At 37.5% G+C, this 144179-nt stretch overlaps 1 protein-coding gene across 1 annotated transcript; it reads left to right on the forward strand.

Moving 5' to 3' along the window:
• Positions 1-25878: 25878 nt before the first annotated feature.
• pcdh17 (protocadherin 17) lies at positions 25879-106492 on the forward strand. Its single transcript, XM_067387199.1, has 5 exons — positions 25879-26391; positions 27117-29910; positions 60714-60772; positions 60901-61073; positions 105259-106492. Exons 2-5 carry the CDS (start codon positions 27430-27432, stop codon positions 105957-105959), a joined length of 3414 nt encoding a protein of 1137 aa, XP_067243300.1. The 5' UTR covers positions 25879-26391; positions 27117-27429; the 3' UTR covers positions 105960-106492.
• The last annotated feature ends 37687 nt before the right edge of the window (positions 106493-144179 follow it).

Consider the following 144179-nt stretch of genomic DNA (forward strand, 5'->3'; position numbering starts at 1 on the left):
GCACCGTTTATTGCTACGTATGTTTAGAAACACATGTCGGTGACAGAAGCTTCCAGTTCATGGAATAACAACAGGACACAGTAAAAAAAATAAATCAATTTAAGTGAATTGTTTTGGCAAATCAACTTAAAAGAGCAAACATGTCCTTCTCAGCAAATGATACCAGAGAATGTGTGTGTGTGTGTGTATATATATATATATATATATATATATATATACTGTATAAGCAAAATGAATTCAGAAATAAATTCAGAAACCACTTAGGAGAAGTAGGCAGGCAATAAAAAAGTAATAAATAAATAAATGAAAATGAGCGGGCCATGGGGAAATCGCTAGTCCACTGAGATTTCTCCCTGTGCTCCCGATTTCAATCCAGGCCTGGTGATCTGCCTAAATTTGTGGATGAATGGGTCTGTCTGGATCACAAAATGAAAAACAAATACTGTGCAATTTATCGTCTTTTAGAAGCCATTATCACAAAAGAAGAAGATCAACAGGCTGAACTTTCTTCTTCTCTCACTGCTTCCGTGCTCTGTTTTACTATAAATGTCACTTATTCTGTTGGGATTCTGCCATTTGTCTTCTCAAGGTGAGAACAGGACACACATCCTCTTTCTTCCTCCCTCTCCCTCTCTCTCTCTCTCTCTCTCTCTCTCTCTCTCTCTCTCTCACACTCACACACACACACACACACACACACACACACACACACACACACACACACACACACACACACACACACACACACACGCTAACCTTCAGCACTCCTCTTGTATTTTGGAATAGAATACTAACATACTATTCTTACTATGTCTGTAGTATATAGTAGTAGTATACTGTACATTGACCTTCCATTTTCAGTGTGATGAATGAATCAGATGTATTTATAGCTGCTATATATAAGATCTCTCTCTCTCTCTCTCTGTCTCTCTCTCTCTCTGTCTGTCTGTTTTTTTTTTGTTTTTTTTTTAAATAACAGTTTTTGGTTCCTAGAAACAATTCTGGAAGCCATTCACAAGCTGAAAGACTTCAAGCAACAACAATGCAGCATACTACTATTCAAAGTTTATCTTGGAATAATGCCTGCTGTGCCTATCATGTCAAACACTGTTTATAAAAACACTATGCAGTGTTTACCACAGTAATCAGTAATCATTAAGGTCATTTTCATTTATTTATTTATTACTTTTTTATTGCCTGCCCACTTCTCCTAAGTGGTTTCTGAATTTATATATATATATATAAACACACACACACACACACACACACACACACACACACACACACACACATACTCTGGTATCATTTGCTGAGAATGACATGTTTGCTCTTTTAAGTTGATTTGCCAATACAATTCACTTAAATTAATTAATTAATTTATTTTTTACTGTGTCCTGTTCCATTCTGAATATAGCTATGCAGTTTATATAGTTTTCTTTCCTGATGATGTTTTTCATGTTAAAATACGAAGTTGGGGAGCTATATATTGAAGGGTTAAAAAAAAAGCTAATTGTCTTTCAAAATAGGTATGTTTTCTTTCTACTTCAGAATCTCATGTTTAATTCAATGTGTTACTTGGTTTTCTTTGTAATTATTTTTGACATTTACTAGCAATTTCTCAGTGAAAATAATTGTTATACTTTTTTTTTTTTTTTTTTTTTTTTTTCAGTATGGAACAAGATAAATTACAAGCACAACTTTGCTATAGCCCCAAAAGTAACAGGCGGGACTAAAAGCCATTTTAAGTTGTCTTTAAAGTGCAGAGACAACTCTAAGTTGATTTCTGGAATAGTCTGAAAGAAATTGTAAGTGTTTAGGGCAAAATTTGATGAAACTATCATATATATATATATTTTTTTTTTTCATTGTCTTTGCTGCTGCAGAAATTCAGGTCTCCATCTTTAAGCACTGTCGATCTGACTGGTGTCAGACTGTCCTTTCAGCAGACGGATGATATCATTCAGCCACCAAACAGCAGTGTCATGATCACACCATATTGCAGGTCTTCTAAAACGACCCTTAGCTGCAAAAAGAGAGGGAGAGACCGAGACACGCCTAAAGATGATGAAGTGCGTCCACAGGCCCCGCTGATGGACTGGGGGTCAAAGGTTAGGCAGTAATGTGCTTTTTTCCCTCCTCTCTCCCTCCTGCCTTTCTCTCTCTTTCAAATTGTTACTCTCTGTACATCCCCACATCAAAAAGGACTGATAATTCTATCAATTCCAACCTGGGGAAATACCAAGATACAACAGAGCGAGCAAAGGAGATGAGAGAGCAAGAGGGAAAGCGAGAGATGAGTGTGTTTGGTTGCTAAGGAACTGCTTGGTCGAGCTCAGATAGTACTGTCTGGTGTGTGTCAAAGTGATGGTGTGGAAACAGGAGGAACATGAAACCACTTTCTCTCCTTATTTTCATCTCCTGAAAAGAGAGATAACCTCCAATCAGACCACACACATCAGGTCCGAGACCTCTCTTTAAGGGGTTAGATTGTAGCCGGGCCGCTTTACCTCGCGGCTGTACCTCATCAAACTTTATGGTTAACCTCCCATCTCTGCCTCAGCACACTACTGTTAACCTTGCATCTGTATCGGAGCGAACTTTACCGTTAACCTCTCATCTCCACCTTGGAAAGCTTTATTATTCATCTGTGTAGCAGACTGAAACACATGTTTCAAAGTGAATAAAAGTCATAAACGGAGAAAGTATGAGGAGGACTAGCAACTTGCAGAAAAGAAGGAAAGATATTCCCACCTTTCAGTTAAAAGAGCCAATCAGTTTATTGGAAGAGCATGTTTGTGCATTAGCAGAACCAACCTGAAAACTCATTTTTTCCTGCTTTTAGTTAAAGTCAAAATTATAACATTTGGCCTAGATTTTATTGGTGATTCAAATATGTCATTGGAGATTTCAGTCTCTTCAAGTAGATAGGAGCCTGCATGTTTTTCAAAAATCGAACACAGAAATAGCTGCCAGGGACTTTGCTAAGATGGCCACCAAGACAAGTGAACTGACTTGCTTTAAATGGAACTAAATCAGTCTAATCTGATAAAGCAAGAAGCGTTTAAAGCTATAAAGTCCATGTAAATCTAACATTTTTTCCCCTAACCAGATACGGCAAGACATTTAGTCTTCTTCTTGGTAGTGCTGCATGGTTGACGTATTTTTAGCATTTTAACCCAGATTCCCTCAACATAAAGACAACAGAATTTTTCCATTGGCTTTTGGATTAGTACAGAAAATAAGCTCTGCGTCCAACAAAAGTTTTTGATTCTTACATGTTTTATTCACAAATTAAAGCTAGAGTAGGCAATGTTTTTCATAAACACTTTTTTGTTATTTTGCTATCACATCCTGATAGCAATCCATAATAGTAGAGCATGGTCTAAATATTAAAAAAAATGTAATTAATGGAATAGTTCTCCCAAAAACTAAAATTCTGCTGTTATTGCGTCATATTTGTAGACTAGGTAAACCCAGCCTGATCTGCCGGCGATTTGATTTCACCCGGCAACTCAGTCTGGAAACCTGTACATTCATTTCTGAACCAATCACAGACTGGCTTATCCACCTTGCTCGCTATTGGCGTGTACAGTGCTCTTTCTATGGCTCTGGGCGGGTATAACACGATGACATCTCTCGCACGACCGTCAATCCAATTCCTTTTAACCTCTCAATGATGCTAAATGACTTCTTTAGTTTAGAAAACAAATTGTTCGACTGGGTGTAAATTCCACTCACTTTCATGTTTTTTTGCACAACCTGCAAAAATCGCTCGATGCCATTGCTGCTTCTACAAACCGCTGATCAATGCTACAAACCATTACAAACTAAGCCTGTCTGGAGTTTTCGCATCACTCTGCAAAAGTACGTCACCCGGATCGTTGATCTGAAGATCGTTGAAGGATTATCCAATTGCGGGAATAATGCTCGTTGATCACGCCTCTTGTGCAGTAGGAAATACATAGCAAACTCCCCAGACCAATGTTCAATTTTAAATTGAGCTTGGTCTGGTGATAGCCAGACAATCATTTTTGTAACTTTTATTATGCAAAATATTTTTTTTTTGTGTTCCACAGAAGAAAGTCATACAGGTTTGAAACTAGTAAATGATGACAGAATCAAATATGTTCAGATTGGCTGTGATTGTGGTTTTGCACAGCGTTTTCAGTGTGGACAGACAAATGACTTGTTGCTGGAAACCTGTAAAATCACACCTAGTTAGGATCTTCATAGGCTTTGAGAGTGACAGAAATACATTTGAACAGATTCAGCTAACTATATGCAATGTAAGGGCTTGAGGCCAGTGAGCTCTATGGATGTAATTATGGAGTAGGCGTGGTGGAGGGATGCCAAAAGAATTTTGTTAGGAGTGAGTTGAGCAGCCATGTATACAGTAGTATGTCCTTAGAGATGTGATTGGCAGAATTAGATGAACATACTTCTATGAACCTTTTTTTCCCCTTTATTATTATTATTATTATTCTCAATTTTTCATGCCCCGGGATGAGAATCTTTTTTTTGGTATCGTTGTCCAGATTCATTGTAGAGACTTCATTCATTTGTACGGTACATGATGTCCATGAACATGCAGAACACCATTCAAGTAATTATGTAATTCCTGTTCTTTTTTTCTTTCTTTTTTTCCCCACGCATGAATTCACACCTGGTTCCATGAGAGGCCAAAGCAAATAACAGCAATTACAATAATCACATTCACGCAAAATAACTGTGTTTATACCTGCTCCTTCTGGGCCGCACATACACACACTCTGTTTGTGTGCGTATGAAAAGGCAGAAAGTTGGGGACCAGCAGAGAGGCCACTGGTTAAAATGGATAAATAAAAAGAATATGAATATGACAGAGTCAAGGTTGAGGGCAGAAGAAATAAATGAAGTGAATGACAAAAGATTATAAATCATTTTTCATTGAAGAGGAATAAAATTAAGACCTTGTCGTTGGAGGTCAGCTCTCAGGCTTGTTTTAAATTTCTACCAGGCTTGTTTATCTTTTAGACTGCCTTGTGAAAGAGGAAATCATTGCTATGCTACATAAACAACAGTATTGTGTTACAGACTTCATTTGCCTAATGCTTACTGATGAGATTTCATGTCCTTCATGCACAAACACTTTCACAGTGTTCTGGTCTTTGTCCTTAGTCCGTTAATAAGATCATGTGTTATTCTTTTTTTTTTTTTTTTTTTAAATCTCAAAAACATACTTAGCATTGAAGTTTCAGATTAATACTTGATGATTTTTCTAATCTTATGAGAGCTAATTATGCATTTAGTTGACAGGCATTCAGCAGCTTCAGATAGTCTATTTTCCCTTTACACATCCTCATGTCATTCCTAACCTCTATGACTTTCTTTCTTCCACAAAACACAAAAGATACTTTGTCTTGTTTAGACACCACTGACATTCGAAAATAACTTATTTTGTGTTTCACAGGAGGAAAAAAAGTCATACAGGTTTGTAATGAACACTGGTAGTGTAATGCCATGCTTTTTTACATGCTGATTGAACTGTTGCATTTCACTCTAGATTTGTTTTATTCTATTTTTCTGCAAAGCTTTTTACTTACAATATTGGATAACAGCCAGATCTCTGAAAAGATCAAGTCTTTTTGATACCACAGAGGGTTAAAGTTTAAAGTTTTGAAGCAAACATAATATGTTGATTTTGAAATTATTGTTATTACTTAAACAGAATCATCTCAGTCTCTGAGACACTAAATATAGAGACAGTAAAGTCAATCTAAAGTGAATATGAGTGTTAAATTATGCACAAGTGCACTGCCCTAAAACTCTTCTGTTCAAACACTCATTTGTTTTTCCACAATCTCTCAGACTGTTGAAAATGAGTGAGCAAGCTTTGAATATTTCATTACTTCACACGTATGAGTACTTGAAATACAGAAGATCTAAAGTTAAGGTGCAATTTGTGCTGAGGCAATTTTGGAGGCACCACTAGGTGGGGCAAAAGAGCACATGAGAAGTGATTCATGTTGAACATAAATCATTACATTCACTGTCCCAGGACTATTAGCATTGAAATTGATTTTAAAATGAGCTATAATAGAAATAATTAAGCCTAAATGGGGATAGGATGTAGGGCAAAAGAACGGTTTGCCCAGATGTCTGTTCAGTTGTATGCAGGGCAACTACTAGGTCCAGTATAGGCAAGATGGGCTTTAAATTAACCTTATTTACTCTCTTAAAATGTATTTTTCAAACATGTTTAAAACATTTTCCTAGTTTTATTGTGATTTCAGTTTATGTTACACAAAAGCTTTACAATATTTTATCAAAATGTGATCTGTTCTTTCTTATATTTTTATGATCAAGTCAGTTCATTTGGAGTCTTACTTTAAAAAGGACCTATTATACTCTTCAACAAAGTTTTTTTTTTTTTTTAAATCTATAGTAGGTTTTCATGTTTGAATGTTCAAAAAACATTTTTTTTTTTTTTTTACATATTTTACATTGTTGCACCACCTCTCTCCCCAGTCTGTCAGTAACGCTTTGTTTAGTTCCTGTCTGTATGAATCCTTCCCTCCAGAATGCAAAATTTGCTCTGATCGGTCGGCTAGACCAGTGAGTTGCCACTTCGAGCATGCTTTCGAAATGTCAGGCCCCTTACCCAGGGCCGGCTCTAGCCCTTTGGTTGCCCTAGACGAGATTACCCTAGCCCTAGAGATTGTACCCCCCCCCATCCCCCCACCCCCCTACAACATTTTCACAGTCGATCAAAATAGGCAAGTATTGTTTTAATGGCATATTTACTTGTGAATGTCCACTGAATGTCCAATGTAGTGTCATTAACAAGGCTATAGAATACGGATGTCCAAATGTGCAAATATAAAACCAACTTTACCCAAGTCGTATACAATAGCCTTGTTAATCACACTACATTGGACATTCAGTGAACATTCACAAGTAAATATGCCATTAAAACAATACTTGCCTATTTTGATCGACTGTGAAAAGTCGTTGGTTGTCAATATCATATCGCTGCTTAAAATTCGCAAATATTAATTTATTGCACATTTATTGGAAAGTCTGAATTGATCAGAAGTCTGAATGTGCGAAATCTAAAACCAACTTTACCTAAGTAACACCACTATCAGCATAATGGTTACTGTATGTGTATGAGCCTGCTAGTTATAATGAATGTAGAGTAGAGAGCAACTGTACTTTTCATAACTAGCATGCATACGTTATCCGAAATACTGGTCTTTTGACATTTACATCCATGTAGGTTATCAGTGAAGTTACGTTTGCTAGTAATACGTAGCAAACTAGCAAAGTAACTAGCTAGCTATTGATAGCTTAGTGACAGCAATGAAACGTTCAAGGTGATGATGCACAATACTAAGCAAATTTATTTAATTTAACACCTTAATGGCTGAGATGAGAATATTTACCTCTATACTGCACTGTAAAAAATGACCGTGATTTTAATAGTAAAAGAAAAACTGTCAATTGGTTTACAGAAAGTTTCCGTACTATATACGGTGAATAACTGTAATAGATCTAATGGTACATTTAATGTAATTTTACGGTAAAATACCGTTAAATTCACAGTTTTTGGAAGTGAAAAATAACAATTCATTGTAAAATTTACAGTGAAAAAACGTAAATTGACATTCCCACAATTCCCTGCGTGACACTTCACATTTGATATATTTTTGTTGAAATAACCCTTGTTTCTTCTTAGTTTTTCTCATTTTTTCTAATCAGTTATGTACATTAGGGTTTTATGTTACATCTAATGTTGTTAAATTAATGTTTATTGCATTTTTAAAATTTCATGCATGTTACCATGATGGTGTTTAGTGTGTGTGTGTGAATGACACTGTGTGCACCTTCTATATATTAGTATTGTGCTTCTCTGCTTGTGGAAAAGCTGCTTTTGATGAACTTTGATTCATCATGTGACTCTCATCACCACTGTGTTTGGTGACTGTCAGTGTATTATAAGGTACAAAACAGATATTAGTACTTCATTAGGTTGGTAAATTAACATTATATCAGTTAATGAAATATGTTATTTTACCGTAAATTTAACAGATTTAAAATGTAAAATTCACATGTAACTCCGTAAGTATGGTTACGGTTTGATGTCATTTTTACAGTATTGTTCTGGTAACCACAGCTGCCGGTATTTTTCCGTAGAAACAACGGGATTTTTTTTACAGTGTGGGTTTTCCATTTATCTTCTTGCTTTATCCGTTTTCATCCCTGTGCACTGGAGGGTTTATTAGACTGCTTCATTTTCTACATCAGCTGCGCACTTGCCTAACGTAACATAACGTAACGGCGACCCTAGAGGGCGCCCGCGCCCCCAACATATTTGTCGCCCTAGGCAACCGCCTAGTTCGCCTATAGCAATCGCCGGCCCTGCCCTTACCACAACTGCAAGTTTCAACACATTACTATAGCACCTCAACCAGGCCTTGTTCATTTTTTTGCGTATATGACTTTGGCGGGAATTATTTAAACGAGTAAATGCTGTGAAGTATATGTTTCCAGAAGACACTGCAAGATCTGCTTGTCCATTTTTAAGAAGATATTTGGAAGAATGATTGTAACCAAGCAGATGTTAGTAACCAAGCAGATCTCACCCCACATTTCCCCCTACTATGATAGTCAATGAGGGGCGAGATCTGCTTGGCTACAAACATTCTTCCAAATATCTTCCTTTGTGTACAGCAGAACAGAAAAATTTACACAGGTTTGGAACAACTTGAGGGTGCATAAATGACAGAATTTTCATTTTTGGGTGAACTATCCCTTTAAGACTACAGTTGAGGAATTTGAGGGAGTTCAGAAACAGTGCTTACTGATATAGAGTAGAGTGGAAAGTCCACTTTAGAGTGGACTTTGTAACTTTAGAGACCCTTTTCATGCTTAAAAAGCAACACACTTAAGAAAGTTGAAAATGTAAAAAAAAGCATCCTCTACTAAACCTGTGCCTAATTGTCTCTTTATTAAAAACTATACTAGTTCATACCGCTCATAAATACATACATACTCGCCGCAAGCAATCTGACATGTTGCTACCTTACTGAGATACAACACGCTGTGAGGTAATGGGTAAATTTAAGTCGTCCCTGTATTTCCCGAGGGAATTAAAACACTGCTAAACATCCTTAACCACATAACACAGCTGACACTCAACAGTCATAAATAATAGAGATGGTAGTGTTTTGCTCTTTATAGACAGAACATTGGGTATGGAGGAATGGTGCGCCAGTAAGGAATACTGTTTATTTTATTCCACCTTGGCATAAAAGAGTGCAGAGCGATGGGAAGAGAGAGAGAGGGAGCACATGTGAGCGGGCAGAAAGAGTGAACGCAGCTCATGCATGAGGGGACACGACACTTCAAATGGGTTACATGCCTGACTTGGCTTTGTAGCTGAAGATAATAGCAGGAACCAGCTGTGAATTGCTGGTTCGATACCTGCACAAGCACGCTTCCATTTATACACTGCAGAAACACAAGCCGGCGCGTTGAACGAGGGAGAACGAGGCAGAAGGAGAGCGAGAAAGAACAAACACTTAACAGCTATTTAGGGAGAGGATGAGAAGAGGAGAGAGGAAGGAGGGGGCAGAGAAAGTCAGAGAGAGAGTAAGAGTGATTTGTTTTATCTCAGTGGTGAGAAGCATCAATCTCTAATCATTGTCTCTTCGCTGGAGCATCAGTGGGACATGGATCCGTCTGACAGCTATTTAAATAGGTGCTATTTTAAGGGGCGGAAATACATCAAGAAAGATTGATCAATATGTTTGGATGCAGGCAAATTTGCCTTTGAAATCCTCCCACCAGCTGAATTCAAACAAATGTTTCTATATTCTATGATATTCTGACCAAACAGCATCCAGAACTGAAATGATCTGTTTTATAGGTAGCGATTGACTGATGTAATTCAAAATGTGTCCATTTTAAGATTTGGGGCATTGATTTTGTGTCCAAAATCTGTTGGAGGCATATTGAAAGTCAGTGGGGTCCAAAACAACACTGGACCCCATTGACTTTCATTGTATGGACAATCTTATTTCTTCAAAATATCTTTTATGTTCCACAGGGAAAAAAAGGATTGGAATGACTTGAGGCATGGCAGAATGTTTTATTTATCAAATATGTCCTATAAGAAATTTCTGCAGGGAATCCTGATGTATCTTCCACGTGTGCTGGGCTGAGTGGTATGTAAACCCCACCCTGTTAACTAACATTGTCAACCCTTATTTCCATATCAAAGTGAGCGAGAAGGCATTGTGAGATCATAAGAGGCTGTTCTTAACGGAAAAGCACTGGCAAAAATACGAGTCAAGACGAGTTAGATGTGACTGAGTGTCTTATTCTCAAAGCTCCCTTTCCTCAGAAGTATTTTGGACAGGTTTATAACGTGATCCAGCAGTGCCTCAATGGAATTATGGCCTGGTTTTCATGGATTTCTGCCACTTCAGTCAGAAAAGCAGTGTGTACTTTGCTGATGCTCAATTCGTCCCTTCATAATACGAATCCAAGTTTTTTTTTCTAAATTTACAAAGAAATAGGTAACACTTAACTTGACGCCTTTAGATGGTATGAAGGTATTTTTAATGCACTAATTATGCCCTGTAATGCACCTTATAATAAATTGTATGTTATGAATAATTGTAACAACAGTTATAATACATTATAATATGTATCTATTTATTGTTACAACATTAGAAATCATGTTTTAAAACACCTTACAAACAATCAACTTCAATATTATACTGCATTTTAACTTTGGTTACAATTATTTAAAAAAATATCAAATGTATTATAACATATATTATGAATATCTTTATAATGCATTATACATAAAGGCTTTAAGTAAAGTGTTACAAAAAAGAACATTATAAAAAGGTCATGTTTCTTCCTATAATCAAAAGATGTAAATAATATATTTTAGTTTGCTTAAAGAAAATTAAGGCTATTTTAGGACACTGTATTTTTTTATTGTTTTTTTGTTTGTTTTGTTTTTGTTTCTCATCAAATTCTCATTACTGTAATGTGAAAAAAATATATATTTTTAACCTGTGTTGGGGAAAGTTACTTTTAAAAGTAATGCATTACAATATTGTGTTACTCCCTAAAAAGTAACTAAATGTGTTACTTAGTTACTTTTTATGGAAAGTAATGTTACATTACTTTTGCTTTACTTTTTAATAATAATAATAATAATAATAATAATAATAATAATAATAATAATAATTTGTTACATTTATAAAGGACTTTTCTGGGTACTCAAAGTGTTTTACATATGGAAGGGGGGAATCTCCTCAATCTCCACCAATGTGCAGCATCCACCTGGATGCTGCGACGGCAGATAAGACAGAGTGATGAAGACAATCAGTATATGTATGGTGATAATTAAGAGGCTGTGATGATGGACAGAAGCCAATGAGCAAATTTTGTGAGGATGCTGGGGTTACACCCCTACTCTTTTTTCAGAGGACATTATGACATTTTTAGAGCTAGGACCTCTGGACCTTTAGCGTCTCATCAGAAAGACGGTAGCTTTTTCTCACTTGGCCTGGGCTTGCTTGCTTGTTTTTTAACAACAACAAAAAAAATTTATCTTTTTGGCAAATGTAAAGGTCCTTTCACACTAAAAGAGAAATGAATAAGCATCAGGCTGACGAAAGTGCAAATTCAAGCCTGTACAGTAGTAGGCGTAGCTCAAACAAACTTTTCAGCTGTGCTGACATTCTGGATTGCAGAAGAATAAGAACAAAGTTCAACGCTCTTACTTCAGCAATACAAAAAAAAAAAATGAAACACAAATGTGTGATGTTTATCCAAAGTCATTTTTGCTTATTGGTGTATTGATTTGGATCATTGAAGGTCAGCAGCAAAGACTTAATAAAGTGAGATTAAATACATAAAGTATTAATTATTGCAGGTTTGCATAATATTCTGAGTTTGCATTTCAATGCTTTTATGCATTTTGAGGAATACTGAATTTTTGAGATGAGTAAATGCATTCTCACATTTAGTCTAGAGTTACAATAACCATCATGTTTACACAGCGAACACAACACCTCTGCACTTACGATTTCTATCAACATGGGGACAGGAGGGGTGTCAGTCAATAAATAGGAAAGCAAAGTAACTTGTATTACTTTTATATAAAAAAGCAACTCAGTTATTTTGTTGTAAATTTAAAAGTAATGCATTATTTTACTAGTTACTTGGAAAAAGTAATCCGATTACTTGCATTACTTGTAATGTGTTTCCTTCAACACTGTTTGTAAAATATGTTTACATGTAGTATTAATATAAAAATGTATTTAAATAATAATAATAATAATTACAGACCTGCAAACTTGTCACTTTTAGGTGACAGTCACCTTTTTCTTGGTCATTTGGGTCATTTATGTGAATCGCACCCCCGACCCCCGCGACACTGTCATCCTTTTTTACTCTGAGGAGTTTGCAGGTCTGTAATTAAAAAATCACTTTAGTAAACAAAATTATTACTATTTTAATGATTATCTAATGAAGTCACCATTGAGAATAATTGGAATTTAAAAAAAAAAAAACAATGATTCTAGTAATGATTCTTTGTGCACAATTTTATTTAATTGTAATCAAAATAATAAAATAGAGTTTATTTTCTTTTTGCAAAATACAACTTATTTTTTTTTGTTATCTGTACATATTGGAATGAAATGTTACTATTGCCCCAAATTTATCCTGAATTTGTTTCTTTAAAAATAAAAATAAAAACGTTTATAAGGCTTTTATATGAAAAGGTCTGTAATGGACTATAAACAAAAACCCATTTGAACAAAGATGATGGATCATTTTATTATTTTTCAATCTTCCAAAGTAACCAAAGATAAATAAATGGAGAAACCCAATAAACTGTTCTCCTCCACACTTCCTGCTCAGTCTCTTTCCTCCAAAATGACCCCTTGTCCTCGTCTCTTTCATTGGGTGAATAATAACAATAATTGGGGGCTAAATTGCAGCTTGAAAACAGAGTCGCCTGACAGTAGCTTCCTCAGGCACGATTCAGCCTCATCCTGGCCCTGTGACACAGTCTCCAAATAGCCATCTAAAACATGTATATACATATACCTTTCATTGTTCAGTGTTTGATACTTTTTTGTAAATGCATGACTCTATCAGCCATAACTGGTTCTCTCATTTGATAGATGTACTGTAAAGACTTCAAGCAAAAAAACTCAAATAAAGAGTAATTGAAAGGACAAAAAAGTGAACTAGCTTGCATGAATTAGTCAAGGACAAACTAAATTAAGAGCTAAGAAAAGAATTTCATCCTTGATAGAGTCTTTGACCTTGTTATAATTACTTTGTTGGTTGGAACGAAGAAAGAAGTGAATGTTTGGTTCTGTACAGTAACCTGTGGGCCTGACGGAATATGGAACAAAATAATTTTAACCTCATTCATTTCGATTTTTGACACCAATAATTGCAATGTTACATTGAGAAATCATGGCATTCTCTGGGAGCGGAGTATATTGAAAGAGATAGATTTTTCTGATTAAACGATGGATTTATTATAGATTTTGTGTTGATTCTGATTCACATTATTAATTCATGAGTCAGGCTGTCAGTCATGTGAAAACACTGCTGTGAGCTCTCAGCAGTCACTGACACACACACACACACACACACACACACACACACACACACACACACACACACACACACACACTTGTCATACAGTAGATGTGAGAGCAGGGGATTTATTTAGTGTGGATATGATGCTTCATCTACAAATATGCAACCAAGAGCATAAAAGGGATGAAAATATGAATAAAGGAGTGACTTTTTTTTTAAACGCTCTGCCTGATATTCTTTTGCAACTGGTAAAATATTAAACTAGCAACACCAAGGTTTGAAAACAAAACTGATCAAATCTATACATGCAGGTAAAGCCTCTGTTTATTTCATGACTCATTACTGCATTCATCATTCAATCACTTAATCATATTTTGCTGCATGTTGATAAAACAGAAAAGTTGATCCACTGTTGCTCAGTGTTTCCAGCTGAATGCTATTATCAAGTCATTTATTATGAAGGCACCATAAACATTTTGTGTATATATACACTCTAAAAAAAATTGGTTCTTCAGCGGTTCTTTGCTGTGGTTAAGGTGCTATATCCCACGTAGAAGGCAACGTTCTCAGGACCTTACACAACGTTCCCTAAAAGTTCTCAAAAGATGGACCTTCAAGGAACATTCAGGACATTCTGGGAATGTTTAGGGGACTATTACTATAGGACGGTCTTTGTCCTCTTTGTAACGCAACCATAAAATAACCAAATTAGAACCCTAAAAGGGACCCTAAACTCATATCAGGAACGTTATTAAATGACCAACAGAGGACCATGTGGCAACGTTCAGTTAATGTCCCAAATATCCTCATTGTAACATTCTTATGTGACCATAAAATAACCAAATTGGAATGTCCCCCTAAAGTCATATAAGGAACCTTGACCTGCAGCACTTTCATTACCAAAAGAGGACGTTTTATGTCCCAAATGTTCTGTAAAATTTCAGAATTTTCATCACTTTTAGAGAACTTTTAGGCAAAGTTGCACAAGGTCACGATAACGTCGCCTTCTACTTGTGTGTTTTATAGAAAATAATCAAGTTTGAAGTCACCGTTATAGATGTGAGCATTTGCTTTAGATGGGCTCTTTAGATTCTTGCTATTTTAACATCAGATTTTCTCTGGCTGCTTTAACTATGTTTTCAAGACATGTTTGTTATAGCAAAAAAAAGCAAGTGAAAGTCTGATCAGTTGAATTAGATGATGGTGGTACAATCATCATGAAGTGTTCTTGTTCACCGACCATTACCAGAGTTTAAACTATGAGTGTGTTATATGTTAGTTTTGCATTAACTAATGGTTAATTATTTTTTTATATATATATATACTCTTATACTCATCAACAATGGGCAAACAAATCAATATGACCACGTTTTATTTTTCCCTCACAATTATTTTATTGTAACAAAAGTGCATTAGAAATACACAGTTACAACAATTGGAGAAAAAATAAAGTCAAAATGTCAAGGGTCAGGAGCCCAACTAAAGCAAGCGCTTACATCCGTAATGGTGACATTTTAAATTTTGATAAAACATAAACACCTCATTAAGAAGATTTGTATGAAAGATACAACGTGTGGTTTGTAATAAGGTGCTGAGATCTGAGTTTTGTGAGGTCACCATTGTGCTGGAGAGTAGCGCTTGTGCTTCAGTCAGTGATGATCTGGAAACACTGATGCTATATGTACATATGCATTCTTATTTTTATGGGATATTGTCGTATATTGATTATAAACAATTCCTGTGCACATAATATTTTTTATTATTATTCATGTGCTCTTGTAATCTTTAAGGGCACAATATGTCGCCTATTCAAAACAAAGGCATAGCTTGATGATGCCGAGATTGAGCGCAGAATCATGGGAGGTCTTCACCTCATAGCCGGCGGAAAAGAATCCGACTGGACTCGGACAGAAATCATGTTCAAGGATGAGATTATTAGCATTACTGTATTATGAAGCAGAGCAGGGTGAGATCTGTTGGAGCGATTGCTAATGAGAAACGAGCGAGACTCACGGCTCGAGAGCAGCGGAACTTTTATTATGCCGCAGTCGCTGCTTCCACTTCTTCCGGTCAAGCTTATGTGGGGTAAAGCAGTGCTGTTTTATCATATTAAGGCATCTTTACACAGAAAAAGCGGCACAGAAACCAACTCTGAAGCGGCATAAAATCACAAAAATGTGCATTTACACAGACTGTTTAAAATCGCGGGAAACAATGCTTTGAACATAAGTATTTCAAAACTAACAGTTTTAACAAAATTAATTTAAAAGTAATTAAATAATAAACAATGAAATATAACTCGAAATAAAAAAATACGAAAATTTAAGTTGTTTTTCTTTTTTTTTTTTCAAAGAGACAGAAACAACAAACGATGCTAGCATTTGCGTGTATCAGGCAGCAGCAGATCACCAGACAGACCGTCGTGTGTGGGTGAAATATCGTCCTCAAGGAGATGATTTTTGGAATATAATATAACACCACACAATCAAAGTGACGCCGATTGTGTTAAGCATTTACCTTATCTGAGAGAAATGTAGCAGCGCGTTGATCTGACAGTCTCTTAATAGGAAGATTACAAACGGCGAAAGCCAACTGATGACACAGGACGATTCTCTGCTGTTATTTTGGTGGTTTGCTTCACGATGTGAGTAAAGGACTCTTTTACTTAAATGCCCCTTGTTGAAAGACATTTTTTTTATTATTTGCCCTAAGTTATATGTTTCGTCTCCTGCTTCTTGAATCTCGCGCCGCCTGAGCTGACTGGAATGCTTTTTGTTGTCATGACAATGACGTAGTTTAGAGCGGCTATATTTCGCGTTCATTTACACTGAACCAGAACAGTATCAGACTCGCCTTTGATACTAGGGGCTGAGGTGGGTCAGACCTGGCGTATTTTAGGTCTTCTTTAACACGGCATTGCGTCTTTACACTGAATTCTGAGCAGGTACAGACCCGCTTCAGAACAGCCATAAATCGGCTGTGTAAAGATGCCTTTAGATACATTTGTGTGTTGAATGAAAATGGTTGAAAATGACGTCATAACATTACTCTGAGCGTATCAGCTATGAGACACAATATTAGAAAATCATTTTAATAAATGCTGGATAGCTTGTGTTGATATCTCGTCGCTTTGTACTATTAAGGTTAAGCCACTATAGTCACATGAACTGTTTTAAATATGTTTTTAGTACCTTTCTGGGCATCTGAAAGTGTTCATTAACTTTCTGGTAATGGAGGCCTCACTGAGCCATCGGATTCAATCAAAAATATCTTATAGTGTTCCGAAGATGAACGAAGGTCTTACGGATGGAGAGGGTAATTTTCATTTTTTGGTGAACTAACCCTTTAACATGGCATGAGCTAAAAAGGAAAATTTATATTGACAATTACATTTTATATTATCTGAGGTTTGTTTTTGTTTTGTTTTTTTCAAATTTCACTTTTGATGAAGCCACTAATTCACTACACAACACACACTGTGGCTCAATGTTTATCCTCCTGGCAAGCAAACCTATATTTACTCCAGTCTGGGATGTATTTTCTCTCACTTTGTGTAGTTTCGTTCATAGCTGTCGAGGATGGCGGCATCATGGCTTTTTGTTACATGCGTTTCAATCAATCTCAGACTTTTCCCAGTGAAGTATTAGGGTGCCTTCATTAAAAACTTTAACAATTTAAAACAATTTCTTTACATCTTTAGGGCTCATGTGCTTTGCCTGAAATCATGTGCTGACCCAACTCCCCAGAACAGAGAAAAACATCTCTTTTTAGTGACCCATTTTAGTGTGAAGTAGTGCAAGTTTCTATTCCGTCCTTACGGCTGAGATGAACAAATGAGAGCGCGGAGGCCATCCCCACCGTCTATAAAGAGCATTGTCTCACACAAACCAATTTATTGCAATTCCCACTAGGACAGAAATAGATTTGAGTATAGTGATTGTGCGCTGTTTTCATATAGACAATGATCATGCCCGTAGGGCTAGAAAATGAGAGACATACAGAGAGGGGTAGAGAAAAGGGATGTAAAAGTGCTGAGATGTTGGGCTGTGGAGATGGGTCAACTATCCCACGTCTACAACGAACGCACTCAATGGCTTCGTACTGTAACAGCCCGTCTACACTGCAAGCGCAAAACACAACAAAACCAGGAAGTGTGTTATATGGAGTGTTTCTCAATGTGGCTTGCTTGCAGTGTTGACACTTCAAAGTTGGCTGTGCTTCAGGGCTGATCAATAATCACATGTAGAGCATTAGTTTCTCCTGCCAAGTCTGTGTCCTGTTTAGATGTATACACCAACCCTGTAGAGACCTAAAACCATGGGCAACTCAATATGATGAATGCAGACCAACAGCATTACACACCAATTACAGTGAATGGAAAATGTGGGTGTTTGTGTTCAAGTGGGTGTTAGTTTAAAGGAGCAAAAACAATATTCTGATGGGTAGATGAACAGTCTACGTGTGGGAAATCATTTGAGTTAGGCTGAATAGAGCTTTTAAAGGAATGTTCCAGGTTAAATACAGTATCTGAGGTATAAAACTCGTGTAGAGTTCAAAAATCAAGCTAAAAAAAAAAAATCATATGCAGTAATGAACATGAAATAAAACGTTTATGGGGCAAGGCAAATTTATAGCACATACCTTAATAATTCATCTGTACCAAATAATTCATATTTGGTATACCAAATAATTAATAAGTTCATTAACAATAAATACAAGCTTTCTTTTTGGCCCATAGACTTCCAGTAAGTGCATCACTGCAACAGATGCCGTCGATAGTTGATACCATTAATTATATTTTATTCAAGTTTGTTTATGGGTAGATCTTTGATAGATACTACCACAGTATAAAAGCTTGATTAATGCAAATGTTGCATGCCGCACATATTTATTTATTCATTTTAAATTTTCTAATTTATACTTTATCGTTTATTAGAAACAATGCATAGCGGAAATTAGCAATTGACTGTAAATAATGAGTTGTGCACGTTGTCATTATTTGGTGAGCTTGGGTTTAGCTAGGATTAAGGTTAGCGGAATGATTTCACTAATGATTGATGTCATATATAACTTCCTGTCATCTTCTGCATTATGAGAGTTGTTAGTCTCATAATACAGTGGCAATTACAGTTAAGTGGTTTGTCTGTCTGATGTTTATAAGGCAGAAGAAAAAAATGAGTCAATTATCTATGTGGAAGAAAGCAAGGGATTGAATGTGTTTTTATATGGCTACAATGGCTGCTTGTAACATTATCTCAAGAAACTTTCAGCTGTTTGTTTCTTAATTTAGTCTTCGAAACATTAATTAAAATGGTATATTTGTATATGCGTGCAGTGCGAATCACTGTCGTCCACTGATCGCATGTTTCTCAGGGTGTTTCAGACTGACAAAACATTAATTAGAATTTCGCCTTTGTCAGCTTATCTCACACCTGCAGGACAGAAGCGAAAGAGAGAGAAAGAAAGAGAAGTTTGGCTCCACTGGGAGCAGGTGGATGAAAAAGAAGAAGAAAATGAAGAGAGAGAGAGAGAACCCTCAGGTTCATCAATGTGCTCCCAATCTAGCAGCAGGGCGAGTTAAACTAAGACTGAATCAATGCACGCAAATTAGAAATAAAGGTAAAGTGTGATTTTTGTTTTATCGACAAGGTCCATATATGCAGAAAGCATTATTGTGCTTAAAAATGTGCTTAAAAGGTCTATAGATGTGTTCAGGTTGAACTACTTTAACTTGAGTGCTGCGTTTTTAGAACACGGTTTCACAACAGTCAAAAACGTCCATCTATTCTAGCGCATGTTTACATTGAAAATCAAGGAAAAACAGTGTATTCAAAACAACTCTAAACTTAACTACTTCTACAAGAATAGATAGATAGATAGATAGATAGATAGATGGATGGATGGATGGATGGATGGATGGATGGATGGATGGATGGATGGATGGATGGATGGATGGATGGATGGATGGATGGATGGATAGATAGATAGATAGATAGATAGATAGATAGATAGATAGATAGATAGATAGATAGATAGATAGATAGATAGATAGATAGATAGATAGATAGATAGATAGATAGATCTGAATTAATCAGTGTTTTAAACAAATGGGTTAAGTGAATGATTCAGTGACTCATTCATAATGACACTTGTTTCATACCTGAATGAATCAGTGTATTGAACGAACGGGTTAAGTGAATGAGTCTAGCTAGATAATGTGTCTTAGTCTAACATCACCTGCTAAATTAATAAATGTAAACCTAGCTCTAAAATCTAATTTGTTGCCATGCTATTTCATAAGCAAGAACATATATAAGGATGTAAGAGCGTACAGTATGTTGACAGTGGCATGTGATATCCAATTCTGGGCTCTAAAATGATAGTCTAACCCACATCTGTCCTCATCACAACAACAGCGCAGACACACAAACACATATAGAGCTGTCAAGCGATTAAAATGTTTTAATCTAATTAATTACACTATGTGGCGATTAATCTAATTAATCGCAAAATCCCACTTCAAGAGAAATTACGCCCAAAAGATAATTTAAAGTCTTCATTGAGTTACATGAGAAAAGAGTCAAATAGACATTACAACATGTAACTTTAGGAAAAAAAAAAAAAAATTGATTCAACATAGAATTTATTACACATAAACGTTCAGGCTATAATGGCCATGAGTAGCCTAAATAATGACAAAATTTTCATTTTTGGGCGAACGATACTGTTTTTTGTTTTGTTTTTTCATTAATATGGAAATATTAAATAATTTCTTTAATGAAATGGTGCTCTAAATAAGAAATTAAACCTGCCAGTAGGTGGCGGTAAATGTCTAAATGAGTAAGTCATTGAGTCATTCATTTGAAACAGCTGATTCATTCAGGAATGAGTGAGTAAATGGCTATCTTTATGAATGGGCCATTGAATCATTGGTTCACCCGACTGATTCGCTCAAAACTCGTATTCATTTGGAAACGAAGGACCGCTGTGTTGCTCGGAAACACAAGTTCTTCTCTGGCTTTTATAGGTAATATTTTCATTGGCAAAATTGAGCAAAAGCAGACAATATTGTCTAAAATATGACTCAATATTAACTTCTTATTTATTGAACTGTTGTATAGGTTAAAATCAATATCACATTTGCACTCGCTATTCGGGACAAAAACATCACTCATGTGATATTGCACTCAGTACTCGTGTGATTGCTTACCTATATCATGGTATAAATATGAGACAAAAACTCATACGGGGCATTTTTGCCCCAGTATCATGAATTTTAGAGGCATGAATTTTAACCCTAACCCTAACCCTAACCCCATGGGCTCCATCACGCAGTGAGCAACTGACGAGCTTCATGTTCATAACCGATCAACTGAATGAACTGCATAGGTCTGGGGTTGGTGCTTTTAATAATTTTTTCCCAATTATTAATTAATCAAATTAACGCTTTAAATTAACAGCCCTAATTCTAACACATTCATGATTCAAATAATATGCCCTGGCCTGAACGAAAAGTCCAAATTTATTCTGTTTGTTCAGTGTAAATAAATGAGATCTCTTTAAACATCCAGCAACTCATGGTCTGGTACAAGAAAACATACATGCGCTCAGATTTTTGCACTTTTCCTTAGAATCCATAATGGCACACAAACACCTCAGTGCCATGTCTCTGAATCCAGCTTGGCAAGGTTCTCACAGACAGACATCACCCCAGCACCATTACCAGTCCTCTGAATGAAGCATGGCAGGGACTCCACACAGACAGAGAGAATGAAGCCAGCAGACCTGTCGCTCTCTCCTCCTCCGCTCAGCCAAGGCCCCCTGCTGTAAGGCGGATTGAGGGTGGCTAGCAGGGTAAAGTGGAAACCTTCTTCTCTTAAACCGCCCCAGGTCTGACCCAAACATTTCTTGCTTGGCTCACGGTAAGATGGAGCCGAACACTGGGGCTTTTTCTTGAGTTGTTGTGGTGTCTGAGCTGAAAGCCTGCTTAACTGTTCTCAACACTGAATGTCCAGCAGGGGTGGGTGGGTGATACCTACCGCTGTGTACTTGTTTCACAAGTTTATTGACCTTCCACTGTGTGGGTGGCCTGTGAAGAAAGTCATGACAGACAGACAGACAGACAGACAGACAGACAGACAGACAGACAGACAGACAGATGATAGATAGATAGATAGATAGATAGATAGATAGATAGATAGATAGATAGATAGATAGATAGATAGATAGATAGATAGATAGATAGATAGATAGATAGATAGATAGATAGATAGATAGATAGATTCTATCTATCTATCTATCTATCTATCTAACGCATCCCTTCATTCCTGCAAAACAGAACTAGGGGAGAACAGAGCAAACGCAGATGAAAATGTTACTGGAAAGGGCAGCTACACTGAAAAACTGCCTCCTCTGAGAATTGTCCGCGGCAGACATTAAAAAAATTGCATTTTGTAGCACATAAAAGCCTCATCTCCACAGAAGGAAGAGAGAATGAGACAGAGACGCTGCTTTTCAGGCAGCCAGTCCAAAAAGGCCCTTGCAAAGTCTTATTACCTGATGAAAAACTGTGCCATTAAATTGAAATTTAATTTGTAAAATTGTGTTTTAATGTAGCTATTTGCTTCCATCCATCGAAATGTGGCTTCTGTTGTGAGCGTTTCTTAAGGCAGTATAATTGGACTAATAGAGACAGCTGTTAATAACAGGGCTTATATTGTGTGGCTTTGGTGGTTTTCCATCAAGGCTGGACCCTCAGGACACACTGATAGAGTTTGAAGTAGATTCAGTTGGAATCCAGAAGGGAGCTTTCGGCTTCTGCAAGCTACAAGGAGAGAGATTTGATTCAACACACACGCAAACACATGTGCCGTATGGCTTCTCTCATGAAGTCCCACAAAATCCACTGAAGTAATTCACATGTGAGCTTCAGCTTGCCAGTAATGCCATATGCATCTTCTATGTAGTCAAGAAGAGGCATAAGAGGAAAGATGCAAAAAAGACGGATATACACACCCACACTATGACACCTCATGATCAAGACATATGTGCGGCACTTCCCAGAGGATGGCAAAACCTCATAATCGACGTCAAGAGGAAAGGTCACATCCAAGGTCAAGGATACGGCAGCCCATATTGAGCCTGAACGGGAAGATTTACAGCTGAAGCACTATCAAACGCTGCTCTATCTGTGCATAATCAAAGGGCATTAGAGACAGAGAAGCTTCAAACGGCCTGCATTACAGAGGCAGCCCTGTAATGATATGACAATGGAGAAGCATCTCTAGAATATTAAGGGACCTTGTGCCGGTATTCACTATGAATTCAGACAGCGGCTCCAATCCCCATGTTGGCCGATGATGAGTCAGGCCCATGCGAACAGCAAATGAAAACTTGCGTCAGACAAAGGCAGCGGATCTGGAATCGTTTTTTATTACGTGCCATATCAAAGAGGATTACGGCGCATGACTGACAATAGATCAGTGGATGGGGGTGAGTGCTACTTAGATATCTTAATTTTTGTTCAGAGAATTGCACTACATTACATATTTATTAATTATATTATAAACTGATTATATACATTTAAATTTTTTATAATTAATATTTTGTTTTATATGTAAACAATAAGGTACTCGAGGCTAGTGCTGTATCGTGAATAAGTCACGGCTGAAGGGCGTTGTGCTAATGCTTACATAAAAGGGTTACCACGCACAATATAAATATCAAAGCCAAAAAATATATCAATGCAACTTTTCCTTCCACCGGAAAAAATTGTCCCTGACCATGAGCAGCAACAGAAGTTACATTATCACGCCATTAGATGGCGGCAAAGACTGTCTTTATGAGTGAGTCACGCAGTAGTGAAGACTTTTATATTGAAAAGACTCTTACACGGAACAAGACGCAACTGACAAATGCTTTGACTAGCGCTGTCTGTCATGGAAAACCCCTGTTAAAAAGGACAATATATTGCATTTAGACATTTAAACATATTTGTATTATGAACATAGGACTGACCTGAAGGAAAATGCTACCTGAATGCAGGTAATAAACTCGCTCACTCGATCTCTTTCTCACAATACTCTTCTACATACACAGAACCGTTGGGTGAAGCGGTCATGACATATTTTATCATATTTTATATTTTATACATATTTTATCGTGAATAAAACACAGCTATTGACCAATCTGAATCAAGGACAGGAACTAACCGTTTTATAAATATATGTAATTGTTATTATATACAATAATATACAATTATATACATTTTAAAATTTTATTTAGTTATTTAATATATTTTTTATAATTTTGTTTTTTATATTTTGTATAATTTTATATATATATATATATATATATATACACAAAAAAACAAATATATATATTGGGCCAAATATATTTAATAAATATGGAAAAAATAATATTACATAGCCTATTCATTTATTTGAGTTTCGTAGGGATAATGATAAATACTTTGTTTAATAAAATATTTAATAAAATATATACACAAATGCATTTAATATTAAAAAATACAATATATAATAAAGTGTATACGTAATAATAACAATATATAACATTAAATATATTATAAATATGCTATATACAGTAAATTTACACACACACACACACACACACACACACACACACACACACGTAATGTGCCGTCATGAACTTCACAGTGAAAAACGAGGGAACTCTAGTTGAGGGTTCAAAGATGTCCACTAGAGGGCCTAATGAGCTGATGGAAGCGTCTTGTGTTTTCTGTTACTTTTTCATCCTTCAACTGCTTGGCTCAGCTCATAAAGCATTTATATAGCATTCAAAAGCATTTATATCTTTGCTTTTTATATTTTGTGTTCCTGAGTGTAGACTAGTCTGAAAACCTTGAACATTTTCACTGTTTTGTAGTGTGCAAACCTATAAAGTATTCTAAATTATTTAAAACATGGCTGTCTGGCTTAAAAAAAAAAAAAAATATATATATATATATATATATATATATATATATATATATATATATATATATATATATATATATATATATATATATATATATATATATAAACTGTTTTATAGTCTCTCTTTCTACCAGACATAATTGATAAACATATAGTAAACACATAGATGCTACCTCTCATATCATAATTTTACCCCAACCAAATAATTAAAGATACATTTATTGAGATTTACTTTACACATCAAGCTAATCAACAGCTCATATAGTGACTCTTCAGAACTCTTGGTGAGTTCTAACAATATCCTTTACTGTTTACTTTTCTTTCCTTCTTTAGAGCTGAAGGCCAAATTTAAAGTTACAAGACCAGAACCAAAATTCTGAGAAAAAGTATAGAAACAAGACAGGCATGCAGCTTCAACCTATGAAACTGCCAACTGAATTCTAGAAAACTCAGTGAATAAGACCAAACTATGATCTTGTATAGCCTACAGGCAAAAAAAATGTAAGTTTTTACTTGTTTATTCATTTAGCTGTGTGTGTGTGTGTGTGTGTGTGTGTGTGTGTGTGTGTGTGTGTGTGTGTGTGTGTGTGTGTGTGTGTGTGTGTGTGTGTGTGTGTGTGTACACTTGTTTTGACTATACTTGTGAGGACCAAATGCCCTCACTTATATTGTAAAGTACTTTGACAACCCGCTAGTGAGGAAATCTGACTAGTTTAGAAGGCTTATAAATCAAAATATGTTTTTATTTAAATCTAGTGTTTTGCACATGTTTCTGTGATGGGAAGGTTTGGGAGTTGGGTTAGGTGATAGAAAATATCATTGACTTTATATAAAATCAATGGAAGTCTAGGCAATGTTGTCCACACTAAGATAGCAAAACATTTTTAGTACCTATTCATCAACTCCAAACCTTAAATATATTTCTTTTTTAACTTATGTTATACTGGATATCATTTAGTATTAATAAAACAAAGCAAAGGGGTGGGAAACAGACTGACAGACAGCGATTATATTCCGCCATGAGTTTCTTTAACGTAAAAATTCCCAACCCCGCTTAGTAGCTCTCAAAGTACAAGAGTCTTTTATAAACTCCCGTCTGCGCTTAGAAACGCGTCCACATCACTCACATAAAGGACCTCTTGGAAAGCCCCGCCTTCAGTTTGAATTCCGAGAAGCTGATTGGCTGCGTTACCTCCTCCTCCTTCATCCATTGGTTGGCGGCGGATCAGTAACAATGTTTAATGCACTATGAGACGGAGTGAGACAGTCAGAGAGAGAAACGCACAGAGGAGGCAGAAGGGACACCGGCACACCACAGTGCATTTATTCCCGTACCGTTATTGACAGCTGGTTGTAGTGACAGTCGGATTGGACAAAACACTTTCGGTTGATTTCCATATTTAAACTTTGGACTCTCTTGTTTTTCCTCTTTTTGGTTATTTTTTTTTTTACTAGGGACTGGACGGATAGCCTCCTGAGGGGCCAGGACCCATTCATCACGGGGATGTCTCACCCCGCATCAATGCAGTATAAGAGGCTGTTCGCGCTGCTGATGTCAACGGTTGTGGATGTACATTTTACGCCTGGGTCAAGATATCTATCCTGAAGCGTCTGCAGCCAAGAGTCTATGAGCGCAGGAGAGTCACTGCATCCTAATCAGCCTCATTGACATTACAAGCGCACTTTTGGGGAGCACTTTCTTTTTCCATACAGTCTAGTTGGAGTTTTTTTTTCACTCATTGGAAAGGTGCATGAAGGATGTAACTCGTTTTTGGTGATGGTTGTGTTTAGACTGGATAGCAGGCTACAGGTAAGTCTGTGCGATGTTGCTCATCATCATTCTGTTCCAAAGTGTCATCCTGAAAAAAGATGAGGCGACATGTCATATATGCTCCTGGAGCTGCTGGATGCGCACAGTGTCAGTGAGGATGCAACAGCTTCTTCTCGTATTTATTCAAGAAGCGCAGTATAAATAACCATCTAGGATTGTGTTTCATTTGCTCTGCTTTATGCGACTATGTACGAATTTCATTTAACAGCAGGATTATGCCGGTTAAGAGGCTTATTTCAACGCATTTGCATTCAAGGGACTGCCTTAAGACAGCAAGGTAGGCTATAGCATCAGTTAAGCAGCTGTCTCAGGACGCAGGGACACAGAAAGAGATTTGTCCGTTTTTATTTGCTCACCACCTTTATCCATAATTGCGCGTTTGATGCGCGTAATGCTCTTCGTGCCACATGGCGCATCCTCGACGCATTGCTTAGCCTACATGTTGAGAGTAGAATAACACAAACATCCACCTGTGTTCAGTGGTAAAGCTCTCGACGCATCTCAAGGTTAGATTGACATGCCATCCACGTCGTTCGCCAGGGAATGAGGAATTACGCATTAGAATTACGCGGTCACAGTTCAGAGAAAAAAAGCGCGACACGAGGTGTTTGTTTAAATCATTATGTCAGAATTTAAATGATTAAGTGTAATATTACATGGAATAATCTGAAACAGAAATGTTTTTTTTTTCTTTTTCATTACAGGCGAAGAGGCTGGGAAAGGCTATTTCTTTGTGGAAACTGGATTGTGATTATGCCTCCAATGCGCCTGGGCGTTCAGCAGAATATAAATTAGCTGTACAGCCTCACCGTTTGTTGTAAAAACTCAGGATAAAGGGAGCTCTGCTAAGAAAAGAGCATTTAAAGGAAAAGCCCACATAATGACTTTATACATATTTTATCATGAATCAGCATGTGTGCTCAATAATTGAAAGTATAAATTGTGATATTGCTGGGAAGATCAACAGGTCGGAGGCGTAAAACGCATCAGAAACCTAAGACACTCTCACTGAAAGGGATGCATCTTTCTGTTTTCCTTTTCCTACTTTTATGGGCGCAAGCCCTGACGTTGAAAAACTTGAACTACTCAATACCTGAGGAGAAAATTCAGGGTGTCATTGGAAACATTGCCAAGGATGCGGAGCTCGAACTGGGAGAGCAGGGGAAAAAATCCAACTTCAGGGTGTTGGAGAACTCCGCCCCACACCTTATTGATGTGGATCCCGAAAGTGGGCTATTATACACTAAGCAGCGGATCGACAGGGAAACACTGTGCAGACAAAACTCCAAGTGCCAGCTCTCCATGGAAGTGTTTGCCAATGACAAGGAGATCTGCATGATTAAAGTTGAGATACAGGACATAAATGACAACGCACCGAGCTTTCCTTCTGATCAGATCGATATTGACATATCTGAGAATGCAGCCCCAGGCACACGTTTCCCCTTGGCTGCTGCCTACGACCCTGACACTAGGGAAAATGGCCTGAAAACATATCAGATCACGCGGGATGATTACAGTATATTCTCTTTGGATGTCAAATCCAGAGGGGATGGAACTAAGTTCCCTGAATTGGTCGTTCAGAGGTCCTTAGATCGAGAGGAACGTAGCCATCACACTTTAATTATAACCGCCACAGATGGTGGGGAATATCCCAAATCAGGCACAATGCAAATCAATGTTAAAGTCACTGATTCCAATGACAACAGCCCTGTGTTTGATCAGCCCTCATATGTAGTCGAGATTCCTGAGAATTCACCCCCAGGCATGGTACTGATAAATTTAAATGCTACAGATCCTGATGAAGGCATTAATGGCCAGGTCACTTATTCCTTTAGCTGTTATGTCCCAGACAGGATCAAAGAGTTGTTCTCAATAGACCCCCGAACGGGCATCATAAAGATTCAGGGTAAAATCGACTTTGAGGAGAACCCAATTATAGAGATTGATGTTCAGGCAAAGGATCAAGGCCCCAACCCAATTCCTGGCCATTGTAAAGTCACAGTTAAAGTGCTTGACAGAAATGACAACTGGCCGTCAATAGGTTTCGTAGCAGTGCGTCAGGGGGCGGTTAGTGAAGCAGCAACTCCTGGGACAGTGATTGCGCTTGTCAGAGTCACAGACAAAGACTCAGGCCGCAATGGGCAGCTCCAGTGTAGGATTTTGGGGAACGTCCCCTTCAAACTAGAGGAGAACTATGATAACTTCTATACAGTAGTGACTGACAGACCTCTGGACAGGGAGGTAAAAGATGAGTATAACATTACTATTGTGGCCAAAGACAATGGCAACCCTCCCCTGAACTCGACAAAGTCTTTCACTGTTAAGATTTTAGATGAAAATGACAATGCACCCCGCTTCACAAAAATGGTCTACCTTCTCCAGGTGCCTGAAAACAACATCCCAGGGGAATACCTGGGTTCTGTTCTGGCCCATGACCCAGATTTAGGCCAAAACGGTACTGTGTCCTATTCCCTCCTTCCCTCTAATGTAAGCGAGGAATCTATCACTACATATGTTAACATCAAACCAACTGATGGTGCAATTTATGCCCTGAGGAGTTTTAACTATGAACAAACCAAGTATTTTGACTTTAAGGTCCAGGCGAAGGATTCAGGAAACCCTCACCTGGAGAGCAACACCACTGTCCGTGTGAGTGTGCTGGATGTTAATGATAACATTCCTGTCATTGTCCTTCCATTACTTCAGAATGACACTGCTGAGATCCATGTACCTCGGAATGTGGGAGTCGGACACATTATCACCACCGTGAGAGCGGTGGACAACGACTTTGGTGAGAGCGGTCGGCTCACCTACGAGATCTCGGATGGGAACGAGGAACACCTGTTCGAGATTGATTCAGTGACAGGTGAGGTACGGACAGCACAGCCACTGTGGGAGGAGGTGGCACCTGTTGTGGAACTCATCATCAAGGTCACTGACCATGGCAAGCCGTCACTTTCCGCCATGGCAAAGCTTATCGTCAAAGCCTACTCGGGTCCCTTGCCGGAGGGTGAACCACGCATCAACGCGGAACACCACAACTGGGACATGTCGCTTCCGCTAATAGTAACTCTGAGTATAATCTCGATCATGCTCCTTGCGGCCATGATCACCATCGCAGTCAAGTGCAAACGGGAGAACAAGGAGATCCGCACATACAACTGTCGCATTGCTGAGTACACTCACCCGCAACTCGGCAAGGGCAAGAAGAAGAAGATCAACAAGAACGACATCATGTTGGTGCAGAGCGAAGTGGAGGAACGGGACACCATGAACGTGATGAACGTTGTTAGCAGTCCATCTCTGGCCACCTCGCCCATGTACTTTGACTACCAAACTCGTCTGCCCCTCAGCTCTCCAAGGTCAGAGGTCATGTACCTCAAACCCAATGCCAACAACCTCAGCGTTCCTCAAGGACACGTTGGCTGTCACACCAGCTTCACCGGACCTGTTACGAACACCACTGAGACGCCAGTGAACAGGATGTCAATAATACAGGTAGGAATGACAACTTGTATTCTTCTTCCTGCTTACCCTCCATCCCCCTCTCATCCTGCTCTGTCTCACTAGGTCAATACATGAATGGATGAGTAGATGTGTGTGCATACAAAGCAGAGAGTGAATCATAATATGGGGGAAAGGAAGCGTATCACAACCGGTGATAATATGAAACACAAGTCACTTTCCACTCCACGCCAGATGCCGAAGAGCACCTTGCTATCGTTTTTTGAAATCTAGCTTTGCTCATATTGTTTCAGGTAATGCGTTAAGAGGAAATTGAGTATGGAACATAATTCTGTTCTGGAGATATTGTTTTGATGTTACCCCTGGTGTGGAGAGATTCGATGCACTGACAGGTTTAGCCCTAAAGGTTTGTTATTTCATAACGACCATACCGTTATGATTTGCTGCTCTTGCCTAGAATATCTTTCCAGCTACCATATTGCAAATGAATAGAGCTTCAATCAATATGTAGTTTCCTGTGGCGCTTTGAATGTAATGTTCCTACTGTTTGCTTCTTACAATGACAGAATTAATGTTCTTCTTTTTTTCATTTCTGCTATTGCTTACAGGCAAGGTCAAATTAATACATAAAATTGTGTTTTCATACAGCATAATGTAATTTTTCTTGACCTCAGACATTTAAATTTTCAGACTTGGCATTGTAACACCCTTAATGTGTTACTTACTCAGCAGGTTTGTCACCTTCATACTCAAGAACGTTGTGACAATCCTCTCTCTATTAAAGACGTTCAGAGCGCATTTCATCAAAAAGAAAGAAAAAGCTTTCCTAGATTTCCTCATTCCTTGCTAATGCGTCTTTGTGTGGAGCGATTTGGTTAAGCCAGTGACAACTTATGTGTGTCTGTGCTGCTAAGCCAGTTTAAAGTCATTTGAAATCTGTCGTGTCAGATGAGGCTAAAGTCACCTCTTTAAACTCTGTACATCAGGTGCGCGTGTATGTGCAGAGTTTGAGATTACAGCTGGCAAAAATTAATTTAGCTCTCTCTCTCTTGCTTTTTTAGCGCTAACTGCTGAATGTGTATCACATGCTAATGCTGCTATTGCTTATATCTAGGGTTAGTGATTTGAACAAATCTCCAACATTAAGTATTTAGCCTAACTTTGGCGCAAAACTCATCCCACAATGTTGCTACAGAAATGTTACAAGTAAACAACCACCTAGAGCATGTTAGCATTGTGGCTAATTAAAGCACATACTGCATGTGTCAGTGATTTCAGGGATTTGAAGCTGGTGATTTTGTGAATAAGCATGAATTTGTGGGAGCGAGTATTGATAGTAAAAATCATGTAATTCTCAACAGTGCATCTTGAATTGCATTTTTTCATGGGTATCTTGTGTGATTAACATTCTCTAGATCTGTGTGTTCGCTGCTGCATGTGCCTGTCCATGATTGTGCGAGTGAGTGCGTTGCTATTCATCGCATCCCAGCTGCAGGTCAAAGTTCAGAGTGAGGCCCATTATTCTGGGCCCTTTAATAATGAGCAGAATAACTGCAGATGCCTCATCAAATCACAGACGCAGGAACTACAGCATAGATACATGCTCTTCTCTCTCACTACCTTCACTCTGTCACTGAAAACAAACAAGCCCCAAAACACATACATAGAGTGCATGCTGTGTTTACACAGATCCATACAGTACAGGATATACTCTCCATTATTTACAGCAGAAGTGTGGCAGGAGGCAGATCTGCTATCCTGTTACTGAGCCCGTAAAACAATCTGGCTCTCCTCTCCCCTGGCCTGGAACAGAGAGAGAGTGGGATTAAAAGAGAGCCATAGAAATGTGAATCCCAGTTGAGAGGTTATAAAAAATGTTAGAAATCTCTCCCTTTCCAGTCCCTGTCGATCGATGTGTTCGGGGACTGTCATCTGCATCTGTCATCGGAGCTAGAGGTAGCCTGAAAGGTGAAAATAAATGGATAATAAACAAATATATAAATAAAAACCCACACAGTCCCCACTGCTTGCCACACAGCTGTGCAAGGGCATTTTAAATGGTTTCCATCAGACCCGGCGACAACAGCGGCAACAAGAGGGTAAGACCCGGGGCTCCTTAATGGTGTTTTATGGTAGCTGATCCAGAGGTTGCGAACAGCTGGCCGTTGAAGTAATATGTCTGAAATGAAAAGAGGTTTAGGGTCAATTACAGCGCCAAGGCTGTCTGCTCTCAGAGAACACAACAGAATGAGGGGTGTAATTTGATTGGCCGAGAAAAGTTTCCTGGATAAGGGATGTAATAACGCTTAATTGCACCACAGGCGTCTGGATCTATTACTTAATGGTGAAGCGAGGTTTAAGAAAATCTTCAGTGGTATCCTTCTAACCCTAGATCAGGGGATTTTCTTATTTTTTTCATCTAGAGAGCATTTAATATCCATCCTTCTGTCTTAAACATACTTAACAGCAGACCTGAGGCCAGACAAAAGCAAACTTTTTATTGCATCCTTAAAAAAAAAAACACTCAGGACAATGAATTTCCTTGCTTTATTTGGGCTTAATTTGCTGTTAAGGTAAAGATAATGTTTACTTACCTTGGTTTGAGAGAGTGGAAATGTGTGTGAGGAGGAGCCAGAGGCTGATACGGCTGCTGTGAGCATCAGTGTTGGTGATCCAGACTATAAAAGTGTCCCCTAGGTGGCGACAGTCTGCCTTCAGAGTACTGCAAGCACATAGCAGTGAATGAGGCTTGATTTGAATGCACATGCAGTGTTCGCTTTCAAATTTGTTTTTTTTCTCTCTGTGCATGACTGTGAATTTATGTTTATGAAGTGAAAATTTCATGCAATTGGAAATCTTTTGATGCTTCCATCTGTCTTTTTTTTTTTGTTTGTTTATACTAAATAAAGAGGTCAAATGAGCCACTTAAGGTCAAACCGGTAAGGCAGGAGTAGCAATTCATGTAGCGCTGGGGGAGGACACACACTCAGCTTGTAAAGGTCAGCGGTTGGAGGGAGTTTTCAGCTGGGCATTAGTGAAGCCTCTCCAGGGATTGTCCATCTGAGCTGTTTCTTTCCATTAAATGCACCTAAAACAGAAAGAGAGGAGTGGAAAATAGATGACAACAGATCATGCTGTTGAGTAACTGCCTTGATACGAGGGCTGTAGTTGTGCTTGTGGCATAATGTTGTTGTGTCGTGCAGTGAAGTCGCAGTGTTTCATAGAGATTGGGTTTCTGTCAACTTGTTTTTGCAAAATTGTGCGATAAAAGCGGCTGTCAGGTAATCAGATTGCTGCACGAGCTCTAAATGTATTGCTTTGGGAACTGAAGCGAAATACTGTCAAATGGCAAGGCATGAGAGAGTCAATGTCTGACAATCTGTTTAGTGCCCTCTTTCTCTCTCTCTCTCTCTCTCTTGCTGTGTGTGTGTTTTGCAGTGGGACAGCAGGAGTGTGAGTACAGTCATGCATGCTAATGGTTCTGTCCTTGCATGCTGCATTATACGGTACGTTGTGTGTGTGCAGTGTGGGAGGGGGTATTAGTGTGTGTGTGTGTGTGTGTGTGTGTGTATGTGTGTGCAGGCAAATTGAGTCATAACAATTCCCCTTGATGAGTGTAACAGCCCATTGTTTGTCCTTCAAGTTCTCTTCTCCTTCTCTTCTCTTCTCTTCTCTTCTCTTCTCTTCTCTTCTCTTCTCTTCTCTTCTCTTCTCTTCTCTTCTCTTCTCTTCTCTTCTCTTCTCTTCTCTTCTCACTGACATTTTCAATTGTCAACATTAAATTGCAATTTCTGCTATATTTCAGTGGGACAAGTCTACATTTTAGTCTATACATAAAATGTTTCTCAAGCATCCCTGAGCAATCCTGAAACATAGAGCATTTAATAGGTTCTGAGTTAAAGGGGACCTATAATGCCCCTTTTACAAGATGTTATATAAGTCTCTGTACAAAAGTAATATACCGAAGTAATATAAGTCTCTGGTGTCCCCAGAATGTGTCTGTGAAGTTTCAGCTCAAAATACCCCACAGATGATTTATTATAGCTTGTCCAATTTGCCCCTATGTGGGTGTGAGCAAAAACACACTGTTTTTGTGTGTGTGTGTGTCTTTAAATGCAAATGAGCTGCTGCTCCCGGCCCCCTTTCCAGAATAGGGTGGAGCTTTAACAGCTCTCGCTTCGGTTGCTTAACAACAACAAAGCTACTAGAAGTTACATCTTTTAGAATGCATCTGGACGTTTCTGAATGGTTAGTGGATAAATTGATGTAGTTGCTGTAGAGTTGATATAACTTATCGACTAGCATGTGCCATCATGTCAATCTTTTGTTCAAATTCAGCATTGAATTGTGAAGCCGTCCGGCGTAAAATGACGGCATGGTAACAACACTCTACTACAACAACTCTTCCTCTTCTCTAAAGCAGCCCAACATGTCCTCACCCCCTTTGTTGCGTGTTCACGGGGGGCAGGATTTATGTAAATTTTGGGGTTTGTGATGTCACCAACCCGGGAAGAAGCTCATTGTAGTCCATGCCGGCCATTTGTTGTAGTCCTTAAAAAGCGATTTCTGTTAAAGAAAATATCTCCCTTTGCTTTGGACTTTGAGCGTCGTAACTTTGCAGATGTTGTTTATGCTCAAGCAGCAAGTTTACACACTAACTTACGTTTGAAAAGTGAAATCATAATCAAAGACCCCTTTAAAGACAAAAGACAGAGAGAGAGATAGGGATGGAGGAAAGATAATCATGATTCATGACGGTTTTGAAAATAGTTTTTCTCCTTTTTCTGTCCCAGCTTGTCCTTCTTTAGCTATTGCGTATTAAATTTGTTCTTTCTTATGCCCTTGGTGTCTTGTTCATATTTTCAGATGGTGTGTTTGCACTGAATTATTGATAGCCGGTTTTGATATACACATGTGATCGATGCGTTCTCCAGTATATGAGGGAAATCTAAACAGCACTTGTCTGCTAGGCTTAAACGGTGCACATGAGAGCCTACAGTAAATCCTGTCTTTGTTTGTTTGATTTCTCCAGGCTTTAGTCCTTCTAGAGTTGCAGGGGTTTTATTTCTTTACCTCGTGATTTGTGTGGCTGTTTATTGCGCGTGTGTGTATTCCGCACTCATACGATCCCCTGCTATATTTACTCGCTCATTAATAAATCATCAGATTTAACAGAACAAGACAAGACCAGACTGTCACGATAAACGTCTGAAATTTCTCTCACCACTTCATGTTAACAGCAGAGAATGTGACCACAAAACCTCACTTTTTTAAATCTTAATGAGAATGTGTTCATATTTTGGATAAAATGCTGTTCATAAGAGTGCCTTCATCCAGGATAGATGTTGCACAAGCAGACACTTGTTTTTTTTTTTTTTTTATTCATCTGCGAAGAAGCCTTAGGTTTCAAGTGCTTTAAATACAGATTAGAAGAAGGATTGAGATTAGCCCAGTTCTTCGGGAGATGAAAATCAATCCTGCAAAGCCAGAAACAACAAAAAAATCCATCCGTCTGTCCTCCCCTGCCTTCCTCCTTCACGTGGTCGCTGATTTTCTTTGGGTGCACTGGAGTGTGTCAAAACCTCGGCATGAAAAATGTAGCAGGGAGGGTGAAAAGATCTCTGTAGTTTTTTGGCACACATTTAGGCGATTAATTACTGCACAGCTGAAGTGTACAGATATGTGTATAATAGCAGAGACATTTGTTGAACTGCATGTATAATGTATGGCAATTCTGGAAATCCAAGTAATGCTGTTGAATTATTTATTTGAGTTGTATAGCTCTATAACCCAGCTCCGTCCGCCCTGCGTGGTTTGGAACCCCAGACCCGTTTGGGAACCAGCGGGCCGAGGCCATTAATAACTCATAAACGCATTCGTAATTTTACCCCGCCCTTGTACAGTTCCGCTTGAACGATAGAATTAATCTCCAGAAAGTCATTGTGCCGGAGTCGTTTGGCTAGATTGACGACGTGGCTCCAAATGCACAGACGAATGAATGGATGGATGAATGAATGATACATATGGTCTGGAGAAATGAACGGATATGAGAGGCTGTCGGATTTCTTCCTATTCTTCTTCGTGACTAAATACATCTTATCTCAGTGAATTTGGAGCCAGAGACATTGCTATAGTTTACAGTGTTCCAAATGTGCTGATATTTTATATTTTCTTTAACTGTAGGCATTCTTTAACTGAGAACATTCAGAAAACAAGTTAAATATCTTAAATATAAATCAAATAAAGGTAACACTTTATTTTAAGGTGACGTAGGTACACATTACTACGTGTACTTACTATAATAATAACAGTAAATTATGTATAATTACAAGTAACTAAACCTAAACCAAACCCTAACCCTAACTAGTAAGTACATGTAGTTTATTAATAGTACTCAGTACTTATTTGAGGAAGTACAAAATGACTATATCACCTTAAAATAAAATGTAACTTATTTTAGATATTCTACATAAAATGTTATATTATCGAAATTACCACCCACAAAAAAAAATAATAATATATATATATAATTTCGTGGTAATTTCGATAATATAACATTTTATATGATAACGTCTGGATGGGAGCATATGTTGTTCTAGAACTTGGATATACCTTTCAGCATTGATGATGCCTTTCCAGATGTGTAAGCTGTCCATGCCACATGCACTCATGCAACTCCATACCATCAGAGATGCAGGCTTCTGAACTGAGCGCTGATAACAACTTGGGTTGTCCTTGTCTCTTTAGTCCGGATGACATGGCGTGCCAGTTTTCCAAAAAGAACTTAAATTTTGATTTGTCTGACCACAGAACAGTTTTCCACTTTGCCACAGTCCATTTTAAATGAGCCTTGGCCCAGGGAAAACGCCTGCGCTTCTGGATCATGTTTAGATATGGCTACTTTTTTGACCTATAGAGTTTTAGCCGGCAACGATGAATTGCACGGTGGATTGTGTTCACCGACACCGTTTTCTGTAAGTATTCCTGAGCCCATGTTGTGATTTCCATTACAGTAGCATTCCTGTATGTGATGCAGTGCCATCTAAGGGCTCGAAGATCACGGGCATTCAGTATGGTTTTCTGGCCTTGACCCTTATGCACAGAGATTGTTCCAGATTCTCTGAATCTTTGGATGATATTATGCACTGTAGATGATGATAACTTCAAACTCTTTGCAATTTTTCTCTGAGAAACTCCTTTCTGATATTGCTCCACTATTTTTCGCCGCAGCATTGCGGGAATTGGTGATCCTCTGCCCATCTTGACTTCTGAGAGACACTGCCACTCTGAGAGGCTCTTTTTATACCCAATTATGTTGCCAATTGACCTAATAAGTAGCAAAGTGGTCCTCCAGCTGTTCCTTATATGTACATTTAACTTTTCCGGCCTTTTATTGCTACCTGTCCCAACTTTTTTGGAATGTAAACTCACTTCAAAATGTCTCACTTTCGACATTTGATATGTTATCTATATTCTATTGTGAATAAAATATAAGTTTATGAGATTTGTAAATTATTGCATTCCTTTTTTATTCACAATTTGTACAGTGTCACAACTTTTTTGGAATCGGGTTTGTATATACAGTACATCTCAATCATGCTTATGTCTCCTAAATAAGTACATTTTCTATTGAGAACATTTTTAGGTTGTGGTGAAAATGATGCTGTGGGACAGTTTTTTTAAAACATTTATAAATAATTTTCTCATAAATATTGAAGTGGTTTATGATTCTTTCAGATTTTGTCTAGATAATCATAATTTTAAGGTTTTAATAATTCATATTTTTATGATGGATTTTCATATTTTAAGATTGAAAGTCTGAGTCTGGGACAAGAACCATGTTTATCTAGGATAGTAGTATAGTTTGTGATGTTATGTCATTTTTGAGAAGGGTAGCAAGTCATGCTCCCATAGTGCAGAGGTTATTTAATTACTTAAGCAAGCACCAAAACCTATTAGTGTTGAATGTGAAAAGGAGAAATATTCCAGCAAGAGATATAAGACCACAAGATTTGACCCTCGAGGTAGAAAACATTGAGGCACTTAAACTAATTTGCTTGGTTAATGGAAAGAAACTCATAGAAGCACATAATGCTGTGGAATTTGAGGACTCGAATGGCCAAAACTGTTTTATGTTCAAGTTTTTAAATCATATATTGAGCATTACATAGTCAGGATTCTTTCGGAGTAAATTAAATACCTGCATTAAAATGACCTCACTCTATTGATTTCACCGTAAACACCATGTTCCTTTTTCCATGCCTACAAGGACGTTACACGTTGGGGTGTTTGGGAAACAAGTCCCAGTTACTCACTGTCAATATTTGTTCTGGCTCCTCCACGCGAGCAGTAATGGCTAAAGCTAGCCTTGCTAACGCTTCAGGGCATTGGCGTTGGAGTTACTGTCAAAGGTTTGGTTGCTTATGTACTTGTTTGTTTTGGATGGTGGGATAATCTAACCCTGATGTACATGGTTTAGACTGTGTCAGTGATGTCGGGCAGAGTGACGCCCACATTTCAGATGGCTTATGGTTGTGCGTACACTTCCCTCTCTCTCTTTCTGGCACCATTTTTCTAGCTAGCCTTTTTAGCCATGTGGCGCTTAGTTTTTGAGTTGAGACACTCAATCAGACAAGTGCTCTTTAATTAGAAACGAAAACATCATCTGCATGTTTAAATGATGCAGATGCTAAGCTAGCAATCTGCTAGGTTACACGTGTCAAATGGCTGACCTTTGCCCTTGTTCCTTCAGTCTGAATGCTAGAGCAACTTGTAAATAGTTGATGCTAGCCGTGTGAACAATGTGGCGGCTAAACACAAAGTCAAATCAAATTACAAGTCCTGAATAAATGAATCCAACACTGACAGGGGACCAAATAATTAAACACAAGGACCAAGTTTGTACTTTAATGAATGAAAAGAAATCCCACACGTCAGTGGATAGTGAAAGGCTACTTTTACAACATAATATAACAGAATAGATTAGACCTGAATTAATTAATTATAGTAACTATAGTATAGTAATTATATTTATAGGCCTATATAAAGACATTGTAAACTGTATAAAGACATTGGTAGATGTAAACATATTACAACGATAGACATTGTAAACAGACTGTGTGGTCCACAATTATGAATATGTCACTAATGTTGTGTTTTATATGTACAATAAGCAGAATAATTGCAACAAAGAAAGCATTAAGCTTGTGCCTCGCAGTATCAGAATGCCTGTCAGTCAAGTCCAAAGCAAGACGCAACCCATAGCAATGCGTTATGGCAACGACTCCTCATATAGTCTGACGGCAGATAACAAATAAATGACTTTTGAGTGATTCCTTACAAAAGTGTGCATCAACTATGACGAAGCTCGAATGTGTGTGTGAACCGTTAGAACAAACCTCATTGGTTCTTGGGTGTCACGTACAAACATTAAGCTTCTTCTTTTCTTTTTAATGGTGGTTTGTAAACACACTTAAAGGAGCATATCGCCACCTACTGCTCGACATCTGTGTGACAGCTGATGTAAAATAAATGATCGGGCTTAAAGGGGCTATATGTAAGATTTTTCCTTTAATAAAGCATAAAAATACCCCAATATGTTTGGAGATATTTAGGAAACATGCTAAGTTCACCTACTTGTTTCTCAGAAAAACAATGCTACAGCCAGATATTCTACTTTGAAATGTGCGTTCTGTGTCGGAGTGTCTGTCTTTGTTTTGGTCTGTGCGAAACCGCGTGCTGCCAGTTTATCCAATAGTATTTATAAGCTAAGTATCCTTAGCTTTCATTGTCAGTTGTGCTCCCTCATGTTGCTTGTCAAGCTGGCCACCTGCATGTTTGAACGAAGGGGCGGGGCAAACAATATTTTGAATTTGGACTGCAGTACCTATTTCAACCACTGGGTGTCATTCCTACATAGAGCCCCTTTAAGCCCAAAGTATATTTCACTTTTTACGCATATGCGAGGGTCAGCGTATAGTGCGCATGACGCAAATTTCATCATCAGAAGAGTATGCGCGTACTCTACGCACATGGCAGGACTTTTGTAACAGGTCGCACATGCGCATTTCATTTATTTATTTTTTTTGCAGTAATTTATTTATCCACAAGGTGGCAACTGTGCCCTGGGGGCAGTGATTCACAAGGAAACTGCATAGACAGAACAGAACGGAACGCATGCAAGCTACAGCGAAAATGGGGGCCTACATAGACGAGAGATTGTGCAAAGAGGTTAAAAAGTAACTGTTAACTTCTAAATTAACAACTATGTGCACAAAGTTAGAAATTTGCATAAATCAAATCCAAACCATTTCCATATAAAGTGCATCGTCACTCTCAGCAAACTTATGACACTCTCTAAAGACGGGTGGTTTTTGCATCTATGTTGTTTCAGTTCAGTTGTTCCTACATTTTTTATATGTCAATTTACAATGAATTTTAGTACGAAGGTGATTGAGAATCACTTTGTAAGATATTGTATGAACAGGCACACCGCGAGACACACCTGTTAGTAAAAACAGCAGCAATTTGCTTCTAAATTCTCTCGATCAATGTGAACATTTTCTTTGCATCTTCATGGCAAAAACACACACAGCCGTCTGTTGCGGCGCTTTTGGCCACAGGGAAGCGAGTCCTCACAGCTCTCTGCTGCGTCCTTTCTCTGTGTGTTAGAAATCGTGGAGCATTGTTCAATCACAAGCTGTGCTTTCAAGCACCATCTCTCTTTTTATTATTTGCAGATTGCGTCAGTTCCCCTGCAGGGCCACTCTAGACCCCGAAGGGTTCTTGGTATACCTCCCACGGGGCTACTTCTGCTAAACTGTTTAAATGGCAGTATCCACTTAAGGATGTTTGTTTGCTTCTTTTTATTTACTTCTTTCATTCTCTTCTTTTCCCCTTGTTTATTTATCAAAAGATAAAGTTCCTACATTAGCATTAAGATTCACAGAGCACACATCTGGGAATTTAGGTGTAGATATTGTAGAAGGTAATGATAAAAACGGCATCCTGTTTCAAAGTCAAACGATGTGGAACATGTTTTATTAAGTGTTGGCAGTTGTCCAATCAACAGATCTTCTTTTCTTTCAACAGATGTTTTCTCAGGTACTTTATCACAATGGGAATTATGGCCTTTTTTTTCCCTGCGAACTAAAGAGAGATCCATTTTCCACCTCTTAACCTTTTCCTTTTACTCACACCATGTCGTTTTACAATTTGAGGAACTCTTTGCAAATTTTCCAACGGACATGTTGCTGGTTGCCAACGTACATGTTCTGATGCCATAAATGTTGTCAGAGAAAATAAGTAATTAAAGAAATTCCCGGTAGCATAAACAATACATTTTCACAGTTCTCGTCCGCCTCAGGGTGATGTTTGAACAAGTTCTTCGTACTCCTCTCGTCTCTTATTCCTCATGCTATCCACTAGCTTTAGTGAAATACCTAAAGATAGCTCCTGGCTCTAGGCCTGTCTTTCCAGTGAGATGTTGGGCACAGAGAGATGGCTCTCTTTCGAGATATCGGATTGCCATGTGACAGGACCGGCTGGTAACATAAACCCTGCAACTGTGGCCTGGTCAAGTTTAATGAGTGAGCTTGTCAGCACTCATGTTTTGTACACAGTCTTATCTGTCTACAGTTACATCTTTTCACCTGCAGCCCTGCACTGAAGGGCTGAGGTCTGTCAGCACCTAAAGAAAATGGCTGGCGGTTTTTATGGGGCTCTTATTTCTGTTTGTTTTTCTTAATCCTTGTAAATACAATGTGAAAATGCTTGACTGACAAAAAGCTTCTATCTGTTTATGGTTATTATCTTCTGTCTGTTTGTGTTTTTTTCTTCTCTTTATCTCTCTGTCTTTGAGAGTGATGTCTTTACCTGTTTGCTTGGGTTCAATAATGCAGCCTTCAAGAAGAGACATACAGCAAGAGATATTTATAAGGTGACAGGTGACAGGCTACTCATAGGAAAATGAATGGGAGAAACCGTAATGCTCATTATGGTGGCTGTAGGAAGGGAAGTTCTGCCTTTCCATTATTTTATTTAAGTTTATTTGCTCTAGAACACCAGTTCACTTTAGACGGATATTAGTGTTATTTGTCAGATTTTAATTGCTAATTTTAAGTATGTTATAAAAAATATAATCTTAAAAACAATTTTGGAGATTTCCTTATTCAAGTTTAAAGCTGTACTTAAACAGAAAAGAATTGCATGGGACCTTTACCATGTATACTGTTCATACAGCAATTAAGCGTGACAAAAAGTACTACTACTTTTATTAATTAACGATTTAAGGCTTAGTTTATGATAGATAGCTAGTCTTTGAGGTGACAGGCTTGTGACAAAACTACATTTCCCAGCATTCTCCGTAACAACACAAAAATGATAAAATAAATTGATAAAGCATCAGTTCTACTCTTTTTCTCTTTTTTTTTTTTTTTTTGCTTGCTTTATAAAAAAAAAAATATATGAATGCACACAACTGTATTCATACCAACATTCCTTGAACAGTAGATTCTTTATTTCATAATTTAATTTAATCAGTGTAGAAATAGTAAAAGGTGCTGATATATTATGAAACATTGACTCAGAACTCAGAAATCAGGCAGATAATGTTAAACTTTTAATGACTGTTCATCAGTTTAGTATAGACAAATGCAAGGTTTCTGAAAGTAGATTGTAAATCAATGCTGCACTCAAGTATCTGTATTATATCACAGCACTTAAACACCAGACTAAAGATTACCGTGTAGCCATCCACTTATATTTACAAAAACAGTATATCAAAACATGCTCACGTTACAAGCAAATATCAAAATTAATGTCTTGAAGGCCGCCCCATCTTCCATCTTTAAGAGAGTCATCTTTGGCGCCCTTTTAAAGTTAGATCAATCCACAGACTCTGCACGATTGATTGATCCAAAGCGTGAGAGGTTCATAAAGGTCCTGTCCAGTCTGAGAGTTGTTTTCTAAGAGACCACTAACACACTAGGAGCTGATACAGTAATTACAGCCTCACTTTCTCCTACATGCTCTCTCTATGCTCTTGTCATTTCACATCAGAGGTGCAATGGCTCATGTTGCTGACAACTAAATCCAAATTTCTGACAATTAGATTTTTCTTGTCACCATAGCAAACTTCACACCTTTCAGTCAATTGATTTGTTAATAAATGAAGTGGTGTTCTCAAAATCTGTTGCCTCCCTTCTGAGCCCGATCTAAGGTCAGTGAATATTCAGGGCTTAGGGATGTCTTTCTGGCTGGTCATTGCTAAAGGGATAGTTCACCCAAAAATGAAAATTCTGTCAACATTTACTCATGTCATTCCATTGAACACAAAAGAAGAAAAGTGTGAAAAATGTCCCAGTGTATTTTTGTCAAAACAATAAAAGTTAACTATTTTGACTTTCACTGTATGGGCAAACACATTCTTCAAAATATCGTTTTTCAGGTTTGGAACAACATGAGGTTGAGTAAATAAGAGAATTTTCTTTTTTTTCCCCTTTTTTTCAAGTAAAGTTGGAAGGGTAAAATATAGTTGCTGGTAGTGTTGTCAAAAGTACCGACTTCGATACCAAGTCTGTACTGAAATTTTAAAAATGTGATGCTTTGAGCGCTGTTGAGCGGATTCGTAAACACCTCTTATTGGCCATTGTGTTCAAGCGCTCAACATATATGTCTGTGATTGGCTACAATGAGCACACGGAAGTGCTTGACGCATTCAAAGCTTTACGAATCTTTTGTTTCGAATCAGTGGTTCGAACTGCCACAGTCACGCCCCCCAGAGGTGAACCATTGAAATTTTGAAACACTAATGACATAACGAAGCCTCGTTTACTAAAATCACATGACTTTGGCAGTTTGATCCACACTCTGAAAAACTGATTTGAAACAAAAAAAGCTTTGAAGCTTCATGAAGCAGTGTTTTGAAATTGCTCATCACTAGATATTGAGTAGAGTCATTATTTTGTTTTTTTGGCACACAAAAAGTATTCTCATTGCTTCATAACACTAAGGTTTAACCTAGTCACGTGAACTGTTTTAAATATGAATTTAGTAGCTTTCTGGGCATCTGAAAGTTTTAGTTATCCTGCTGTCAATGAAGGCTTCACTGAGCCATCAGATTTAATAAAAAATATCTTAATTTGTGTTCTGAAGATGAACGAAGGTCTTACGGGTGTGGAACGACATGAGGGTTAATGACAGTTAATGACAGAATTTTCATTTTTGGCTGAACAAACACTTTAATAAAAGAGGAAAGGATCACAAATGTCCTGGCTTCTCTTAAAGTTTGCCATCAGAATCCTCGAGCACGTTTGTCTGGATAGAAAATTAGACCATAAAAAGCAGGTTTCATTTCTTTGGTGTTGTCTGCAGAACATAACACTGCACGATAATTTATACAAGCTTCAATAATGATATTGTAATTTATGCCGATAGTCAAAAGTCTGTCTTGTCTTAATTATAGAACATAATTACAGACCTAAATGAATTTAATAGTGACAGAAATGATCAGACATGAAAACTAGTAAAGACAAGTTGAGAAAAAAAAATTCAGGCCGTATTCCCACCTTTAGTGCCGCCATTATGAGGAATCCAAGGCAGTGTTTTCATAACAAACACAAGGTGTAGCAAAGGCAAAGCGGAGGTCACATTCAAAAAAAAAACACAAAACACGCTTATGGAATTTTATTCAGAACTGTTGGGAAGGCGAGAGGAGCAGTCAATCATTCCTCTTTATAGGAAGAAAAGATTGGAGGGCAGAAAGGAGAGAGAAATCTATTGACTCAGACCCTTTAGCTCCCTCAATCTCCCGTTTGAAGGTGGAAATTTAAGCGCGTTTGAAGGCAAGGTCGGCCGAGTTTATAGCTTTAGATTATACAATTGTTTCTTCAGGGGTTTGCTGATTAATTCCATACTCTGGCTGACAGCTTCTTAATGCACAGCGGACAGGGCTGCAGAGGGACGTTCTGACAGCATTGCATTAAGCAAACCATGCTTTTCTCAATTTATACGCACACATAAATAGAGATGCACATAGCTGACCCTGAGAGAAATGGAAATGGAAAGAGAGCGAGTCACCTTGGAGTGAAAGACAATTGTTCTGAGCGCTGCCACATCAGTAATGCGTGCAGGCTTTTATGTGCGAACGTGTGTGTGTTTTTGTGTGTGAGGCATCTCTTCCTGGAGTTGTTTGGAGAGCAGTCTAGCGGCTTAACAATGCTTTCTTTCATTACTATATTGAATCATATTATATATTTAATTTTCTGCTTTGCTTATGAATTGTTTATCATCTCCCCGTGACCTAAATTCAAGGCTCTGTTGAGTCATTTGGCAACATTTTAATCTTTATCAAAGCATGTTGGATTGCAGAGGAAAGCTGCTGCGCTAATGAATGGAGTCTAATGGAGTCTGGTCTCACAGTTTCTGCATTCTATGCCTGGCTCGTGGGAACCACTTTATGTGATCTTTGGTCTGGTATAGATTATATCATGTTTTTGTAAAAAAAAAAAAAAACGTGTTGAAGTGGTATGCTGTAAACTAATTTGGGAAGAGATCTGAAACTCATTTGCTTATCTTGTTTCCAGAATGCTCCGGGAGTGGAGATGTTTAACCACCCTCCTTTCATTACACATCATAAAAAGCTGTAGCTACTTTGGCATTTTGCAATTAGTGGTGCTTGCTCTAAGGCTCATGCTATCATTCATGCTTAGGGATATAAACAGACCATGATAACTGCATCTCGGCATAGATGTGACCCCCTGGAAACACCTTAACAACCACTTAGAACACCCTAGCAACCACCTCACCCTAGAAACCATGTAAAAATCCCCTTGCAACCCCTTCAAAATCTCCTAGCAATCACACCGGATGCCCTATCAATCATCAAAAAGCACACACCAGCATCCAATTTGAAACATGACAGCAGCTTTTGCATGGGTAAGCAACGTGTTTTCGAAAAGAAAAAGAAAAAAAGTTAAAATCTGGTTCAAAAATCATTTGCAAGTTTATCACAAAGCGTATGTTTAAAAAAAGTGGGAACATGAATGTTTTCGAGTTCAACAGCTACACACAGTCTCTCATTCTTATCTCCTTTGAAACTGCTACTAATTAATCTTTTGCTGTTCACATGGATTACAGGGTTGAGGTCGGGAGCCTTTAAGAGCCAATCAGAGATTAACACCTCGCTTCTCATCTCCTGCACTCCTTTAAGCATTGTGTTGGACATAACAAACTCTGAATTGAGTTTTCAACTCCATTACTTTGTTTTCAAGCTACCTAGTTATTTAATACATTTTTTAAACCGATTTCACACGGCAGCCTGACGGTCTGTGGAGATTGTTCCTGCGTGACGGCGGGAAGCGGTTTGGCGTGAAACTGCCTCTATTTTGAGAGAGCGTGTGAACTGCTGTGTTAGGGATTTCAGGGAGAAGGGGAGGAGAAAAGCGATATTTCATTCCCCGAGGCTGAACATGTCACAGATGCGGTTTGGTGATACCAACACAAACGGTCCAGTGACATAGCCAGCGTCCCGTTTTAAACTTCTCATCTTCTTTGACGAAAAAAAAAAAAACTCCATTAACAATAGCTGTGCTCATAAAAGCATGCTCATATGAGAGATGAGAGGCCAGCTCATATACTCATCACTGCGCGTTGATGCATTAATATTTTCAGCATTCAGACCTCTGAGAGGGTTGCACATAAATAATCCATCATTTCTCCTGCAGAGATCAGGTTCGTTCGTTCATTCACATCAGATTTCCCGATAAGTGCATAAGGTTTCTTAATATACACAACACTTTTAAGGTCAGTGGTTCTAAACAGGTCCTTCACATTCTGAAATGTTCTGATAATCATGCATATTTACTAGGATATCAATATATCTATCATATATCATATATCTATATAGTAGTGGTATGGTAGAAAACACTTCTTTTGTATATAAAATGAAATCTTAATATATAAAAATATATAATAATGTAATTTTAATTATATATATATAAATTATTATTATTATTTATATCATTTAATAAAAATCTGTAATACATAATTTTAATATATTACAGCTGCATGATTCTGGATAAATTGAGAATCACATTTGTTTTTTTGTTTGTTTGTTTCAAATACAGATCACGATTTTCCCATGATTCTGAAAAGACAACTAAATAAAATAGCATGTAAATTACTAGAGGTTCTGACAAAATATGAATTGCTGCAATCTATTTAAAAATGTTAAACTAATTAGAATTAATATTTTTTTTTAAAATGGTTTGAATGAATGAATCAATGACTCACTCATAAAGACTTCACTTGTTTCATTACTGGATGAATCAACATTTTTGAACAAATCTCTTGAATGAACAATTCAGTGACTCATAAATACTTCAGTTGTTTCTTTACTGAATGGATTAGCATTTTTGAAAAAATCTCTCGAATGAACGATTCAGTGACTTGTTTCATTAATGGATGAATTTGTGTTTTTGAACAAATCTTTTGAATGAACGATTCAATGACTCACTCATAAGTACTTCACTTGTTACATTACTGAATGACTTAACATTTTTTGAACAAATCTCTTGAATAAACGATTCAATGACTCACTCATAAATACTTCACTTGTTTCATTACCGAATGAATTTTCGTTTTTGAATGAATCTCTTGAATTAATAATTCAATGACTCACTCATAAAGACTTCACTTGTTTCATTACTGAATGAATTAGTGTTTTTGAACAAATTTCTTGAATGAACGATTCAGTGACTCACTCATAAATACTCATAAATATTGAAGCGCCATGTTACATTTTCAAAAGGATATTTTCTCTATTTTTATCGCTACCGTAGACATCAGTGTTTATATCTGACTATAAACTTTTATTCCAGTACGATAATTTGAATCATTGTAAGACAGAAATAACAATACTGTGTGGTTGAAAAGACTGTTTGTGAAGATGTTTTATACCTAAACATGACAAATGCTCTCTCTGACTCAGCTGCAGTGCGAATTCGAATGATCCGGTATGATTTTGTCAAAGTTTTTATAGACATAGGCAAATCATTGTCATTTTTTATAATAAGGTCGCATGGGTGTTTGAATCGAGATTGCACACTTTTGTAACAAAAAATCATGCATCTCTAAAATATTTTTCATTATTTTTTATATATTTTAATCATATATATATATATATTACAATGTTGTGATGACATCCAGTGTAAAGTCTTGAACCTGAAGCAAAAGCAGATTAGAAATACTAATTTATCTAGTTACTTCCACACACACCCACGTCGCAAAGGCCAAACGCAGCATGCCTGCATGACACCTGGGGGTGGCTTAGGCAAAGCTGATGATAGCCTCAGCTCCCAAATCACTAACAGGTGGTCAAAGACTGGGCTGTGCTCATCGTCTGTAAACTGCATGGGGTGTTTTTCAGTGGATGTCTTTTCTAAGGAAAGATTAAGAGGTCTTTGACCTGGTGCACACTAGTTTTAACACCTTCTTTAGCAGAGTTAACCCTATTGGTGAGAGCTGTAAGGCTATTGGCAGAGGGGTTATCGTGCTTAAATAGGTTTAGCTTGGCATGCCCGTTATCTGTTTTCCGTTTGAAAGACGACCAAGTGTCGTTACCTCAGCTCAACTCAACTTCCAGCACACTCCCACACGCAACCTTTCAGATACTTATCCAGCGATAATTTGATCTCCTGCGTCGAGGCCGGAGAATCCCGACCACAGCTCCATTTAAGTTCCCAGCTCCAGCCTTTTAACAGCGAGCAGATAGGGCCGATATCGAGGGCCGACGTCTAGTTGGATGTGTTTTGTGGTTTGGCTTGAAGTTTTCAAAAGGCCTCCGTTATGTAAAATGGAAAAGCTAATATCGATGGCTCCAGCAACACAGAGAATTGCTTCATGCACTTCTCACCATATTGGGCTGTAAAAGTTTGATGCGCAAGTTGAGTGTTTGTAGGGCTTAGGTTACAGTTTGTCTCTCAATCTCATTTTCATGTCATGCCTCATTGTCTTTAATAAAGAGATATGTTTGGGAAGAAGCAGGTTGATATAGCTAGCTGCTAAGAAGCTTGGACAGATTTGAGTGTATTGATTTTTCCAGTTCTAACTCTGTTGACTCCATCTTATTCTCCTTAATGTTCAAATTCTTCTGTTTATATTTTGTGCCTTCTCCATATGCATTATATTTGTTGTTCCCTTTCAATTAAATGTCATGTGGAGTCCATCTCTTCCCTTAGCAAGCTAGTTGCTCAAACAGTAGAGCATGGTGCTAGTAAAGTCATGAGTTTGATTCTCTGTGAATGCTTGAATATTGCATTCAGGGCATTCATTTTAGGATGATTTGAGTTTGAATGCATAATTGTAAAACTGTTAAGGACAGTGTTAAGGACTGCTATCTTGATTCATTATTAGATGCATATGCCCCAAGATGTCTTCTGATTCTGCTGAGATCCTCATTTTAAAATAATGCTTGCTGTAACATCTCCTCATTCATAAAATTTTTTTTATTCTGATAGCAAAAAGCAACAAAAAACTGTACTGCAAGGTTCAGTTGGATTGTTTGGATTCCCATACAGCTCATAACTAAATAATAATACAAAAAAATAAATAAATAAACAGGCTGTATGATTATGAGGAACCAAAGAAGAAAAAAGGAACAAAGAATATCTGGGTTTGGAGCTATGTAAAAAAAAAAAAAGAAAAAGAAAAAATATATTTTTTATCATTACAGACAATTTATTTTTTATTGATCTTGACATATACCCCATATCATATATAAAATATAGATTGGAACAGAGGTCAAACACTTCAGAAGAGTATCGTTCAATTGAAAAGCCATGGAGAGGCAGCAGAGCACAGCATTTTGTAGGTTTTTAAAAGTGTGTCGATGTTTATGAATATGAGAGGCCACAGTGGACCAGATCTTTGGCGTGTGTCGGAGAATGTTTGTTTTTGAAGTGCTCTAAAAGCTTTGTGTTCTTCTGTGAGGTGTCCTCGGGGAGGTCTGGACCACCAGTGGTGGAGGATCAGGAGGAATCCACAGTCTGTTGTGTGAGGCTCTGGGCTTTCGGAAGCAACCTCGGACGATTAACAAATCAATTACACGCCGCCGCATTTCGTAACAGAGGAACATGTGCCATAGCTCTGTAACCTCAGCATGAAGCCTTGCCGATTCGAGACACCCTGCACTCTGACCGACCCCTGACGGCACTGCTCCAGCCGTGAACCCAACGGGTGACCTTATCCAATAATAGAGAGAGCAGATTGCACATGTGTTTGTTTGTCTTCGCGTTCACTGAAGCAGAAGTGCTTGACATTTCCAAAGCAGTGCCTTGACTCTCAAATCCACCAGCGGAAACTCTAACACCCTTCCGCTTAAGAAACACGTTCAAGAATCGGAGTCATAGACCCAGAACCACTCTTAATTAGTGCACGGTCCAAAGGTAGTGTGGATGCTTCTTTTTCTAATACACTTACAGTATCTCAAGTATCATGTTTGCGTTTGTAGAAACCACTGAGCTTTTTTTCCGAGCTACAGGGTTCAGATAAGGATTAACTGTCACGCTGTTTGATGCTAACCGTCTCATCCGGGGTTGTCTTCCATGTAACACCTTTTTGAAATTCTAATTAGTCCCAGACACTTCATCCAAACGAAATCAAATTATGTGGGAGATTTCTGCACAAGTAAAACATGCAGTGCAACGTGGGAAGTGAGGTTGTTAAACTGTCGGTGGAATCGCTGGGCACATTTCGGCCGAACTGCAGGGCTCACTACTTGAAAGGGAATAATACAGGAACAAGAGGTGCATTTCTTTGAACAAATTAGATTTGAGCAGGATTCCCCCCCTCACACATTTTCATATCTTTGAATATATCTCAGATTCTGATTCTCCATCTATTGCTCTATTTCCCTCAGTTTCCTTTACTCGTCCAAGGCCCATTCTATAATATATATGTGTATAATATAGGCCTATTCTATATGTGTGACATTTTTTTATATGTGTGTGTATGTATGAAAATATATATATATATATATATATATATATATATATATATATATATATATTGTGTGTATGTGTGTGTGTGTGTGTGTGTGTGTGTGTGTGTGTGTGTGTGTGTGTGTGTGTGTGTAATGGAGGCCGGCTAGTAGTTGCTATGCAAGTAAACCTCACTTCTCTGATCTCAAGAGATGCTCTAGTGACTAATGCTAGAGGTTGCAGCCTTTAGCCTCCTTGTTAGAGCATCTAACTCACACACTGGGGCCCGAGTTTTAGGCCCACACATCGCGGAGCGAGTAGGACCTGAGTAGACGGGTTACATATATATGTGTATATATATATATGTTTATTATAAAAATGTTTTCTCTAAATGAAATGAAAATTATTTTTTATTATTGTATATTATTGTGTATTGTATATTATCTTTGTATTTTTTTTTTTTTTCATATTGTTTAGGATGAGATGGCACAGAACAGTTTATAAACACATTATTTATTTTAATATTTAAAGGTGCCGTAGAACGTCTTTTCAAAAGATGTAATATAAGTCTAAGGTGTCCCCTGAATGTGTCTGTGAAGTTTCAGCTCAAAATACCCCATAGATTTTTTTTAATTCATTTTTTTAACTGCCTATTTTGGGCCATCATTAAATATGCACCGATTCAGGCTGCGCGGCCCCTTTAAATTCTAGTGCTCCCCGCCCCCGGAGCTCGTGCTTGCCTTAAACAGCATAAACAAAGTTCACACAGCTAATATAACCCTCAAAATGGATCTTTACAAAGTGTTCGTCATGCAACATGTCTAATCGCGCAAGTATGGTATTTATTTGGATGTTTACATTTGATTCTGAATGAGTTTGATGGTGCTGCGTGGCTAACGCTAACATTACACACTGTTGGAGAGATTTATAAAGAATGAAGTTGTGTTTATGAATTATACAGACTGCAAGTGTTTAAAAACTGAAAATAACGAATAATCTTGTCTCCGTGAATACAGTAAGAAACGATGGTAACTTTAACCACATTTAACAGTACATTAGCAACATGCTAACGAAACATTTAGAAAGACAATTAACAAATATCACTAAAAATATCATGATATCATGGATCATGTCAGTTATTATTGCTCCATCTGCCATTTTTCGCTATTGTCCTTGCTTGCTTACCTAGTCTGATGATTCAGCTGTGCACATCCAGACGTTAATACTGCCTGCCCTTGTGTAATGCCTTGAACATGGGCTGGCATATGCAAATATTGGGGACGTACATATTAATGATCCCGACTGTTACGTAACAGTCATATAGATAGTCTTTCAACTGGGAAAGCCACACTTTTTCTAAAATAACCCTTTTGCTCTCTCTTTCACAAGTCTTTCTCCCTAAAGCCCCAGAATGGTTAAACCATCCACCATGGTTCAATTCAGAGAGGTTATCCCTTGTATCACACCTCTAATGTGCTTAACTGGAAAGCCATGCCTCCTCTCTCTCTCTCTCTCTCTCTCTCTCTCTCCCTCTCTATCTCAAGCTCTCGTTCTCACTTTGTCCCTCTATCCTTGACATCTGCCTCAGGTCTCACCGTTGTAAGTTTCCTTGAGGGTCTGAGCATGAAAAATGACACTGCAAAGAGCCTTTTATATGTCATAATGAGCTTAAGAAATGTATTTTCCACTTCGCTTGTTTTAAGAACAACGACCAGAGCTGTAAGGACGTGTTGAATGTCAGAACGCCTTTTGTTTCTCACTCAACAAACCTAAGAGGCTTCGATAAAGCAAAACACAAGGTTTGCAATGTGAATTATCCAGTGTACTCATACTAAAAAAGGACAGCCGCCATCTTTTCTGTTAACATACTTAGTTATGGGATTATGTTCTGCTTTTTTCCCAAGAGAAAATTGGGTCTTATCTGGTCTGTATGACAGTTGCCACTGTCTGCATCCGTGTCAGCCGGACACAGGCGGTTGGGAGATAGAAGCAGGTCTGCCCTGAAGCACTTATAATCCCACCCGGGATTACTGTAATCTCCCTCTCTTCATTTTCGAAATCGGGATTTGTGAAAAGAAATGGTGAGTAGATGCGGTTATTGCCACTGAGATACACTGTGTGGCTTAAATATGCATAAGGGCTTCTTTTGTGGCTCAGATCACTTGATCTGTAGTTATGACGAGCGTTGGAACTGAAAATCGCTGTAATTGCTCTCAGAAAGGATTTCATGTATTCCAAACACAAAAGAACAGACATATAAAAAATTGTACTGCAGATCCTAGCCTAATTTGCCCAGTGTTCTTGTTCATGCATTAAAATAGCTTTTATTCCAAAAGGCTATAGTCTCAGAAAACCGTGTGAGGGGAGACATAATATAATTATTATTAGCTTTGCTTATGAATTGTTAAGTAAGTCGCATGACAATTGTCCGATACAACACCTCCCACCCTTATTTTGTTCCAAACCTGTATGACTTTCTTTCTTTTGTGGAAATCAAAATTGCCTATAGAATAAACGTCAGTAGGGACCAGTGTTGTTTCCGACACCATTGACTTGCATTGTATGGATAAAAACAGTTGAAATAAGGATAAGAACAGTCTCCAAAATATCTTCTTTTGTGTTCCCCAGAAGAATGAAAGTCATACAGGTTTGAAAATGACACGAGGGTGAGTAAATGATGAGATTTTTGTTCGGCTGCATTTTTTGTCTTTGGATCGTGACCAAACCAATCATGAGGAAACTATTAAGTTTAGAGATTTTTAAAGGAAGGGGGATCGTCACAATGGTTGTTATGCACCAGACCATTTTAGGACAGTGATATCCACTCATAAGTGGACATTTGGGACGTACACAGATTAGACTTAAACCCTTAAACAACAGAATGCGGTGTGTCGTGGCTATTATATTTAAAAGGTTCCTGTCAAATCCAGGCTTAGATAAAAACGGATGACCTGCGGTGTCTGTTGAGCTCCCTGTAATTAATCTCGATGAATATAACTCTGACCACAAACGTCTAGAGTCATGTGGTGTTAATTTCAAAGGAAGCAATTAATTTTTCAAAACTTTTAACTGGGGGTCTGGGGCTGGGAGCAGGAAATGAGCGGCTATGGCATTTGATTCGTTAAGGCTAGACGATTGATAGGCTCAGTAACCACAGGAAAACATGACAGACTAATTGAATTTGATCACTTGGTAATGCACCAGAGAAATTACCTAATCAATGCTCGTGCCATTGAATAGGCCATTCTTTGTCTCTGCCCCTATAATGAATACATCGCTTGAGAGTCCGAGTATTCTCTTATTCATTTGAGTCTGCTCGGCACGCACAGGGGTAACTTGTTCTGGTCTTGTTTGTTATGTAGTTGTAAACATTGATCGCTCTTTGTTTATGAAGCTTTATTGTGTACATTTCGCAAATGCGATTCCACCCATGGGCCTGGTGTTCAAACAGCCAAACAAACAGACGCAAAAAACGGCTTGTTTGCCCTTGAAACCTTTGATTCTCGATAGCCCGTCATGTCAGATGGCTGTTTTACACTCAATTAGGGAGCTATTGGACCCCAGTCTGTTTGCAGACAGAGTTTGGTTTGTTTAGTTGCTGTGAAAGTTTTCTTCTGGGGTACGGTTAATGTGGATGGATGTGGAAGTGAGCTATTGATGTTCATTTTTGGTCTCATTTATCATAGTTTAATGCATTTCTCATAGCTGCTTGTCTCAAAGTTTTGGTGGTAAATCCAATGCATCAAAATATGAGTAAATCAGTAAAGCTAATACCTACACTAAAAATTATTTTCATGATTTGTTATCACAACATTTTTTCTTTTGTCAAATCAACTTAGATGATTAATATGGGTCAGATAACATAATATTTTGAGTTTCTGTTGATTAAATCAATCGCCTTCATGGTATGAACTCAAATTTTTAATTTACAGTGAATTTATGGTAGCAGCCACATTAAAATAAAATAAAAAATATCTAATATTTTAAGAATAAAGTCATAACATTACAAAACAAAAGTAGCTAGTACTATTTTGAGTTAAAATAAAGTTAAAATGATGAGAATAGATTTTTTTTGTTTTGTTTTGTTTAATTTTATTTAATTAAAAACTCTAAAACTCAGTAAACAGTTGCCACTAATACTTCTTGTGGTACTGACATTGATGATGAAAAAACAACTAAAAAGTACAAACAGCATTAGTTTTACATTGATATGGCCTGCTATAACCTTTACTGATATATCAAATTGCAATTGTACACTACTGAAAGTTTTTTTCTGTATATGACGGTTTACCTATGCTAAGTATAGCCACCATCTGAAAAAGTGAAGAGTTTGTCAGAAAAATAAGTATATTTGTCCACTTGGCAGTAGGCCTGCACGATAAATCGTTATAAAATCGCGATCTCGATTCACCCTGTTCAAGATTTAATTTTTAAATGACTTCGATTTAAAAAAAAAAAAAAAAAATCAGCCTTTATTTTGAAAGGACCGCTCTTCACCCTCAGCCAACGACAAAGCGCCTGTTCACACCAAACGCGAATAGAGCGTCTGGCGCGAATGATTTCAATGTTAAGTCAATGTAAAGACGCGTTTACGCGCACTGGACGTCTCGCGGCGCGAATGGTGCTTTTTGTGCATTTAGCGTTTGACGCGAATTCGCGTCTGACGCCCGAGTTGAAAAATTTGAACTTTGGTTAACGCGGCGCGAATTTATGCTAATCAGGAGCCTGCTTGCTGCTGTGGCGGCAGGCCCGTCCGAAGTCACTCATTCAAAATGGAAGAACGACTGATATTATCAGTGAGCAGTCACACAGAGATTTATGACACAAGTTCATACTTCAGACAGGAATAAGAAGGCCCTCGCTTGGAAGAGTGTCGGTGAGGAGATTGGGCTACCTGGTAAGTTGTACACATTTCACTTTTGAGTCACGTACACGTTTATCGACCCGCAGCCTTCCCGCGACGCTGACTCCTACGCCGCTTTTCTGCTCTCCAGAGCAAATACAAACAAAGCGGTATCTCTCTCGATGAACGCACGATCAACATCAGCCATCTTGCAAACAGACAACCGCCTAGCACTTGCCCCTCCCACAAGAAGCGGATTTCGCCTCGGACGCGTGTCAATTTCGCTTCATACGCTTGTTTTTTACGCGCGTCTATTTCGCTCTAGACGCGCGAATGCATTCAAAATGTTCTAGCGGCAAACTAGACGCGGTAGACGCGAATTTGACGCTCTATTCGCGTTTGGTGTGAACGCTAGTCTCGTGTTTCACTCGTCAAGCGAGCGCGGTAGTTCTATATTGAAGCCTCTACAGGCATGTGGTGATGTGCAATGTTCTATAGGTGCCAAAACAAATATTTTTGGTACTTCCAATTTGTTTTGTTTTGTCATGGTTCATGTGTGCAATAAACATTACATTTCATGAGAAAAAAAATCGTTGTAGAGAATCGTGATATCAATTCTAAGCTAAAAAATCGTGATTCATATTTTTCCCAGAATCGTGCAGGCCTACTTGGCAGACTTACAAGGTGGAATTGAATGTAATGCACACACATGCTCTTCTCCACGTCCTGTTTGTATTGTCAGACAGCAGAGGGCACATATCTGGCACAGCGAAATGCCCAGATGCATTTCACAATCCGGAGAGCTCCAATGACGTTCGAAAGGCAGATGGGCATCTATGCTGCATAAGCATCCCTTCCTTTCCCTCATGACATATTCCCCCCACCTCCATACCTCTCGCTTACCGTGCCTCTATATTTCTTTCACTGTTTGTCCTGTAAACACGCTGTCTTTTGTTCATTTGTCTCTATTGAAAGGAGGCATCTGGCTGGTCACCGTGAAAACACTCAAGAGAGGGTAGTGAGGATTCCTTGAAATAGATGAGCCATTTTTTGCCTCTCTCTTGAGAGAGTCTGTTTTTCTCCCACACACTCCCTTAGACATGCAAAGGCCTTCTCGTTTCGTTGCTTCGCTTCAGACTGGGAGCTTAAGAAACTTTACAGCTTGTAATGAGTACTGTGTGATTGTGAGTTTGCTTACCTGTTGTTTGGGGAGTTTAAAGTTTGTTTAAAAGTATTATAGGTGTATAGGTAGATAATTTTTTAGGTGTATGTCCTCATTTAGATCTTTTTTATTATAATTATTTTATTAAATAACTGGACCTGCATTTAAACTAGATTTGCCTGTCCAGAAGCACCACTGTGCAAATGTTGGTGAGAGTTTGTATAAATATTCCGTTTTACAAATATTCAGTAAGGCTCTCTTTGAAATGTTAAAGTTAGCGTTAGCAATTAGCATTTGTCTCTATTAATGAAGAGGCATCTGGCAACTTTGAAAAGTCTATGTTAAAGATAAAAGAATGGTAGAAGTTACAAAACAGCTTAATCACTCACAACAAAGAAAAATCTAGAAGTCAGTCATGGAAAGTCGAAAGTATTTTTGCTAATGGCTCCATTCGAAAACATGCAGATGGAAGCTAAGCCTGTTGTTAATACTCGTTTGATGCATTAACACAATTGACGGTCCAATGCCCTCAATTAGAAGATAAATACTCAATTAAAACAAGCGTAAGTTTAGTAACAGTGATAAGTAGTGTTGGTCATTAGCCTTCTGCTAGCCTGTAGCATGTAACAGCTGGACTGGAAATGAAAATAGCAGAAACGCTGAGCAGCATTATTCACCTGATAGCTACCTGATGCCATACACCTCCGCGTCTCATTAAAGCCAGGACCCAGAGTTGTAAAAAATGGCTATGTGCTAATTGGCAGGAGAATGTGTGATCTGTACTGTACTTTTTATTAGCTTTTAGTTGTTGATACAAAGCGTTTATTTATAGCGGCACACAGCAAAACCGTTGGAACGAACAGCCGACGTTGGCTGCCAACATGCAAGATTGTGTTGTGTTTTTCATGATTGTGGATATTTGCAATTTGGATGCTTCTGATGAAGTTTTTGCGAAAGACACATGGTATGCAAAGAAAAGATAAATAAGCAGGCTGTGTGGAGCCGTGCATGACCCAGTGCTGCCACGGCCAGCGGACACAGCTTGCGTAATCTCAGAAAAGCCTCATGAATCTCGATTGAGAACGGCACTATCCTCCTCGTTCTCTCACTCAGACGTTCTCTCCAGGGGCAGTTTGCATACAGGCAGGATGTTGTAAAACACTTCCTCTGAAAGTGCTCTTATCAACCTTTTAAAACGCAGACGTGTGTGCTGTGATTCCTGTCGCTGCCAAGGGCACACTGGCGCTGCTGTCAAAACGAACCATCATCCTCCATTCTGGTACCCCTGCGATTATTTCATTAATAGATGGTGCCTTTTTTAACTCATCTTTTTTGTAATGGCTGATTTTTGCATTCTGGGAAACTGGATGTAGGGCTATTTGAATGAACACTGAATTTGCTCTCTTTTTTTTTTTTTTTTTTTACCTTGAAATAGCATAGCTACATGCATCAATGCTGTACAAAAGTTTGATTTGTCCCCGACTCCTGAAAGGTGCTTAAAAATACCCTTTTTTTCTCTCAGGAAATAAAGTTACAGAAGTCAAAATGAACCAGAGTTCGACTTGAATTTTTAAAAGACTCGTGGCAATTACAACTTTAGCTGTAAAGCGTTCCAATCGCTGATTTAGCCTTTGATTCGGCTTCTGCATCTGAGCTTTTTATCTGCGGCTGGAGTTGAAAGACGCACTCCGTACTGCGATAGAGAGTCTCAACAAAGCTCCATAAAGGTCACGAGGGTACAGGGAGGCCTACGTGACCTTTCACACAATCCCACAATCCCCTCCTGCTGTGGCTTTACCGTCTCGTTTCATCATTTCAGCCGTCGGTGACATTGCGTACCATTCAAATATCTCCTTTTGAAGTCCAACAGTGCGTTGAGGAAAAATATTATATCTCTCTCCAGCAAATAGACATTGCTTTATGGTGTAAGGTTTCAGAAGCGAAAAAGAAAATTGAAAAGATAAACATTGCTATCACACTTTGATTATATAGCAGTTCTTTTTTATCTAAAAGACTAAGATCGGTTTGCCTGGATCTTTTCCTGGTCGCATCTTTCAAATGTCTTTGAGACAACAGGTGCGATAACACTTTTATACACCGAGTACATGTGGTAATGTCAGGCATAAAAGCCTATGTTAGTAATAAAGAATGCTTCTGCACTGCATTACTGTACCATCAAGATGTCTGAGAGGTTTTATGATGGTGAGAGAGGGAGAGAGGGAGAGAGAGAGAGAGGGGGGGGGGGGGGTTGGATGTGGACGGTAGGCAGAAGAGAAATAAACCAGTGCATTAGTCTCTCTCAGTCTCGCGTTTAGCCGTGTCAATATTGTCTGGACCACAGCTGAGTCCAGATTCTCTTCCGTTCCACTCCGTATTGACTCTGAGTTAGTGCGCAAACACATTGTGGCAACATTGATGTAACATTGAGTTGAGTAATTGAAACCTATAGCAGAGAGATCAGAGAGGAACTATCGGTTTTTCGTTTGTTTGTTCGTTCGAGAGAGAGCGAGAGAGACGGGAATGGATATTACTCTGTAAAGAATGACAAATTGGTGAAGTTTACTCAATAAAGCACTTCTTATTACTCAGCTCTGTCCTTGTGTAGTGGATCTGATTGGTAGACATTGAGACATTCTCTCTTTTCTCACATATGCAAAGCTGAATTTTAATTTATTTCAAATAGAAATATTTTGTAACAATTTTTTAGAATTTTTTAGTTTGTTTTTTTAAATAAATTAATTTCATTCAGTAAGGATGATTTAAAATGATAAAAAAAGATTTGTATTTTGAATAAATGCTGTTCTTTTTAACTTTTTATTCATCAATGAATCTAGAAAAATGTATCAAGGGTTCAAAAAAACAAAAAACAAAAAAAAACAAAAAAAAACAGGGCAACTGTTTCCAACATTGATAATAACTGTGTATGAAATCAGCATATAAGAATGATTTCTGAAGGATCATGTGACACTGAAGACTGGATTAATTACTGATGAAAATTCAGCTTAGCATCACAGAAATAAATTATATATTTAAAAAAAAAAAACAAACTTTATTTTAAATTGTAATAATATTTCACAATATTACTGTTTATTCTGTATTTTTGATCAAATAAATACAGGCTTGATGAGCATAAGAGGCTTCTTTAAAAAAATAAATGTTCTTAAAAATAGTAATGTATGGATTTGGATTTTTTATTGGATTGTTTTTGTGAGTTTCACACATAAAGAAAAAAATAATAATAATTTGACATGATTTTTTTCAATTAAATATTAGCAAAACATTAATACACACAGAAGATCTAAAATAAAACATAATGCTGTAAACTCTCAGCAAGACATTAATGAGCATTAAGATGCTGGCAGATCACATCACATCACTGTAATACTGTTTATTTTTTTATTTTTATACTTAGAGTCAGTCTAAAAACAAAAAACAATTAGCTTATATTAAGAGCAGTAGTTGTGAATGGAGGTTCCCAGATGGATAGAGATGGTTGTGCATGTGTGGGTGACTGTGCAAAGCCTTTAACAACTCATCCTCTCATTTTCTCATACCAACACACTCCCTCCTCTTCATTCCATTTTCTGCTCTGCTCCTCCACTCTTATTTGTAACTAACAGGTCATTAAGTTCACAAATGTGCAATTGAGTGTTTTGGATGTTTAATTAGTGTGTTTCCTTGACTAATTAAAATGCACAAATCTAAGGATTAAAGCCCCCCTCATTTTCTCCTTCTCTCCCACCCCCCTTTTATGAATAATTAATCAATCTCTTTCACTAGGAGATTCTGTTGCACACCAGGACACATTTCAGTGTCGTGCAAGACGTAAACTCTTTCCCTTTTTCCTTCACAGACAGACAATTTTCCTGCTGAGCCCAATTACATGGGTAACAGGCAGCAGTTTGTTCAAAGGTAAGGCCTATTTAACAGTTTTCTCAGCTTTATTTGTCTTAAACTCCTCTGCACATAAACGTTCTTCAGATTAGAACTAAAAACCCATGCCCGTTTGATCAGTTTCGTCTTGTTTATTCGACTTGTAGCAGCTCCACGTTCAAAGATCCAGAGCGAGCCAGTCTCAGAGACAGCGGGCACGGGGACAGCGACCAAGCGGACAGCGATCAGGACACTAATAAAGGCTCCTGCTGTGACATGTCTGCTAAAGAAGCACTCAAGATGAAGGCCACTGGCCTCAAGCCTCAACCACTTGAGCAGGGTGAGTCCTTCTACATCAGGAACTTTATTTAGAAACAAAGATTGAGTTGTTTAGAGTCTGCCTCTCTTCTTGTGAGCTTTCTTATTGTCTTTCTTTTTGAAGTTGCGGGTGGATTTCAGCAGTGGTGTGTAGTGCAGTCACTCCTACTAGCCAATTTGGCGAGTTGAATTTTATATATAATATATGCATTTTTCAGTTGTAGTTTTTTTAAAAAGGCATCTGAAATAATAAACTAAGTGCAATGTAGTTTTGTCAAAAATATCGATTTTTTGATACATGTCGATACTGAAATATCTGAAACGCTTCAATACTCATTTTTCGCAGAATAGAAACATGATAGTTGCGCGTTCTCGCTCTTTCATCACTCCAACAGCGAGTTGACACACAAACACACCCGCCTTCCCTCACTCACTTGTTTCATTTACTCTGGATGAATATTGTTGGTATTACAGCGCTTAAATTTTACTCATTCCTGCAGATTATTTGCTCACACCCAAAGTGCGCACACATAAAGCCACCTCTCAGTACTAAATGAAGTTCTTTTTCGCCACTTATTGCGATTAAACAGTCAAATACACGCAAAATAATGTCAAAATGCTAGTCTTGGCGATTATTCATGTAAACCTAGTCAGTTTTAAGTAAACGTAAACAGTTGAGAAAGAACTGTAACAGTATAATGGATCCTTGTGTCTGCTCTTAAAGTAACAGCAGCCTAATATATCTGAGATAATATTAAAAATATCTATATGTCAGTTTTCCCCCTATGATATCAATGTCAAAATTTTGGCCAGTGAAAATGCTGAGTGGCTAGTAACTTTGGAAAACCACTAGCCACAGTATGTAGTGAGCAAAAAAAGTTAATGTCAAGCCCTGGTCATAACGATTTTTAATTATTAACTCATATTTATAATTCATTATTTATAATGCATATATGTTTTTAATTATTTAAATGTAATATGCCTTACAAATATACCAAAAAGTAACAATATTCTTATTTGTGGGAAGTGTCGTCTTTCTCTTTGCTGTTTTCCTCTGGATGTCCCTTCCTCAAATGAAACGAAAGCTTTCAGTTAGAGGTCTCAATCGGTTATTCGTTTGCTGACCTCACTGCAGTTGAATCTTTATGCTGTCTCGCTCTCATTTTCGTAACAGCTCATCTCTCGCTCCCACTCTTTCGCTCTCTTTTGCTTTTCAAACTATTCCATCCTTTAGACTCCCTATTTTCCTTGTCCTCTTTCCTCCATCTTTCATTTTCTCCCTCTCCCTCTCTCTCTCTTGTATTCCAGCCACGTTCTCAGTTTATCAAAGCAGGCAGGCCCATTATGATTTTATAAGCCAAACCACTCTAGCCGTTCCATTTAGTGAGTGCTGGTTAGGTGCTGGTAGGCGCTTCCTTAAAATTTTGATAATGGAACATGGAAAATGACTTATCATCCAGCAGGCCATGTCACATTCTCAACCTGATTAAATATGAATAATTATTCCGGGTCTCTCTTGGTAGGACAAATTACTTGTGACATGTTAGAACAATAACTTCAGATAAGAAAGCAGTCCCATACTCCCTTTCCATTGCTCTCGTTCACAAAGGAAGCATGTAAAGATGGTTTTATTCATCTATACCCAGGTCTGCTGGGCCATGTTGAAGACTATTACACTGGGGCCGTATCCCTCAAACGACAATCTGAGGAAGAAAAAAACAAAACATGAGGGAAAGAAAGAGAATAAATGGGCCACAGAAAGCAATACATCAAATATAATGGCACAATTAATCAATAGAACAGAGGGGAATCTACCGCTATCTGAGCCGAGGCAGTGGACGAGTACGCCAAGCCTGTCTGCCTTGATTTGGCTTGTGTGTGTATGTGTGTGTGTGTTTTCATTTGGATTCAGGAATAGTCTGAATGCACTGGCAAGAGAAATTGGCCAATTAAAGAGGCCCATATGTTTCATATTTTGAGAATGTTGTCATTTAATGGTGCATGGGAATGGTTGGAGAATGGCTGAAATTAGCTAGTTTAACAGTGTGACTCACTTACACATACAAAGACAAGAGCCGCAGCTACAATAGTCGCATGTCCAACAAGCTTTATATTAACCTAAGTCACGAGGCGATGAAAACCTGACTGGCAATAGTGATTTCTTTATTTGTAGATGTTGTCGAGTCCTTCTACGTTACAGTGATATGGCAATAAGAAGCGACAAGACACTGAGTGAGTCAATCATTCATTTAACTAATTTGTTAAAAAACATTGATTCATTCAGGCACAAAACAACTGACTATGAGTAAATCATTGAATTATTTACTCAACTGAAACATTTTGCTTAAAAACTCAGATTCATTTAGGAATTAAATGACTGACTGTCTGTCTAGTGAATCATTTTGTCTGTCTAGTGAATCATATGAATTGTTTTGCTCAGAAACACTGATTCATTCAGGAACTAAGCTGCTGACTTGTCTAGTGAATCATTTACTCAAATCAAATTGTTTCGCTCAAAAACACTGATCCATTCAGAAAGGAATCAGCTGACTTTCTATTGAATCATTTACTCGGACTGAATTGTTTCGCTCAGAAACACTGAAGCATTCAGGAACAAAGTGGCTAACTGTCTAGTGAATCATCAAACCAAATTGATTCATTCAAAAACTATGATTCATTCAGGAACAGATCACTAGTGCTTTGCTCTGAGGCGCCAAACAATTTCTGTTTTGACTTCGATTCGAATTTTTTCCATTTAAAGAGGAAAAGTGCACAAATTATCTGTGAAGATTGTGCCAAAAATACATGTTACTCAATATTTACTTTGTGTTAATTGAACTCTTATATAAAAGTCATCACTTTTTTTCATGCATTTTCTGCATGGAAATATATAGGCTGTAATCAATGAAACACTGAGCAGTGTTAGTATGATTAACTCACAGCTTTATGTTTGCGTTAAGTTAAATATGTCTACTCTGAATAGTATATTTGCTGTATTATCCTCTCAAACAGGTTGGGTTTTGATGGCCAAACTTACTTTTCTCCAATTCCTCATTTTTTTCTGTTTTATTGAGTATTGAAATCAATAATTAAGCTACAAGACAGTTAACTGGGAATGGCTGTCTGTTTTGCCAATATCACTCCAGAGGGCTGGTTATATCTTCTCTCAGACAGGCACACTTTAAACTCTCTTTCACACACAGATGACACATGACAGTCTAGAGAAAGCCCAGGCTAGCCTAGAGATCCCCTGTGTCCTCTTGTAAGCATTATCACATTCAACATTAGACTGTCTCCACTACCACCAGCTTCTAAATCTGTGTTAAAAGCCTTTGAAATGGATATTTTACTGTGTAGTGAACGATATGTTTCACTGCATATGCAGCGTGTTATAGTGGTGTCGTTAACAGTGGAGTATTATAGCTTTTTATGGCAGCAGGTTGTGGTCAGTGGATATTAGTTTGTGTGTGCGTGTATGTAAGGAGCAACTTGGGTTTGATGCATTATTTAGGAAATGGGAACTTCTCTTTTTCTGTCTGCTTTTCCCTACTATATCACCCTCTCTAATCTCTCATTCCTTGGTTTTGACACATATTAACTAGATATTGTTTAGAATTATCATTAAAGTTATTAAAGTGTCCATTATTGCAATTATTTGCTTTTAAACTTAAAAAACAATCAACACTGTGGGTGAAAAAACAGACTTACCAAGTAGCTCCTGTTCCTTTAATAAGATGTATTTGACGTTGTGAAGAATTGAAGTGTGGGTGATACACTGCTGCACAAATCAACAAATCATATTATTATTATTATTTACATGTTTGTTACTTTTAAAGGGGACCTACCTTTTACAAGATGTAATATAAGTCTCTGGTGTCCTCAGAATGTGTCTGTGAAGTTTCAGCTCAAATCATCACAAAGATCATTTATTTTAGCTTGTCAAATTTGTTTTTTTTTTCTTTTTTCATTTCTTTTTTTTTTCCATTAAATGCAAATGAGCTGCTGCTCCCGGCCCCCTTTGCAAAAGAGCTTTAACAGCTCATGCCTCGGTTGCTCAACAACAACAAAGCTGGAGAATCTCACGCAGACAAAATGAGGATTGTCAGTAACGGTGTTCAGCCTTACATTGTTCAAACCAGACTCGGACACTGATGGAGAGACTCAGTAAGAAGTTACAACTTATAGAATGCATCTGGATGTTTCTGAATGGTTAGTGGATAAATTTATGTTGTTGCTGTGGAGTTGATTCAACTCATTGTTTTTGAAGCAGTCCGACATAAAATGGCGGTATGGTAACAACAACTCTTCCTCTTCTCTAAAGCAGCCCAACATGACCGCATCCCCTTTGTTGCGTGTTCCCGGGGGCAGGGTTTATGTAAATTTTGGGGTTTGTGATGTCACCAACCCGGAAAGAAACTTGTTGTAGTCCCTACCATCCCTTTGAATAGTCCTTAAAAAGCAAAATAAAATATCTCCCTTTGCATTGAACTTGTTTTTATGCTCAAACAGCAACATTACACACTAACTAAAGTTAAAATAGTAAAATCATAATCAAGGACCCCTTTAAGAGTAATGAATATTATTTAGTTTCCTATCTTTTAAAGGATCCATCCATCCATTGTTTGTGCTACCAAAGGGTTTGTATTTGTTTCAGCGTTGTGAATGCAATCAGCACTGTGATTAATGACCAATGAAATATTTATAATTGGCTGCAGGGTGAGGTTTGTGCTTGGTTTTGTTGATCTGCCTCTGAAACAACATTCCTTGGATCATATCATCAAGAGGGAAGAGTATTATGATAACCAATAGCCACACTCTAAAAAATGCTGGGTTAAAAAAACCCAAACTTGGTAAAATATGGACAAACCCAGCAGGTTGGGTTAAAGGGCACCTATTATGCCCTCTTTCACAATATGTAATATAAGTCTTTGGTCTGGTCAAGTTTCAGCTTAAAATACCCCACAAATTTGCCCCTTATTGGGGGTGAGTAAAAACATGCCTTTTACTATATTACTATATTGCTGGCTAAAAAAAAAATAAATCCAAAATTGGTTGGAAAAAATGGCTGGGTGAAAACAACCCAATCCCTGGTTTTGTCCATATTTAACCCAGCAGTTTTTAGAGTGCAGACATTCAGGTTGCCTTCATTCTGGTATGGAATGCCCACTTTTCAGTCAATTCCTGACTGAAAAAGTCCCATCTTACAAGTTTTTTTCTCATTAAACATGAAATACGTCACATTACGGAAATAAAATGATATTTCATGTTGACTTTAAGTACCCCCTGGGGTGCATTGTGAGTTCAATGTCTAGGTGTGTTTCTAGATACGCATCCATGCTTAGAATATTAACTAGCTGTTGTACCAACAACTGTTATAGCTGATGGCAAATTGTGTATTCATAAGGGCAAATTAAATACAGAGATACGGATGAGAAGAGAAACAGAATAAGATCTTAATCGCTGGACGTAGTCTTTCTTATTATCGCAGGCATACACATGTGTGTTTTCACTTCCTTTCGGACATCCACCCTAGCTACTTGTACGGGTTGTGAGAATTTAATGCCCATATAAGTGTGCGTGTGTGTGTTTGCGATTTTTCCTTGGGCTGTGTATTAAGTCATAATTCAGTCGAGCAGAGAGAGACCAGACCCTGTTCACACAGACATAAACAACAGAGGGTAGTAGAAGACAATACTCGTTTTCCTCTCTTTCTCTCTCTCTCTCTCTCTCTCTCTCTCTCTCTCTCTTTTGCCATCTACTCTAATTATGCTCACCCTCTAGCACAAACACATTTATAGGAATCATAACTGGAAAGACATATGCATTGTGAATAGAACTGCAGTCTCACATGGATCTAGTGTCATGTTTTGATCCCTGTGGAGAAGAGTTAGTTTTATCTGCCATGTTCCTCTCACTCTCTCGGTCTCTCTGTTCTTAATTGGATCAGAACCAAGTTGTTCTTAGAACAAACACAAGCTCTGTTCCAGAACCTAGTAAGCTGCCTACCTAGACTGTGTTTTAAGGCATCATGTTCCCAATGGGAACGCTGTCCTAAAAGCATGGAAGCAATTTGAGATGTTGTTTTGTCCCAAATTGAAGTATCCTTTGTAGACAAGGCAATGCCAGCTTGAATGACGACTAATTATTTTTTTTTTATGTGATTAATAAACTATTTTACTCAATATTGGTGTGTGCCATGTATTTTTTGTTAATTATTTAATACACACTCTTTTTTTTCTTTCTGTTTCTGTATGTTTTCTTTCACTCCCTCTTTTCCTCTCTCTATTATTTTTGTCGCCCCGGCGCGTGTGCAATCGTGAAATTGATTAATTAGACTCTCTAAATTGGGAGCTGTGTATTAATTAAGCAGAAAAGTATTTTTTGTATTAATTGGTGATTAATTGATGTAAAGTTTTGCCTGCAGCAAGGGCTAATCCTGGAATGTGTTCATCAGCGGCCATCACACGGTCCGATACGCACGTATACGAGTTACGAACACCGGGCCATTACGCAAGCACCGAGATGTGTACCTGCGATAATGTGTACGTGTGCGTGCGTGAAAAGGTCCCATTAGATTGCTGTGTAAGTGTTCAGGATGACCTCCCTTAATTGTGTTTGATTGGAGCGCGATAATCAAATTGTCTCACCTCTTTTCCACTGTAATGCTTCAGATTATTCATCTGAAGGAACAAAATGGAAGAGCAAAATGGAGAAACTGAAATAGAAAACGTAATTATTGTAATAACTGAACCAGTGTCTACCAGTCTACCAAGTTTAGCTGGTTAGCTTTGGTTGGGGTTCAGGGTTTTAGCTGGTTAGCTTGGGTTCAGGGTTATTTTGGTGTCAGCGATTATAGTTTCTAGGGTTACACTTCTTTTACTGTGCCGTAGTTACATGGTAATTACTCAAATTAGTACTGAGTACTATTAATTAAAGGGTTAGTTCACCCAAAAATGAAAATTCTTTCATTTATTACTCACCTTCATGCCGTTCCACACCTGTAAGTCCTACGTTAATCTTCGGAACACAAATTAAGATATTTTTGTTGAAATCTGATGGCTCTGTGAGACCTGCATAGCCAGCGAAGGTCTTACGGGTGTGGAACAGCATGAGGGTGAGTGATAAATGAAATTATTATTATTATCTTTTTTTTTTTTTTTTCATTTTTGGGTGAACTAACCCTTTAACTACATGCACTTACTATAGAGTTACAGTTAGGGATAGAGTTTGGTTTAGGGTTAGTTACTTGTAATTATCCATAATTTTTGTTATTACTATCTTAAGTATATGTGTAACTACAGCACTGTAAAATAAAGTGTCACTGTTTCTATAAATATTTAAAATTAGTTTTTATTTTTAGATTTTCCATATTCATTTTAATTTTAAAGTTTTAGTATTTTTTTGTGTGCGTTGTCATTTTATTCATTTTTTTATTTTTTTTATTACAGTTTTAATTTTAATTATTTTAGTACTACAAATCAAACTAAACAGAAATTAAAAATGTTGCAAAATAAAATAAGCTAAAAATAAGTTTACAGTTTTTTATGTGCTATTTTATTTTATAAAAGTAATGTTTTTTGTGGTTTTAGTTTAGTTTTAGTTAACCACAACTCTGGTCCAGTTAAGCCCTGATATGACTGCACCATTATGGTTGCAAAAAGAAAATATTTTGCAAATATTTCATTCATATATATATATATATATATATATATATATATAAAGATAAAGCCAGAAAATTCCATCAATGGTGGGGAAAGAGTTAAGAGTACTTTAAACATATATATATATATATATATATATATGTTTAAAGTACTCTTAACTCTTTCCCCACCATTGATGGAATTTTCTGGCTTTATCTTCTCCATCTGTGTTTTGATCATCGTTGTGAATCCAATCCATACGTATTCTTGACAAAATTGCGATTTTCTTAGCTTTTTGCTCAAAATGTTGCTTTTTTTTTAATTAAACTTACCCACATTCAAATGCTGATTAAATAAGAATGCATGAAGCTAGAATAAAACATCTGATCTTTCTTTTGCTGTATTGCATGTTCAGATAATTATACAAGAAAATGTTCTGGGGGCCATAACTTTTGTGAAAATGATCAAAAATGCTGGCGCTTGCGGGCAACTTTTTTCAAAAACGCTGTTGGGGAAGAAAGAGTTAAAAGTGTGAATGGGTTTCTATTTTTACCCTTCTGCATTTGACGTCACAGCACAGAATAATCAATAATGAAGGATTAATCGGCGTCATTGTAATGTCATTAGGTGTGTTTGACTTGATGTGCAGACCGATCAACGTATGACATCAAAGTACGATTAGAAAACAGATGGCTCTTTTTACTTTCGAACCGCTCTCGTGGTACTTTGATGTCATACACTGATCGGCCTGTGCAGCGCCACTTCAAGTCAAACACAACTATTTCTGTAAGGCTTCAGAGAGATTAGTCACATGACATTTACTCAGCTGATTGGTCTGAAATAAAAAGTTAGCAAGCCAAGCAACTGCCATCAAGATGAATGAGAATGCTAATGGATAGATTTCTCCAGACACAAACCCAGTCACCCATTTCCCACTCTCTTTTTTTTTTTTTGGCATGGTAATCAAGTCTCTTTTACCCACTTTATCTGTTGGAACAAAGCGATGTGATGCTTGGTCACACACACATTATAGTTTTGAGACTACCTGAAAGTGACGGCTGATTGATTCTCCCTAGCCACTGAGATGCTTTGAATCGAATAGTCAGGTGGAAGCAGAGCTCTGGGAAACAACAGACGCTCTAGCAAGACTCCAAAATGCGTCACAGCACCACACAGGCAAAAGGTCTGATCAGACATATTGATTAAGATCCTGATTCTACAAGCCTTATTTAACTTCTCTGCCAGCAACACGATTCATTCATCAATACATGATTCTTTCAGCATGGCCTTCGTTAACGGAACAGGTGCATGTGTTTAAGGACCACATGAAGTGGCTTGGAATAGTTCACTTAAATATCAAATCATTACACACCATTTGAAGATGAAAATTTCCCCCTCCATCATAGCTCATATGCAAGATGCATCCTGTGAAAGTTGATGTCAATAATGGTGTTGCATCTCGTTGACATCAAACCTGGTGTGTTTAATGTTTAATGTTGATGAAAATATTCAGTGGGCATAATGTTATCCATAGGGATGTGATTGAATCAGACTCATTAAGCTATGATATTATTAATTTACATTATTTTTCCCTGCCTACGCAGGTTATGTTTGCATTAGACATTTTCAAAAGCAGAGAAGGTTATTACATTTTCCTTCAGAATATGTACCGATAATGTGTGCACATTAAGTTCAAGGACATTTGTTTCGAATTTAATGTCGCGTTGTCTTTAAGACCAATGCATTACTTCCTGGCACCTGTTTTGTACATGGCATCAAACGCTTCAGTGAAAAGCACAGAAAAATGGGTACACCATTCGTCTGGTGAGCAATAAAGGGGCTGAGATGATATTTCTTCAGGTGGGAAATAAATCAAGAAATGAAGAGCACTCTGAAAATATACCTAAAGGGGTTGATATATTTTTTTGTGCATATCCCTCTTTGTGATCCTTAAACACATCCACTTCAAAAGAGCAAAATCAGTTAATTAATGACATCCTAACTGATGCCCTTTTCCCACTTGTTGCCTAGGTAACCTCCTCTTCCTGGCACTCAGGCATTAGCAGAACCCATGTTGACAGATTTGAATGTTTTTTTTTGCACCTTTTTCCACCAAAAAAGGTCATTTCCTGTCATTCGTATTTCATGCCCATATAATTCAGACGTATTTAGACAATGTTGTGTTTGAAATGGCTCTAAACTTCTTTGGGGTTATTCATCCACACTCTCAATGGAACATATAAGCACTCTTAGCTTTCTTCTTGTCAATTCTTTTCAGAACGCTTCATTCACCTCTTTTCCGTAAGTTCCACATCTGTTTTATTCTTTCTTTGCTGCTAAGAAAAGCGGGTCTGTGTAATACAGATAAAGAATTATGTGTGTAAATGACTACCACAAGACATCAGGCTGTTTTCTAAGGTGGTAGAGCTGCAGTACACACACACACACACATGTTGGAGGGTTTTCATGTTTTATGGGGACTTTCCATGTGCATAATTATTTTTATACTGTACAAACAATCCCCTAAATCTACCCACCACAGAAAACCTTCTGCATTTTTACATTTTCAAAAAACATAATTCCACAAAGACAAGGATTTCGGATATTGCCATATTTGCGGGGACATTTTGTCCCCATAATTTAGGGGAAATCCCAAACCACACACACATACATACCCACACCACACAATGGTGATTCAAATGTCTTTTCACTTATAGTATTGGCTTGTGGAGAAAATGTGCAGCTTTCAAATGTTGTATTATTAATACTGCAGTTGATAACTTTGACTTATAGGTTTAATTAGAAATTTAAAATAAAATATAAAAAGCAGTATTGTGTATGAATAATGACCTCAGACACAAGATATTGACAAACATATATAGTAAGCATTGGCATTTTAGTATTATTTATATAGTAAATAGTATATGACTTATTATATATTATTTATAATATTTATTTTTTTATATCTAAATATAAATATATTTTATATCTAAAAAATAAATATATTTTATATTTACATATTATATATTTATATTTATTTTATTATATTTTTATATTTTCAGTTTTCATTTTAATTTTAGATTAAGTTTTAGTAATTTAGTTATGTGCTTTTGTCATTTTCATTCTTTTTTATATATATATTTCTCTAATATTTCAACTTTTATTTCAGTTAATCTCCAAGGCAACACTTCATTTTCATTTAGGTTTAAATTTACATATTACATTTAAAATTACATATTTTGATGGTTCAGTCAAACAAATATCACTTCTGACCACTAGTGTATATTAGCTTTTTTTCAATAAGCCAAAACTATTTTTAATAGTTTTAGTGCCCTTAAAATCAGAGGGAAGCAATATATTGATATTAGATAATATTTTGGTTGATAATGTTGCTCAGGCTTCATCTCTATCCTTACAATTAATCCACATCCTACTTTGTGAAGTCATGGTATATATGCATTGATCCTTTCATTTCTGTAAAGCATTTCTGTATGAATTCCACTCTTGCACAACTCCATAATCTCCAAAATTTATCTTACTGAAGTTTATATTGCAGAAACTCTAGTAGCAGGGCTTCTTTTTTTTTTTTTTTTTGGAGTTTCACAGGAATAGACTCAGCTCTGTCATCAATGCTTTCATGAGTCGACTGTCAGTAAGAGTAATCACTGTCATTGTCTCACTTTAAAGTGACTCAAAAATGCATTAATATCACATAAATCTTACAGTTTTAGACGTCAGTGTATTTTTCATGTTTGACAAGTTTCGTATCTCTTTTTTTTATTTCGAGGTAGAGCTGTCACCGCACATCTGATTTAGCCATAAGCTCTCGAATTTGTTCTCTATCAATTCCGACAATAACAGACATGTCGCAATAATGTAATTGATTTGTAGTCGAGAGAAAAACGCAACTAGCAAATTGAAGGGTCAGCAAATCTCTTCTGATTTATTTTGTTCAATTTTTTGATGCCTCTCAGCAGTGGTGCGGTGATTCATCAGTCAAAATCACTGAATAGTTAATCACTTTCTTTTCTTTATTTTTTCACACTTGTAAATGAACTTTGTGCAAATGAGATTTTGATCAGAACATACATCAAAACTGATCATCTGTTTTCATGAGTCATGTTTCTAGAGATGTGTGGGTGAGAGATATGGCTTTAAAAAAAAAAAAAAAAACGCCTCTCCGGCACGTGAGCACCAGCTCGGCCGTAGCAGATATATAGCCTGTGATTGTGTGAGCATGAAAGCGGCTGACCTGCCGAGTCCCGTGGGGAAGAGCGGCTTTTCCCTCATAACGATTACAAATCGCCAGCAATGCAATTACCAGGGGCTAAGCAATGACTTTCGTGACTTAAACAATGGTAGCAGGTCTCGGACAGCATTGTTCAATAGCAGAATAAAGCTGGAGATTTGTTGCTCTCTCAAACTCAATAAGATACCATGTTCATTCATTTCTACAGAGCTTCTGGGACCACTGAAGGCTGTTTTCAGGGACCATCAAAGTAATATTCATGCTATTAAGATACTTATCTAAACATTTAGCATACTGAATGCTACCTCAGGCTTTCCAGTGAAGATATATGTCTGCATTACACTGTAAGAAAAGAAATCTCTTGGAAAATGGAAAAGGTCATTTTATGCCAAGACATTATTCGCTATGTTTATAAGTTACCTTTGCTGTAAAAAGTAATACTCTCTATCTATTTAATAAAATTGTAGCAACAGATTACAAGCAATATTATTAATTAAATTCAACATAAGAATTGAGTAAGAATTAAGTCCTTGAGTAACAAATTAATTCCTTAAAAGTCAACCATTTAAAATGTAAGTGTAAAATTAGCAAACACCATTACGAAAACCACAAACTGACATAAAAAGCAAAGACTCAAACTGCCCAACTAAATGAAATACTGATCACCATAACGGTGACCAAACATTTTCAATAAAATCAACATATCTGTTATTCAGATATTTTTGTTTAAGTTTTACTTAAATTTTACTCATTTTAAATGGTTGACATTTAAGAAATTCATTTGATTAATTCTAACTCAATTCTATTTGCTCAATTTAATTAACCATATTGCTTGTAAATGGAGTAGAAATAGGGTATTACTTTTTACAGTGTTTAAAGGGTTAGTTCACCCAAAAATTCTGTCATCTTTTACTCACTTTAATGTCCAGAAATTTCTGTCCCCCCATTGACAGTCCACTCAACTACTGCTTTGACACTTCAAAAAAATCATAAAGAAACCGTAAAATTAATCCATATAAATAAAGTGGTTCAGTCCAATTTTTCTCGATCGCTTTATATGATAACGGAAAATTTAGGCTTTTATTCACACATAAACATTCATCAGTGCACACATCAGATATGGTAAACAGAAGTGCAAGCATAATCGCATGAAGTGTGAGAACCAATGAGGTTCATTCTTGTGCGTTACGCATCACATATGAGCTTCCGCAAAAACCAATGAGGTTCTTGTGCATCAAACCGGTTCGGTTGAGCTTCTATTTATGTTCACAATGTTTATACATGAATAAAATTAAATCTGTTCATCATATAAAGCGATGGAGTCTCTTCTGAAAATTTGGACTAAACCCCTTAATTCATATGGATTAGTTTTACAATCTCTTTATTAACTTTTTGAAGCTTCAAAGGGGTAGGTGCAAAGCTGTCTATGCGGGTACAGAAATCGCTCTGAATTCATTCAGAATATCTTCATTTGCATTACGAAGATTATCAAAAGTCTTACGGGTTTGGAATGACATGAAGGTAAGTAAATGATGATATTTGTGGGTGAACTATCCCTTTAACTCTAAAACACAACACAATGCAATGCATAATTCAAAACCCATTGTGGATCAAGTCAAGTCATCTTTATTTCTATAGCATTTTATACAATACAGATTGTTTCAAAGCAGCTTCAAAGTAATAAACAGAATCAATGATGCAAACTTCATCGAATATAAGAAAAAACAAGCTGTAAAAAAGCTTTGAAATGGTGACAGTGGTGTCATTATTATTTAGTTCAAGTCTTTTCAAAGTTGATTCAGTATCCATTTGTCAATTCCGAAAACTAATTCGATTAAGCTATGAAGCAGCTCTACAGAAGACAGTTGTGTCATCATCCAGCTCAGTTATGTTGTCATCCGATAGTGTCAGTGATAATATTACTAAATATTAAGTGTTAACTGACTTCCTGTTTGTTTGTAAAACTCACATTAACATTGTATTTCTGTTAAGAACAACAGCTGGTACGACTAGCCTCGGCGGAGAACTCTAATTAACGTGTTCGTACGCATAGGACCTAAACAGGTACCATATGGGAGATTGTTGGTTCATATATCTATATCACATCTGTCTGGTAAATGTGATTAATTGATGTTTAATGGCTTGCATCTCAATTTTATTGATCCAAAAAGATGTCTCAGGAATGTTTCAATTCAGTGGCGTCAATAGAATCGAGTGAGGAAGTGAACTGTTCTTATACAATTTCTGTAAAAGCCTGCTCTTTTGCACTGGAAGTGTAAAACTATTGCTGTCAGATGGCAGGCTTTTGGTGATGTTTCAGATAATTATTTCATCACCCCAAAATCGATGTTTTTTTCACCCTCATTAATAGTCCCTCTCCTGCAACAGCCTTTGTTCTCTAACTGAATAAGCACGACCCAATTGATGCATGTGAATGTCAGAAGAAACATTTGGAGAGGGAAATTAGAAGCCTGAGCAATCTGGAGTAGCACGAGTCTTATCATTCATGTATCACTCTTGTTGTTGTTGTTGTTTTGTGTCCTCACCTCACTCGTTCACACTCTCGAACATGCACACTTAAAGCAATTTAGTCCACTAAGCTAACGCAATCCCACGGAAAGGCTGCAAATCTTTTTAAGGGCAATATCAGGAGCTTAGGATTTTGTTTCCTTTATTATAGGAGATTTAAGGGATTAGCTTTCACTCTAAATACACAAAGTTTCATTTTGTTCCACTTTGTGAGTATATTTGTGTGGTAACAGAAGCATTGTGGACCTTGAGATTAAGAAAAGATGTCTTGTGTCCACCATCCTATGTTGTTTGATGACTACTTTTGTCTCATGACGAGCGTCTTTTAACCCTACAAAGCCTGCTGTATCGTATTGTCGGGGTTTGAGGGAAACCTCATACAGTATCTCCATATTCCATCTTTTTTATTTAGTTTTAGTAAAAACATATGTAGATAAACAATACCCCTTTAATCATTTCCTTTCATCTTTCCTTGTTCATTTTGTAAAAGAACTTGGCAGATTGGTAGAAAACATTGATTACTTTTTTAACTAGATTTTAGTACTTACATTTAGTTCTCTATTTCTATGCCCAGCCCTTTTGCATATATCCACATACCTCTGTTTCATGTAATTAAGCTGGAGCCTCGTTAGCCCCGGGTATCGCGGTTATGATATTTGAGAGTCATAACGACACTGTGTCCTCTGCCTTCTGAGGGAGCAAACCATAAATCTGTGACATTAGCCCGCCGCCCCTGTCGCCGTGGTGACTAATTATGCTCTGTTTGTATAAGTAATGGCTTATTCTTCACACGGTACAGCGTGATCATGATTAAGAAGGGACCCGCCGGAGCCGTAGACTCATTTTCCTTTGCTCTCATTGGCCGCTCGCTCATCATCTCCCTCTCCCCTTAAATGAAAACTCATTATTTGACGTGTGCTAAATGCTATTCGGGTTGTTTCTCCCACTAGCCCGTACTGGAATGAAGAAATTAGGAGGTATTAATCCATAAGGAGCTAATTTATACCTCACAAGAGAAGTGGACAAGGACTCGTTTCAGAGAGGAACTTTAGCGGTGGTAATTGGAGACTAGTCGCAGTGCGGAGCAGCTCAAGTGCGACTCGCACGCTTGTTCTTTATGATCTTTTGCATCTGACCTTATCATTTGTTCAAACGCTTTGACATAAAGGTTGGAAAAAATGTTTTGGGCAAAAAAAGGCAGCCTTTAGAAAAGTGATTTTTTTTTTTTTTCTTCCCTAAGGGCTAAGACTGGGAAACAATTCTGTTTCTTTAATTTTCTTAGACTACAGTCGTATTTTACTGTCTAAGACTAGAAAAATGCTTTATGAAAGCAATCAAATTTGAGTACAGACAGCGTTTAAACTGGGCACAATGGCTGTGAAGCATTACATCCAATATCCAAGAACATCAGCAGTAGATTAATATACTTTAACAGTGCTTGAGAGATTTTCACATATGAGTTCATAAAACAAGCTTGACAGCTCCAGATGTAGGCTGCAGTATTAATGCAAAAATCAGCCTCTTTGTTTTCTGTCATACGTGACCCGTGGTACTTTATTGTAGTTTACATAGTTACGGACAGATGGAAATGCCCAAACCGTGTCTGATGATGTATGTTATAAGCATCGTTGTCAGGGCTGTTTTTTTGTGGTCTTTCTCACCAAACAGTCAGGTAGTACAGTATGCAGTGTCTGTCGTTTTCTGTTTATGTCACCGCAATTTCTGACAAATATTTGCTCAGGGTCATTGACTGGTTTACATTTAATGCGTTTTCATGTGGCCTTTTTTGTGTGTAGGTCAAAAACAAATGTAATTTCCTTTTTCAGACAGAATTAGGAGAAGATTAGATATAAAAGGTGAGATTTATAACGGTGTCACCAGCCAAGTGTCAAGTACAGCACTTTCAACTTGAAGGAATTCAAACTGACCCCATTTACTTTCTTAAAGGGATAGTTCACCTTAAAATAAAAATTCTGGGTTACACTTTATTTGGTAACGCTTTATTTTACATGTTACATGTAGTTACTGTAGTAATAACTATCAATTATGCATAATTACATGCAACTAACCCTAAACCAAACCCCAATCCTAACCCTAACTGTATAGTACATAGTTAATTATTATTACACAGTAATTAAATGTGTAATTATTACATTGTAACACGGACACTAAAGTGTAACACTTTATTTTAAGGTGTCTTTGTTACAATGTAATTATACATGTAAGTATTGAGTAGTATTAAGTATACTACTCAATAGGGTTAGGGTTAGTTTTATAGTTTTATAGTTATTACTACAGTAACTACATGTAACATGAGTAACAATGACACCGTAAAATAAAGTGTTACCAAATTCTGTTGTCATTTATTCACCCTTCTGTCATTCCAAAACTGTTTGACTTTCTTTCTTCTATGGAAGACAAAAGAAAGGAAGGTAAACAAGAGAAAAGGTTATTCCTGTTCATAATCCGATCAATCTCACCATCCATTTCAGTCTGAAGAATGTCACTTTAGGGAAGTAAATGTTATAAGCAGTCTATTTTGGGGATTCAGAGTAGAACTAGATCATTTTCTCCATCCCTTTCTCTTCTTTCCTTCTCTCAGTTGATGTCACTTAAACTGATTATTAAGTTTGATAAGCACACATATGTTGGATTAATTAATGCGTCGAGTCTAGTCCCCGGGTGATTCGGCTCACATTTTAGTTCTAACCTTTTACTTTAAGGCATTGTTGGGTATATAATTACGCTTGGCTTAATTAGTGAGTTATTAAGACCTGTGATGAGATATGACAGGATCTAATGGACTTAAGAAAAAAAAAAGTAGGATTCTACTCAGAAAGTAGGATTATAAAGGTTGTGTTGAAACTTACTTGAACTGCCACAGTTTTAACTTAGTTAAAATTGTCTCGTGAATGGTATTAAATGGCCAAACGACTAGCTGTTATTTTGGACTGTGTCGTCTGTTTTCACAGACAATGCCTATGTGCACACTCCATTTCTGAGGAGGAGAATTTGATTGGGCCTATCAAATAATAATCGGGTCTTATTGTTTGTTTCCTGAAGTTTTTATTCATAAGGAGGGCTTTTGCAAAGAAACAAATTGGAGACCTTGGTTCGAGTGTCCAATCATCTACACAGCCACCCTTCCTCATCAAGTCTATCAAAATCGCAATCTCAATATTTCTGTCCTCTCTCTCTCTCTCTCTCTCTCTCTCTCTCTCCATCCGTCTCTCTGCGGTAATGAATTATCCATTATTTCCCTTTTATCCACGCCGGCCTCTTCTGCGATAAACAGCTTGTGCCAAATGTGACCGCATGCTCGCAGTGATTCACAAGAACCTTGTTCTCTGTGATGTCCTCCATCTGGAAACAGTCTCACCCATATATATATTTCGTTCCATGTCTGTGTCAGATTGGGAGCAGGTTAGAAATAATTCATGATCATGTCCACTTTCCTCAGGCACGGCTCCATTTCAGATCGCAATGTCTTACCGGAGAACCAGGGAATGTTTTATGAATCATTAAGAACTGTAGAACATTTATGCTAATGACTTTGAACTAATTTTAACTCTTTCCTCAAGGCAATCTAAACCACTTTAAGTTCTGTTAGGCGTAAAGCTGAGCATCAGATATTTATTGGTTAAAGGAATAGTTCAACTGTAAATTATTTTTTTTTTCCTAGGAACATAAGAGGAGACATTTCTAGCCACTTCTAGTTAAACATACCGTTTGTGCGTAAAAATAAAGTCTGACTTAAGATTTCCTGCTCTCTGCCAATTTGAGGGGAACTTGTTGCCATTAAAGCGTTTGTTGGCCATTGTTTTGCCATTAATGGAAGTTTAACATGACCCTGGTCTCATATAGGAGTCATGAAGTGAGCGATTAATTTGATGAATCGTGCTGCGATGGAATGTGGGTACGGAAAGGCAGGGCAGAGGAGCGAGGCAACCTTCAGGCCTACAGATGGCCTCCTGACCCGTCTTTGGCACATTGCTCTACTTTAGCATGTATATTATGTGTACGCGCTCGAATGAATCTGCAACTCTGCGTTAGTTTAAACTTGCGTGTGTCCGCCTCTCAAACTCTGTGGGGGAAACATGTTGTCCGGCATCGCGATAGCAATGATGCCCCAGGAGGAGATTATGATGATGCATGCGCACTTCCTGGCTCTCTGCCACTCCTTCCCATCTGTGCTCTGTCTTCAGCGAGCGTTTCCAGTGCGCTCGTGTAGTAGTGGCATTTTTAAGAGGAAGTACACAAGAAAACATAATGTGTTCCAAAAAAAAAAAAAATCCTTTTATTAGTCAACAAATTAGCATTAATGGAATAGTTCAGAAACAGGTTTGGATGAGAAAATGATGACAAAATTTTATTTTTGTGTGAACTAGACGGAAAACAAGTAGATTTGCATAATTCAATACTGTCTTCTTGCATATTTATTGTTATACAAAGCTCGGTGCTCTACACTCTTGCTTTTGTCTGCCTATTCTGTTCTATAAATGATGACTTCCTGTTCTGACAGCTATGGAAGATTCTCGAGGTACTGCTCTTTAAGTGACATCTTCTGTCCTTCATCCTCAAGCTGTGTTTAAGCGAGCCGAGCAAAGGGATTTGAGAGAGACGCACATGAAAGCTGTTTGTACCCGTTGGGCTTATCGCGGTGTGCTTGTATGTATAGGTTATTCTCCACAATGGGAAATATTTTGTCTAAGTTTAGTGGGTTTAAAATGATCAAAACTATAGTGTTTTCTGCCTTTACCCTTTTCATTAGTAAGTCATTTGGTAACACTTCACTTTGGTGGTGCTTATTTAGGCTCTCCGACTGTTCTCAGGAAAACAACACAGGATTGTGAGATAAGAAAAGGAAAAAACAAGAATAGTGCAAAATAAAAAAGAGGTCAGAGCCATGGACTAGTCCGTACTTTTTTTTTTATTATTTATTAAGTAATGACAACTTCAAAGCTATATTGAGTTAGAGGAACTTAATAATTAGTAGCATAAACAAAGTTTATGGTTGATTACTCAAAATAATTAAGTTGCTTCAACTACCTGAGTTGTAGCCCTGGAGACAATTAATCTAAATCTATTTCATTTCAAATCAACAGCTATCATAGCGCCTGCTAACATAAGTTAAATGTAAGTAAAATGGCTTTCTCTCAGTATGGCTGAAATAACATGCTGACATTTATTGTTGTAATTAAGACCCCATTAATTAAATTGTTGACTATTTGATCTTTAAGGCTTAATATTGTAAAATTTAAGACATTTTAAGACCAAAAAAATGCAAGAAAACAGACAATGCTTCAGCAAAGGTGTTTAACAAAGTTTAATAAACATTGAAACATTTTCACTAACTATATAAAAATATTTCAAATTGAAAATATTTAAATTATTGTCGTTGACAAGATCATAAATAAAATAGTCGATCATGAGGTTTCTAACAAACATCAAGTTGTGTGGAGTTATTTAGTCTTCTCTTCACTGATTTAATGTTTATCTTTTCCACTATCACGGCGCATTCCATCGACATGACAAAGAAAGCAGATCCTGATTGGTCCTCTTATGTGCATTCAAAGTGCTGATTGGCTAACAGATAGAGCCTTCTAGAACCAAGTTAGATTTCGACTTTGTAAATAGAACCTTTTTGAAAAAAGAAAAAAAAAAAAAGTCCCAAAATGTACCCAACTTAAAAAAAGAAACATCACATAATGTAAATAAGTTGTCACAGAATAAGAATACGTGAATAACTCAATTTTGACAAAAATATAATTCCATGGGGATGATATCTTGTAGTATCAGAAAGGCCGTTTGCATGTTTGAGTAACTGTTACTCTCTGGTAAAGAAAAAAGGCAATGAGAATAATGGTGAAAATGTCAAACAGTGTAGAAATGATGATCATGTGTGAGAAATGAAGTCATTAATACTTCATTAAAGCGCTGGCAACCCATTTTAAGTCTGTAATGCGACATATTTTCAAGTGAAATTGATAGTCAATGGAGGACAAAAATCATTATATAAAAATATTTATTATTTTACTGTATCTAAAAATAATTATATATTTAAATGTATACATTTATTAAAATGTTATTTCTATAAATATATATTTCATACTAATTTACATTACAATAAATTTAACATCAGTATAGGTACCATAAAGCAGAACAATTAACATCACGGTAAGTGTCACGGTAGGTGATGCGAATTATCATAAAGCACACAGACTCAGTAACTCAACAGCTTGTCTTTTGATTATTATTTGAACTGTAGGTGGCTTATAGCCCTCAGGAAACAACAGAACTGTACTTAAACTCACCTCCTGAGGGGAGACAGCACGTCTCCCCTTCCTCGCTCAGCCCGTTCATCTCTGTCTATCCTCCATCTAGAAATAGTCTGGGAGCAGACAGGAAACGATAGCAACAGGAGGATGAAGTGGGATGGGGATATGACCTGAGTCAGACTCGAACCTTGGTCGCCCACACATAAAAGCGCATCTATGAAATACACCAGAGCATGTACACAATTTTTAGTATAATCTGGTCTTTTATGATTTTTATTTATAGGAAATGGTGGTGAGAAGTAGGGAACTGGATCAAGCTGGATTCAAACTCACATCAGTGTTATTTTAGTATTATTGCTGTATTTATTGACATTTTGAATTAGCTTCATTTTAATTCATTTAGTCATTTTGTTTGTTTTAGTAATTTTTGTACTTCAACTTTTTTCAGTTTAAACTAACATGAAGTACAAAGTGCAAAAATTACCCTTGCTCATAATTACTACACTATTTGACATTTTCACCATTATTCTCATTAACTTTTTTTTCTTCAGCAGACACTGACAGTTACTCAAACGGCTGCACAGGCCTTTCTGATACTACAAGATATATAGAGTATAGTGTTTGAATGTGTGTGTGATCATTTGTGTAAATGTTGGGAGTGTTTTTCCTCGATAACCTCAGCTTGTTGTGGATTTTTTTCTCCTGCTAAATTAAGATAAGAAGGTTTGTTAATTAAACTGTCACATGGCAGCACCTTGAGGAATCACAGTAGAAGAGCCGCTTTAATTGGGAAGCTATTGTCTCACTACACACACTCATCTTATCCAGTGACTATCATTGCAGAGGGCAGGGAGGAAGTGTCACCCAAGACAACAGGAAGTCGAGGAGCAAAGGGATGCTGTTCCTTATATATGTTGTGTTAAAATGTGTTACCTTGTCAAAATGTGGTTGTTTATTTTCCCCACCAATCTCTCGCCTTCTTTTTTAGAGAGTGTTCCTGTTACTATTGCTTATACCTAAACGAAACTCGATGTGTACACTGTGAAAATTGCTTTTTTTCAGTCGTTCTCCTTAAAAATTCACATTTAATACACTTGTCATTTCTTGGTTTTTTATAGTGGATAAACAAAAAGATTGTAAAAAAAAAAAAAAAAAAAGTCCCATAGTCTTACATTTGAATATCACATAGATATTGGGATGGGAATTTTGAATTTTGCACTAACAAGCACCACTAATTTTTTCATAAAATGTACCTCTCACTTTTTTATTCTCTCATTATCTGAGGAGTGTGCTTAGGGGATCAATGCTGTTAGGTGATAAACCGCCTTGGCCAGGGCTTCCACTGTAAATACCATCAGCAATTAACAGAGAGAGAGAGAAAGAGAGTAATTTAGCATCAGAGTCCTGCATGGAGGATCAATTATTGAGATTCTCTATCTCTGAAATTTACATCCCCTGGTGCTCATTACATACGTGGCTATATTGGGTTGTGTGTGTGAATGTGTTTCGGAAGGCAGTTATTTTGGAGCTGTAGATCCACAGTCGCATGCAGGCTTTTTCCTCTAGTCTCTAAAAATTGTCTGGCCATCTGGGCTGAAGGTGTTCAAAATCTGCCTTGATTAAAAAGTGCAAATCTGGAGATCACAGGCCCACTGATCTTCTCCTTCGCCTGCACATGCCGAGCCCAGGCTGGATACAGGAGTGACCCCTCCAATAATCTCGTCTGGAGATTATGATGATGCTTCTTTAGATGAGGGTGTTTTTAAATAGGGGGGAAACAAGACAAAACTGTTATTGTTGTTGTTGTTGTTGTTGTTGTTGTTGTTGTTGTTGTTGTTGTTGTTGTTGTTGTTGTTGCAACAGCTAATGCATTTGAATGAGATCTCAACAGGTAAACCAATGTTCACATTATATTTGTATTTTAATTTTAAATGGACCAAATTTAAACTGTAATTGAATGAACCACATTTGAAGCCATTATGTTTTTTTTTGTTTGGTTTTTTTTTAAACAGTGCGAAAAATAATTTTCTTGGTCAGTTTTTTGTCTTGTTCACCAGTAAAATTGTAATTTTATTATCTTGCATATTATTAGATAAGAAAAACTGTAAGATAAGATTTGTTTTCATCAAATGTGTGTCATATATATGTAACGGACGTAGGCCAGTAAAAACTGTTCGTGTAAACCTCACTCCCCTGATCTCAAGAGGCGCTCAAGCGACTGACGCTGACTCCCATGCCTGCGAACCAGGGTTCGAGTCCCGCTTAGAGCGGGTGGTTTGAACAGGAGGGGTTTCATTGGTGCCATGACCTGGATGGGAGTGAGATTTAGGGGGTTACTGTAACGGACGTAGGCCGGAAAGAACTGTGTGTAAACCTCACTCCCCTGATCTCAAGAGACGCTCAAGCGACTGACGCTAGAGACTGCGGTCTTTAGCCTCCTTGTTAGAGCGCCTGACTCCCATGCCTGCGAACCAGGGTTCGATCCCCGCTTAGAGTGGGTGGTTCGAACAGGAGGGGTTTCGTTGGTGCCGTGACCCGGATGGGAGTGAGATTTAGGGGGTTATTGTAACGGACGTAGGCCGGTAAGAGCTATGTGTGTAAACCTCATGCCCCTGATCTCAAGAGGTGCTCTAGCAACTGATGCTAGAGATTTCGGTCTTTAAGGCTGATTTATACTTCTGCATCGAGTGTACTGTACGCTGGAGCTACGGTGTTGGATGTGTGTAGCACGCATAGCTTATGACGTAGCCTGACGTGCACCTCTTCAAAAATGTAACAACGTGTCAATTCTACGTGGACCGCAAGCACTGTGATTGGTCTGCTAGAACCCCTCCCTCAGGTCAAAAAACATATGCGGAGCAAGAGTAGAAGAGTGAGCGTTTTCCAATTCAATGAGAATGAAAATAACACACTTTTTCAGGGGACACGCACCGTCAAACTGCAACAAAACTCGTTTGTCATGTGGTGGAAGAATAGTTTGTTTTTAAAAAAATGATATATTTAAGTATTTACTGTCAAGATCATCTGTCATATTGCTGATGCCACCATTTTATAAAAACAATAAGCCGCTTAAGTTTTAATGTTCTGCCTAAAAGCATTTGGTAAAATCACAGCAACATGGGCCTCTTGTGGCAATTCTGCTTTATTGACCAACTGTGTTTATGAAATCACGTGTTCGTAAGCTGGTTTCCACTGCTTAATGCAGAATGGAACAAACATTCAGTTCATGCTTCGTTATCACTGCAGCCAATTACGGCCCTGTCTCCGAAAATCGTTTTTGCACAGATTCGTGAGCTGCCTATCTGAGTATTTGCCTCCGAGCTTTGGTTTCCCACCAGCCGTTCACAATCGCCTCACCCCATCGCCTCTCGTAGGCACGTTGTGCGTGCAGCTGCTACATCAACATGACAAGTGTTTCTAGAACATTCTTCATTGTTCACTGACCAGTAATCGAAGTGCAATGGCGGCCGTCGGGGGATATTTTCTGCTGTTGGGCTCTGAAGAGCGAGCACCTGGGCCTGCACTGAGGGAAGAGAGATAGTCATGCTCAAACACACCACCTCATTGTGATTTCTCCTCAGGCTTCGTCGCTCTGAAAGAACTTGTGGCCAGCTTGAAATCAGTTGTGTTTGCTCGTTCATTTGAATTCACTGTAAACCTCACACTCCAGTGGTGGGGAGGGACACATTCTTTTAAATTAGCTTCAGCTCAGTAAGTGCAAATACATTTATGACCTCTCTCAGACTGTGACCAAAATTAGTTTTATTGCTTAAAGGAGAAACTGAGACCAATTACGCACTGCTTTTTGCCTGGTTGTAATCTACAACACTCAGTATTTACAATATTCCTAAATAACATCAAGTTTCTCACTACTGATATCTAATATTAGCATTTTTGTCGTCATTTACTCACCCTTATGTTGCTCCAAACTGGTATGACTTTTTTCTATAAAAGTTATTTTGACAAATATCAGTTTTTTGTCTCCAGTGTTATTTTGGATCACACTGACTTTCATTGAATGGACAAACGTTTCTTCAAAATATCTTCTTTGTGGTTTGGAATGATATGATAAATGAAGACAGAATTTTTCATTTTTGAGTGAACAATCCCTTTAATAGTGATTAGCATGACGTTTAGTGTAATGAACCAATTAGCAACCACCCACAGGTAACTTTTTCATTGAAAATTTGAAATTCCATTCAAAAACGTATAAATCTATGGAAGCTTGTTTTTGCCACAAAATAAAAAGTAAAAAAAAAAAAAAAAAGAGATAATTGCGACTTTTTTTCTAAGAATTGCGAGATATAAACTCCTAGGTCCGTCGCAGAAGTATAAGTCAGCCTCCTTGTTAGGTTGCCCGACACTCATGTCTGCGGACCTGGGTTAGAGTCCCACTTAATCAAGTTATGAAGTTTTTCTAAGAATTATGAGTTTGTATTTTGCAATTCTGACTTTTTTCTCAGTTGCGAGTTTATATCTCACAATTCTGAGAATAGAAGTCAGAATTGCGTGATATAAACTCACAGATGTGAGAAAAAAGTCAGAATTGTGAGGAAAAAAGAATTGCGTGATATAAACTTGCAGTGGCGCGTTATGATGTTTTTTTTTTCTTGCAATTCTGACGTTATAACAATTGCAAGTTTATATCACACAATTCTGACTTTATATCTCACAATTGTGAGTTTATATCTTTTTTCTTTTTTTTTTCTTCTTCTTTTTTTTGCAGTTTTAGATGAGAATGCATGATTTGTATGGCTAAAAAAGTGTTTTAAGGTGCTTTTTACAGTGAAACTCAGCTCTGCTTTACTCCAGAGAAAACATGAGGACACTCATAAATCTAATCTGTAATTCAGAACAGAGAAGCCCGTGGAGCATATCTAATCCCAGTGAACCGGCTTTACTATGACCACAGTCTGTCATCAGCCGTGAATGTCCTTTCAGGAGCATGTCACTTCCTCTCCTGTTACTACAGCAACTTTGCTTTTAAATACACATAGTTGCTTTGTGGCTCCAGTAATGTGTTGTTTGGTTGTCGGTGTGAGATGTACATGTATTATCAGGTTGTTTACAAGCCAGGTGTTTTGATGAAATCTCAGATCTGTGTTTTAACATTGTTGAGCGTATATAATCCCTTTCTCATCCTGTGTAAACCCGCTAATCTTTGACCTTAATCTTAAAGTGCCACATTGAATCAGAGATGATTTTTTTTTTCTTCCACCCCTTTAAACACCGAAAGAAAAAAAAAAATCATCCGTTGATATCATCTCCACTTTCATGGAGAGGAGTCAATAAAAAGTCATTTGAGTTTATAATGCTTAAAATTGTATTCTTCATAAACGGCATTATAAATTACCAAACCTGCAAATGTGGAAAAATAAATAAATTAGCAGCTAAAAACAGCTGAAATCTGATATTGAAGTGAGACCTCCAAATGGGTGTCCCTCAACAACACAAAGGCTAAGCGTCCCTTATTGCATTTCAGTCAAACATCTCTTTGTAATTTGATCAAATTTATGAAGCAGAGAGTAAATATGTATTTATACGAAAGCTACAGAAGCGTTGGGGCTCTAGACGGCACAGTGCTGTGCCTGTCGGAGAAGGAAAGGTCAATGCTAATGTAATAAAGTGAAACGGAAATCTGCTAGCATGCTAAGCCTGGTAGCACGGCAGGATATGGAGGTAGGAGATGCAGGATAAGAGCTGGGCAGACATGTTCCTTTGCTTTGTAACCAGGTTAGGACCAGGATTCAGACACTTGATACTTTAAACTAAGAGACCACTCTCACTTTAGTCACGCTTTTCTTGTTTGTTCCATTTTATGGTTGTTGTCATTCACTAATGATTTTTTTAACTCATATTTAAACCATTCTTGCATTCAATTGATCAAAAATGACAATAAAGACTCATAGTGTTACAAAAGATTTCAATTTCAAATAAATGCTGTTCTTTTAAACATTGTATTCATCAAAGAATCCTGAAAAAAAGTGTTTCACGGCTTACAAAAAAAAAAAAAAGGGAAAAAAAAGAAATATTAAGCTGCGCAATGTTTTCAACATTGATAATAATGAGAAATGTTTTACCAAATCAGCATATTAGAAAGATTTCTGAAGAATACTGAAGTAATGGCTGCTGAAAATAGATAACAAAATCATAATAATATTTCGCAATATTACTGTTTTACTGTATTTCAATCAAAGTGAGGATAAAACATTTGGACAATGTGTGTGTATGTGTACATTTATAATAGGCCTAATATATAATGTTTTTACATTAAATTAAATTTTTTAATTATGATAAGTTGAACATCAGTGTTATTACATTGCCATTTTATAAAAGCAATAGATTATCAAGAGTGTGCAAGTCCCAATGAATAGAAATACAATTCATTTTGCTTCAAAAAATGTACTACTGTTATACATTCTTTCCCACCAAAATGGCTGCTCCAGTTTAAAATACTCCAGTAAAACCACTATCTTCCATGAGTGAATGATTGAAACAGAATTAAATACAAAAATATATTATTTATTTGCAGTAATTACAGTAATTATTGTATTTTGACCTTTTGGTTGTCATGGTAACTTTTTTGAAGTGCTTCTTGAAAGCATTTCAAGGAGTCTAGTCCTCTATTGAACCTGAACAGTCCCATTCTGTAGGCTTTCAAGATGCTCAGTTCCTAGATATACGCTTTCTGCATGACACATTTTTTATTAATAATCTTCCTTGAGCTGCATGTCTGCAGATAGTGTGTGTGTGTGTGTGTTCTTGTATACATGGTTTATAAGGACACAAATGCAAACCGTAAACCACATATTAAACTGTGTGAGTGTGTGTGTGGACCCCTGGTGTCAGCTGCAGAGATTGGCCCTTCTGTCAATGGAACACTTATGGTGGGGGCCCTGCAGCTGTTGCTAAAGAGATGGAGGGCATTGCAACACTGTCCACAATTGCTTTGATCACAGAAACACAGAAAATCTTCTTTCTAAAATGAACTGCATTTATTTATTCTTTTCAGTATGTGTAAATTAGGACTGTTAATAGATTAGCAAAATTAATGAATTATATGACATGCCAGTAATTCAGCAATTTGTTTCACATATATCAATATTTTCTGGGAAAAACCCACATTGCATAACAAAAAAAAAATCACAAATAGTAGCTTTAGAAGTCAGTGTATGTGCTTTATTTATGTATCGTTGATCTTTCACTTTTTAAGATGCCTAAGTAATTTAGCTCATCGCTTACTGTGGATTCGCAAAACATGAAGTGTCACTTCAAGCTTGAATTGCTTAGATGGTAGGAAATCCCTTATTACAACATTAACAGGAGGCATAATTAATAGCATAACATTTTTATTGCATTTTTTTATACAAATCACACTAAATTAAATTGACAGCCTCAGTTTAAATACATCATCTCAGTCACTCTCAATATCTCAATTTGTGAATTAGAATGAGGACGAAACGAGTGGACGGCGCAATAGAGAGGGAGATTAGGAGAGATGCGAGGAAGCCAACGCAAAATTAAAGGACTGGAACAGCTGTGTGTCAAGCTGTGTGAATAGAGAGGGATCTGGCTGCACTCTCTTCCTGTCCCACTGAAAGCCACTCATGAGATTCAACAGCTTTCTCCCCATGACCCTCAATGTTCACACTGAGAGGGCCGGCTTCAATGGATCAATTACCCAAATGATTACATTCATCAAATACTTGATTGAAACTCAAATCCCCTTACAGAATTAAATGTTTCTTTCGCACACGCACTCTTTCTGATAAGATTATGCATTTGGTCTGTCAATCCATTGGTCCTACTTCACGTATCTCCCTCCTCCATCTTCCTGTCTATTGTTCACTCGTCTTCATTAAAAGGTCACACCTTATCTCTTCAAGTTGATTCCTGATTTTCTTCTCCCCTCTCTCTTTTTTTTCTCCCTGCATCCTTCCCTCCCATTCCGCCACTTAATGGGGTGAAAGCCATCTCCATTACTGTGAAGTTGTACACACGAGTACAGATAACACCCACTGTGTCTAGTAATGAGTGATTGGACATCATTGAGCGCGGCTGTTTAGTTAGCTTACCGTACTGCCGCGATCCGCCTGCATCTCGGAGAAAAGGAGATAATTGACAGACGTATAATCCTCTTCCTCCGCATGGGACTCCGGGGAACCGGCGCAGTGACAAAGTGATGACACGTAGAAAAAGTATTAAATTCAATTGTGGGAAAACAGCAGGAGAAGGAAGGAGCGCAGACCGAGAGTGACATTTACATTACAGGAAGTGATTTAAAAAGAGAGTTGCTTACTGCCAGTCACCATTCCGGTCGAATCACCTTGATTTAGACTCATGTAGGGCAACGTTTTGGTGTTTGTTAGCCTTTAAGAGATGTAAAAATACTTGTTTACAGGCCTGTTTAGCATTAGCCAGTTAGCTTTGTTTTGGTCATGATGCTATTTTCCTGCACTTCCATTGTAATTAGTCCAGTGTTTTTAGTGTAAACTAAAACTGTAAAAAAAAAAAAAAATGTTTTCGGTCACACTTTATATTAGGTGTACTTATTGTGTTCATATTGTATTGCAAGACACTTGTGCTGCTATTGAGGTGGGATAAGTAGGGGCAGGTTTGCTGGTATGGTTAAGTTTAAAGGGGTAGTTCACCCAAAAATTAATATTCTGTCATCATTTATATTTTATATATTTTATCATTTATATAAGATATTTGGAAGAATGTTTGTAACCAAGCAGATCTCACCCCCCATTGACTACCATAGTAGGAAAAAAAAATACTATGGTAGTCAATGGGGGGGGGGTGAGATCTGCTTGGTTACTAACATTCTTCCAAATATCTTCTTTTGTATACAGCCAAACAAAGACATTTATACAGTTTTGGAATAAATGATGACAGAATATTGATTTGTGGGTGAACTATCCCTTTAAGGGTGGGTTAAAAGGGAAGGGAAGGGTCAACAGTGTAATTATAGATGTAATTACAGGAATTAATTACAGCTGTAATTACATGCTGGTATTTTTTTAACACTAGAACTACCAAGGCAGTCATTTTGACCATTTTAAAGATTTGCAATGTAATAACTTTGTTGAAATAAAACCCATATAACTACAGTTCCATGACTTTTCTTAAATTAATGTACATTTTATTTTAACATTGTTATTTTATTAAAATTACAAAACACAAAAGAGTTCTGAGTATTTCTACCTTGAATGGCCATAGCGGTCAATTTGACCGCACATATTACAGGCGTTGTATCTCCTCAGCGCTTTTTCCCGCCGTTAAAGATGTGCATAGCTGTTGCCTAGCAACCTTTCTCTGGCAGTTTTGTATGCTTTTGCTAAGCTAAAACTTAGCTTTACCGTCAAAATGGCAACAAGAAAGAAAATGACTGTCACTGAGGTTTTATCCTTGCTTGAGAACATTGATGATGCAGAGTCTGATGGAGGAGCAGAATTTCAATTTTGTGTTATGATGTTTATTATCTGTCCTAATATAACAGAACTATTTATTCATTCTAGATTTCATTAGAGGCTGCATAAAATTGTTTCCGATTCGTGTGGTCCAAACATTTCCGATAATGCTAAAGCATTGTAAACTCCAAAAGTCAAAATGTATTGAATAAAGACAGATGTAATCATTTCCAAAATTCACAATATGTTTTTATCTAATGAAATATTCTGCTTCATTTTATATTTGTTGACATTTTGACTTTCAAAAACAACATTTTAACTGCGGTGAAAAACTTTGATCTCCAGCTTGCCGGATGCAAATTGCGGAAAGCAAATTGCGGCATGCACTTTTGTGGGAGGTCTAGTAGATCTTACACAATAATATCACGAACATATTATATTATGTATGCTTAAATTACCCCACATTTTTCATAAAACATGACCATAGAAGCTTTGAAGTAAATATAACATGACAAAAATGACATTCACTGCTGTCTGGTATGAACAGTCAAAATGACCGCTATTGGCAGTTCTAGTAGTTATAGAATTCCGGTAGTACTAGTGTTAAATATACTGTAAGTACAATGTAAAAACATGTATACACAATAAGTGCATTGTATCAAATATAGTCTACAAATCTATAAAAATGTGTAAAAATGTACAGATGTATTCAATATATTAATATAATAGTATATAAATACTAAATATACACTAAATTAGTCATGTAGCATTTACATCTCAGGAGATTTGTGGTTCCTGTGGGGAAATATGACAAAATAAAAAATATGATTCTTTTGTGGTGTCATGCGGCAGCCGATCAAGATAAATGGAAATGCTAACGGCTAGCTTTATATTATAAATTCAGGTATTCTAGACTTCCTTGGTCAAAACTAATATGATGTTTCCAGATGATTTAGTAATTGTCAAGTGAGGAACAGTCCCCTTTTTCCACCCTCTGGGTTTCTTTTTTTTTTTTTTGTCACTGAAAAACTGGTGGGTTGCTTTTGTAATTACTAGATGAGTCATAGCTTTCCAGGTTTAACATTAGTTTATTATTGTAGAAAATAGAATACAAAGGTAAACAGAGAGGGAAAAAAAGAGAGAAAGGGAGAAAAAAACAAAACTGTACAAATGCCATTTGGGGAAATTAAAACAGATTAATACAACTAATGAAAAGGCCGTTTTGTGCGTTTGTTAGCGTAATTAGTTGTAGCTATTATAGAAGCAAGTGGGACTTGATTCACAGTAGGTGCGTGTGTGCGTATGTGCGTGTGTGTGTGTGTGTGTGTGTGTGTGCACCTGCCATCCAGTTCTTTCCCACCTGTGGAATCCTGCAGTGGATTTTCAAGCTTTTCCAAGAATGAACTTTGGCTGACGCGGCAGGCAATCACAGCACAAAGACCAAAGGAGAGCCTGAATTTGAACTGGCACGCTCGCTAGGAAGATATTACAAAAACTTCACCCAGCATGAACGTGACTTCCTCCATTCTTAATTACAAAGGCGTAAATGACACAAGAGGACTTCATTTTGACTTTTCCACCATTACCTCATCTTTCACGCGGCCTTGTAATGGGCTGAATTTTTTTGAATGCAAACACAGGTGAAGAGCTGCACCTGTGTGTCCACCAGTCACAGCGGCTCTTGAATATTTACAGCACACATGAAAGACGTACCACAGAGAGTGTGTGTGAATGAATAGAACTCTCTTACTGTTCTATCCGGTTTCTTTTTTTTTTTTTTATTCTTTTTAGGTACACATTATTAGAAATCATTTTCTGCCCTCATGTCGCCTCTGTGGTGCAAAGGTTCTTTTGTGTTCACCTCCCTTCCTCTCTAGTTTCCTTTCAGCCATTGAACCTCATTAGTGCTATACACCAATATTGAGTACACAAGGTCTCTTTAAGGCTTTTAAAGCATTTTTAATAGGCAGGCAGTAGTTTTCTGGATATTTTTTGATAAACTCACCATAATAGACACAGGCTTCACCTGATGAGCTGGTGTATATGGGATGTCAATACAGATAAATAGCTAAAAGGACAGGATGTGTTTTCTTTCTATCAGATAACAAAGAGAGCGGCGATATAATCAGTTAATGAGTAGCTGAAGTGCTGTAAGGAGAAAGACAGGACATCGAACAGTGTACTTTTTGATGATTGAGCATCTTTGTGTGCAGTTATACAACATAAAAGGTGTACAGAGTGTAATTTTCACAAATTTTTATAATGCAGTCCTGTTGCATTACTGATATGCTTAAGTTTTGTTTTTGTTTATATATATATATATATGGGTCATTGATGAGTAAGGTTTTTAAAAGTGTAAAAAACATAATGGCGATATAATTCATTTTGAATTTTTATTAAGTGTTAACAATGAGATTATGTAGTTTTTATAATCAATTTACACTGCTTTTGTCATTTTTTACAAGATGAACAAAATTTGTCACCAAAAAAGTCGGTTTTACCAAATGACACTTTTGGTTATACCGAATGACGATATTTTCAAACAATGCTAACAGGCATCAGCCTGCTAAAGGCTAGCAAAAGGACAATCAAATCATTTTATATTTAATACAAGTCTTTCAAATATTACAAAATTTTCCATGTTTTATAATGGTTGTACCAAATGACCTGATGTTTCGGCAAGTGAAATCGTGAATTAGTTAATTAATTTGCTTCACGACCATGTGGTCCTTTGCAGGTGTCTGAATGATGTCACATCCTGTCAAAGATATTGACCGCATGACTTGATCCAAAATGTTCCCTTTATATTGGTTACTCTAAATGACATCAATGAAATTCATTTTTCCAGACATTCTTTCTCATAACAAAGCAACGACTTCTACACATAATTTTAATACCATTTTGCACTATGTTAATATATATATATATTTTATAACATCATGCCAGAAAACCACACACACACATATATATATATATATATATATATATATATATATATATATATATATATATATATATACATAAACACACACATACACACATATATACATTTATTACATTTTAAGATATCTTAATCACAAATGAAATGGCTGTATTGGCCTTTGGACGGTTAAACCAAATGACCTTTTGACACTTCAAAATCTTTAAAATATCTTTATATGTAGCAAAACATAATTTTAAATATAATAACATCCTTTTGGATTCAATAAAAGAGATCTAGTTGTACTACCTTACATACTTTGGATGTCATAGCTTTGTTTTTAATTTTAATATTAAGGCCTTTGGACAAAAAAATGTACCATCACATCATTGACATCAGTCATATATATATATATATATATATAGGAATTGGTTTAAATAAAAACAATGCCAGGTGAAAGAGCGGATTTTGTGAACTCATCTAGAGCGTAGAGGACAGATCTGAGTGTGAACACTGAAATCAAAGATCCTGAGATGCTAAGTCCTCTTTTGCAGCCCAATAATGCTTTTAGAAACTAGCCGCTAGCCAACACATAAACACACAAAACTATACAGCACAGAATTGAGTTAATTTCGCCCCATTCGAATCCACACGGGAACACTCGCACAAGCAAGTCTGCTTTGTTGAAATGCAACATCCAGCGATCCATAAAAGTAGCCCCGGCCCTCCACCCCCATAGTACCTTTCATGTGTGTGTTGTGAAGGTTAGCACATTTACTTTGAAAGGCCAACAGATCTTTCCCCCGCAGGTGAGCACTAAAGACCGTAAACCCTGCGTTGAGCCCCTGCTGTGCCAGGAGAAAAACATTTCTCGCTAACCTCTCTCCTCCACTTCTCCTCCCATTCTCTCCCCTTGCACTTTTGTCTCGTTTCACCAACTTCCATCTTCGAGGAGGTCCTGCATGTGAATGGCCATTGATTCGGCTTTGTGTGTTTGTTTGGAGTCATCTCCTTCGCCGTCTACTCCGGAGGCGGGCTACCCTGAGGCCTCGGCTTAGAGCAACTTAACCAGGCATTAGCTGCCTGCTGCTCGGCTGAGAATGCATAATGAAAAGGAGCGTTTGATCGAAAGACATTTGTCCTTGGCTTAGTTAAAGCGTCTCTGCGTTCCCTTGCCGTTTTCGAGAGGCTTGTCGATGTGCCTCCCTGGAGTCCATCGGTATTTGCTGCCATACCACCTCTCTCAACTTATCCTGGATCAAAGTGGTCTCTACAAAGAACTTTGGTGAAACAGCTTCTAGATACCTTAAAAATAAAGGTTCCAAAAGGAGGGTTTCGCAGTGATACCACTGAAGAACCATTTTTGTTTCCACAACTTTCAGTGAACAGTTCTTAAAAGGACCTTTTTTCTTGCATTTCGGCTCTTTTGGTCTGTACCAAAAAAGAAAATGATACATTTAACCCTTGCTCATAGAGTTCACTCTGTCATTTTTACCACCAAACCAAAAGGCATAAGGATAAGGTTATGAGGTATATTTTGTACATACACTCTCAGAAAAAAAATGTGCAAAAATTCTACCCTTGGGGGTACAACTGATTGGGGCTTTACCCTTAAAGGGATATTTGTGTACCTTATTTACCCATAAAAGTACATAGTAGCACCTTAAACGTACATATTATTACTCTAAGGTAATAAAATTCAGTTTTTAGGGGTTGATAAGATACAACGTTGCCCCATTGACAAGCTGTTGTACCCCTAAAGGTAAAAGTTTTGCACCTTTCTTCTGACAGTGTATGGTGGTATTTTTAATAGTTGAGAGCTCAAAAAAGAGCTTATAAATTGTGTAGTCAAAACAGCACCAGAAATTCCTCCATTGCACACACAAAAGAGATCTGCTACAAAGAGATGGCGGTTTCAACACCTGTACCCAACCACCAAGGTGAACATGATTTCAGCAAGTGCTACATGATCCTGGATTAACATCTTTGTTGATCCTGGAACAACTTTCCAAACAACCAATCAGATTTGAGGGATACGTTTACATTTTATGTCAAGTTTAGGCTTACAACCAGGATTATGTTATTATCGTTTCCCTCTGATTTTAGGAATGAGTTATGGGTAGGGTTAGGTTTAGGGGTAGGGATAAGGTTATGATTAAATTTTTGGACAGGAATGTCTTACTTGGCAAAATCACACTGACCACCGAACTGTAATGGGCAACGTAGCTCCCATTCTGTCCTTTTTATGGTCTTATATTATGACATCACATCCTATCTATGGTCTGTGTTGTGTTCCTATTTCAGTCAAACTGCACCAGAGTTTGCTTGGAAGTGGAAGCAGTCCAACTGTTCGGTGTGCAGTAAGGTTCAGATGGCAGTGTTCACACTTTTTCAAGTGAAACACACTGACAGCGATCACTAGAGTTCCTATGTGAACAGTGTGAAGAAAATGTTAAAATCCTAAAGAATGTTTTTTTTTTTTTTCACTATAAAGAACCTTTCGTGGAATTGAAAGGTTTAATGGATGGTAAAGGTTCTTCATTGACCATAGATGCCAATAAAGAACCTTTATTTTTAACTGTATATTTACATATTTAGCAGCGATTTAGACCTGAGAAGAAGAGAGTGATCTGCGTTGAAATGTTCAATCGCACAAACACGCACACAGGTGCGGCGGCAGTCTGTCATGAAGGCCTTGAGGCCTGTTCCAGCTGTCCTCTGAGCCTTTAAGGTACAAGGCCGACTACACACACTCACACACGTACATCCCCCTACCAACTGCGCCCCAGTCTGCCAGGGCACAGGTGCGAGCGCTCTGATGCTACCCTGCTCACGCTGAGCGGCCGTATCACACTTTCTACACAAAGCCTGTGTTCACGATCCCCACCCCACTGCGACTGTGCCCTCTCATGTACCCTCACTCGACATCACTCCCAATGTCACACCTTTTTAGATGCCTACATGAATCCTAGCTGCTAACATCATATTTAATATTTGATGTGACGTTCAACAGAATATCGCTTTTTTATCACCACTTAAGTATCATAAACAGCTCGGTCTACAGTTAGTAATTTTTTTTTATTTATCATTTACAATTTATTATTTTATTTTCTATGATTTTAATGGCCTGATTCCTTTTACCTCATGGCCTAACGATATTTCTTAATGATGACATCAGGGCAGATTTATAACTGTTGCCATGGACTATCAACCTCTGTTTGCGCCCGCTGGTGGCATACAGCAGATTGAGAGAGGGAGGGAAGGAAGGAGAAGAGGAAATTGATGTTGGCTGCGAGACACACTGTGGACGAAGGAAAGCAGGAAGCTGCATAGTAGTGTGGTGCTGAGATCGGGAGGGGTCACTGGCGAACGAGCACAGAGAAACGGAACGACGGGACTGAAAAACGAGATGCTAATAAAAGATTTGGCAGGAGGCCTTAATGCACTGAGTCAGAATATACTATCTGTCTCTCTTTCTGTCTCCCTCATTTTGTTTCCCAGCTGGAGAATCAAATAAAGCACCCAGCCACCCAAATTCTTCTGAGAGATGGAAAGAAAGAAACCCTGGCATTTGAAAGCTTCCTCCTTAACTGAGAGTGCAAGGTGTTTGTTAAATGGCTTTTGAACTCTTTAAGTGGTCTGGATTCTCCTTCCTGTCTTTTTCACTCTTTCTTTCACCCGCCCACTCAGAGGGAAGTTCTCCATCTGCCAAATTCTTATGCCATCATACAATATATTACAAAAAAAAGACAAAAAATATATATATTTCAAAATTTAAATAAATAATTATATATATTTTAATAATTGTATGACATCATAATTCGGTTTGCAGTGTTTTCATTCAAATATAATGTCATACATATTTGTATATTTGTTGATTATAGATTGTAAAATATAGTTTACTTTTAATTTTTTTTTGGAATATATTATAGAATATATTACAAGAATAAACTAATTTATTTTTAAAAATATAGTTTTTTTTTATTTATGACATTTAAATTTTTTATTAAAATATTACAAACTGAATTATGATTACGTCATACATATATTTACAACAACAAATATATATATATATATATATATATATATATATATATATATATATATATATATATATATATATATATATATATATATATATATATATATATATATATATATATAATATATATTTGTTGTTGTAAATATATTTTATTTATTTGGAAAAAAATGTGTCACAATATATTGCAAAATAATATATTTGAAAAAGGCAAATCATTTTTTAAAGATTTTATGATATCATAATTCAGTTTGTATTTTTAAATATTTATATACTGAATTATGATGAAACGTATAACACACATATACAACATTACAAATCTTTGTGGTTACAAACTTTGTGACTGGTCTCTATATATATATATATATATATATATATATATATATATATATATATATATATATATATATATATATATAGTACAGTCCAAAAGTTTGGAACCACTAAGATTTGTAATGTTTTTAAAAGAAGTTTCGTCTGCTCACCAGGGCGACCTTTATTTAATTAAAAATACAGTAAAAACAGTAATATTGTGAAATATTTTTACAATTTAAAATAACTGTTTTCTATTTGAATATATTTGACAAAGTAATTTATTCCTGTGATCAAAGCTGAATTTTCAGCATCGTTACTCCAGTCTTCAGTGTCACATGATCCTTCAGAAATCATTCTAATATGCTGATCTGCTGCTCAAGAAACATTTAATGTGTACAATTGTACAAAATATTTGTGTACAATATTTTTTTTCAGGATTATTTGATGAATAGAAAGTTCAAAAGAACATTGTTTATCTGAAATCTAATCTTTTGTAACATTATAAATGTCTTCACTGCCACTTTTGATTGATTTAATGCATCCTTGCTGAATAAAAGTATTAATTTCTTTAATTTCTTTTCAAAAAAATAAAATAAAAATTCTTACTGACCCCAAACTTTTGAACGGTAGTGTATAATGCTACAGAAGCTTTGTATTTCAGATAAATGCTGTTCTTTTGAACTTTCTATTCATCAAGGAATCCTGAAAAAAAAGTACACAACTGTTTTCAACATTGAAAATAATCATAAATGTTTCTTGAGCAGCAGATCAGCATATTAGAATGATTTCTGAAGGATCATGTGACACTGAAGACTGGAATAACGATGCTGAAAATTCAGCTTTGCATCACAGGAATAAATTACTTTGTCAAATATATTTAAATAGTACACATTTATTTTAAAATTGTAATAATATTTCACAATATTACTGTTTTTTACTGTATTTTTAATTAAATAAATGTAGCCTTGGTGAGCAGACGAAACTTCTTTTAAAAACATTAAAAATCATAGTGGTTTTTTATATATATATATATATATATATATATATATATATATATATATATATATATATATATATATATATATATATATATATATATATATATATTGTTTTATTTAATTTTTTTGCAATATGTTGCACTGATCTCATAAGAATATATATATTTACATATTACTTTATTTTACAAAGTCACCTCAAAGCACTGTTGTTAATCGCATGACATTCATTTTAGGCAATTCAAGGTTTTTTATGATTATAATTAAAACATAATTAAGATGTGAGAGGTTGTGCTAATATCATGAATACAGTCAGACCTTAAGGCCATTGTTAAGCAAGCCATGCAGTACCTACAACCCTTTCAGACGTGACTATATTCATAATATGACATCTCAGCTCTCTTTTTTCCAGATGCAGCAGGGAACAAACCAAAAAGTAGTGAATACGTTATGATGTGACCTTCTGTTAGGACTGTCATATAAATATGGCGTCATCTCGAGTTGCTGCTCTGCCTTTGGGACTTTGTGTGCAAAGTAAAATGAGATTTGCCGTACACACATCATTAGCTTGATGAGTGGGACAAGCGCTGTGCTTGCAGAAGCCTCCCGCTCTGAAACTGAAGTCTGCGATTCCCAGTAAATGGTGCACAGAGCCGAGCGTGTGCTGCTTGTGATAATAATTGGGCAGTTGATGTGACATTCCTGCAGAGTGGCCAATGAGCAGCCCATAGCTCATGAAGAGCCATTCGATATATAGATCTGTGCGCGGACTGTCAAGAAAACACAGGCATGTCACACAATACAGTTATAATGAAGTGTCCCCAAAACAGCTTGCAACCTTGTGTGCCGACTACGTGACGGGGGTTGGGGGTGGCAATAATTCACACCGTGCCTCCTGCTTTGTATCTGGCGACGAATTAGTGGCCTCAGCCGGTGTCACATGTCTTATTGTTAGTCATGGCGACCCTGCCAAGTCTCAAGGTCACCTGTTCCGCCCAGGCATGAATAATCTATTGAAGGATTGGTTCCTCCTGACTGGCTGCTTGGAGATGTGTCAGCATGGATTATTTATGCTTTATTGTGCCTCCACTCATTGAATGAGCAGTCAGTACTGAGCATGCTGGAGAAGGCAAGTCTAATTTGCTTTCTTACTAGCAACATTTTTCTGTTGTTTTCTTTTCTGCTTGAAACACCGTTCAAAATATTTCGGGTTGGTATTTTTTTTTTATAGTCTCCATTTATTTGATCAAAAGTAAAAACAGCAATATTAACAGCATTATTATATGAAATATTATTTCAATGTAAAATAGCTATTTATTTCAATATATTTTAAAATGTAATTTCTTCCTGTGAGAGCAAAGCTGAATTTTCAGCAGTCATTACTTCAGTCTTCAGTCACATGATCCTTCAGAAATCATTGTTTTTGCTGCTTAAAGGGTTAGTTCACCTAAAAATGAAAATTCTGTCTTTTATTTCTTACTCTCATGTCGTTCCACACCCATATGACTTTCGTTCATCTTGGGAACACAAATTAAGATATTTTTGATAAAATCCAATGGCTCAGTGAGGCCTCTATGCCCAGAAAGCTGCTAAAAACATATTTAATGTGTTCATGTGATTACAGTGGTTCAACCTTAATGTTATAAAGCGACGAGAATACTTTTTGTGTGCCAAAAAAACAACTTTATTCAACAATATCAATTTCAAAACACTTTAAAGCTTTATGAATCTTTTGTTTTGAATCAGTGGTTCGGAAGTTTGATACATGCTCCGAACCACTGATTCGAAACAAAAGATTCGTAAAGCTTTGAAGCTTCATGAAGCAGTGTTTTGAAATCAGCCATCACTAGATATTGTTGAATAAAGTCGTTATTTTGTTTTTTTGGCACACAAAAAGTATATAACATCAAGGTTGAACCACTGTAGTCACATATCCAGTACCTTTCTGGGCAGCTGAAAGTGTTAATTATCTTGCTGTCAATGAAGGCCTCACTGAGCCATCAGATTTCATCAAAAATATCTTAATTTGTGTTCTGAAGATGATGGGCATGAGGGTGAATAATTAATGACATCCCCCTTATAATGAAATAAAATGTTCATTTTTGGGTGAACTAACCATTTAATATTTGTTTATAGGTATTATTTGATGAATACAAAGTTTTTTTTTGTTTTTTTGTTTTTTTTTAACTGACCCCAAATTTGAACAGTTGTGTAAATGTTTGTTTTGCTAGTCTTGCATCTAAAAGTGATATTAAAATGCGAGGCAGAAAGATATTCACGCACGCTTACGCTGTTTAGCATGCATACCCACGTTAATTTATATTTAGGGAAGATAAACAGCTGCCAAAACTAACAAAACAGCTCGGCTTCAAAGCCTATGCGGAGTCTCTCTCTTTGTTTGTGTGTGTGTGTGCGCGCGTGGGAGGTCTCATTATTTAAAGTGGACAGCATGTTCTTCCTCACCTTGTCATGCATGCTAGTTTGTGCCACTCAGGACTAGCCCTCATCTTCCTCTTGCACAACACAAGAGCACCACATGCTAAATGTCAAGCTCTCTCTCCCCTCTTATGTGGTACTTACCCCTGTCCTCACACACTCTTGCAAAAAGCGTCCCTGAGGACACACAAGCCTGCTGACCCTCCAAATGCACAAACAAACATCATGCATGGCGCAAAACCCTAGGTGTCCCCCTAGTCTCGGTCTTAGGCCCGCTACAGAACTCAACTTTCTCGAGTAGCTTTCTCTCTGCTCGGTCCACAGATGCACCGCAGATGTCCGTGTGTGTGTTTGTTAAAAAGACATATTTTGACCTCAGGAGAGGCAGGTGCAGTGTACCGTTACCATTGAGAATGGGTAGGGGAGTTTGGAAACTTTTTCAAGGTTAGCAGAAACCCCACAGACCAGAAACAAACTGAACGGAACCCCAGGGATAGGCTTTTGTTGGCTAGACACACACACAGTGAAATCAGGAACAATAGGGACTCAGGAGCCGAGTTGCAGAGGATCATTTTTCATGACATGGCTTGGCCTTTAGCGGAGAAACATCTGAAAGAGCAATTTAAAATATGATTAATGATGATAATAAGGTCAAGTGGTCATCATTTATACACGCCGCGCTTTGCTCATCGTGTGAAGAAAGAAAACCAATTGACTACACTTCTGCGAATGTAAACACAGATATCAATTCAACTACGAACGCTTTAGCACTTACAATTGATGCACTTTCACTGAATGAGGAGAAGTGATTTCTTTTCACGGAGAAAGAGTACTATCTGGATCGGTTTCCAAATCACACTGCTCTCATGAATCACTGTGTTCATTTAAAAAAAAAAAAAAAGAAAGACAACTTAAGCGGCGTGAAATAGAGCAAGAAACAAATGAGAAGAGTGAGATAAAAAATGACATTTTCATAAGAAAAAAGTTTCTAATTTGATCATGAACTGGTTTGGTGAGGAAGAGATTAATATTTTTGGGAATTACAGTTTGGGAAATCAGTAACACAAATGAAGATTATTCCACTAGTCATTTTCCGATCTCGCCTGTTATTCCAAGACACGTTATGGGGTCTTGAATGGGTGAGTGATGACTGTTAGATTATTGAAAACATTTCTTCTTATAAATTCATGAGGTTGTTTGTATTTCCGTGTTTTTTGTCTCCCAAAAGACAGACATCATCAAACTATTAAATATGGATGGAAAACTTTTGTTTGTTTCTGCTCAAATCACTGCACATCTCTTGTCAAACGCACATAGAACCGATGGCGCAGGTCTGCGTATGTTCACGACCTGGGTCTCAGCTTTACCTGAGCTCTCGGAGCATTTATATTCACAGGACAGCAGCTGTGCTTTCCTTTTCGCTTTTTAACTTTCATTTTTCATGTTTTCCCTTTTGTTCCCTTTTTCACCCTTTCTTTCATTTCCCATTTTAAAATACATTATTTTTTTATCCTCTTCACAATCCTGGACCCATTTGACACACCATCAGAACAGCCCACAATAATCCAAAATGTGGTTTCTTCTGAGCTGAGATGAAAGGAGGGAAGACGCACAGCCACACACATACACACACACACACACACACACAGTGCCGCACTAGACACTTGGCTCTGTGATATGGCAGGACTGCCTTGGGATAGCTTCAAAGCCCAGTGACATAAATTTATGATAGCAGCGCCACACTTTTTGCCAAAACTGAGCTGTTGTTGTTCTACTGAGAGGTGGGGTGAGGAGAGAGAGAGGATGTACTGTCGAATCCATGAGCATTATGGTGGGGAACGGGCGGATTCTTTGCCATCTTTTTGATCATGTTCATGGAAAACTCACTTATTTAGCCAGATAGTCCCATTCTTCCCTCTGAAAGCCTTTTACATAATTTATGAAGACTCTTATGGTCACCGAGGCTGCATTTTGTTGTTTTTTTTGTTTTTTGATTAAAAACTGTAAAAATAGGAATACTGTGAAATACTGACCCCAATAGTAGTGTACACTACCGTTCAAAAGTTTAGGATCGGTAAGATTTTTAAAAGATTTTTTTAAAAGAAGTTTTGTCTACTCACCAAGATTGCATTTATTTAATTAAAAATACAGTAAAAAACAGTAATATTGTGAAATATTATTACAATTTAAGATTAATTGTTTTCTATTGGAATATAATATAACATGTAATTTATTTCTGTGTTGGCAAACCTGAATTTTCAGCATCATTTCTCCAGTCTTCAGTGTCACATGATCCTTCAGAAATCATTTTAATATGATGATTTGCTGCTCAAGAAACATTTATTATTATCAATGTTGGAAACAGTTATATACTTTTTTCAGGATTCCTTGATGAATAGAAAGTTCAAAAGAACAGCATTTATCAGAAATACACAGCTTTTGTAACATTATACACTACCGTTCAAAAGTTTGGGGTCAGTAAGAATTTTTATTTTTATTTTTTTGAGAAGAATTTAATTAATTTTTTTCAGCAAGGATGCATTAAATCGATCAAAAGTGACAGTAAAGACATTTAAAATGTAACAAAAGATTATATTTCAAATATACGCTGTTCTTTTGAACTTTCTATTTATCAAAGAATCCTGAAAAAAAATATTGTACACAAATATTTTGTACATCTGTACACAATAAATGTTTCTTGAGCAGCAGATCATCATATTAGAATGATTTCTGAAGGATCATGTGACACTGAAGACTGGATTAACGATGCTGAAAATTCAGCTTTGCCAACACAATTACATTTTCAAATATTTTCAAATAGAAAACAGTTATTTTAAATTGTAATAATATTTCACAATATTACTGATTTTACTGTGTTTTTAATTAAACAAATGTAGCCTTGGTGAGCAGACAAAACTTCTTTTAAAGACATTAAAAATCTTACCGATCCCAAACTTTTGAACGGTAGTGTATATAATAATAATAATATATATCTTTTTGAATGATTCATTAAAAGCACCAGCTCAAAAGAGTCATTTGTTCATGCATCAGATTACATTGGTTGTTCTGTGTATGAATGTTCATTGTGCCGGTACGGTGTCTTTTTATCTCACCAAATTCAATTTAGACTCCAAATTTAGATTCACAACTCAAGTAAAATGTGATTTCTTTTGACGTGGCTCTGGTGATTTAGCTCTGCTGAAACACTGACTCAAGCGTTACGTTATCTCAAGATGTTTGTGCACCTATGACAGATTTGTTCATTTGTGACAAATAATCACCTTTCATTTGTGATGTTTTTACTTCACTTAATTATCCAAAATGGGTCAGAATTTCCTTATGGATTTGTTGATTTTCCAGCGAAATCAATCTTTTTCTTTCTTTTTATTCCAGAGGAGGATTGCGTGAACTGCACAGAGGAGTGTCGAGTGCTGGGTCACTCTGACCGTTGTTGGATGCCCCAGTTTCCCGTGGGGGCCGGAGGAGCAGGAACTCCCCAAGCCGAGGGCTCCGACTACCGCACCAATCTCTTCGTCCCTGCCGGCATGGAAGCGGTCGCAGTGGAGACCGAGACTTACGAGACTGTTTGCAACCCCAACGGCAAAAAAACTTTCTGCACATTTGGAAAGGAGCGTCGGGACCACACCATCCTGGTGGCGAATGTTAAACCCTACCTAAAAACCAAACGTGCTCTCAGCCCTCTCTTGCAGGAGGTCCCGTCTGCCTCATGTAGTCCCACCAAAGGCTGCAGTACAGGTTCCCCGTGCTCTTCGGCCAAAGGCATGGGCGACGGAGCAGAGGGCAAGCCCAGCACCAGCCACTACGGACCCCCAGACGGACAGTACGTCTCCCCGAACAAGCAGAACAAAGAGCAGGGCTACTCCACGCTGCCTCCCTCTGACCCCGTGGCCAAAGTCCTGGCTGAAGCACGTTCACGGATCAGCCAGGAGACGGCAGTGGAAATGGACTGCGTCTTGGAGCAGGGCGGAGGAGAGATGGGCCGAGGCACCATGGACGCAGACCAGGTGGTCAGAGACATCGACAAACTCCTGCAGGATTGTCGAGGAAACGAAAACACCCCTATCAGAAAGTAAAACGAGCATAAGAAACTACATCGGAGGTAACATGGACCAAGTCGAGACGCTCTCCGAGAGAGACATGCGTACTTGAATATCTTGACAAAAAAACAAACAAAAAAACATAAGGAGCAAAAAAACTGTTCGCTTTTTTTTTTCGTCTGGACGCTGTGTTGTGTTTTGGGGGGCAAGGGAATTCCTTTGGAGTTGCAGAAGTTGCTGCTTCTGGCTTCATGCGAGCTTTTTCTTCTTCTTCAAGTGCCCACCAGCTTCAAACTCTTTCTTACGGTGACGTCTTTCTGTCACTTACCCGCAAGATGGAGCGTCCCACCCTTCTCCTCCAGGGACTTTTGGAGGTGAAGCGGGCGGACGAAAATGGTTTGTTATGACAATCGCAAATCAAAAGGCTTCGGGGTGCATCGGACGCCCCAGAACGGTTGGACCACACCAAGACAGAGACTCTCTCTTTAACTTTTATTGGCTTTGTAATATCAGCATAAGAAGTGCAAAATGATATCAGCAAACTCTGTGTGTGGGGTCTTGAATCTTTAGGGTGGGGTGGGGAGGGTTGATTATGAAATGTAACCATTCTTCACCTGTCATTTCTAGTCACGTGTAAACTTGTGTCCTCCCCCCCATGTATACGTACATATGGAACATTCCAGAACGGTGAACCTGTTACTCTCACTTTATTGGTCCTCTGTGATCATCTGTCTTCAGCTTTTCACTACTTTTAAAGTGACTCTTCATGTGTCTGACGTTAAGTTATAACAGTCACTCTCTTGTATATTAGGGACATTTTTCCTCAACTGTGAAAAGATATATCTATATATGCATATAGATAAATATATATAAATATATGAACTTATGTATAGTGTCCAGATAACAATGAAAATATTTATACATTTTGTAAAAAAAGATGGAAAAAACATTAATCTCAGAAAAAAATGAGGGAGCGCACAGGATGAAAATGCGGTTGAAGATATTTATTAAACTGCAAAGGACACTGTTTTCGATTTCAGAAAAACTACATTAACAACAACAACAAAAAGATTTAAAAAAGGAAATGTCCCTTCACGTTGTCACTTATACACAAAATCATTTTAATGTGTAAAATGTATCCAATTTAATGTGTTTACATCAAAACGACATATTTTTATTGATTTTTCTGCAGTTTCTGTGCATTTGAGCCAAATTGTTACGTGTACAAGAGCTATATTGTGTATTTTATTAAATTAATATATGGTTGTGTTGTAATATACATGGGCTTATATTGTACTTGGCAACTGATGCCTTAGTAGTCGTCAAACTCTATGAGTTTAATTTCCATTCGGTTTCATTCTTGGTTCACTCTTCCGCTCTCGCTTTCTGCTTCGCCCCGCTGCTGTGCGTTTGGACAGGTTATGTTGTTTTAAACACGTGTTGGAAAAGACTGCTTACATGACATGTTCACTACTTTGCTGAGCAACTTGTTTTTGTCTACAAGAAACAAAACTAAAAAACAGCCACACACGACTACAGTTTGCTTAGTTTTTTTTTACAATACCAAACAACACTGTTTTATGGGCAGCTAATTTTACAAAAATGTCCATTGTTCGGGTTCATTGCAAGTGTTTTGTCCTGCCTTCTTGCTCTATTTCGATTTGATGAGCAGAAACAAGTCCTTTGTGAACGTTTAGTGATGCTGTCTAGTCTTTTTAAGGTCATATGTACTGCAGAGGTTTGGAAGGATTCAGAAGAAGAACATGGTGTTCGTTTCAAAAGGACCAAAAAGTGTTTCCCTCTGAGGAGTTCATGAAACAAATCAGAATTCATTAATCTATCTTTCTCTCAACGCATAAAACCTGCCACTTTTGAAAGAAAAATTACTTTTGTTGTGACTTTTGTGCTGTTCCACAAACCCAGTTAGCTGCCTTTTTGCATACTGTCATAATAAGAATGAAACGAAAACAGATAATTCTTATTGACTACGTATTATAAATTATTTATCCATGCACACCATATGCCCTCTTAACCCCCCTTGCAACGACCCTTGCACTTACTGAATGAGTACAGCAACATAAAGCTTGTAACTTACAAACCAAGCAGCATGCGCCACTTGTCACCTTGATGGTAACTCTCAAAAAAACCCACATTAACAGAAACTCTTCTAAATTAGCATAACCACATTAATCACTACTAAATCTCCCTCACCATTAATCTTGCACACAAAAAAAATCATTATAAAACACTTTAGCATTTACTCTCCCTTTTGAGTGCCATGGGCAAAGCATGCTGGGAAACAGAAATCCCAGCCCAGTTTCAGTTAAACTTAAGTTAGTCTAAATTAAAAGAAATGAGTTCATACAACTCAAAACAATGAAACAGTTCAGTGTACTTGAAATATGTCAGTGCTGTGAACTCAAAAGAAAAAGAAAGTACTCATAACAGTTAATTTAACTGAACTTTAAGCTTGTCCTACTCAAACCAATTAAGTATTTTGGTTTACAGTGATAGGCTTTTGAAAAAAAAAGTCAAGTCGTTAAATTTAGCGACAAAATCACTTAATTGGCAGCACTGGATGACATTCTTTTCGGCTCAAAGGTGGGACAACCTGTCACTCACATGGGATCAACCAATAGCAAACCACAATGATCCAACCATCCAATCAATTCCTGCCAAAATCAATTTTTTCTTGTTTGAGAAGTCGTTTCACTCTGATATACCTCAAAATAGAGGCAACTTTCATTTCCTGCCGACTTTAATATGACGTAAGAGGGACAACAAAATATTTTGAAATCAATTATAGTTAGAATCAACATTTCTCTCATATCATCCACCATCTTGTTCATCCACTGCGCTTATTGCAATGTATTCTGCAGAGATTTCTTATTTGATGCCTTTGAATATGGCCAAAAGCGAAAGTAACTTAAAAGACAACATAATTAAACCTAGCTTTTGAAACCTTTGCTCACTTGGGTTTTTTTTTTTTTTTTTTTTTTTTTTTTTGGAAGTAACTCTTTCCCGCATCAAATGGAGCTCAGTTGTAGCAGTAGCTTATCGGTAGCTCAAGCTATCCATCCAGTTTAGCTTATAATGCTTATAATGTCCTTGTGCACTCTCCTCATCATATCGTAGAATATGAGAATATAAACAATGAATACATGAATATATATATACCGTGTATATATGTCTGTATGTTATTAGAACGGTACCCTGCCCACACAGTGTACTCTGAGATTTGAACTATTCCCAGGCACAGCAATTAAATGAAAAAGCACTCCTCGTAAACGAACTGCAGTTATATGTTGTTTTCAAAGTTTTGCCGCATTGTGACTAAAATGAGCTGCCACAATCACAAAAGAAGCAGAAAAAAAAAAAACTCAAGGGGAAGAAAACCATTTTCATGATCGGCTATTTATGTCATCAGAAAGCGTTGCCCGCGGTGTGCGTTAAACACAGGTCGCCCTGCACAGCTGCCACAGGGAAGGGAAAAAAACTTCTCTCATCTTCCGTAAAGACACAATCGCGTCTGTTCCATTATTTATTTATATAATTGTTGGGTTTATTTATTTATTTATTTATTGTTCTATCCATGCATGTATTCCTGCTTCAAAGGAGGCTCTCCTAGACGTTCTCTTTGGGGTTTTTTTCTCGTTTCATTCTCTATTTTCCACACAGTGGGTTTATCAGTACCCGGGAAAAAGAGATAGCACAAAAACAGTTTGTTGTGAGAAAGTGAAAACGAAGCACTGTGTTCATATATCTAAATTAGTTTTTTTTTTTTCTTTCTTTCTAAACACAGTGATGAGTCTGACATGTCGACACTCAATTGACACAACCGCAACAAATAACAATACACAGCACGGCGTTTGTGTCTCAGATCTCGCTGTGGTGTGTGACACAAGCACTTTTTATTTTCGTCTGAGCCGATTCTCCATGATCAGCGCACTGCCATGCTTCAGTCTGTTTCATTTACACAAACAACGCCTTCAAAAGACATCAAGGTTCTTAAGAACGCTTTAACCTGAAGCCACACAGATAGAAATAACTTCCCTGCTTGTCGCTCGTCTCGGTTTGTTGCCTTTTTATACCTTTGGTTAAAGTTAATTTTTATTGCTCTTGAATGTGCCAGTCGAGCGCCGATGGATGCCTCCATGTCTATATGTGTGTATGAGAGAGCTATTTGTGCGTTAAATCTAATAGTTACCCAAAATTCAGTCTCTCTACTATGACTGCCTGTAAACACTGGTTATGTTTGCAATATCATAGGCCTACTGCAGGTGAGTAAGCACAGGTTTCTGCCTGATGCACATCCAAAAGTGTCACGGAGCTGGCTGCAGGGTCATCAAACGTGGACCACCTTTCACTGATGTTTCGCTCCTTTAAACCTGGAACAGCGGAAGGGCGTTTCCCAACCTCTCCCTGCAGCCAGCTCTAGGATTCCTGCTTTCCCCATGTTCTATCCTTTCTTCAAAGCCAAAAGCTCCCTTGTTCTGCCTCCTCGGCCAAGTCTTTGAGAGCCTTCCTCAGGTTTGAGCCTGAGATTCCAAGTGACTTCAGAAAAGTAGTATGTATCACTTGAGCTGCAAATGTCATGTGAAAATCAAGACAAACCTTTACTAGCAATTACCCAGAGATGTTACATCAAAGGCTGCAGAGAAGGAAAATATGCCCAGTTCATACTTAAAAACCCCAATAAAAACATCTACTATAATAAAGTATAATATATAATAAAATATCTGTGATTATGGGTATGTTTACACGACAACTATGTACTAAAACTCCACGGAAATGCTTAAACTCTGTATTCTACCTCCAGGCCAGTAGTTGGCGATGTCACTTTGCGCCTGTAGACTGAACGGGTAAAACGCATGCGCATGAGGTCACCGTTTTCGCAAATTTGTGTTTTTCTAGTTTACACGGAGACAAAACGTGCGTTTTCAGGCCCCCAAAACGCCATTGTAGTGTAAATGAGCGACCAAAACGTGTAAAAAAAAAAAAAAAAAAAAAAGTGTCGTGTAAACGGACCCTCATTTTCTGCTACTTGGAAAAAAAAAAAAAAAAAAAAAACATCAGCACAAAATCTGAATACAACAGAGCACACTGCACACTATACTTTTTAACCCACAATGCAATGCACCTTAGTTGATTGAACAAGCCAGAAGCAACTGACATTGTTTAATTGGACTGCCAAATGTTATGACAGTTTTACACAAAATTGGATTAAAATGCAAAATCATTTTAATTTTGAAAAATAAATATTATTTTCAAGATAATTGGCTGTCAGTCACTGAAATAAACATGCAATATGAGTCATGTAGCATACTATTTTTGAAACAATTAAGTTAATTTATTTATAACATTAAATTTTATTAATTTATAACATTTCACGTTCTTGTTTTAAATAGCAGCCAGTATAAAGTATATACTGTGCAGTATTTGGTAATTAGTACGCTAGTATTCTAGTCATATTGGTTTATTTGCTGGGGTCACATAAGGCCCCCAATTCAGGATGTTTTCTAGCACAGCCTATACATGCAATGCTTTATTCCTCAGCTGAAGTGGAAGGCATGGTTTATTATGCCAGCCTTGTGAGCTATTTGCTGTCTAATGGACTATAAGTTGCTGAGGTCAACACATAGTCTGAGATCCAGCATAAAGCAGTTTCCTCATTATTGTCTAATTACACTCAGTAGGCATGGAGAGAGATTGATTGCAGTATTAGTGAACAGGGGTATTTTTGGCTATCAAAGTCTAATGTGTAAATCCATAATTGAATGAGACTTTACCCCATCGCTCACAACTCGCACACAAAAAACAAAGTATACGCTGTTTGGATGAGTTGCCATCGTCTACGGCTGTATTCTATGTGATCTATGACATTAAAAACAAAATAATCGTATTAATAGATGCGTCTCCTTGCTTCTTGTCATTGTTATGCCATGGTACACATTCAAAAGATTTAAAAAAAAAAAACAGCTGCTCCGCCTAGGTCTTGCGTTGACGAAGATGGCGTTTTTATTACAATCATCAAACATTGAGGCGAGGAAACATATTTATATAATGTATTGCAAATCTGCAGTGAATTTCCATAGTATTGGTTGACGCATTTCATTCCCGCCTCTTTTACTCCATTGCTTTGGGTTGAAGGAATCTGTTTTTTTTTTTGGTTTTTTTTTGCAGAACATGGATGGTATCTTTTAAGTTTAGCTCCGGGCTAATGATTCTTAATTTATCTCATTAGTTCACATTCCCACCACTCAGAGAGATTAAAGCGCGAAGGTAGCCGACAGGCACGAGTCAGGCAGCGGTTTAAGTCGAGCGTGAGGATGCTCTGAATCACAGCGATGGCACTTCTGCACAGTTCAGCTGCTCCAGGCGCTCGGCCAGAGGAACCTACAGGCAGGTTTATACACGAGAGCAGCTTTACTAAAATGACAGACAAGGCTTATAACATAAACATCTTTGCATAATGCAGGATGTTTTTTTTTTTTTCTTTTTTTTTGACCCTTTAAAGATAGTAGATTTTGCTCACTTGTACAAAGTGTTCTGGTTCCAGGTGGTCTGGAACGTAATGCTCAGCAAAAAGAATTTGATTGTTGGAACGTTTTTTTTTTTTTTTTTTCTAGATCTAAGATCTAAGGAAAAGAACAAACCAAAGCCAATCTGTGCAACATTTATACACTAACAGAATTTTATGCTTTGGATCAAAATACATAACAATTTACATTAAAGGTGCCATCAAACGTTTTTTTACAAGATGTAATATAAGTCTAAGGTGTCCCCTGAATGTGTCTGTGAAGTTGCAGCTCAAAATACCCCATAGATTGTTTTTAATTCATTTTTTTAACTGCCTATTTTGGGGCATCATTAGAAATGCGCCCATTCATGCTGCGGCCCCTTTAAATCGTGCGCTCTCCGCCCCCTCCTGAGCTCTCAACTCTATCACTGCATACAGACTGTATGCAGTATATATATACACATATAAGCTATTCAGGGATTCCAAGCAATTTTCACAAAACCAGTCATAAGTGGTTAATAATAATCATCTGAATGCTGAATAAATAAGCTTTCCATTGATGTATAGTTTGTTAGGATAGGACAATATAGGACAATATTTCCCCGAGATTCAACTATTTGAAGATCTGGACAAAAAAATCGAAATACTGAAAAATCACCTTTAAAGTTGTCCTTAGCAATGCATATCAGCTTACCAAAATATATATTTTTTTGACATATTTACGGTAGGAAATTTACAAAATATCTTCATGGAACATGATCTCTCTTAATATCCTAATGATTTTCGGCATAAAAGAAAAATCGATAATTTTGACCTATACAATGTATTGTTGGCTATTGCTACAAATGTACCTGTGTGACTTATGACTGGTTTTGTGGTCCAGGGTCACATTAATATAGAATATTAACACATTAATTTGATATATTTTATGACAACATAATATATTCAAAATTATTGTACTTAAATATTGCTGAACTTTATATATAAATATATTTAACACATATTACCACATTAAAATAACACTAAACTGAAGATGTGCTTAAATCAGTCATTTGAAAATGCATTTGTGGATCATTCTTTCAGATTTCAGAGTTTTATAAAACTGTATTTACTCAGTACCCAGCAGACAATTTTACCCTGATTGGGAATATTTGCCGTGGGCAAAAAGATTTGCAGCTGAATAAATTCAATTGGACACTGATATCAGTAGCCCTGTGAAATTAAACACAAAAGTAACTCACTTTCCTGCTTCTAAGCCAATTAAAAATTTCATGAAAATGCGTAATGCATGGTACAATATTTATTTTTTAAAATAATGTTGGATAAAAATTAATTTCCATCTCTTATCTTGAATTTGCTTCAATTTACAGGCGCATTTCATGTGCATTCCTTCTTGTTTGTATATATCAGTAGCTTGGGGGCAGGTATTAATTAATGAGAGGGAGGATTCTGGGAGAAATAAAGTCTGGCCTTTTGCACGGTGCTTTCCAGTGCCAAGCTCATTTACCTCTGAGCTTTTTTCTCAGGGTGCCTGTCCGCCGTAAGCTAGACAGACCTCAGGCTTAAACACTGGGGCAACTAACAAGCATCACTATCTGAACTGTGCAAGAACTGCTTAACTTTACAAGTCATTAACAACATAGCAGATTTGGCAAATTTATTTAAATAAGATCAAGTCTTATTAGTAATCCACTGTGAAGTTCGCAACAGTGCAGGCTTGGCAAATGGGCATATAAAAGAAGCAAAAATGGCATTGTGGACATACACGAAAGTGCACCAATTAGGACAGAACCATATTTGCATCAGTTTGAACATAAAACTAATTTCATGCAACAGTTTTATATTGATATACACTAATGCGCAGTATAAGAATGGATTTAAGTAAAAAAAAATGTCATTACGAAGCAACAACAGACATGAAATGATGCTGTCAGCTTCATAAAAGGCAACCTGAATGACCTTGTTTTGCACACCAATGTGACACACCACACCACACCACGAAGATGCTAACACAGGAAGTAATTGTAGCCACTCGCTTGCTCGAGTGCTGAAACCCCCATGTCATCAAACGGCCGTAACAGAAGCAAGCGGAAAGCCGATATGCCTCAGTGTGAGAGAATGGGAATCTGCATTCATGGCCTTTTTGTGTATGACTGGGTGAGACGTTGATTAAACCAGATGAGGAAAATTCCCTCCGTGTGTCCTTTGAGAAGAGCTGTGTCTTGTTTTGCTGGAGAAATTTTTAATGATATCTCTACAGGCGTCAAAATGAAGCAACAGCAGAACAGAGATGGACAACAGCAGCAAAAAAAAAGTTCCAATTACCAATATCAGATCATCGCACAGCGGCCATGTTGTTTTTTATTGGATTAAGTGAAATGTCAGGCAGCTAATTAGAGAAGTCGAACGCGCTCTGCCCTGGTAGAGGAGGGGCGTCATATCCCCAACATTACATTCAAAAGGTTAATCTCCAAACCCTTCGAAAATATTGTAACCTGAGTGTAAAGTGCATTATCCGTCCGTCTGCCTGTCTATGTGCTTTATTTAGAAAATGTCTTCTATCAAAAACATATCTGATGTCTCTGCGCTCTCATTCTGCTATGCAAGAAAAGCAATAAATGGGACTCTTTTTAGCAAAAGAGTCAGGGCTGTAACCACCACAGACATTGTGGGGGACGAATCCCCCCAATGAGTAGAAATGGCCAAACTGCCCCCCCTAATATTTGATATTTTTGATGCTGCTCTGCTGCACACCATTACCCACCACTCTGTTTGTTTTTATGATGACAGAAAGTTACATTTTTAGGCTGGTCTGCCTCAGCGGTCTAACAGCGCTCATCAAAATGATTGAGATGGCCAATCAAATCAAAGAGGGCAAGCCTTACTGTTCACAGAAGACTATTGTGAATTCCAACACTACACTTTAGTTTTAATGGTGAAAAAGTGCATGGTAAGGAGTAAGTAGCAAAACAACTGTTTTACGATAAAAAATGTAATGGCCTAATATCCTGTAATGCTCAACCGTTTCATCAAATTTCACCATTTTGAATTGAAAATATGTTATCATTTACATGATTCATGTAATTAATAACTGGGTCCCACTTTATATTAAGTGGCCTTAATTACTATTTACTTATATCAAAAAATAAGTACAATGTACTAATTGGATTCATAATGAATTGCAAAACACGTTTGCTGCTATTGAGGTGGGATACGGGTAAGGTTAGGGAAAGCTTTGGTGGTATTGGTAGGTTTAAGGGTAGGGGTAAGGTGTAAGGGATGGGTCATCAGTGTAATTATAAATGTAATTACAGAAATTAATAACAGATGTAATTACATGCAGGTGTTTTTAAAATATAAGTACAATGTAAAAACATGTATGTACACAATAAGTGCATTGTATCAAATGATTAATTTAAATGTAAGTACATAGTAGTTAAGGCCACTTGATATAAAGTGGGATCAGATTTTTTTTTTAATTGATTACTACACCACTACAATTAGAACTAGAGCTTGTTTTTTCCAGTTTTAGTTGTGTTTCTTTATTTCCATTTTTCAACCTTATTTAATTTATTTAAATATAAAGAGACTAAAATCTTGTCAAACACTAAAAAATAAAATACATGCAAGCTAAAAAAATGTAACACTCAAAGTTTAATCGAAATTGAAGACTTGTCATCTGAATCATCCAAGGAAAATTTACAGTTTCATTATTCAGAATTTCAAAGTAAAAAAAATCTGTCAAAATGTTGTTGTTTTTTTTCTTAATTACTAGACTGTAGCAGCACTGAAAAGTCTGAGAAACCCATTTTACCCTCACATGCGTTTGAGAACAAGACATAAAAAAGCAGTATAAATAGCAATAAATACGACTTACACAATACTGTTATATTTATACTTGTAGTGATAGTAGAGCCAGTGTTGCTGTTTTGAGCTGATCAGGATCCTCAAACAAATATAGCAATGATGGCAGCTCAGAGCCCATGTTACGCTTTAGGGGGGATTCTTAGTATCAAATTTGCTGCTTCAGTCTCATATTCTTTCAAATCCAAAAGAAAAAAAATCACAAACATTTACTCTTCCATTGCACAAGGTTTCCAAAAATGTATTTACCATGATTTGTGTTTGTAATTATACAATCACATACAATTTAGGATGGTTTAGCATGCAAATTTGGACAGAAATGTTGCTTTCAGTCATCTTTCCATCCATCTATCTATGAATCGATTTATCGGCTAAATGATGTGCGCTTGCTTTGATGGGAAGGCAAAACCGCTGAACCTGAGGGCTATTGTGACTGCCGTCTCCACCCAGTCGCTCAACACACACAGCAGCGATCCGTGACAAACAGGGTGTGCTCCTGTGCCACCCCAGGCTTCTATTTTTTATGCCTTTGTTTTACACACTATAAACGACAGCCAGCACACACACACACACACACATCTGCTTGGTAAAAGATGCTCTCTCTCCTAACAAAGCAGCAGTCAGAACATAATGAGTCCTGACAAGTCCATAGATGTGAAGGATCGCATATGCCAGAGAAAATGAAAAGGTCAGTAAGCAGTGAGGAAACTTAATATGAAGTAGACATATGAATCCTATCCAAAGAATTATCGCCATTAGCAAAGACTATGCCCGACACCCAAATCAATTCATAAATATATGCAGAGATTGCGCTCTCCCTAATTCAGCTCGAAGGGCTTTGCTTAATGTGACCTGTACCTATGAGTGACACTCTTTTTTAGGGCACAGTACACTTATAAAATTGATTTGGAGCCTGTGAGATTTTAGGAATCAGAAAGAGCAGTTTGTTGCACTCTTGAGTGCTGTATTAAAGGGTTAGTTCTGTCATTTACTCACCCTTATGTCATTCCAAACCCGTAAAGGTGATGATGCACGGGGCAACTTTTTGAGCAATGTGGCCCTACAATGTCGCAGAGCGATGATTCTTGGGCACTTTCCCATTGAGAATGGGCAATAAATTTCTATCTGGATACTTTAGATTGAAATTTGTTTCCCATTCTCAATTGGAAAGTGCCCAAGCATGTTTGCCCGGCAACAGTCCTCAAAAAGTTGCCCCGTGCATCATCATTTTGAGACTTTCGTTCATCTTCGGAACACAAATGAAGATCTTTTTAATCAAATCTGAGTCCCTCCATTGACAGCTACGCAACTACCAAAACTACTTTGACACTTCAAAAAGGGAGGGACTCAAACTCAACTATTAAAAAAAGATTCAAACATTCACTGATGCTCCAGAAGGAAACACGATTCATTAAGAGTCGGGGGGGGTGAAAACTTTTGAACAGAATGTCACAATTTTTCTTATTTTGTTTAAATATCATTGTTTTTCATTTAGTACTGTCCTCCGGAAGCAACAGAAGATTCTTGCATGTTTACCGGAAAAAAAATTAAGTACAATTTACCTTGATATTTGAATTCAAAAGTTTTCACCCCCCGACTCTTAAAGGTGCCCTAGAATCAGAATTTGAATTTTCCTCGGCATAGTTGAATAACAAGAGTTCAGTACATGGAAAAGAAATACATTGAGTTTCAAACCCCATTGTTTCCTCCTTCTTATGTAAATCTCATTTGTTTAAAAGACTTCTGGAAAACACTCGGATCTCAACATAACACAGACTGTTACGTAACAGTCGGGATCATTAATATGTATGACCCCAATATTTGCATAATGCCAGCCCATTCGACGCATTAGACAAGGAAAGGCAGTATTAACGGCTGGATCTGTGCACAGACAAGGTAAGCAAGCAAGAACAACAGTGAAAAATGGCAGATGGAGCAATAATAACTGACATTATCCATGATAGCATGATATTTTTAGTCATATTTGTAAATTGTCTTTCTAAATGTTTCATTAGCATGTTGCTAATATACTGTTAAATGAGGTTAAAGTTACCATCGTTTCTTACTGTATTCACAGAGACAAGAGCCGTCGCTATTTTCATTTTTAAACACTTGCAGTCTGTATAATTCATAAACACAACTTCTTTCTTTATAAATCTCTCCAACAGTGTGTAATGTTAGCTTTTGCCCGTTAGCCACAGAGCATAGCCTCAAACTAACACAGAATCAAACGTAACCATCTAAATAAATACTTTACTCACATAATTCGAAGCATGCATGCAGCATGCATGACGAACATCTTGTAAAGATCCATTTGAGGGTTATATTAGCTGTGTGAACTGTGTTTATGCTATGTATATATAGTTGAGAGCTCGTGTGGCAGAGGAAGCGCATCTCTTAAAGGGGCCGTGCTGAAAAAATCAGTGCATAGTTAATGATGCCCCAAAATAGGCAGTTAAAAAAATTAATTAAAAAAAAATCTATGGGGTATTTTGAGCTGAAACTTCACAGACACATTCAGGGGACACCTACGACTTATATTACATCTTGTAAAAAACAATCTAGGGCACCTTTAATGCATCGTGTTTCCTTCTGGAGCATCAGTGAATGTTTGAACCTTTTTTAATAGTTGAGTTTGAGTCCCTCAACCGTCCTCAGTGTGAAAACACAGATCTCAAAATCATTCAGTCACTGCTGGAAAGGGTGCAAATATGAAAAAAATGCTTGAAAACTGAAATTTCTGCAAGACCTGGAGGATTTTTCTGAAGAACAGAGCTCAGTTTAACTGCTCAGAACAAACAAGAGACAGAAAATATAAAAACAGTCGTGGATCATCCAATGGTTCACGTACTTATGAATGGGGTTATTTAAATTTTTTTTTTTTTTCTTGTGGATTATATGTAAACATCTTTTATGTAAAATATCTTACTCAAGACAGTACTAAATAAAAAATAAGATGAATTTTGTGATCTCTCTTATTTTGTTACAATTATTCACATTTTAACAGATTCTGCAAGGGGTTCACATACTTTTTCTTGCCACTGTATATGATGAACAGTGGTTTGTTCTCGTGCATCAAGCATGTACGGTTTAGCTTCTGTTTATGTTCGCTGATCAATATTTATATGTAAATAAAAGCCTAAATTCAATCTGTTCATCATATGAGCGATCGCGTCTCTTCAGAAAGTTTGGACTAAACTGCTTGATTCTTATGGATTCGTTTTACGACCTCTTTATGAACTTTTGAAGCGCCAAAATAGTAGTCGCATAGCTGTCAATGGAGGTACAGAAATCACTCAGATTTTATTAAAGATAGAAGAAGAAGATGAACAAGAAGAAGATGAACTAACCCTTTAAGCACACCTGCTTGAGATGTATTTACTGTCACTTTTGATCAATTTAATGCATACTTACTGAAGAAAAGTTTCATTTTCTTTCAAAAAACTTTCAGAAAATGTTCTCCTCAAATAACAAATGTACAGAAGCATTAATATAAGTGCTTTAACCATTTTACCACTTAAATTTTTTAGCTCTATACTATTACAATTTTTATTTCTCCTAAATCCAAGACATCCAGGATACAGTTGGGAATAAAACATGAATGAGGACTCTATTAAGTCTCAGGGGAAACTACACCTTGCCCTACATACTCACATGGAGCGCCACTATAACGAGCAATGAGTTGCCAGGCAAAATATAGAACCTATGCTCATCAAATGGCTACTTTTCAGATCAGCTAAGGATGGATTTTTGAAAAAATCTGTGGTAATTTAAGAAACACTTATATCATTAAAAACCCACACATTTTTTTCGGTGATGTTACTCTCATGCATTGGCACAGAAACGTACCTATTATTCACAGTTGTGAATGTGGAGGTAGAATAGGTGGAGGTGTCATTTTTCATGCTGCATCAGAGAGCTTTGTTCTGGGCACCAGCCAATATGAGGACATTTCTCACTAGAATTAATAGTCTGTGATCCTAAAGACTGAATGGAAAAATGAAAGAAAAAGAAGAAGGTGGTGAGATAAATGAGGATGACAACCTTAAAAGTAGAGTTCACCCAAAAACACCATAAATGGCTCATGTGGTCCATATGACTCATACACTTTAAGTCTTTTGAAGCCGTATGATATCTTTGTGTGAGGAACCAAGCAAAATGCAAGTTATTTAGTGATAAAACATAATGTCCATGTTCATATTTCAAAAATTCTCCACCAGCTTTGACATCACTGATGCTAAATGCTATTTGTTCTCGTATATCGTAAACAAACCAGACTTGAGAATGAGATTTGAGAGATGTGTTGGATAAAAACAGTGAGTTGAGTCACTCTGAGTTCTCACAGAGTGTGTTTTTCCATTCCACTGAGCTACTTTTCCATTGTTTTTCTATGTAAACACATGCTAGACAGACATGTTTGACCATTGCGCTAGGGTTTTTGCAGCATCTCCTGCATGACACAGCATTCTAAAAATGCAGCTGTCAAGTTAAAAGAAGTTCAACTTTGAAAAAATGTATCTCTAAAGTCTAGACCTTGCTTCTTGTTTCTTTTTCTGTGTATGAATGACCCCTGTTGAATGTATCGATCTACTGTAGCTGACATTGGTAAAAATGTGGTATGATAGCACAGTTGTTTTTTCCATCCATGATACGAGTAGGTTAACCTGCCAATAATTCACGCACCTTGAACACTCATACACACTTTCTAATTTCCCTTCAGGCACCAATATCTGGAATGCAAATTGAAGACGCATAATCACATTTAAATTAATACTTACTGCATTCTACCCCCCTTTTTTCCCATTTAAACTTTGTGTTGACACTTGCGCTGCTCTCCCGGAGACCACATCCTGAGACATCTAATTAAGTTTGCTTTGTTATGGAACGCTAAGGCAAACAACAACACAAGGTAATTAAAGCCCCCCATCACCACTCTTTTGTTTTGGCCCAAGTGACCCGCTATGAGGCCTTGACGGGATTTTAATTCTCTTTATCTCGGGACGCCGGCGTTCGCGTCTCGGCAAACGGGCTGACATGGTAGCTGTCACCCCTCGGAGGATATTCTAGCCTGGCACGACACTGCTGACAGCGCAATGTCTCTGGTAATTAGGAAGATAGGGCCACGCATTGCACACATCAGCAGCATCCACTACGTGTCAGACGTACGGGACGATCAATGCCCGAAATGATCCACTCATGGTAAAGTACTTGACAGAGACAGCATAGGTTCTGCTAGGACTTTCTTTCTTTTAACTCAGAGATCCATCCATAATTACACAAATGAGGAAAACAGTTTTCCACGTGCCAGCGTGAGTTTGACAATAGTGTGCCCTGAAATGTATTAGGAAGGGGTTGAATGAGGTTAACATGTTAATCAAGATTTATAATGTAAAATATAAAGTTTTTAATATAAAAATAGCATATTATATAAAGCATATTATTGCATATATAGTCAGTCCCACCGTATTATATATATATATATATATATATATATATATATATACATACATATAAAGATATATAGATATACATATATACATACATATAAACATATATACATATACATAATATAATATATATATATATATATATATATATATATATATATATATATATATGTGTGTGTGTGTGTGTGTGTGTGTGTTATGAAATGTGCCTCTTTTAGCAGCAGCTTGCAGAAATATAAAGAAAAGGTAAAAGGTAAAATGAAAATTGCAAAGATAATTGGCCTTGTAAGACTAATGCATTGGCTAAAGTGCAAATTATTAGTTTGACATAGTCCTTTAGAGCTACTCTTGCAATGGAAAGCTAATCAATCCTTATGGTGGCATTAAAGTGTCTGAGTCACCGTCCTGGCATATGGGTTATATCTGTGATTTTCCTTCTCTCCTCATAACATATTACTAATAAACTTTCTGCCTATCTGAGGTCTGTGACTGAAACACACAAATGCTAACAAAGCTGATTAAGCTCAGCACAATGTCTCTGGTCTGATTGGTGGACCACCGCTCTTTGAAAGCTCCCGTGATGACAATGAAAGGCAAAACGAATGGATGAGACAGCCAGCCTGAGCCCCGGTGGACCCACTATCAAAGCAAATCAGCAGGAGACAAACACAGAGACAAACTGATGCTAAGCTAACGGTCCAGGAAGGCAGATAGAACTACCACTGAAAACAGCAATTTGGAGTGGATGTTTCTGGTGTAAATGAATGCATGGTAAGCGTGTAACCATTAGCTCCTAACAACCCTGTCCGTGGTTGACTTTCCCTCTCCAGTCAATACAGGAGTAAAAAACAGGAAGCTAATTGGCTCTGGAAAGCTAAATACATTTCCACAACAAAATACTAAAAGAACAGTTCACCCGTAAGTAACATTCTGTCATAATTTACTCACCCATGTCATTCCAAAACCATATGGCTGTACCACAGGCTGTTGAGCAGCAAAAGGCACTACAAAATCACTATTAAAGGGATAGTTCACCCATAAATGAAAATTTCATGTTTATCTGCTTACCCCCAGCGCATCCAAGATGTACGTGACTTTGTTTCTTCGGTAGAACGCAAATAATGATTTTTAACTGCAACCGTTGCCATCTGTCAGTCTTATAATACGAGTGAATGGGAACACAATCAATAAGAGTCAAAAAAACTTGCATAGACAAATCCAAATTAAACCCTGCGGCTTGTGGTGACACATTGATGTCCTAAGACACGAAACGATCAGTTTGTGCGAGAAACCGAACAGTATTTATATCATTTTTTACCTCTAAAACACCACTATGTTTAGCATTCATTTTTAGTGAGGTCTGATCGCGCTCTGACAACGGCAGTGATGTCTGGCACTCATTGAAGTACAAGTACGAGACATCACTGACGTTGTCAGAGCGTGATCAGACCTCACTAACCGAGTGCTGAACGTAGTTGGACATTGTGGTGTATTAGAGGTAAAAAAAAAAAGATATAAATACTGTTCAGTTTCTTGCACAAACCGATCGTTTCGTGTCTTAGGACATCAATGTGTCACCACAAGCCGCAGGGTTTAATTTGGATTTGTCTATGCAAGTTTTTTTTATTCTTATTGATTGTGTTCCCATTCACTCGCATTATAGGACTGACGGACGGTAACGGTTGCAGTTAAAAATCATCATTTGTGTTCGACTGAAGAAACAAAGTCTCCTACATCTTGGATGCGCCGGGGGTAAGCAAATAAACATCAGATTTTCATTTTTTGGGTGAACTATCCCTTTAAAGTAATCCATTCACTATATTCCAAGTCTTATGAAGCCATAGAATAGCTTTGCATCGCAAGTGTAATGCTGTACCAGGTGAGCTACTGAACAAGTTTACTATTCCAGAAAAGTTGTACATATGGAGCTAGCTATGTTATGCAAGGGTTAAAGTATATAAGTATACAAATCATGTACTGTTTTGAGGTCATAACATAGTACTTGTGCAAGGAACTGTGGAAATAAATTATGAATCGATAATCTGTCCCTGTAATCATAATATGTCTGGGAAGGAATACAATGACTTGTATGTATGCGACACAAAATGTAGGTAGAGGCTCGTTTATCCAGTGAGCCTAGATTGGTGCTAACAGACAAGTTCCAACAGTTTATAGGAAGATAAAAAGGGCTTTGAAGGTTGAGAACCTGGATCATGTTCCTGTTGGTGTGAAGCTATGTTTTGTGGTCAACACTGATCTGGATTTGACTGACAGCTGAACAGAAGAGCCTCGGTGATCGCCAGCAAAACACAATGTGTCTCACAGGCTAGTGCTGATCGGGTTACACATGGTACATCTTTCTCTCTTCCTCCTCTCTCTCCTGTTGATGCTCCGGAAAACTCAGGCCATTTAATCCACAAGCTCTATCGCCTCAGACAGACAGCACTGTTGTTTGGTGAATAAATCTGATATGAAACTCAATCATCAGGCATCTGATAACTCGGAGCGGCGGTCATGCGATCACCTCCATGCTGCTGGAACGATTTTAGTGCTCTTTCATTCATCATGGAGAAATGTATAATGCATCTTGCTAAAAGAATGGCATTCATAGGAGCAAATTAACTTGAGTGATCTTGGAGGAGGTGGATGTGGCGATTGTATGATCTGGAATCCCCTCATTAGTTCCAGAACTTCGACCCTCCAAGCATAAAAGAGCTCTCTTCTTCATTACCATCCATGTGGTTATCAAACGCCCTCTCCCCTGGTGTGCGGCAGACAGGCCCACATTTGATCATAGAGATCGGATTTTTAATAATGATTTCATCCATTTTGGAGTCCCGGGGTGTTGTTAATTCAGAGTCGAAATATATAAACACCTCCCAACCCAGATGGTAGACCATGCTGTCTTTGAACCATTCAATTTGCGGGGTTTTTGCCCGTGCCATGGGTAGGAGGGCTGCAGCTGGTGTGGGGTGAGGAAGAGAGGAAGTGCGTATGTGTAACAGACAGAGAGAGTGTCAAAAAGAAAGAGATGGAATGTTGATGTGTGTGTGATTTCTAGACCACATCAGAGCCTGATGGCCCTATGCAGAGATACTGGAGCAGAAAATTATCTCATGTGTTAGGCCGCATTGCTACCACAGAGGTCTGTTCTGTTCCTCTGAAAGAAAAAAACAACGCCAAAGACCGTAATAATTAAAGATTTAACATTTGATGATAAAGGACTCCATCTGTCCATCTCGTTTTCATTATTTAAAACAGCTTCACAAAGAAACTGCAATGAAAAAAAAAAAAAACATGGATATAAAGGAATTTACACTATCCAGTTTTAAAATATATTCTCTGTATTTTGAACAATTATTATTTGAAACTCATTTTAGCTGACGTCCTGTCTGTATCAATGTGGAAGCTTGTTTTCACCACTGAATAAAACAAAAAAGGTTATTGCGACTTTTTATCTTAAAATTCTGACTTTTTTCTTGCAATTGTGAGATATAAATTCAGAATTGTGCAATATAAAGTCGCTATTAAGTTTTTTAAAGTAAGAATTGTGAGATTTAAACTCATAATTGACTTTTTTTTTTCTTAGAACTGCAAGTTTATATCTCGCAATTCTAACTTTATAACATGCAATTGCAAATCTTCTTTTCCTCAGAACTGGACTTTATAACTTGCAATTGTGTTTGTATCTCACAATTCTGAGAAAAAAAGTCAGATTTGTGAGATATAAACACATAATTGCAAGAAAAAAGTCACAATTGTGAGATAAAAACTCGCAATTAAAGAAAAAAGTCAGAATTGTGAGATATAAACACATAATTGCGAGAAAAAAGTCATAATTGTGAGATATAAACTCGCAATTAAAAAAAGTCAGAATTGCGAGATATAAATTCATAATTGCAAGAAAAAAAGTCAGAATTGTGAGATATAAACTCTCAATTAAAGAAAAGAGTCAGAATTGCGAGATATAAACTCATAATTGCGAGAAAAAAGTCAGAATTGTGAGATATAAACTCGCAATTAAAGAAAAAAAGTCATAATTGCGTGATATAAACTCTCAATTAAAGAAAAAAGTCAGAATTGCCAGATATAAACTCATAATTGCAAGAAAAAAGTCAGAATTGCGAGATATAAATTCATAATTGCAAGAAAAAAAGTCAGAATTGCGAGATATAAATTCATAATTGCAAGAAAAAAGTCAGAATTGCGAGATATAAATTCATAATTGCAAGAAAAAAAGTCAGAATTGCGAGATATAAACTCTCAATTAAAGAAAAGAGTCAGAATTGCGAGATATAAACTCATAATTGCAAGAAAAAAGTCAGAATTGCGAGATATAAACTCGCAATTAAAGAAAAAAGTCATAATTGCGTGATATAAACTCTCAATTAAAGAAAAAAGTCAGAATTGTGTGATATAAACTCATAATTGCAAGAAAAAAGTCAGAATTACAAGATATAAACTCATAATTGCAAGAAAAAAGTCAGAATTGCATGATATAAACTCATAATTCCAAGAAAAAAGTCAGAATTGCGAGATATAAACTCGCAATTAAAAAAAAGTCAGCATTGTGAGATATAAACTCTTAATTGCGAGAAAAAAGGTCAGAATTGTGAAATATGAACTCGCAACTGCAAGAAAGAGTTTGACTTTTTATCTCATAATTGCCAGTTTATATCAGTCAATTCTGACATTATAACTTGAAATTGCGAGTTTATATCTTGCAATTGAGAGAAAAAAGTCAGAATTGCAAGATATAAACTCTCAATTAAAAAAAAATTCATAATTGCGTGATATAAACTCCCAATTAAAGAAAAATGTCAGAATTGCGAGATATAAACTCATAATTGCAAGAAAAAAGTCAGAATTGCGAGATATAAACCAGTTTATATCCTTCAGTTCTGATATTATAACTCGAAATTGTGAGTTTATATCTTGCAATTGAGAGAAAAAAGTCAGAATTGCGAGATATAAACTCGCAATTAAAGAAAAAAGTCATAATTGCATGATATAAACTCATAATTGCAAGAAAAAAGTCAGAATTGCGAGATATAAACTCGCAATTAAAAAAAAGTCAGAATTGTGAGATATAAACTCTTAATTGCAAGAAAAAAGGTCAGAATTGTGAAATATGAACTCGCAACTGCAAGAAAGAGTTTGACTTTTTATCTCATAATTGCCAGTTTATATCCGTCAATTCTGACATTATAACTTGAAATTGCGAGTTTATATCTTGCAATTGAGAGAAAAAAGTCAGAATTGCGAGATATAAACTCTCAATTAAAAAAAAAATTCAGTATTGCGAGATATAAACTCCCAATTAAAGAAAAAAGTCAGAATTGCAAGATATAAACTCATAATTGCAAGAAAAAAGTCAGAATTGCGAGATATAAACCAGTTTATATCCTTCAGTTCTGATATTATAACTCGAAATTGTGAGTTTATATCTTGCAATTGCGAGAAAAAAGTCAGAATTGCAAGATATAAACTCATAATTGCAAGAAAAAAGTCAGAATTGCGAGATATAAACCAGTTTATATCCTTCAGTTCTGATATTATAACTCGAAATTGCGAGTTTATATCTTGCAATTGCGAGAAAAAAGTCAGAATTGCGAGATATAAACCAGTTTATATCCTTCAGTTCTGACATTATAACTCGAAATTGTGAGTTTATATCATGCAATTGAGAGAAAAAAGTCAGAATTCCGAGATATAAACTCTCAATTAAAGACAAAAGTCAGAATTGTGAGATATAAAGACATAATTACTAGAAAAAAAGTCAGAATTGCGAAATATGAACTCGCAACTGCAAGAAAAAAAGTCTGACTTTTTATCTCATAATTGCCAGTTTATAACTCGAAATTGTGAGTTTATATCTTGCAAATGAGAGAAAAAAAAGTCAGAATTGTGATATAAAAAGTTGAATTTTAAATTGTTTTATTGCGTGGCGGAAACAAATTTCCATAATATGCTTTCTTTTTTCTCCTCAGAGTGAATATATATATATATATATATATATATATATATATATATATATATATATATATATATATATATATATATATATATATATATATATATATAAATAATAAATATATACAAATACAAATAATTGTGAGATAGATTTTAAAATAAGACATAATTGTTAGATTTAAAAGTATATTGTGAGATACTAAGTTGCAATTGATATAAAGTTATAATTGTAAGCAATAATGTCAAATTACCTTTTCATTCAACTGCCTTCCTTCTACATATGAGATAAAGTTTAAAATAAGAAGTCGCAACTGTGAGATAAAATGCCACAGCGTGATATATGAAGTTGCAATATTGATAAAATCAGTGTCAAATTGCCTTTTTATTTATTCATTCATTCAGGTTGGCGTGTGGCCATAGTCTCTTGCACATGCATATTTAATAAAGTATGAAATAAAGAATTTATTCAAAAATGTTGTTAGATGTGCTTGGATTTGCACACTTAATAACAAGCCGATGTTCAACCAGTAATACTTATCTGCAATGCAAACCACTCACCTCGTTTTAAAATAAAAAGCAATTGTTTCAATACATGTGAACTTGCTTGCAAGGAGGAGCACCAGTCCCTCTCTGCATCCTGGGTTTGATATTGAATTCAGGAGCTCGGCAGAACTCGGTGCTCTCTGCGTGCTGGTGGCAGAAGGGCTTGTGTTGGAATTTGTGATGAAGAGGGGAACGCTGGGATGTGCTTGGCCCACTGAGCTCCACATTATGGATGTGTCCACGGCTGTGAGGCTGCATGTCTCCGTGACAGCTCTCTCTGTCTCTCTTTCTCTCTCCGCCGGTCCGCAGCACGCCGTGTTAGATTAGAAAGCCTGTCTGCTTTCTGCTCCGGGACGGCCAATGCATTATGAACACCACAGATCTAACAGAAGAGGAGAGAAGGGTGTTTGTCATATGTAGGGCTGGTTATTCCTTTGCGAGTATAAAGAAGAGCACTCTGCTGTGAGCTCCGAAACACGGCGCTGTTGTAAATACTGTAGACAGAGGGTTTGTCATTCCGGAGTGCCGGAGTCACATTGCCTGTGACTTGGCAATATGCCTCTTGGCTGTACGGTGACAGCGCCATATATTGTGATGTATTGTTGTAAATGTTTAAATGCATTCGCGTCTAAGCTGGCAGAATTGCGATGTAATGTAATTCCTTACAAGCTATAGGGAGGAAATAGTTCTGGTGTGTGTGTGCGGTGACGTTTTCGGGAATGTGATCGATTGTATTCCGCTTACAGGTGATTGATGTGCGTGAGCGGGGCCCTGTGTATTACTGTGCATAATTTAGCATTTTGCTCTGTTGATAGAGTAAGCTTTCAACCGAGCGCGTCTCACAGGAGATGGACGTTATCTGGGCGCCCAGTTTCGGCGGCCGTTTGAAGTCGCCTGTTTACTGTACAAACAGGTGAGTCACAGTTAAAGAACCTGGGCTAAAGCTAACAAGCTTACCGCGACGTGTCACAAAGTGTGAATCTGAATAACTCCTCTAAGAGAGTTTCGAAACGGGTGATACGGGTGCCAAGACTCAGCGTTCGATGACACTTGTTTATGTGACGAGTTCAAATCCGCCTTAAGAGGAGCCACCGTGCGTATTTGAATGAAAAATAACTTGTGCCCCCCTAAAATATTTCATTTGCATAAAAGCTTTCATTTAGCACAGATGAACACGGGAGGCGAGCGCAGAGCTTGCTGGAGATTAGAGCAGTTCATTTGTCACATTAAGAAGAATTACGTGTGTTTGTGTCACTGAGCAGAAGGAAAGAGAGTTTAGTGTGAAAGAAAGAGACGACAGAGAACGAAAGGTGTTAGAACGCAATAGCCGTATAGCAGCACGGGCAAACAAATAAAAGAATAAATGATAAACTGACAACAAACAAATAAATACATTTGAGCCTGCAACAACTACAACATTAACAGTATTAGGAGGGATTTCAGGAACTAATAAATGAGGGTGCTTAATTGTGGCTATAAGAGAAAAACAAATCTAAATGGAGCTTGACTTATGTGAAGGGAAAGAGTGAATTAAAACACTGACCGCATTCACTGTTTTGTGGTCTGACAGGGTTGGATAAAATGGAGCAAATATTACATTTAAACATGGTGGGGAATTTCAACTGACTTCTATTGTTTTTATACCAGACTCTAATATTATTCATACATTTATTTCAAATTATTATATTTTATTGACAATAATATTAATTAAAGGTATAATATTAACATTGCCATTAATTAAAATTGTTAAGCTGTTTTATTTACATTAAATGGTTAGTTCAGCCCAAAATGGAAATTATCCCATCATTTTTTGGTGCATATGACTTTCTTCTTTCAGCAAAACACAATCGGAGTTATATTAAAAAAAAAATATCCGGCCGCTTCCAAGCTTTATAATGGGAGTAAATGGCACCCTAGATTTTGAAGCCCCAAAAAACACATCCATCCATAATAAAAGTAATCCATATGACTGTAGTGGGTTAATAAAGGCCTTCTGAAGCAATACGTTTTTGTAAGAAAAAGAAAAATATACGTCAGGTCAGAGGTCACTCTTCCGCCGGAACTCGACTTGTGTACGGCTTTTCCGAAAGCCAGTGATTATAGTTTATAAAGTTATAAAAATGTATTTTTTTCTTACAAAAACTAATCGCTTCGCTTTAGAAGGTCTTTATTAAGCCCCTGGAGGCGTATGGATTACTTTTCTGATGAATGCATGTGCTTTTTTTGGGCTTCAAAATCTAGGGTACCATTCACTCCCATTATAAAGCTTAGAGGAGCCAGGGTATTTTTTTTAAAGGTGCCCTAGATTGTTTTTTTTACAAGATGTAATATAAGTCATAGGTGTCCCCTGAATGTGTCTGTGAAGTTTCAGCTCAAAATACCCCATAGATTTTTTTTTTATTAATTTTTTTAACTGCCTATTTTGGGGCATCATTAACTATGCACTGATTTTTTCAGCACGGCCCCTTTAAGAGATGCGCTTCCTCTGCCACACGAGCTGTCGACTATATTACAGCGCATTTACAAAGTTCACACAGCTAATATAACCCTCAAATGGATCTTTGCAAGATGTTCGTCATGCATGCTGCATGCATGCTTCGAATTATGTGAGTAAAGTATTTATTTAGATGGTTACGTTTGATTCTGTGTTAGTTTGAGGCTATGCTCTGTGGCTAACGGGCTAAAGCTAACATTACACACTGTTGGAGAGATTTATAAAGAAAGAAGTTGTGTGAATTATACAGACTGCAAGTGTTTAAAAATGAAAATAACGACGGCTCTCGTCTCCATGAATACAGTAAGAAACGATGGTAACTTTAACCTCATTTAACAGTATATTAGCAACATTCTAATGAAACATTTAGAAAGACAATTTACAAATATGACTAAAAATATCATGATATCATGGATCATGTCAGTTATTATTGCTCCATCTGCCATTTTTCCCTGTTGTTTTTGCTTGCTTACCTTGTCTGTGCACAGATCCAGCTGTTAATACTGCCTTTCCTTGTCTAATGCGTCCAATGGGCTGGCATATGCAAATATTGGGGTCATACATATTAATGATCCCGACTGTTACGTAACAGTCTGTGTTATGTTGAGATCCGAGTGTTTTCCGGAAGTCTTTTAAACAAATGAGATTTACATAAGAAGGAGGAAACAATGGGGTTTGAAACTCAATGTATGTCTTTTCCATGTACTGAACTCTTGTTATTCAACTATGCCGAGGAAAATTCAAATTCTGATTCTAGGGCACCTTTAAACTGATTGTGTTTGGCTGAAAAAAGACAGTCATGCACACCTAGGATGGCTGGAGGATGAGTAAATTATGGGATAATTTTGGGTGAACTAACCATTTAGTCAAAAAGAGTATTAATATTATAATGTATTCATATACAATTAATAATTTAAATACTAATATTAACCATCCTGATTATATATATATATATATATATATATATATATATATATATATATATATATATATATATATATATATAATCTCACACACTTACACAAAAGGAGGTTTTGTAAGATATAGATGAGCAAATCTACAAACACACCACTTTACAAATCCTCCTTATAATTGCAATACAACTTTAACCAAAAACCGCTAAGTACTTTTTCTGTCTGCTGCGTGGTCGGTGTGTGTATTTGTGTGTTCTGATTAAAATGATTAATGAACAAACACACAACACTGGCGTCCTGTAGAACGGCAGACGTTTGAACAGATGATTGCTCTGACATTGACGGATGGAAGACAAACGTGTTTAATGTTCCAGGTTCAGACAAATCTAGAATGCCCTTATTACAGACTCCAAAGACAGCAGTCATCTTTTGCAGCGGGCTGTTTATTGAATAGAAAGCACAAATGTAGAGAGAAACCTCCTTTTTTGTCCTTTGTGTTGTAAAAAAAGCTTTGCACCAGATAGTTCAATCACCTCCCCCTTCAGCTCTCTGCCCCATAGTGGGTGGAAAAAAAGAAACTTTTTGTGCACCTGGTTGGCATTTTCCCTCTTTTCTCCAGCGTGGATGAAGGTCAAATGAATAAGACTGCTGTGCAGGGGGAGCTTGACATGGCTTGGTGGAGTGTACTTCATTTCAGCAGGACTTGTTGGAAGAGGCTTTTGTTACTTTACGTCTGGAACTCTCACAGCTAAACACGGGAAGGATAGGGCATGACAGAAGCAGGGCCTTTGTGATTCTGTGGACAGAATGACCCACAATTTAAAAAGCAATGTATTTCTTTAATAGGCCTGAAATCCACAACACTGCGTCAGATGGTTGCTCAAGCAAGCTGTGGCCTCCTGCTAAGATAACACTCACAGCTAATGTATCTGTTTCAAAACTGTTTCAATAACATTTTGGACACATTGGTTATCTTTGGATGTCTGCATGTGTTTAAATGATGCTTAGAATGTCATCATGTGTTTGCATAATGCTAAACACGAAAGTTGATAAAACTGGAATATGTTGTGATAGTTATACCCAGCTAACAAAAATATATTCTAAGATCATTTTGCTAATGTTCTCATTAAGTTCTGAAAATGTTATTTCTGAATGTTAATTTTTTTATGTTTTGAAAACGTTTTTTTTTTTTTTTTCTTTGTTACATGAATGTTAAAGGATTAGTTCACTTTCAAAAAACATTTTCCTGATAATTTACTGACAGGGTAACCGGCGACAGGGTCATGGGCGTCCAAGGCTCATTGCTCGTGGTGAGCGAAGGCTGGCCCCTGCGGTCCGATCCAACAGACGAGCTACTGTAGTTTAAATTGCTCAAGAAGTTAATGCTGGTTCTGATAAAAAAGGTTTCAGAATACACAGAGTATCACAGTTTGTTGTGTATGGGGCTGCATAGCCGCAAACCAGTCAGGGTGCCCATGCTGACCCCTGTCCACTGTCGTAAGTGCCACCAATGGGCATGTGAGCATCAGAACTGGACCACGGAGCAATGGAGTGCGATGTACTGAATAAACAAGCCCAATTCATGGAGGCCCCACCTCGCAACTTACAGAACTTAAAGGATCTTCTGCTAACATCTTGGTGCCAGATACCACAGCACACCTTCAGGGGTCTAGTGGAGTCCATGCCTCGATGGGTCAGGGCTGTTTTGGCAGCAAAACGGGGACCAACACAATATTAGGAAGGTAGTCATAATGTTATGCCTGATTGGTGTACATTTGTGTGATTGTTGTGTACTCTGCATTATTGAAGGGATTGCATTAAGCTTACCATACTGGAATCCACAAGAACCTTACTGCAGGTCAAACTTTGACAAGAAAGGACATTAGATGTCAGGACTGCACCAAAAACTTGTGTAACAGCATCCTGAACCAGTAGTGGTGAGTCATTCAATTTTGGAACTCAGGGAACACAATGACACTAAACAGGGTAACCTCTTATTTGTTATGGTAAACGGTTTTGGTTTCCACAAACATCATCCGTCCCTTCAATGTTATTGACAGAAGCCTGAATCCAGATTCTTAAACATAACAAAATTTTACTCTCTAATTTAGCTGTGCAGACAAATGCAGATACAAAGGTGCTGAGACTCCAAATTGCTTTGCCGATGTGCATTTATAAGTGTGTGAATTGCTGTGGTTCTCCATTCTGAAGTGTGACTGATGTGTAAAATAATGGGATTGTCTCACCTGTTTTAATGCCCAGAATGCTAAAAACACCTTCATACTGAAATTTCAAGATTGCACTGATCCACCCATCACCAAAAAAAGAAATTATCTATTTTGAAGCTTCTTTTTTTCACAATATCATCTCACACTGCATATTTTTACCTTTCTACCTGATTTGCCGTGGTTCATGACAGACCAATTTCTTGACACCTTTTTAACCCCATGTTATCTTCCTGTCCAAGGGCGTCTCTGCGTGTGGCGGAACTCTGCCAGAGTGAACGGCTTTTGCACGTGTGCCAGCAATGTTAGCTGGAACAGCTGGGGGTGTTTGAGAGAGAAGCGTTTTGGCTCGTCATTGGTTGAGCAGCATATGGCAGCTGGCCCACACCTGTAAGCCTTGACCTCTGCATTCAGACCCGGTGGACAAACACTTACCACAATATACAGCATATTAGAGCTCTATGGATCCCAGGCTGGAAACCAAGAGGCTTTAGAGTTCAAACCACAGAAGAAGTGATCTAAGAACTGGACTAATGCTGGGTTACCCTGCCACCATTTTGACCTTGAGCAAAAGGAGACTGGCACTGTAGTTATCTTAATATAAGATGCTACTGCTATATGCTCTCTGGAATACTTGATTGTGATTGGTCAGCTTAGAGCTTTAGTTTTAATATTGTAATATTGTTGCAGTGTTCTTCTTCTTGCTAGGCTGGCAGTTTTGTATGTCACAAGAGACTATATTTCTTTTTCTTAGTGGAAGATCTATGATAATATAATTAAATAATAATAATAATAAAAAATAAACTCATATAAATTTCTACAAATGTATTTGAGTAGTTGTGCATACATAGCGCATGCAAAATTCTAGAGGGAAATCAGATACACAAGATTAATTTGCATCTGTAATACTCTCTTTAATACTTCCAAAAGTCATATTTTAAGTTGATATGTTGGGATGTTCCACAGTGTTTTCTGTTCAGGAACAGGATTTGAATGTATTTGTCTGATATATAGGTATACATTTAAGATGTATGTATTTAAATTGCATATAAAATTCTCCTATGTTTGGATTACACAGTTTTAACATAAACTAATAAACTTAAAGGTGCCGTAGAATGTCTTTTTAAAAGATGTAATATAAGTCTAAGGTGTCCCCTGAATGTGTCTGAAGTTTCAGCTCAAAATACCTCATAGATTTTTTTTTTAACTCATTTTTTTAACTGCCTATTTTGGGGCATCATTAAATATGTGGCGATTTGGGCTGCGGGCCCTTTAAATGCTTAGCTCCCCGCCCACGGAGCTCATGCTTGCCTTAAACAGCATAAACAAAGTTCACACAGCTAATATAACTCTCAAAATGGATCTTTACAAAGTGTTCGTCATGCAGCATGTCTAATCGCGTAAGTATGGTGTTTATTTGGATGTTTACATTTGATTCTGAATGAGTTTGATAGTGCTTTGTGGCTAAAGCTAACATTACACACTGTTGGAGAGATTTATAAAGAAAGAAGTTGTGTTTATGAATTATACAGACTGCAAGTGTTTAAAAAATTAAAATAATGACAATCTTGTCTCCGTGAATACAGTAAGAAACAATGGTAACTTTAACCACATTTAACAGTACATTAGCAACATGCTAATGAAACATTTAGAAAGACAATTTACAAATATCACTAAAAATAACATGATACCATGGATCATGTCAGTTATTATTGCTCCATCTGCCATTTTTCGCTATTGTTCTTGCTTGCTTACCTAGTCTGATGATTCAGCTGTGCACAGATCCAGACGTTAATACTGCCTGCCCTTGTCTAATGCCTCGATCATGGGCTGGCATATGCAAATATTGGGGGCGTACACCCCGACTGTTACGTAACAGTCAGTGTTATGATTCGCCTGTTCTTCGGAGGTCTTTTAAACAAATGAGATTTATATAAGAAGGAGGAAACAATGGAGTTTGAGACTCACTGTATGTCATTTCCATGTACTGAACTCTTTTTAGTTAACTATGCCAAGATAAATTCAATTTTTAATTCTAGGGCACCTTTAAAGGAACACTAGCCTGGGTGCCAGCCCGAACCCCGCCCACAACATTTTTTGGACGGGAAGTTCGGTCTGGACTCGATCCATTGTGGAGTAATTATGCTCAGCTCCTAGAAGGCCGAGCCAATCAAATTGCCAGGGCGGGCTTTAATCGATGATGGACAGGCTATCTGCGGTTACGTAACCACCCACGTCATCAAAGAGCGCTTGGGTTGAATTGGTTTTCACCAACAATGACTGCAGCTGGAGAAGATGTTTAGATTCCGCTATCATGTCTGAAATAAAAGAAATCGACAGCGCATTAATTTTAAAAGACGAACAAAGAACCGCAATCAAGGCATTTGTCGATGGGAAAGATGTGTTTGCCGTCCTTCCAACGGGATTCGGCAAAAGTTTAAGTACAAGTTCAACATACGTCACTTACTGCGTTGCGCTGATTGGTTGTAGGTCTATCCAATTGAGTGCAGAGTTTTTTTTTTTTTACTGGTTCGGTTAAGACACGCCCCATAATTCAAGTGCAATGGAGCAGTATCAGACTCACATTCTGCCTAGAATATGAGTATGACGAAGTCAGGCTAAAGGAACACTCCACTTTTTTGAAAATAGGCTCATTTTCCAACTCAATTGAGTTTTAGCATTTTCGAATCCATTCAGCCGATCTCCGGGTACCACTTTTAGCATAGTTGAGCATAGTTCATTGAATCTGATGAGACCATTGGCATCTCGCTCAAAAATGACCAAAGAGTTTCGATATTTTTCTTATTTAATGCGAAATATCATTGCGCCTGCTGCACCCATGGTACGGCAGCAAAGTTCCTTGATTATTACGCCGGAATGACAGTATAGTTCCTAGCCATATCAGCCTAGAAAATCACAACTGTTCATTTTCCGTCGGTCTTAGTACACAATGTAACTACAGAAGAGTCAAGTTTTAAATAGGAAAGATATTGAAACTCTTTTGTCATTTTTTTGAGTGAGATGGTATTGGTCTCATCAGATTCAATTAACTATGAACTATGCTAAGCTATGTTAAAACTGGTACCGCCAGACCCGGAGATCGGCTGAATGGATTTGAAAACGCTAAAACTCAACTGAGTTTAAAAATGAGCCTATTTTCAAAAAAAGTGGAGTGTTCCTTTAATGTGAGCCATATTTGTCAATCATACATAAATGAAACCGGGAAGAAACAATAAGATTTCTGTAATATACTAATAAACTAAATGTGTTTTAAATACATAACCATGTTTATCAATAAATAATTTGTTTCTATCTCATATGTTTTAAATAAATTAACACTGCTTGTTCCGGAGCTAGTCATAAATGTAATTGTTTTCACAATGAACATATTTATACTGATTCTAAGCAATTTGATTAAATTATGAAATATTTAAATAAAGTCAAATGGATTCACATAGTTAATAATAATAATAATAATACATTAATTATACATTAATAATAATAGTTAATAATAAACTATACAATATTTTTGGAGTGCAGAAATCTTTCCTGTTTAATTTATGTATGACTGACAAACATGCATCACATTTATTAGTTCATGTTTTAAACGCAATTCAAACACAAAAATCTGAAATTTAGGCTTAAATATTTGTTTGAATGTATAAAATGGACTACATTTTGTTTAAGTGTCAAATAAATGCACAGATAATTATGGCTCATAGAGAGAGAGAAAAAAAAAGAAAAGCACATACATTACAAGTCCAGTAGTGTTCAAAGTTGTGCTCAGGTCATCACCAACAACACTAGCAGGATAGAAAAAGGGCAAGCGTAGGTTTGTCACAATGTATGAAGATGTGTGGTTTGTGTTTTGGCAGGCGATCCTTCATCAAGTTTCTATACATTCTATTTGTTTCAATTCTTGTGGTGTTGGCGCCAGCCTCCATGCCCCATCCGACCCCAATGCCATATTTGCGGGTTTCACAAAAGCAAAGCCGTGCTGTGAAGTCCGCAAGCATCTCTGACCCATGTCAAAGCTGGTTTGTGTTCTTGTAGACTCTTGTAATGGCACAACAAAGATAAAACATATGTTGCTGTTTTTTGTTGTTGTTGTTTTCTTGAGCGCTAAAAACTTAAACAATAAAGACTTGGCTCTCTTTGCGTTCTGGAATGATTTATAAGTTCTGCGTCTCTAACAATCTCGGGCGTCTGTGATATCTCGCCTACTTCAGAAGGCATCTGCCTCCAGTACTCGACACGCTGTACACAAAGTCAACAGAGGCCGCATCTGAATATCAATTCATTAAAACACATACCCGGTAAAGCATCACACTACAGCAGACGGCTGTGCAAGATCTATTTCTGGTTAAACTGCTCAACTCAAAAGTTGTATGTTCTAAGATCATCCTTATGACTCAATGTGCAATTAATGCAAAGGTTTTTAATAAATAGAGAGAGGAGAGGGAGGGAGGCATCCAGTTTATTGCCTGTTTTATCTGAATATGTATGATGAAACTGTAACTGACTTGCAGTCTTCTTGTCAATAATGGTAATTACAGTATAGGTCTGCACACTGTAATTACCCTTTACTCTTTTGGGGTTAATTCCTGTAACGCCCTTGATAAGACCTGATGCGGGAAGAGGAAATATACTGACCCTCTGTGAGTGCCCTCTAGCCTGGTCAAAGTGATTACCCACAATGCACCGGCTGGCGCAATCTCTGAGCCATCTGTGTGTGGCCAGGGAGTGGCTCCTGTCCAGATGTGACACGATGAAGGGATTGGGGGAGAGATTGAAGGGGATGAGAGGAGGCCCGGTAGGGGTTGAAGGTGCAGGGCGTCAGGACGAACGGGCTGTGGGGATCCGAGAGAGCGGGTCCGACTGGAGCAGCTGGTCGTTACATGTGTATAAGTTCAGCTGTAATACATTAACCCAAGCAGCCACCCAATCCCTGATACGGGCGCACACAGCCAGATACACCTTGGTAAAGGGTAAATGAGACATTGTTGTGTACAAAACATGGCTACATATACAAAAATACACAATCATGATCAGTGTTGGGGAAAGTTACTTTTAAAAGTAATGCATTACAATATTGCGTTGCTCCCTAAAAAGTTGTTACTTAGTTACTTTACATTAGTTACATTAGGGAAAGTAATGCGTTACATATCTATCATCTACCACTATCATCAAATATGATTAATAATTGCATAGAGTTTGTATTGGTGGTATGGTTCTGTTCTGGGCAAGAACTCCCTGCGCATCCATGCAGCCTAGCATGGATAAGAGCAGGGAGAGCAGCAATAACCCCCCTGTAAGAGCCACATAAGGACTATAGTTCATCGAGAAAAAAAAAAAAAAAAAAAAAAAAAAACTATTTCATGAAAATTCATAAGTAATTTATTGGTTTAAAATGCATAATTTAGTAATGTTTAAATCTGATAACATTTCTGTATTTTGTGCTTCCAATCAGATAGCACTACGTCATAGCGTAAACGATTGGATGTAGTTAGTTTTAGTTTTGAAGTAAGAGACGTTGGAAGCAACACAGTTTTTTGACCGTGCATACCATGTCTATGTAAGTTATTGTTTTGGAAGTAAACATCTAAAAAGAAGACTGTTGGTTTGCTCGTGTTTCCAAATACTGGTTGTAGACTGACTTCAAAAAAGTGGTACAGAAGAATTAAAAGCAACTAGGTGCCACTACATTAGTCAAAAAACTCGCTAATACAAAGCTACTCTGGATAACGAAGAAGACGTGGCTAGCTTGTTGCTGCGGGAGGAAGCAGCGGATCGAACTTTAGCGCCGAAAACGAGACACGGGAACGGGCCTGTCTGCCACAGCGAGCCGCGAAGAACCGTCATCAAGGACGCAGTTTCTCCGCTGTTGGTCAGGCTTCCATACGCACCGCTAGCTAACGGCTAAGTAGTCTGTCTGTTAAGAGAGAAGTGACGCTGCGCGCTGCGTCTGAGTGAGGACTTTTTTCTTCAAAAGACGGAGACAGAGTGGACTTTATCTGTGCGAATTGTCAAAGAAAGGCGTGATACGGACGCACGAGATGAGTGAGTTGGAAGAGAACGAAAATTTGTGAACTTTTTCTCTGCATAATGTATGCTGATATTAAACTCTGATTCAGTCAATGTGGAGTTATGGCGATCTTTAAGAAGTTGTATTGCACTCGTTTTATTAAGAAAAGTACAATTGAAGACAGTGCTTGAAATGTTTGCATACAATTAGAGCATTTACTCTGCAATTTGTAAGATGGCTGAGGAAGATGAACATAGATGTATCGAGGATACAATGGAACAGAGAAGGTCACATAAGATGACAGAGAAGGCATTAGAGGAGAGATTGCAGAGGTGCATTGCACAGAGAAGAAGAACATTAGGAACTCTGACAAGCAAAAGAAACGAGTTGGAGACAATGATGGGTGATGCTCAAAATTTACAAAAGGTGAAATATATGATGGAAAGTGATTTTTCAGCATCACTAAAGGAGTTTAACCGTCTCAACAACGAAGTTGCAAATCTTTTGAATGAAGATGAAAAAAGCTATGATCAAGAGAACTGGTTTGAACCTAAAATGGCAGCGATTAGAGGATTTATGAAAATGACTAAAAACTGGATTGCAGCTGAGCAAAAACCCATACTGCCAGTGGAAAGAGTACTGCAAGAAGAAAATAATGTGGATGATTATCTGCAAGAAACTGTTAAAGCAAGTGACAGCATTTCACAGGTGGGGGTCAGCGATGTTACAAATGCCAGCCCACGTGGATCACAAGTGAGTCGCACCTCAGCTGCATCACGAGTATCGTCAACAAGAGCTAAACAGGAAGCGGAACATGCAGCCCTGCTCGAACGTGCTGCAGCGCTAAAGAAAATGCAACAGCTTGAGTTTGAAGCAGCTAGAATCAAAGCTGAAAAAGAAGAGTTGAAGCTGGAAACTGCATTAGCTGAGAGTAAAGCAAAAATAAGGGTGCTTAAAGAATATGAAAGATCTGAAGATGGGTTTAGTAGCTATGCGGCAGCGCAAAAGCCACGAGGTGAGCATGTGAAGGAAAGAACCAGCATTATGCTTCCACAGCAATCTAATACGAACACTCATGTTCAACCACAAACACGGCACTCCCGAACACAACAACAATCTCAATTGGTCTCCAATTATGTGCCAAATGCTCAACCTAACGGAGGTGATGACATACTAGCAGTTATGCAAAAACAGAATGTAATCACTGAGCTACTTGTAAAACAACAGCAGATATCTCATCTACCAACAAAAGACATTCCTGTGTTTAAGGGTGATGCGCTACAGTACAAGTCTTTCATGAGGGCGTTTGAGCACGCAATAGAGCAGAAAACCAGCAACGATCAAGACAAATTGTACTTCTTGTAACAGTTTACGGCCGGGGAACCTCAGGAGCTTGTTCGCAGCTGTGCTCATATGACACCTAACAAAGGCTACTGCGAGGCAAAGCGACTACTTCATAAGCACTATGGGGATGAATTACGTATTGCCAGCGCATACATTGACAAAGCACTCAAATGGAAGCCTCAAGTGAAGTCGGATGATGGGAAAGCATTGAGCGCCTATGCTATGTTTTTGATTGGATGTCGCAATACTATGGAAGACATCGAATTTTTAGAGGAGATGGACAACCCAACCAACTTACGGACAGTGGTGTCTAAGCTACCGTACAAACTGAAGGAACGTTGGCGTGCTGAAGCTTATGACATGAAAGAGCAAAGAGGCAGGAGAGCAAAGTTTGCTGATTTGGTGAGCTACATTGACCGCCAAGCTAGAATAGCCATGGATCCCCTCTTTGGTAATATCTCAGACATGCAGTCGCCCAATCCCAAGGGGAAAGACGGACCAAAAAGAAAAGCATTATGGAAGAAAAGAGGTCCGTGGAAGTAGTTTCGCAACCAATGTTTCCACTGAAAGCAAAGAGCCTCAAAAAACGCACATTAAGCCAGCAAACGCAAGTAAAACTCTGAGTGCCTTTGAGAAGCCGTGTTTGTACTGCCAGCAATCTCACACCCTTGCCTCATGCAGCAAAATCAAATGCCAACCACATAAAGAGCGTCTGGATTTCTTAAAACAGAAGGGCTTGTGTTTTGGATGTCTAGTTCCGGGACATCTTAGCAAATTCTGCAAAAGAAGAATTGAGTGTAAAGAGTGTGCTTTAAAGCATCCAGACATTTTGCACATAATAAAAGAAGAAGGTTGTGTCTCACCTGAAAAGAAAGATGATCATCATGGAAGAGAAGTATCGTGTGCTCAAGTTTCTATTCTGCGAGAGTCCTGTAGCCTCACGGGGGCCGGAGAAGCGGAATGTGTGCTGTCAATTGTACCGTTCTGCACAGAAGACTTACAAAAGAAACTAAGCATTATAGGTAAACCAACACGAATACTTCTTAACACCATGGGTCAAGGCCTGGCGAACAGAAATTCATGAACAGTTTCGTCATATCAGACCTGGAAGTGTGCGGGCTGGAAAACACCAAGTTCATTGAGCTACCTAAGGTGTTCACTCATAGCAACATACCTGTTCACACAGAGAACATACCTAAACAGTCAGATATCCAGAAGTGGCCTTATCTCAATGAAGTACGCTTGCCAGAGATAGAAGCAGATGTAGGCCTGCTTATTGGAGCTAACTGTTCCAGAGCAATGGAGCCATGGCACGTTATTAATTCTAAGGATGAAGGCCCTTATGCTGTGAAGACTGCCATTGGCTGGGTTGTGAATGGGCCTGAAAGAAAAGAACTGGATGATGCAGGTAATGAAACGCCTACCTTTGCAGTAAACAGAATTTCTGTGATGGAGATTGAGAAGCTGCTGGTCCAACAGTATAACACTGATTTTCCAGAGCGTAATTATGATGATCGAGAAGAGATGTCTCAGGATGACAAGCAGTTTTTGCAGTCTGTGCAGAAAACGACCATTTTTGAGAACGGACATTACAGCATTGGACTGCCACTCAGGAATGAGAAGCTACAAATGCCTAATAACCGTTGTGTGGCGGAGCAACGCATAGCCTGTTTGCTTAGAAAGTTCAAGAAGAATCCTGAACTCTTTGAAGAATACAAGAGCTTTATGAAGACCATCATTGATAAAGGCTACGCTGTCCAAGTTCCGGTCCAACAGCTGAGCCGTGACGACAACAGGCTGTTTTACATCCCACATCACGGGGTGTATCACCCAAAGAAAAGAAAGTTGCGGGTGGTCTTCGACTGCACAGCTTTGTTTCAGGAAAGGTCTCTGAATAGTGAACTGCTCCAAGGACCCGACTTGAACAACAAGTTAATTGGTGTGCTTTTAAGATTTCGTGAGGAGCCAGTCGCTATAATGGCGGACATCGAGTCGATGTTTTATCAGGTCAAGGTGCCAGAGCGTGACGCCGACCTACTTCGTTTTCTTTGGTGGCCCAACGGCAAGGTGAATGAACCTATGGAGGAATTCCGAATGCATCTCTTCGGAGCCACTTCTTCACCAAGTGTTGCCTCTTATGCACTGAAAAGAACTGCTGAAGATCACAAGGCTGATGTATCTCCAGAAGCTGTCCAGACAGTTCTGCGCAACTTCTACGTAGATGACTGTTTGAAGAGTGTAGCTAAAGAAGAAGATGCGGTGACTTTGGCTAAGGATCTTCGTATCCTTTGTGCCAGCGGAGGTTTCACTTTAACAAAGTGGATGAGCAATAGCAGGAAGGTGTTGATGTCAATCCCTGAAGAACATAGAGCTATTGAAGTGAAAGACCTGGATTTAAGACATGACGCTTTGCCAGTCGAGAGGACACTCAGTGTACAGTGGGACACAGAATCTGATGCTTTCACCTACAGTATGAAACTGCAAGACAAACCGATGACTAGAAGAGGCATTTTATCAGTCGTGTATTCCATCTACGACCCCCTTGGCTTTCTGGCTCCAGTAATCTTGCCTGCTAAACTCCTGCTGAGAGATCTTTGTAAAGAACGATACGGATGGGATGAGAACATTGGCGGAAAACATGCTGAAGATTGGAAAAGATGGATCGAAGATGTCAGTCATCTCTCTACCTTCCGTGTGAGCAGGTGTTTGAAACCTACAGATTTTGGATGCGCAGCAGCAGCACAGTTACATCATTTTTCAGACGCTTCAGAGTCCGCTTATGGCACTGTGTCTTATCTGCTGCTAAAGAATAACCAAGGTGAGAAGCATTGTGCATTCCTCATAGGAAAGTCAAGAGTTGCCCCACTCAAACTGGACACCATTCCCAGACTCGAGTTGACTGCAGCA

This window comes from Chanodichthys erythropterus, chromosome 6, assembly GCF_024489055.1.
Source record: "Chanodichthys erythropterus isolate Z2021 chromosome 6, ASM2448905v1, whole genome shotgun sequence".
Taxonomy (NCBI): domain Eukaryota; kingdom Metazoa; phylum Chordata; class Actinopteri; order Cypriniformes; family Xenocyprididae; genus Chanodichthys; species Chanodichthys erythropterus.

Coding starts and splice junctions, on each gene's coding strand:
- pcdh17 (XM_067387199.1), top strand. CDS start 27,430: ATGCATCTTTCTGTTTTCCTTTTCCTACTTTTATGGGCGCAAGCCCTG. Junction 60,773..60,900: donor AGGCAGCAGTTTGTTCAAAG/GTAAGGCCTATT, acceptor TTCGACTTGTAG/CAGCTCCACGTTCAAAGATC. Junction 61,074..105,258: donor GCCTCAACCACTTGAGCAGG/GTGAGTCCTTCT, acceptor TTTTTATTCCAG/AGGAGGATTGCGTGAACTGC.